The 124,744-nt window shown below is 49.9% G+C and overlaps 4 protein-coding genes, 2 long non-coding RNA genes and 7 other non-coding genes across 18 annotated transcripts; 11 read left to right on the top strand and 2 right to left on the bottom strand.

Annotated features, from left to right (window-relative positions):
- Positions 1–2,287: 2,287 nt before the first annotated feature.
- KIF2C (kinesin family member 2C) lies at positions 2,288–21,895 on the top strand. 4 transcript variants are annotated; one of them, XM_077278526.1, is made up of 22 exons: positions 2,385–2,621; positions 9,825–9,919; positions 10,977–11,084; positions 11,892–11,937; positions 13,778–13,816; positions 15,027–15,140; positions 15,244–15,348; positions 15,420–15,520; positions 16,211–16,306; positions 16,574–16,628; positions 16,709–16,871; positions 16,938–17,028; positions 17,227–17,290; positions 17,409–17,500; positions 17,590–17,732; positions 17,963–18,167; positions 18,317–18,427; positions 18,658–18,725; positions 19,007–19,118; positions 19,387–19,500; positions 19,984–20,107; positions 20,840–21,895. In XM_077278526.1, the coding sequence occupies exons 1-22, from the start codon at positions 2,561–2,563 to the stop codon at positions 21,043–21,045; spliced, it is 2,313 nt and encodes a 770-aa protein (XP_077134641.1). In that variant the 5' UTR covers positions 2,385–2,560; the 3' UTR covers positions 21,046–21,895. The 4 variants fall into 4 exon arrangements, with proteins under 4 accessions (XP_077134644.1, XP_077134641.1, XP_077134643.1 ...); XM_077278528.1 differs by having other exon boundaries at positions 21,466–21,895; XM_077278529.1 differs by lacking the exon at positions 13,778–13,816 and having other exon boundaries at positions 2,288–2,621; positions 21,466–21,895.
- A 3,558-nt stretch (positions 21,896–25,453) lies between these two features.
- Positions 25,454–33,744, top strand: RPS8 (ribosomal protein S8). 2 transcript variants are annotated; one of them, XM_077278531.1, is made up of 6 exons: positions 25,454–25,633; positions 27,116–27,222; positions 27,549–27,648; positions 27,887–28,062; positions 31,169–31,298; positions 33,573–33,744. In XM_077278531.1, exons 1-6 carry the CDS (start codon positions 25,630–25,632, stop codon positions 33,680–33,682), a joined length of 627 nt encoding a protein of 208 aa, XP_077134646.1. In that variant the 5' UTR covers positions 25,454–25,629; the 3' UTR covers positions 33,683–33,744. The 2 variants fall into 2 exon arrangements, with proteins under 2 accessions (XP_077134646.1, XP_077134645.1); XM_077278530.1 differs by lacking the exon at positions 25,454–25,633 and adding an exon at positions 25,893–25,944.
- On the top strand, positions 26,970–27,048 carry LOC143788975 (small nucleolar RNA SNORD55/SNORD39). The gene has a single exon (XR_013218791.1). It is a non-coding gene; the product is annotated as a small nucleolar RNA SNORD55/SNORD39 (small nucleolar RNA).
- Positions 27,375–27,480, top strand: LOC143788979 (small nucleolar RNA SNORD46). Its single transcript, XR_013218795.1, has one exon. It is a non-coding gene; the product is annotated as a small nucleolar RNA SNORD46 (small nucleolar RNA).
- Positions 28,105–28,176, top strand: LOC143788976 (small nucleolar RNA SNORD38). Its single transcript, XR_013218792.1, has one exon. It is a non-coding gene; the product is annotated as a small nucleolar RNA SNORD38 (small nucleolar RNA).
- Positions 33,745–33,787: 43 nt separating the features above from the next.
- Positions 33,788–33,918, top strand: LOC143788992 (small nucleolar RNA SNORA35). The gene has a single exon (XR_013218807.1). It is a non-coding gene; the product is annotated as a small nucleolar RNA SNORA35 (small nucleolar RNA).
- A 7,447-nt stretch (positions 33,919–41,365) lies between these two features.
- Positions 41,366–42,639, top strand: LOC143788918 (uncharacterized). Its single transcript, XR_013218751.1, has 2 exons — positions 41,366–42,173; positions 42,564–42,639. It is a non-coding gene; the product is annotated as an uncharacterized LOC143788918 (long non-coding RNA).
- LOC143788977 (small nucleolar RNA SNORD38) lies at positions 41,901–41,971 on the top strand. The gene has a single exon (XR_013218793.1). It is a non-coding gene; the product is annotated as a small nucleolar RNA SNORD38 (small nucleolar RNA).
- On the top strand, positions 42,227–42,297 carry LOC143788978 (small nucleolar RNA SNORD38). Its single transcript, XR_013218794.1, has one exon. It is a non-coding gene; the product is annotated as a small nucleolar RNA SNORD38 (small nucleolar RNA).
- Positions 42,640–42,664: 25 nt separating the features above from the next.
- On the top strand, positions 42,665–42,792 carry LOC143788993 (small nucleolar RNA SNORA35). Its single transcript, XR_013218808.1, has one exon. It is a non-coding gene; the product is annotated as a small nucleolar RNA SNORA35 (small nucleolar RNA).
- A 13,882-nt stretch (positions 42,793–56,674) lies between these two features.
- On the top strand, positions 56,675–97,681 carry BEST4 (bestrophin 4). 2 transcript variants are annotated; one of them, XM_077277416.1, is made up of 9 exons: positions 56,675–56,698; positions 57,172–57,334; positions 82,226–82,554; positions 82,867–83,021; positions 86,209–86,286; positions 86,720–86,869; positions 86,947–87,027; positions 87,105–87,259; positions 96,318–97,681. In XM_077277416.1, exons 2-9 carry the CDS (start codon positions 57,183–57,185, stop codon positions 96,742–96,744), a joined length of 1,527 nt encoding a protein of 508 aa, XP_077133531.1. In that variant the 5' UTR covers positions 56,675–56,698; positions 57,172–57,182; the 3' UTR covers positions 96,745–97,681. The 2 variants fall into 2 exon arrangements, with proteins under 2 accessions (XP_077133531.1, XP_077133530.1); XM_077277415.1 differs by lacking the exon at positions 56,675–56,698 and having other exon boundaries at positions 57,095–57,334.
- LOC143788063 (uncharacterized) lies at positions 71,084–98,278 on the bottom strand. Its single transcript, XR_013218545.1, has 3 exons — positions 97,692–98,278; positions 97,545–97,615; positions 71,084–71,374 (listed from the first exon to the last, which is right to left on the bottom strand). It is a non-coding gene; the product is annotated as an uncharacterized LOC143788063 (long non-coding RNA).
- A 5,637-nt stretch (positions 98,279–103,915) lies between these two features.
- Positions 103,916–117,459, bottom strand: LOC143788062 (uncharacterized). The gene is made up of 3 exons (XM_077277417.1): positions 117,288–117,459; positions 107,653–107,758; positions 103,916–106,044 (listed from the first exon to the last, which is right to left on the bottom strand). Exons 2-3 carry the CDS (start codon positions 107,657–107,659, stop codon positions 104,786–104,788), a joined length of 1,266 nt encoding a protein of 421 aa, XP_077133532.1. The 5' UTR covers positions 107,660–107,758; positions 117,288–117,459; the 3' UTR covers positions 103,916–104,785.
- Between the last annotated feature and the right edge of the window lie 7,285 nt (positions 117,460–124,744).

Below are 124,744 nucleotides of genomic sequence, written 5' to 3' on the forward strand. Positions count from 1 at the left end.
TCTTCTGTCTTTATTATGGGGCACTGTGGGGGCTCTTCTGTCTTTATTATGGGGGGCACTGTGGGGGCTCTTCTGTCTTTATTATGGGGCACTGTGGGGGCTCTTCTGTCTTTATTATGGGGGCACTGTTGGGGCTCTTCGGTCTTTATTATGGGGGCACTGTGGGGGCTCTTCTGTCTTTATTATGGGGCACTGTGGAGGCTCTTCTGTCTTTATTATGGGGGCACTGTGGGGGCTCTTCTGTCTTTATTATGGGGCACTGTGGGGGCTCTTCTGTCTTTATTATGGGGCACTGTGGGGGCTCTTCTGTCTTTATTATGGGGGCACTGTGGAGGCTCTTCTGTCTTTATTATGGGGCACTGTGGGGGCTCTTCTGTCTTTATTATGGGGGCACTGTGGGGGCTCTTCTGTCTTTATTATGGGGCACTGTGGGGGCTCTTCTGTCTTTATTATGGGGGCACTGTTGGGGCTCTTCGGTCTTTATTATGGGGGCACTGTGGGGGCTCTTCTGTCTTTATTATGGGGCACTGTGGGGGCTCTTCTGTCTTTATTATGGGGGCACTGTTGGGGCTCTTCGGTCTTTATTATGGGGGCACTGTGGGGGCTCTTCTGTCTTTATTATGGGGCACTGTGGGGGCTCTTCTGTCTTTATTATGGGGCACTGTGGGGGCTCTTCTGTCTTTATTATGGGGCACTGTGGGGGCTCTTCTGTCTTTATTACGGGGCACTGTGGGGGCTCTTCTGTCTTTATTATGGGGGCACTGTGGGGGCTCTTCTGTCTTTATTATGGGGCACTGTGGGGGCTCTTCTGTCTTTATTATGGGGGCACTGTGGGGGCTCTTCTGTCTTTATTATGGGGCACTGTGGGGGCTCTTCTGTCTTTATTATGGGGCACTGTGGGGGCTCTTCTGTCTTTATTATGGGGGCACTGTGGGGGCTCTACTGTCTTTATTATGGGGGCACTGTGGGGGCTCTTCTGTCTTTATTATGGGGGCACTGTGGGGGCTCTTCTGTCTTTATTATGGGGGCACTGTGGGGGCTCTACTGTCTTTATTATGGGGGCACTGTGGGGGCTCTTCTGTCTTTATTATGGGGGCACTGTGGGGGCTCTTCTGTCTTTATTATGGGGGCACTGTGGGGGCTCTTCTGTCTTTATTATGGGGGCACTGTGGGGGCTCTTCTGTCTTTATTATGGGGGCACTGTGGAGGCTCTTCTGTCTTTATTATGGGGGCACTGTGGGGGCTCTTCTGTCTTTATTATGGGGGCACTGTGGGGGCTCTACTGTCTTTATTATGGGGGCACTGTGGGGGCTCTACTGTCTTTATTATGGGGGCACTGTGGAGGCTCTTCTGTCTTTATTATGGGGGCACTGTGGGGGCTCTTCTGTCTTTATTATGGGGGCACTGTGGGGGCTCTACTGTCTTTATTATGGGGGCACTGTGGGGGCTCTTCTGTCTTTATTATGGGGGCACTGTGGGGGCTCTTCTGTCTTTATTATGGGGGCACTGTGGGGGCTCTTCTGTCTTTATTATGGGGGCACTGTGGGGGCTCTTCTGTCTTTATTATGGGGGCACTGTGGGGGCTCTTCTGTCTTTATTATCGGGGCACTGTGGGGGCTCTTCTGTCTTTATTATGGGGCACTGTGGGGGCTCTTCTGTCTTTATTATGGGGGGCACTGTGGGGGCTCTTCTGTCTTTATTATGGGGGCACTGTGGGGGCTCTTCTGTCTTTATTATGGGGCACTGTGGGGGCTCTTCGGTCTTTATTATGGGGGCACTGTGGGGGCTCTTCTGTCTTTATTATGGGGCACTGTGGAGGCTCTTCTGTCTTTATTATGGGGCACTGTGGGGGCTCTTCGGTCTTTATTATGGGGGCACTGTGGGGGCTCTTCTGTCTTTATTATGGGGCACTGTGGAGGCTCTTCTGTCTTTATTATGGGGGCACTGTGGGGGCTCTTCTGTCTTTATTATGGGGCACTGTGGGGGCTCTTCTGTCTTTATTATGGGGGGCACTGTGGGGGCTCTTCTGTCTTTATTATGGGGCACTGTGGAGGCTCTTCTGTCTTTATTATGGGGGCACTGTTGGGGCTCTTCGGTCTTTATTATGGGGGCACTGTGGGGGCTCTTCTGTCTTTATTATGGGGCACTGTGGGGGCTCTTCTGTCTTTATTATGGGGCACTGTGGGGGCTCTTCTGTCTTTATTATGGGGGCTCTTCTGCACAATAGCGGTTCCTCGGATGAGGCCGCTCCGCTTTGGCTCTGTCTGTCTGTGTCCTGTCCCGTACCGTTCCCCGTTCCCCGTGCCTGCTAGGATCGGATGTTTAACCTCTGCGCATGCGTTTCATCTCTTGTAGTTAGAGACGCCATGCGTCATGACGTATTAGGGGGCGTGTCTTGTTTAAAAAGTGGCGGCGGGTTTTCCGGGAGGTTACGGTGCTGCAGAGCGGCCATAGCTGTTACCGGACGAGGCAGGGACAGGCAGCGGACACGGTGTCACACGGAGCGCTCCTTGGTTCTTCCCCTCTCTTCTTGCTTGTAGTTGGCTGTCGGGGAGTCGTCATGGAGCTGTTGTCGAGAAGACTGGTGAACGGCCTGGTTATCAAGATTATGCGGAGCAATGGTGAGTTCTGACCGGCACCGTCTGCTCTCGGAACGGGGTGGGCGAAATTCAAACCGTGTCCCGCCCCTGTCCCAGGCGTCCATTGGCTCCCGGTGACGGACTGCAGCGCCTCGGCCACGTGACTGGCTGATACCCGTCACTCTAACGTGTTGTCACTATGGCTACCGCCAGGTGGCGCCGTGTGCGGGAGCGGCCATAATAGGGGATACATTGTATCCAGAGACCCCCCGATAATGTGACCCCTGAGACCGGAACCTGCCCTAATAAGTGACATTGTATCCAGAGACCCCCGATAATGTGACCGCCCCCGATACCTGCACCTGCCCTAATAAGTAACATTGTATCCAGAGACCCCCGATAATGTGACCGCCCCCGATACCTGCACCTGCCCTAATAAGTAACATTGTGACCAGAGACCCCTGATAATGTGACCACCCCTCCGATACCTGCCCTAATATGTGACATTGTATCCAGAGACCCCCGATAATGTGACCCCCTGGGACCGGCACCTGCCCTAATAAGTAACATTGTATCCAGAGACCCCCCGATAATGTGACCCCTGGGACCGGCACCTGCCCTAATAAGTAACATTGTATCCAGAGACCCCCCGATAATGTGACCCCTGAGACCGGCACCTGCCCTAATAAGTAACATTGTATCCAGAGACCCCCGATAATGTGACCCCTGGGACCGGCACCTGCCCTAATAAGTAACATTGTATCCAGAGACCCCCCGATAATGTGACCCCTGAGACCGGCACCTGCCCTAATAAGTAACATTGTATCCAGAGACCCCCGATAATGTGACCCCTGAGACCGGCACCTGCCCTAATAAGGAACATTGTATCCAGAGACCCCCGATAATGTGACCCCTGAGACCGGCACCTGCCCTAATAAGTAACATTGTATCCAGAGACCCCCGATAATGTGACCGCCCCCGATACCTGCACCTGCCCTAATAAGTAACATTGTGACCAGAGACCCCCGATAATGTGACCACCCCTCCGATACCTGCCCTAATATGTGACATTGTATCCAGAGACCCCCGATAATGTGACCCCTGGGACCGGCACCTGCCCTAATTAAGTAACATTGTATCCAGAGACCCCCGATAATGTGACCACCCCTCCAATACCTGCCCTAATAAGTGACATTGTATCCAGAGACCCCCGATAATGTGACCACCCCTCCGATACCTGCCCTAATAAGTGACATTGTGACCAGAGACCCCCAATAATGTGACCCCTGGGACCGGCACCTGCCCTAATAAGTGACATTGTATCCAGAGACCCCCGATAATGTGACCCCTGGGACCGGCACCTGCCCTAATAAGTAACATTGTATCCAGAGACCCCCGATAATGTGACCGCCCCCGATACCTGCACCTGCCCTAATACGTAACATTGTGACCAGAGACCCCCGATAATGTGACCACCCCTCCGATACCTGCCCTAATATGTGACATTGTATCCAGAGACCCCTGATAATGTGACCCCTGGGACCGGCACCTGCCCTAATAAGTAACATTGTATCCAGAGACCCCCGATAATGTGGCAACCCCTCCGATACCTGCCCTAATAAGTGACATTGTGACCAGAGACCCCCAATAACGTGACCCCTGGGACCGGCACCTGCCCCAATAAGTGACATTGTATCCAGAGACCCCCAATAATGTGACCCCTGGGACCGGCACCTGCCCTAATAAGTAACATTGTATCCAGAGACCCCCGATAATGTGACCACCCCTCCAATACCTGCCCTAATAAGTGACATTGTATCCAGAGACCCCCGATAATGTGACCACCCCTCCGATACCTGCCCTAATAAGTGACATTGTGACCAGAGACCCCCAATAATGTGACCCCTGGGACCGGCACCTGCCCTAATAAGTGACATTGTATCCAGAGACCCCCGATAATGTGACCGCCCCCGATACCTGCACCTGCCCTAATAAGTAACATTGTATCCAGAGACCCCCGATAATGTGACCGCCCCCGATACCTGCACCTGCCCTAATAAGTAACATTGTATCCAGAGACCCCCGATAATGTGACCGCCCCCGATACCTGCACCTGCCCTAATAAGTAACATTGTATCCAGAGACCCCCGATAATGTGACCGCCCCCGATACCTGCACCTGCCCTAATAAGTAACATTGTGACCAGAGACCCCTGATAATGTGACCACCCCTCCGATACCTGCCCTAATATGTGACATTGTATCCAGAGACCCCCGATAATGTGACCCCCTGGGACCGGCACCTGCCCTAATAAGTAACATTGTATCCAGAGACCCCCCGATAATGTGACCCCTGAGACCGGCACCTGCCCTAATAAGTAACATTGTATCCAGAGACCCCCGATAATGTGACCCCTGAGACCGGCACCTGCCCTAATAAGGAACATTGTATCCAGAGACCCCCGATAATGTGACCCCTGAGACCGGCACCTGCCCTAATAAGTGACATTGTATCCAGAGACCCCCGATAATGTGACCGCCCCCGATACCTGCACCTGCCCTAATAAGTAACATTGTGACCAGAGACCCCTGATAATGTGACCACCCCTCCGATACCTGCCCTAATATGTGACATTGTATCCAGAGACCCCCGATAATGTGACCCCTGGGACCGGCACCTGCCCTAATAAGTAACATTGTATCCAGAGACCCCCCGATAATGTGACCCCTGAGACCGGCACCTGCCCTAATAAGTAACATTGTATCCAGAGACCCCCGATAATGTGACCACCCCTCCAATACCTGCCCTAATAAGTGACATTGTATCCAGAGACCCCCGATAATGTGACCACCCCTCCGATACCTGCCCTAATAAGTGACATTGTGACCAGAGACCCCCAATAATGTGACCCCTGGGACCGGCACCTGCCCTAATAAGTAACATTGTATCCAGAGACCCCCCGATAATGTGACCACCCCTCCAATACCTGCCCTAATAAGTGACATTGTATCCAGAGACCCCCGATAATGTGACCACCCCTCCGATACCTGCCCTAATAAGTGACATTGTGACCAGAGACCCCCAATAATGTGACCCCTGGGACCGGCACCTGCCCTAATAAGTGACATTGTATCCAGAGACCCCCGATAATGTGACCCCTGGGACCGGCACCTGCCCTAATAAGTAACATTGTATCCAGAGACCCCCGATAATGTGACCGCCCCCGATACCTGCACCTGCCCTAATACGTAACATTGTGACCAGAGACCCCCGATAATGTGACCACCCCTCCGATACCTGCCCTAATATGTGACATTGTATCCAGAGACCCCTGATAATGTGACCCCTGGGACCGGCACCTGCCCTAATAAGTAACATTGTATCCAGAGACCCCCGATAATGTGGCCACCCCTCCGATACCTGCCCTAATAAGTGACATTGTGACCAGAGACCCCCAATAACGTGACCCCTGGGACCGGCACCTGCCCTAATAAGTGACATTGTATCCAGAGACCCCCAATAATGTGACCCCTGGGACCGGCACCTGCCCTAATAAGTAACATTGTATCCAGAGACCCCCGATAATGTGACCACCCCTCCAATACCTGCCCTAATAAGTGACATTGTATCCAGAGACCCCCGATAATGTGACCACCCCTCCGATACCTGCCCTAATAAGTGACATTGTGACCAGAGACCCCCAATAATGTGACCCCTGGGACCGGCACCTGCCCTAATAAGTGACATTGTATCCAGAGACCCCCGATAATGTGACCCCTGGGACCGGCACCTGCCCTAATAAGTAACATTGTATCCAGAGACCCCCGATAATGTGACCGCCCCCGATACCTGCACCTGCCCTAATACGTAACATTGTGACCAGAGACCCCCGATAATGTGACCACCCCTCCGATACCTGCCCTAATATGTGACATTGTATCCAGAGACCCCTGATAATGTGACCCCTGGGACCGGCACCTGCCCTAATAAGTAACATTGTATCCAGAGACCCCCGATAATGTGGCCACCCCTCCGATACCTGCCCTAATAAGTGACATTGTGACCAGAGACCCCCAATAACGTGACCCCTGGGACCGGCACCTGCCCTAATAAGTGACATTGTATCCAGAGACCCCCAATAATGTGACCCCTGGGACCGGCACCTGCCCTAATAAGTGACATTGTATCCAGAGACCCCAATAATGTGACCACCCCCCCGATACCTGCCCTAATAAGTGACACATTGTAGCCAGAGACCCCTAATGTGACAACCCCTGATACCAGCACTTGCCATAAGTGACACATTGTAACCAGAGAAAAATAGTGGATTCTCCAGCAAAACGTCCTCCCAGTAAGTAAAACTTCAAGATTATTTTACAAAAACATTAAAAGCAGGAATGGTAGCAGATAGCAGACCAGACAACAGATGAAGCCACCGACTAGTTTCCACCTCAATCATGGTCCTCAATAATTCTTAGTGACCAAATAATAGCACATACAAGGGACCAATACAGCCTCACCATGGCCAGACCACATGTTACCACCACATAGTGACCGAATACTACAATACCGGTCATTAATTAAAAAAAAAAAAATACAATACTAAGTGCGATTATACACAAGAGAGCTGTATAGAGTCCGTGTACAGGTAATACAGGGTTCACCAGTGACATTATACACAGGAGCTCTGTATATAGTGTACAGGTAATACAGGGATCACCAGTGACATTATACACAGGAGCTCTGTATATAGTGTACAGGTAATACAGGGATCACCAGTGACATTATACACAGGAGCTCTGTATATAGTGTCAGTGTACAGATAATATAGTGATCACCAGTGACATTATCCACATGAGCTCTTTATATAGTATACAAGTAATAGTGATCACCAGTAACATTATACAGATTAGCTCTGTATATAGTGTACAGGTAATAGTGATCACCAGTGACATTATACACAGGAGCTCTGTATATAGTGTACAGGTAATACAGGGATCACCAGTGACATTATACACAGGAGCTCTGTATATAGTGTACAGGTAATACAGGGATCACCAGTGACATTATACACAGGAGCTCTGTATATAGTGTACAGGTAATACAGGGATCACCAGTGACATACACAGGAGCTCTGTATATAGTGTACAGGTAATACAGGGATCACCAGTGACATTATACACAGGAGCTCTGTATATAGTGTACAGGTAATACAGGGATCACCAGTGACATTATACACAGGAGCTCTGTATATAGTGTACAGGTTATACAGGGATCACCAGTGACATTATACACTCTTTACATAATGTCTTCTTATGTGAAGAGGCCAGCTTTTTTGTACAGACTGTATATCTCCTTGAAAACACCTACAAAAAAGTCCTAGGAGCCACCCAGGAATATATATATATATATATATATATATATATATATATATATATATATATATATATATATATATATATATATATATATATATATATATATATATATATATATATAGAAACTATGGAGACCGAACATACTAATAAGTAATGAAACGTTGGATTTATAATAACAACTAAGATAGTAGTATATTAAAGTGACAGTGCACATAAATCCAAACTGAGCAGGGGGGAGTTAAAAATGCAAAATTTTATTATAGAGAAACATCACAACATAAATCAATACAGAGACAACGGCTAAGAGTGGCAGAAAAACACCAGCTAGATGGTAAGCGCCTCAGATGGTAGGGTAGGCGCATAAAGAAACACATATAAACCCCCCGCTACACGAGCCACAGCATACACCACTGCCAGTATAGGGGCTACATACGATAACAGTAAATTACTGATCAGTAGTAATGCATAACTCCACAGACAAATAAAGGCACTATGTGCCTGAATCTTAAATAGATATAATAATAATAATAATAATCTTTATTTATATAGCGCCAACATATTCCGCAGCGCTTTACAGTTTAACAGTTTCAAACACAACAGTCATAGGTAACAATGTTAACAATACAGTAATAAAGCAAAAATAAGACGACCCTGCTCGTGAGAGCTTACAATCTACAAATAATAATAAATAATAAGAGGCGATAGCACGCTAGCACAGTACTGGGCAGAATGCCGGATAAAGCTAGTTCATATTACCTTCAGAAGTCATGGCAGCAGCAGAGTGTGGGCGTGCAGCGGGGTATGGAGAGCCTCGACGCGCGTTTCACCGCCTTGGCTTCGTGATGTTTCTCTATAATAAAATTTTGCATTTTTAACTCCCCCCTGCTCAGTTTGGATTTATGTGCACTGTCACTTTAATATACTACTATCTTAGTTGTTGTTATAAATCCAACGTTTCATTACTTGTTAGTATGTTCGGTCTGCATATCTCCTTGAAGTCTTGGACTCCCTTCCTGGTGCAGGTTCCTTGTCCCCCTACAAGTAAAGGGGAGAAGGAATAATAAGGCTCTAAAACCTGCACACAGGGAATGGATGCCCAGTGCCAGAGTACTTACTGGGATCAGGTCAGTGCTGGGATCTGCAGATGCAGAGCGAGAGGAACCTGACATCTCCATGCTACCACCATATAGGGTTGGTCCTACCTTAGATGTCTTCCTTGTCCAGGGCTCTTATATAGGCGACCAGACCTCAGCACCTGTCCTCTCATTAGAGGACCTCCTCCCCCTCGATGTCCAGGTGTGGGGGGCAGCCGACACCTATCTACGCTTTAATCTCTGATACGTTGTAGCGTGGAACGCAAGAATCCCTGCATCTGGTTCAGTGAAGCCGGCGTGTGATGTCGCTTCCTGCCGCCGGCCTCAGACCTGGAAGTTCTCATGCACGCGCCCAGTGCGACACACTGTCTGGATACTGCAATGCCTGAAAAGAAAGGAGGCTGGAGAGCTCTGAGAGGCCTCCAGCCGAAGAATCCCCCCAGACCTTGCCCAAAGTACAATTGTTTATTTTACTCACTTTTATGTCGCCATTAATTCCACAGCTTCAGTCATCAGCACTGTCCCCATCGAGGCTCACAATCTACATTCCCTATCAGTATGCCCAGGGCTAGCCTCGAAGCCGCCGTCCAGGCATGGCTACTTGGAATGGGTCTTCCTGAGCAGCAGACGTCCCCGGAGACCCTCGTGGTCGTCAGTCTGGGGGCCCTCCGCATGTTGGCTCTGACTGTGCAGTGTGGTTGAGGATTTCCTGCAATCTTTGGTTCGGTTTCTTGCCCCCGCTTTGGTCACATGTTGTCTCTTCTGTATTTCAGGGGCCGTTCACAGCGCAAACATCACATCTGTTGACCCGGACCGGCTGTCAGTGCACGTGGAATGGAAAGAAGGCAGCGCGAGCAAAGGGAAGGAGGTGCGTGTGCTGCTTAATGGCGGCCGGCGTAGTCACGGGTGACGAGTGCAGCAGGTTATACTGAGCTCTCACAGTTTCCCCGTATCCCCAGGGAGAAGTCTCACTGCTGTAGTGTCTCATTGTGGTCATCAGCAGCTCCAGTCTTCACCAGTGCGAATGGCGATAAACTGTTTCTTTCCACGACCTCTGTGACCCCCAATCCTGAGACTAATGATGGGGGAAGGTTTACTGGACCCCATTTCACACCCCCCCCCCCCCCCCCCCCCCCCCCCCGGGGCAGGATAAAAACAGTGAAGGGGACATCGCCTTCATTCTCGTATTCTTGTCTGTTCCCTCAGACCCCGAGGTTGCAGACCGTCGCAAACCACGTACTCTCAGTCAGATAGTCAGATGTGACTGACATTGTTCCTTTTATCTTTAACCCAGAAAGGAACAAAGCAAAGTGCGCAGGGTTCTAAAAAGCAGCGCCCCCGCAGTGTCAAAGTGCCCAGTGCCCCAGTGTCAGCGCTGCTCCGGAGGCCTCCTTTATTGTGTAGTGTAAATGGACATGCAGCAGTCAGATTGAGCTGGCACCGCAGTATAACTTCACTCCTGAGCCTGTGCCATACCCCCCCCCCCCCCCCCGTGATGAAAATGGTCGACTGTCATTGAAGGGCACTCGCCTGTGTATCAGGAGCCCTGACGTCGGCCACCTGTGCAGGAAGCCTTTCAGGGGCAGAGTCTGTGCCCCGTGTGATGTCGGGGCGTCTGAGCGATGCTTCCTGAAATAACTGGAGGTAACAGGACACCTGCTGCGCCTCGCTGCTCTCGGGGTCTGCACGGATTACTGCTGTACTAAGATTAGCCGCCCGGATCGGAGTCCTGCAGGTGCAGAGCTGCAGACCCTGCTCTAGGGATGACTTGCCCCAACCTGTGACCCCAGATTTATCTTCTATTTTGGAGGAACCGCCCCTGCTTTTTTTTTTTTTTTTTTTTTTTGCTCTTTTTTTTTATTCTCTTTCCTTCCTCTCTCTTCCCCTTAACTCCTTGGATGGTTAAAATCTTCCTGTTCTTGCAGATCTCCTTTGTGGATGTGGGGAAAGTGAACCCGGAGTTACTGGAAGCGATGTACGAGCTGCCCAGTGTGAAGGAGAACATGGCCCCGCAGAGGAACGAGGCCTCCCAGGTAGAGACGCTGGTTTTCAGGGAAGGTTGGTAACGTGCACGCTGTGGGGGCCACAGGGGCCAGAACTGCTGTAATCTCGTATTCTGTATGCAGCATCTCCTGCGAGCTGAGCGTGGTCGGGGGGCCGCAGGAGTATCCCCGCTCCTTTACCCTGCAGGTTCCTCCGGGTGTTGGATATAATGGAGACTCCTCATATTGGAGTATGAAATATGGGGTGATGGCAACAAGCACAGTCAGCCATTGTGAGGGTCTGTGGCTGCGCTGTAGTGGAGGCGTCGTGCTTATTCCTACATGGAGCAGAACCTAATGGAGCAGACATATTAATACAGGGCACCATGTATGGGGGCAGCGCACCGGTGTTCGCTCTTAGGGGGAAGGGGGCGTATGGCGCTCCGGTGTTCGCCCTTGTAGTGGGGAGGGCGGTGCGCCCATGGTCCCCTTTGCAGTGGGGGGGGGGGGCGGTGCGCTGATGTTCCTCCTTGCAGTGGGGGGGGGGGGGGGGCGGTGCACCGGTTTTCCCCTTTGTTTTTTTTTTAAATCCGATACTTGTTTGTTTAACCAAATTCAAGGTACAAAGGTGTTCCCCCTTTTAGTGGGAGGAGGGGGCGGTGCGCCGGTGTTCCCCCTTGCAGTGGGAGGAGGGGGGCGGTGCGCCGGTGTTCCCCCTTGCAGTGGGAGGAGGGGGGCGGTGCGCCGGTGTTCCCCCTTGCAGTGGGAGGAGGGGGGCGGTGTGCCGGTGTTCCCCCTTGCAGTGGGAGGAGGGGGGCGTTGCGCCGGTGTTCCTAAGTGTCACTTTCTTTTCTACAGAATTCAAAAAGAAGAACCATTTCCCGGATTCCTGCGCCCAAGGAAGGTGAGCTCTGTGCCCGCTGTCAGTCAGATACAGCTGGTGCTTTGATCATGGAGGGTTCCCCTTTATCCTATGATATTTGGGGGGGCATGGTCAGTCTGGACTGCAGGCTGCTTATTGTGGACGGCTGACATCACTGGTACACTGTAACAGACCCTCAGAAGTCTAAGGCTATGTGCACACGTAGGAAATGTGGTGCAGAATTTTCTGCACTATATCTGCATCTCCTGGCAGAAAACGCCGGTGCAGTTTTTACCAGTGAAGATTTTTATCATGGAGGGGCGCAGAAACGCTGCAGAACTGCACAAAAGAAGCGACATGCACTTCTTTGAAATCTGCAGCGTTTCTGCGCAGATTTTTCTGCACCATGTGCACAGCTTTTTTTTTTTTCACATTGATTTACATTGTGCTGTAAATCACAGTGCAGTACTGCAGCGTTTCTGCACTAAATCTGCATCATGTGCACATAGCCTTAGTGTTAAGGGTGCACAAGATTGTTTTAACAGCTGCAGAATTTCGATCTGCTAACTGCAAACAGATCTTGAATTTGACGAGTTGCGGAGCGCAGTATTGATTATGTCCTCCCTGCATCGGGCTGAGATTTGCCGCCATTTTCACTGTGGATCCTGATCTAGTGCACGGATCCCGCTGGGCCCGTTGGGTCACCTGTAACTATGGTGTCCTACCAGACCGAGCCAGCAACAAATTCAGAAATGGCTCCTGACCGCTCTATGCCTGGTGTTCACTGGAGCTGCAGTACCAGATATGGCCATGGGCGAGGGGGTGCCATTTCTGGGAAGATTCCAGGTAAGCCCCAGCCAGCCCTTGTAGCTTTACATGGAGATCAGGAAACAGCCAAAGAAATGGGAAAAGCCCCTTTATAGAAGACCCTGAGACTCTCCTGCTGTCGGGTGTTGGGAAGTCTGTGTCTGACACTGCTCCTGTTCGGTCTGATGTCTCTGCACCCGGGGGAGGCAGCCCCTCTCTCGTCCTCGCACCAGGTGGTGTTGTGGGGGCTGCAGCCCTTCCGGTTCTCTCCGTCCCTCGTCTCGTGTGTCCAGGTTATAAATAGGTCTTTCTTGACTGCTTCCCCATAAAGGCGCTGGCTGTGCTGGCCCCGGCGGCCCCGCTGTGTGTCATCACAGGTTATGTCCTGGATCTATAGATTGTGGCAGAATGTGGTGACATATTGGGGTGCTGCGCTGCCACCAGAATCCTAACTGAGGAAATGCATTCGTTGTCTCTTCCTGATCAGGTGTTTGTACAGGTTTCAGAAAGCTGGGTGACCGGCAATATGGCCGCCATGGATGCTCCCTCAAGGGTCTTTGCCCCGATTTTAAACTCAAATCTGTCGAGACTGCTAAAAAGCTGGGTGCTGGGAACCAATATGGCTGCCAGTCAGTGGTCTGGGTGGGTGTGCAGCTAGTCTTCCATTATGGGGGCTTAGACCGTCCTTTCCTACAAAACTGGGTGACAAGTACTATGGCTGCCATCCAGCACCTTTTAGAGGGGTCGTCACCCAGCTTTCCCACATTACTAGATGGGCTGGCACACTGGGTGATGGCAATGGTTCATCAACAGGGAAAGCTGGGTGAGGGGCAGTAATGGTGGCCCAGTGATCTAATTATGAGACAGGTGCGGGGAGCTCCGAGGCGGCGAGCACTGATTAGTGACCCAGCTTTCCCAAGCACAGACATGAAGAGGCTTATACTTGGCAGAAGGTGGCACCTTATATAAATTCCCTTCCTGGGTTAGTGCCCCCACTGTTGTCCCATCCCCACCCCCTATATACAGTGACGAGTGGATATTTCATGCCTCTGATCTCCCCTCTTTATCCCTGAAGTGTCTGCACAGAACTCTGTGGCGAGTGGAGAACCGACAGGTAACGGGGTCACTGCGGCCGCTCCTCACCCCGCCGCCGCTTCTCACCCCGCCGCTTATCCAGAACCGCCCTGTACTGGGTGTATAATGGCGACTCTCTGCTCTCGCACTGAGCAGCGGCTGCAATGTCTGAGGCTTCGGGGCCTCGCTACGTAGCATTGATCACATGTAAAACGGGACTTAACGAAGACCCCAGTGATCCTGAGCGGTGACCCGACCGCAGGGCCGGGGGACCCTGACAGCTAGGACGTTTATAGGGGGGTTCTGGATAATGCTCCGGCCGCTCCTTCCCCACCAATCGCCCATCAGTCTGTTGGGACTGAACATTTTTATTTTGCATTTTTTTTTTTTTTTTACTTCTGATTCATGTTTTATCTGTAGATTTAATATACCCAGAATCCTTTGCAAACCTTGTACTGACCCTGAGGTCAGAGCATCCCAGCATGCACAGTGCCTGGATTGAGACCCCCGTACTCCTGTACTGCACTGTCCCCCATAAGGTGCCTTCAGGGCAGGATACCTGGGATGGGGCGCAGCACAATCTCTGGAGGGGGAGAGAAGCCTGAGATGTGCACCATCCAGCTGCACCGCAACCCTTTCATGGGGTCACTCTCATCACATCCAGAGCTGCTTTTAGACTTCTATTTTTTGTCACCTCCTGTTTGACCCCAGAGAGTGATACTTGCAGCTCCTCTCTGGGACACAGCTGATGTAGAAAACTATCTAACAGCAGCTCTGGATGTGACTGGAGGATAAGGCACCAGTAGGGTCGAGCATAGCTCTGGATGTGACTGGAGGATATGATATAAAACACGGGCAGGGTTGTGAGCGCAGCTCTGGAGGGTATGGCACTGGGCAGGGTGGGGAGCGCAGCTCTGGAGGGTATGGCAGCGGCAGGGTTGGGAGCGCAGCTCTGGAGGGTATGGCATCGGGCAGGGCTGTGAGCGGAAGCAACATCACTCTGGTTCAGTACAAGGACTTGTTGGATTCGCGTTGGTCCCCGCTCCTGTAATCACAGAATCACTTATGGCGTCCGTCTCCTCGCTGTTTGGGGCTTACACTTTTCTACACCTCTTAACCCCGGTCTACTCCTATGTGCTGCCATGTCTCTAATCCGGTGTCCCATCCCCCACCACGGTTCTCGCGTTTCTTGCTGGTGTCGGAGCATTTGTCAATACGTAATGTGTTAATTGTCCACGGTGGTGTTTCAGCTCTGCGAGGACGCTCCAGCAGGATGACCGCCATTCCGGAGACTCTCCTGGCGAACCAGGAGATGGAGGTGGAGGCGACGCCGCAGCCCGCCAAGCAGCCCAACCTCAATGCTGGTGAGTCGCGTTCGGTCTCCTGCGCCATTGCGGTAAAGCTGTCAGGTATTTTCATTAATCGTGCTGTGTGCGCTCAGCGTGACGTCTGGATCCTCGCCCCCAGGTGTAAGAACACGATCCACCAAGCTGAGCAGCATCGGCGAGCAACGGCTTCTACCGCGAGTGACTGAGGCCGAGTCCACCTGCTCTAATGCGAAGAACAATCAAGGTGACGATCGGGAGCCGTGAGACGGAGGCGCCTGCCGGGAAATCAACAAATTTATGTAATTTTTTTTCCAGGTAGAAGAAAATCCAATATAGTGAAAGAAATGGAAAAAATGAAAAGTAAACGAGAGGAGCAGCGAGCGCAGAACACCGAGCTGCGGAGCAGGCGCGCACAGGTATGGTGGCTGCAGGACGGCGGGGGACGACTATTAACATTAGATTATCTCCCCTCCCCCACACCTGACACTTCCAGCGACGCTGATCTTGGCGTAGTTTCATATAAGACAGAAAAATTCTCTGTACCCACTGATGAGATGGTAGATCTGCGGTGTGTGAACAGTCACCAGTGTGAGGGGTGTATACATGACCGTACAGTGGGCGTCCACCATCATGACCGTACAGTGGGCGTCCACCATCATGACCGTACAGTGGGCGTCCACCATCATGACCGTACAGTGGGCGTCCACCATCATGACCGTACAGTGGGCGTCCACCATCATGACCGTACAGTGGGCGTCCACCATCATGACCGTACAGTGGGCGTCCACCATCATGACCGTACAGTGGGCGTCCACCATCATGACCGTACAGTGGGCGTCCACCATCATGACCGTACAGTGGGCGTCCACCATCATGACCGTACAGTGGGCGTCCACCATCATGACCGTACAGTGGGCGTCCACCATCATGACCGTACAGTGGGCGTCCACCATCATGACCGTACAGTGGGCGTCCACCATCATGACCGTACAGTGGGCGTCCACCATCATGACCGTACAGTGGGCGTCCACCATCATGACCGTACAGTGGGCGTCCACCAGGCCTGGACGTGCACTCATCTCGTGTCTCTGCTTTCTTGTGCACAGGATTATGACACCAGTGTCCCAAACTGGGAATTCGGGAAAATGATCAAAGAGTTCAGAGCAACTCTAGATTGTCAGAGACTCAGCATGGACGACCTGGTAAGAGCAAACGGCGGCGCTGCCCACGGGGTCTGGATGATTGGTGGGAAGAGTAAAGTCCTTTCCCCCGGAACACAACTGTACATCACATGCCTGCACTGCTGAGACCCCTCTATACCTGACTGATACCAGCCCCTCTTATAACGCTCCAGTCCTGATATAACCTGGGGGGCTGCAGACGTTCCTTGCTTCCATCCTCTGGCCTCTTCTGCGCTGTGTGAATACCGCCCGTCTCTCCGCATCTTGTGATCTGATCGTCTCTTTCAGGCAGATGAACATCGTATCTGTGTTTGCGTCAGGAAGCGGCCACTAAACAAACAAGGTCGGTGCCTTTTCCTCGCCGTGGACCTGGTGGTCTTGGTTAGATCTCTGCTGATGACCTTCCCTTTGTTTTTCCCCCAGAACTGGGTAGGAAGGAGATCGATATCATTACTGTCCCCAGTAAAAGTGTCGTCCTGGTGCACGAGCCAAAGCTGAAGGTGGATCTGACCAAGTACCTGGAGAACCAGGCCTTCCGCTTCGACTACACGTTCGACGAGAGCTCGTCTAATGACATGGTGTATAGGTAAGATGGCGCGGCGCGGCCGGCCTGCTACCTGTGACCTGGAAGTCACGCGTCTGTTGCCTCCAGGTTCACAGCTCGACCTCTGGTCCAGTCAATCTTTGAAGGAGGGAAAGCCACTTGCTTTGCTTATGGCCAAACTGGAAGCGGTAAAACGCATGTGAGTATGGAGTCCACCTTGTAAGTGCAGGCCTGCCATGTGCATCGCGGGTGGTGGATGGTGAGGGGCACGCACGAGGTCTGCATGGCAGGAGTATGGACCCGGAGGCGTCATCGGCAGTCCCACAGCTCCACACCATCAGATCTGTCCCAGGAAGAGAAGGGTCATCTTCATGTTGACTTGTTCCCTTCTCTGTAGACGATGGGAGGCGACTTCTTGGGGAAGAGTCAGAATGTCACCAGAGGCGTCTATGCGTTCGCATGTAAGTGCACAAACTTAATGATTCGAGTTCCTGAGTTTTGCACTCTGAAGGGTAGTGCATGCTGGGTATTGTAGTCCTGTCAGTTGTGAACGGAGCATCTTTCTGTGCTTCTCTGCAGCGCGAGACGTCTTCCTCCTCCGCTCTCAGCCGCGGTACAGGGATCTGGATCTGGAGGTGTTTGTGACCTTCTTTGAGATCTACAATGGAAAGGTGGGTTGTTAGAGGGGTCTTGTCGTTTCCCTTCAGTCTGCTGTTCCTTTGGATCTTACTTCAGGTGACCGGACGTTTTTGTGTTTCAGGTGTTTGATCTTCTTAATAAAAAAGCGAAGCTCCGGGTCCTGGAGGATGCAAAGCAGGAGGTGCAGGTGGTGGGACTGGTGGAGAAGGAGGTCACCTGTGCAGAGGACGTCTTCAAAATGATAGAAATTGGCAGCGCCTGCAGGTGAGCGCCATGTGAGACGGATCCTGGATTGCCTTAACATTGCAGGGAATTGCATGATAAGCGATTTCCAATGTTGCACCACCTCACACAAGGTTCAGGCTGATGGCGGCCTGTGGGGTCCGTCCGCAGGTTGTAGACTTGTCCCAATATTACAGAACTGCTCCTGGTGCAATGCCTGAACATTAGATACTCCTGGTCAGTGATGGATCCTGACATTTCTTTTTTCACAGAACTTCCGGTCAGACCTTTGCGAACAGCAGCTCCTCGCGCTCCCACGCCTGCTTACAGATCATCCTGCGGAGAAGGGGACGGCTCCACGGCAAGTTCTCTCTGGTGGATCTGGCTGGGAACGAACGAGGAGCCGATACATCCAGCGCCGACCGCACCACCCGCATGGAAGGAGCAGAGATCAACCGCAGCTTACTGGCACTGAAGGTAATGAAACGATGGAGACTGTATATTTAGGGGGCCGTGTAATACTGTATGGTGGATTTAAAGGGCCGGTCACCCTCGTTTATCTGCTGCTCTGCGGTCTTGTGCTCGGGTCACTGTTTTCTGTGACTTCCCGCTGCAATTTCTTGCAGGAGTGTATCCGAGCTCTGGGACAGAATAAAGCGCACACCCCATTCCGAGAGAGTAAACTCACCCAGATCCTGCGCGATTCCTTTATTGGAGAGAACTCTCGGACCTGCATGGTAAGAGACGCCCGTCTGATACTGCGGCCATCACTGATCTGATGAGGCCTCATGTGGGCATTAAAGGGACTTTCTTCAGCTTGGGCTGCATTGCGCATGACTGCCTCAGCCCACGGTCTCACTATTTCCAGGAGCTCTGCTTGCTGTCAGTGAGGTTTTTCTCAGCTGCCATTACTCTTCTCATGTTAGTAAAGCAGTATACATGCACCTCTCCTCCTTTTTATTTGCAGATAGCGATGCTTTCTCCTGGGTTTAACTCTTGCGAGTACACACTGAACACACTGCGATACGCTGACAGGTAAGCGCTCTGCGTGTAGATCAGATGATGGCTTTCATATCCTTGTGTGAGCAGAGGGACTGCAGGATATTGCTTGTGCTTTATCCATAGGTTTTGCAGCTTTGTTCCTTGCACTGAGCTAATTTTGCATCTCAGATATATGCAGCAATCATTGGGAGCAGTATAGTCCTCCTGCAGGGAGCGCCCCCTACTGGCAGCTGATGTCTGCCCCTCTGTTGGACCCCCTCTCCCCACAGCATCAGTGCAGCAAGGTATTAATCACAAAGTACTTTCCTACCCAGAGTGAAGGAGCTGAGTCCACACAGCGCAGATGATGCCGACAATCCGCAGATGGAAACTGAGAACGGAGTCGACTCTCAATCCAGACTGGAGGAATCCGAGTGCTCGGACCACGTGAGTGACGCTGAGCGTCATAATGAGAATCCCCGGAAGTGTTCGGCCGACTTCAGATGTTGGTGACGTCTCAATTACAATATATGAGAATGATGCAGCAAGGAGTGTGAACCTGACACGTGTGGGTTTTTTGGAATTGGTACAATGTCTTGTACATTGTGACCCAGCTCTACGAGGGTTCTGCATCTGCTTGGTGTGGATGGATCATTGCACAAGCAGGCAGATCTCTTCTAGATACGTTTTTTGGTGATTTACGTTCTCTTTTTAGCTGTCGCTGAACGATGAGGAACTTTCATCCCACATGAACAGTTTCCAGGCAGCAATGAGCCGTATCGGGGAGCTGGAGGAGAAGACGGTGGAGGAGCTGAGGGACATGATGCAGGTACGTTCCCTGCTACTGGGATTCACTGACCCGTAAATTAAAGGGATGGCTGAGGGTACAACCTCTCGCACCTGATCCTAGAACTCATGGGCCCCAATGCTGCATCCCATTTCATAATGTATTCCGCTGCAGTCAGATGTAGATCCCTGCACAGCTGTGCTCCTTGGGTTCCCTTGGCTATGCACCTTCATTGCTCAGACCCCACGCTTTTCCCAGAGATCTGTAATCTGTGGAGAAGTCTCCCTGCAAGTTTTCAGCTTCCCTGTAGCGCCCCCACAGGGTAAACTAGGCAATACATTGAGGCTTTTCATATGTATACGCTGTAATGCAGGCTGGGTCCTCCGGAGTAAGGGCCGCTCTGTGTGCCCCCTCTACACTCGGCCCGACGTTATGTATAAAGCGGTCTCCCCTCGGCAGGACATGCAGCGTGGCACGGTGGTCTGTCCGGTCTCCATGCTAATGTTCAGCTGCTTCTCATTGCAGAAAGGACCAGAATGGTCTAAACTGTTGGAGATGACGGAGCAGCCGGATTATGACATGGAGGCGTTTGTGTCACAATTGGAATATCTCCTCCAAGAAGGCACCAAGGTGTTCATGGCACTCAGTGGTAAGTCTCACCGGGTCCGAGAGACGTCTGTACAGCCTCCAGCGTTGGTTCATGTATGGGGGGTGCTCTTATTAAGGCTCTTAAATATATTCCTAAAAGAAAATCTGCAGTCACTGTGGACGCTGTTTGTTTGCTCTATTCTCCAGTCCCCCAATTTCAGCCTGCAGTGTAAAGAATGGAGGTTTGTTTCTAGTGACCATGGCTACTCAATGTAGCTGAAAACGTCAACTTACAATGTTACAAATTGTCAGCTAAATGTACCAGGATGAGTGAATAAGAAACACAATGATTGTGTACGTGACCTTGGCCGTAGCCATTAGCGCCAGAATGAAAATCTCCCATTCTTTGCACTGCAGGCTGCATTTATAGAAGTGGAAGTCAGAGCAGCCGATCGAATACTGCAAGTGCGTAAATCGTCAGCTTAAAGGGAGGCGGTCACGTTACACCTGGTGTCTGATCCGCAGGAGCTGAGCACATCCACATTATGTAGGAAAACATGGGGTAAAATGTTCATTTCAGTGGTTGACAGTCTTGCCTGTGACACTGCATGTAGAGATGGCTGTCAGTCACGAATAGGACCGCCCACTGGACTCCTATGTGTGCAAAGAAGGATTTAAATGAAGAAAAGAAGTTACTAATAAGTACTAGCAAAAAACAGCAACTTTGCAGTCTACCCTTTCTTAAAAACTGGGAAAATTGTTTAATAGGAATTTTTAATTCTATGATTTACAGTTTGTTGCCTAGGTTACTGGCCACCTCTGCAGTCTATTCCCAGTGCCAAGGAGTGCAGCATTTACAAGCTATATAGAAAAGGGCGCTGCTCTGGCCGGATCTTTGATGCTGCAAAGTCAAAGCTGCCCCTCCTTATAGCATCAGTGCCCACTGCCTCGGAGACGAAAAATACCCCCTGTATAAGGGAACTAGAGAATGAACGCTAAACACTTTTCATTAGCCCCTTGTTGTCCTGAGTTTCATGACTCGCTATTCTCCATCCACATTTAAAGCTGCAGTCCAGATTTTGCAGTTTCTGGATAGACATCAGTGCATTGTGGAAGCTTTGAGGGTCATGACAATCCGTGAGCTGAGCGGTCAGTCCCACCACTTGCCAGAACTGTGACCGGAGTTGTCAATTTCCATGATAAAACTGCTGTGAATGTGACTATGTAGCTTCTAAAATGAGAATATGAAAGTACGGGAGCTGTAAAGCAAAAGTTTTAATAGATGGGATCTAAAACCTGAGCTTCTGTTGCTTGGCTGCAAGTGCCGACCTGTCTGGAGAAGGTCACGGCCGCCCCGTACACTGATAGCTTGCACTCATAGCAGCTGTTCACACTCCTGCACTTTGTCGTCTTCTACAGAGAATGTGACGTCGCTGCGTGTGGCAATGCAGATGGAGGAACAGGCGAGCAAGCAGATCTGCAAGAAGAGGAAATCCACAAAATAAAAGTGCTGCCATGCAGACCCCTGTAATGTCGTCCTGATAATTAATGGCACGTGTCCTACTTTAATGTTTCTAATGAGGAGTGCATAGACCCCGCTGACTGCAGATCCCCCTACAATGCTCTGACCGCTGGGTGGGATGACGCCGGGTAAGCTGCTTCCAGATGTGGAGCTTTTTTTTTTTTGTAGTGCTCCCTGTGTTCAGGATCTGCAGTCATATGGCCACTATCGGGCAGGTCAGGCCCCAGGGTTCCTTGGTTTATGGACTATAATGTACAGTTTTTAAGTTGTCTGACTAGTGACACCAGAATATTTTATTAATATTGAACAATAAAAATTTGAATATTATTGATGTCATGTCTTATGGAAAAAATGTGACCGTCCCTTTATCTGTCTGTCCACTGCCTCATAAGGAGATGGAGAAGGGATGGAGGATCTGAGTGTGGAGACCCCAGTTCCAGCTGGACAGTCCGCTAAGTCAGCGACTCGCTGCACCTCTCAACCATTACCAAACCACGACCTCCTTTCTTGCAGGGGCTGTGGACTGAAGCAGCTGAGTGCACCGGCTTCAATCGCTTCCATGGACATTGAATGTCTGACCACGATGCTCCATTTAAAGGGAACCTGTCACCCCCAAAATCTAAGGTGAGCTAAGCCCACCGGCATCAAGGGCTTATCTACAGCATTCTGTAATGCTGTAACCTGAAAGATGAGAAAGAGGTTAGATTATACTCACCCAGGGGCGGTCCGATCCAATGGGCGTCGCGGTCCGGCGCCTCCCATCTTCATAGGATGACGTCCTCTTCTGGTCTTCACGCTGCGGCTCCGGTGCAGGCGCACTGATCTGTCCTGTTGAGGGCACAGCAAAGTACTGCAGTGCGCAGGGTCCGGGAGAGGTCAGAGAGGCCCAGCACCTGCGCACTGCAGTACTTTGCTCTGCCCTCAACAGGACAGATCAGTACACCTGCGCCAGAGCCGCAGCGTGACGACAAGAAGAGGATGTCATCTGATGAAGATGGGAGGCACCGGACCGCGACGCCCATTGGATCGGACCGCCCCTGGGTGAGTATAATCTAACCTGTCTTTCTCCTCTTTCAGGATACATCGGGGGCTTATCTACAGCATTACAGAATACATTACGGAATGCTGGAGATAAGCCCCTGATGCCGGTGGCCTTAGCTCACCCTTGATTTTGGGGGTGACAGGTTCCCTTTAATGTCGCTCCATTCAATTTCCGGCTGACATAAGGAAATGGTCTGAAAAGCCACCACTCAGGTGCCCAGACTGTGGAAAATTGCCATAAAACAGAGTGGGTGCACAACCTTTTTTTTTGGGGGGGCAAAGACCAATATTGAGTTTCTGAACCAATCTGGGACCACCCTAAAAATTTAAAGGGATATTACATTCTGTGGCATATGAAGTGTAGACAATAAATGTCCGGTAGGTGCAAATTCTGCTTCCAGGACGCTGCCCTCCACCGTCTGCGCTCTAATGATTCGGTCCCAGGTTACTGATGAACAATTAGAAATGGCTTCAACATCAAAAAACATCAAATGCTCTTTGATTTTACTGGGTATAAGCCCCTGTTAGAAACGTATTCAATCTCTATTCTGCACACAGTACTGGGGGGTTCCACTTTATTTTGAACAGTTCCTAGTAGAACAATAAATGCTTTTATGAAGAGTATTTGCAGCATTTTTTTTATGTAAAATCAACTTTTAAATCCTCTGAATAGGCTCTAAAAAGGCCGAGCTGATGCCCACGGCTCTATAGCGGAGGATGGGTTTTGTTGTTCTTGGTGCCTAATAGCTCCCAGAGCCTAGAGAGGAGCTGGCCGGGGACAGAGACCTTGTGCAGATGTATGAGGCCCCCAGAGATGCACCGTGCACCATTATTTCCTGTCGGTCCCCGCGCCTCTGCTGCCGGGGCCCTTCTGTGTGGCTGCCCACGTATAGTTGGGGGCCGCAGGTCGTGCATTGTTCCTCAGTGCCCCGTTACACCGGATTAGTCCTGTGAAGGATGAGAAATAAGTTTAGTCTGATAATGATGTACAATCCCAATAAAGTCCCAGGATGTGTGGCCCTCATGTACTGGACATCAGGGGGCTGTGTGGCCCTCATGTACTGGACTTGGGGGAGGCTGTGTGGCCCTCATGTACTGGACATCGGGGGGCTGTGTGGCCCTCATGTACTGGACTAGGGGGCTGTGTGGCCCTCATGTACTGGACTTGGGGGAGGCTGTGTGGCCCTCATGTACTGGACATCAGGGGGCTATGTGGCCCTCATGTACTGGACTTGGGGGAGGCTGTGTGGCCCTCATGTACTGGACATCAGGGGGCGGCTGTGTGGCCCTCATGTACTGGACATCAGGGGGCGGCTGTGTGGCCCTCATGTACTGGACATCAGGGGGCGGCTGCGTGGCCCTCATGTACTGGACATCAGGGGGCGGCTGCTGGAAAAATCCATGTAAATACTTCTCTGCCTAAAGACAGGTCTCCTTGGCGTGACCCCTTTATTTGCTAGCCAGGAACGTTATATCTGCAGCTTTCAGAGCACAGCGGCCCATTCTTATAAGTTGTGATGATGGGGGAGGTGAGAGCTGTGGACTCTGCTGCGCCTCTACTGTATATTGGGGCTTACACACAAAGCATTAGTGGTCGGCCATGAACCCACAGGTGACTTGTGACTAACTGATCCCATCTGGTGAGAGCAGGAAGCTGTGAACTTGTGCCCCCCTGGCTTATGTCCATAGAAGAGCAGTGTGGCCCTTATACCCCAGTATTGCAGCGTTCATTCCTGTAACTGCTGAACATAGCACTCACCAGCCCCATAGGAAATGTCTGACTCCATCATCCAGGAGCGCCGCTGTGCTCTGAGCGGAGGATACGGGGGCCCCATGGCTGAGGCCCCCATTCTCCCCATTGGGCTGGCTGCTCCGGTTCTGACAATGTACAGCACACACGGGACCCTACTGCTATCCTCCCACCTTCATCGGGTCTGCTCTCTGAGCCTCACAGCTGAGTGGTTGTTACAATGTATCTGCGCAGTAAGGGTAAGTTCACATTGGGTGTTGCTGCTTTTTTTTTTTCTGCAGCAAAACCTGATCCTCTTGGCCGGAAACAAGCAAAGATGCAGGTGTAGGTGTGTTTTTGGCGTTTTTTTCTTTTTTCCTCTTTGTAAATGCGACTGTCCTTGACTGTTCAGCAGCAAATAATGATACTTGCGTTTTTGCACGAGCCATCCAAGTCCATGGGTGAAGAACGCTGAAAGAAGTGACCTGCTCTATGTCCAAAAAAACGCAGCAAAGCACAAAATCCTGATCACACGAACAACCAATGTGTGCAGGAGATTTCTGAAGTCTCATAGGCTCTGCTGGTACTGTAAAAAGCAGCTGAAAATTAGCATAAAAAACGCCCTGTGTGAACTTACCCTAAGACTTCAGTCTTCACCTGAAATCAAGGACAACCGAATTTGTTGCACAAAGAAAGAACTGCAGCGCTGTCTACTGAAACACTGCGCCGGACCCTCCCCTGTGAGCATTGGGGGCGAGTGGGCACAGAAGGCGAGCAGGTGTCTGGCTGCGATCTGCCCGATCGTGCACTGGAGACCACCTTCCCATGTACGGAGGGCGCTGCCGCCTGTCGGGAGGGTCGTGGCCGCAGGGCTCAGTCCTGGCCTCCTGGGTGGTATAATGTGAAGGAGCTGGAGTTGGGGGCCATGAGCAGCGTGACGTCCCTGTGCTGTGCACCGAGCCTGGCTGCATTAGTGTCCGGCTGCAGACGATCACTCTGGCGCCTCCACAATCTGAATAAAAACATTCGGTCACTAAATGGGGGCACAGGTCAGACCCCTCAATGTAAGAGCTGGTGTAATAAATGACGTCAGTGCTCCTATCTTCCCCCGGAGTGACGCCCCCTCTGAGCACGGGATTTTACGTGTTTTGTCTCCCGCCGGCCACCGTACTCTCTTCTGGCGGCGTCTCTGTTGCTATGTATGACGTCACATCCTTTTCTCGCGAGATTTAGAGGCTAACAAACTTTCCCGAGAGCCTTTGCGTTTCCTCTTTCCTGCCAGCGCCTGAGAATGGGTATGTCATGGCTGCTCCGCCGTCTGTGCGGGGCTGACCCGCCATCCGCCTCCATCTGCCCGCGCCGAGTCTCGTGACCCCCGGTTCTTGCCAGGAGATGTCGGTTATCGTCTGAGGTCACTAATCCGGGTCTTATCTGGGAGATATTTAGCTGCTGAGTGTGGACCCCGGGTGGTGGTGTATACGGGATCCGGGCCCGACATAGACGCCGCCATACTGCAGTGTAGCCGCAACTCCCTGCGCCCCCCACCCGAGCGGATGGTACAGTCCGTGCATGCGCCCTGGTATTAGCGGAACCCCCGTGCTCTACAGTAAGTGGTCCCTGCGCCCTCTGACCCCGAGCAGTGTCCTGGGACCCCTGTACTCTACAGTAAGCAGCCCCTGGTGTGGTCCCTGCGCCCTCTGACCCCGAGCAGTGTCCTGGGACCCCTGTTATGTGCAGGACCCCTGTACTCTACAGTAAGCAGCCCCTGGTGTGGTCTCTGCACCCTCTGACCCCGGGCAGTGTCCTGGGACCCCTGTACTCTACAGTAAGCAGCCCCTGGTGTGGTCCCTGCGCCCTCTGACCCCGAGCAGTGTCCTGGGACCCCTGTTATGTGCAGGACCCCTGTACTCTACAGTAAGCAGCCCCTGGTGTGGTCTCTGCACCCTCTGACCCCGGGCAGTGTCCTGGGACCCCTGTACTCTACAGTAAGCAGCCCCTGGTGTGGTCTCTGCACCCTCTGACCCCGGGCAGTGTCCTGGGACCCCTGTACTCTACAGTAAGCAGCCCCTGGTGTGGTCTCTGCACCCTCTGACCCCGAGCAGTGTCCTGGGACCCCTGTACTCTACAGTAAGCAGCCCCTGGTGTGGTCCCTGCGCCCTCTGACCCCGAGCAGTGTCCTGGGACCCCTGTTATGTGCAGGACCCCTGTACTCTACAGTAAGCAGCCCCTGGTGTGGTCTCTGCACCCTCTGACCCCGGGCAGTGTCCTGGGACCCCTGTACTCTACAGTAAGCAGCCCCTGGTGTGGTCTCTGCGCCCTCTGACCCCGGGCAGTGTCCTGCGCCCCCTGTTATTTGCTGGACCTCTGTACTCTACAGTAAGCAGCACCTGGCGTTGTCCCCGTGCCCTCTCCTGGCTCCTGTGCCCCATTATTAGTTCCCCTGTATCTTAGCGGCTGGTGCCTGGCATTATCTGGGCATTATTCTAGCTCCCGTACCCTGTTATTAGTTCCCCTGTGTCTTACAGCGGCTGGTGCCTAATATTGTCCTTGTGCCCTGGAGGCTGCAGATTTGCCCCTGGAATGGGTGTGCACGGTTCTTGTGCTGCAGACCTGGTGCCAGGCTCCGGGCAGAGTGCATGTGATGACCTTTTCATGCTGCGAATTTCTGAACTTGCAATGTGGAAAACTCCCTTGGAGAGCTGAGCACTCTGCCCATCCTGCCACTGAATGTTGGGGGTCACTTATTTTGCTCTCATTGTAACTGTTTTATCCCACAGGTATCTCAAGGGATAACTGGCACAAGCGCCGCAAGACTGGAGGCAAAAGGAAGCCCTACCACAAGAAGAGGAAGTATGAGCTGGGCCGCCCTGCTGCCAACACAAAGGTTCGAGATCGGCATCTATTAGTGGGATTATCTGGGGCTGTAATAACGGGGGTGGGGCGTTTGTCACCAATGGCTACGCGAGTGGTCGGCTCCGTTAGTGGCAGCACAGCTCTGCCCTCGCACATCTGTGGGTGGGGGGTCCATAGATCAGCAGCGCGTGTGATGAAATGTTACCCTTAGGGCGGCAGTGGTGGTCGTTTTGGCCTCCGGTTATGCTGCCGGCCGATGAGAGGATTGTCATAGTTACACTGACGCGTTGCTCTAATTGTATTAAAAGGTTTCAGCATTTTATGTTTTTAACTGAGGACGTAGTTTTCTTGCCGCAGATCGGTCCTCGTCGTATTCACACTGTGAGAGTCCGCGGCGGGAACAAGAAATACCGCGCTCTGAGGTTGGACGCTGGCAACTTCTCCTGGGGCTCTGAATGTAAGTGACGCCCTGAACTTTACTGTGCAGATCAGTGCTGTAAGCCAGGGAAGATGGGGTAGATGACAGGTGGTACGTGTGATGAAAACTGAGACCTTATGTGAAGCCTTACGGTCATTCTGACTTGTGGGCCTCACCATGATAGGATCTGTCATAGTGCTGACCGTGCCATGACTTTCTGCTCGCTGCTCGTGAACGCATCTGTTCTCATGTTAACGTAATGTTTCTTTCCTGTAAGGTTGCACCCGCAAAACCAGGATCATAGACGTTGTCTACAATGCCTCCAACAATGAGCTGGTCAGAACCAAGACCCTGGTGAAAAACTGCATTATTCTGATAGACAGCACCCCCTACAGACAGTGGTATGAAGCGCACTACGCCACACCGCTTGGACGCAAGAAGGGAGCCAAGCTGGTAAGTCTTATGCTGCTCCGCCATAATCTCCCTTCCCCGTGTCTTCCAGTGATGATAATTTTGTCCAGTTCTGCTACTGAATGAAAAGAGATGATTCCTATATATCTGAGGAAGACAAAAATCTGCCTCCGTGCGGAGCTCATCCTCCTGGCGATCGGCGAGGTCTGGGGGCGCTCGTTCCAAAGACCTCCTGCAGTAGGATAGAGAGAAACCTGTTAGTGACCACCGCTCCAATCATGTGACAGGTCTGATCAGAATCTGCTCAGGCTGCAGTCTCTGCCACCTGCTGACTTTATACCCCCTAAGGTTCAGGCAGCCGGTACTGGACCCTGTGGTGGTCCGCCTGCAAGACGCAGTGACTGCCTGAGCCTCCTGAAGGGCTCTTTAAGTCTATGGATAGTGAAAAGTTCTGACGCTTTTTAATCTGAACACAGTAGAGATCCTGGGAATGGTGAGATAGTACTTGTAACATTATATTCTGGAGACCTGCACATTGCAGACTTCCGGTACCTGAGGGTTCTAGTTGTTTCATGTCAGACAGAAGAACTCTGCCTGCATCGGGCGCAGCAGTAACAAACCTTCAGCTGTGAGCAGGGAGATCTGTGTTCAGCCTCTTAAGATGCAAACGTTTTTCTGTTCAGTGTGAAAAATCCGATGGTGAAGTATTCCCACCTTAATGGGTTAAGACACAATTTCCAGCGTGTGCTCGGTGTAAGGGCTCGCTCACACTGGTGTATAACTCGGCCAAGTGCTATGTGATGTTTTTATATGATCGCACTCGGCCCAATCTTATTCTATGAGGCAGTGCAGATTTGCAATTCTGTTCTCACGCCAATTCGGCAGCATTCTGGGAGTGACTCCAGAATTAAAATCACACACCCAACCATACAAATCTATGGGTGCGTGTGACACATGGGGCTGCTCTCGGATGGAATCAGTGTGCAGTGCGACATCTGCAGACTCGCACAATGGAGAAATTACATTCTCCATCTTCTCCGCACCTGGGCTGCGATTCACTCATGCAGAATCGGATCATAGTAAGGCGACGCTCGGTCAGACAGTTGGAGCTGAGTGTCATGAGCTGATTCTCTCGCTAGAGAACATACATCAGTGTGGCCCCGGCCTTGGTGAGAATCGGGGATTGGTTTTGGACACAACAGCTATAGACATAAGTGAGGAAATCCTTCCATGTGGATATTGGGCAGTGAGCGGACACTGGAGTCCATGGCTGGCCCTGTCTGGTGTGCATTATGGGCTTGAATGTTATATTGGGGTAAATGTACCTGTGCAGAGAACCCAGACAGTGTGCGATGGTGTCCCTGGTCATCTTGGGTTTATATTCGCCAGTCCCTCACCTCCACCACTCCTGTGTCAGTGCTGCTCGGTTCCTGCGCCATTTTCTGTCAGGACACTTCACTGATAACCAATCTCTGGCAGCAGCGGTGACAAGGACACTGCAGCTGCCAGTGATTGTCTGCAGCGATCATGTGTCTGGACTTTAGGCGTTGGCATAACCTGATCGAATGGTTTGGAGAACTGTGGCGCTTCTCCTTTTATTACTGATCATTTTGGAAGCTGTTGAGTCAGAAAGGTCTGTCTGTCCGCTGGGGCTTATTAGCAGAACACCGGCCCATCAGGAGCGTTGAGGTCTGTGTGATCCAGCACTGGTCCTGGTCAGTGAATGCCTCCTCCATAGTGTCTGACGTCGGACATCTGATAGGAATTCTGATGAACTAAGGCCATGTTCACACTTTGCGGGTTTTACCGCGAATCCGCGGCAATTTTGATGCTGCGGGTCCGCAGCAGTTTCCATAGCGTTTACATTTACATGTAAACCCTATGGAAACAGCAATCCACTGTGCACATGCTGCGGGAAAAAACGCGTGTCACTTCTTTGTGCAGAATCGCTGCGATTCTGCACCCATAGGAATGCATTGATCCGCTAACTTCCCGCATGGGGCTGTGCCCACGATGCAGGAAGTAAGCGGATAATGTGCGGGTGGTACCCGGGGTGGAGGAGAGGAGACTCTCCTCCAGGCCCTGGGAACCATATTTGTGTAAAAAAAAAAAAAGAATTAAAATAAAAAATGATATACTCACCTCTTAGCGCTGCACGCGGCCGTCCAGTATCAGGGTTGCTGTGCGAGCAGGGCCTGCGGTGACGTCGCGGTCACATGACCGTGATGACGCCGCAGTCACATGACCGTGACGTCACGAAGGTCCTTCTCGCACAGCATCTTTGGAACCGGACCGCCGCGTGCAGCGCCGAGGAGATCGGGACGTCAGAGGGTGAGTATAAACCATTTTTTATTTTTAACATTACTATTGATGCTGCATATTGCTGCATATGCAGCATCAATAGTATAGGAGTAAACCCACAGCGGAAACCGCAAAACAAACCGCGATAAATCTGCAGGGATAACCGCAGCGGTTTTGCCCTGCAGATTTATCAAATCCGCTGCGGGAGAACCCGCAGAGGACGCCGCAAAGTGTGCACACAGCCTAAAGGGGCCATAGATTAATGTCTCCGATGGTCTCATGTGGCTTTATGGCCAATTTTCCTTCTACATGGACAGATGGCAGCTTAGATGCCAAGACCCATGTGGCCATTGTCTATCTCGCCACCACCACCAATGTTAACACTTTTCTGTTTCGCGTGCCGGCGCAGCTTCTGTTGCACCTTGGATGCATTTGGTGATCGGTCAGACACTGCAGGCACAGAGGAGCATGGCGGTGGATAAGGCTACGTTCACATTTGCGTTGTGCGGCGCAGCGTCGGCAACGCATGCAAAACGCAGCTTTTTGTGACGCATGCGTCCAATTTTGGCATGATTTTCGGCGCAAAAAAATGCAACATGCAGCGTCCTGTGCGCCCTGACGCTTGCGCCAAAAATGACGCATGCGTCACAAAACGCAAGACAACGCATGCCCATGTGCCCCCATGTTAAATATAGGGGCGCATGCGCCGCTATGCGTCGCCGAATCTGCGCCCGACGCAACGCAAGTGTGAACGTAGCCTAAGGAAGGTTGTGACCATGTAGATCAGGTCTGCTCTGCCCTAAATTAAGTTCACATTTGGAATTACTTTCTTGCATTTTGCTTTCAGACCCCAGAAGAGGAGGAAATCCTGAACAAGAAAAGATCCAAGAAAACGCTGAAGAAATACGAAGAGCGCAAAAAGACCGCGAAGATTAGTACTCTGCTGGAGGAGCAGTTCCAGCAGGGAAAACTCCTTGGTGAGTGGTCGGTGACTGGCGGCGTCACCCCCCAATCTTCTAGTCAGACCCGTTTGCATCAAGAAGGATTTCATATTGTTTCTTGTAACTGTAGTCCTGAGCGCGACCTCATGGTAACATAATAGGAGCGAATGTTCCCTCCAGTGTCTTCATTAAAGGGGTTGTCCACTACTTGGACAATTCCTGCTCATACCTCTCGCTTGGCCCCGATAAATAAACCTTATACGCACTTGTTGTACAGGTGCCGCTCCCACGGTGGCTGCACTCGCTCTCCCAGCAGCTCCTGTGCGGCTGTATGACGACACGTGACCCTGGCACCCAGTCAGTGCTGGCGTCCATTTAACCGCCTTTGGATAAATTGAACATTAAGAGGAAATCTGAGATCAGCCCAGACTTCATCTTTAGGTTCAGTTTGTCCAAAGGTGAAGAGATTGATGCCAGCGCTGATTGGGCGCCGGGGTCACATGTTCTATAGCCGCGCTGGAGCCCGTGGGAGAGCGAGTGACACTGTGGCACGGCGCCAGCACGGGGGGGGGAGGGGAGTATAGGCTTTATATTTTGTCGGGGCCAAGCGCGCGGTATAAGGAGTTGTTCAAGTAGTGGACAACTTCAAGCGTCTTGGTTTTCTTAAAGAGGTCATCCGTTTTCTCTCTGTGCAGCTTTCTCCCACTTTTCAGCACTTCTGTCCATACAATGTGTGATCTCATTCTCCTCAATCTTCCTCCAATTATAAAACATCTTGCATGGGAAAGACTTTTATATTGGAGGCTGCTGGGCGACCCGGTCACATCTCCTCCATCAGCAGCCATTGTATGAACAGATGAGCTAGTGAGTCTAAGGAAAGCTACAAGAACATCCCTTTAAAGGGAACCTGCCCCCCCCCCCCCAGGCGTTAGTAACTAAAAGAGCCATCTTGTGCAGCACTAATGCTGTATTTGGACAAGGTGGCTCTTTTAGTTCTTGTTCGTTGCACTGCAGAAATAATCGCTTTTTAAATTTGTCCCTCACACCTTCAAATCGCCACGGGGGCAGGTCTTTCCCCCCTAATCCAGACGCACCACATCCGTTATTCTGCGAGCCGGGCGCCACCTCCTTGGCGTTATTCAATTCTCCAGGCGCCTGCGCTGTCATATTCTGCCTTGGGCATGCGCAGTTCGCGCTGCCCGACCATGGACAACACGTGATGTCTTGCTGCCTGCGCGCACGTGCGGCCCGAGATCCCGCCCTGCAGTCTCTTATGAATTATTCACATTGCGGGGCGGGATCTCGGGCGGCGCAGTAAGCAAGACATCAAGTGATGTCAGTGGTCGGGCAGCGCGAACTGCGCATGCCCAAGGCAGAATATGACATGTGTTCTGTCTGGATCCCCTAAAAAACGGGACTGTGATGAAATGAGTTAAAATGAGCTCCATTTGTGTTGTTTTTGTTTTTTTTCTTAACATCAGAGAAGTGAATCCGCTACCTTTCTCTGCCCATCTGATCAAGTGGCTATGTTCAGAGAAAAAACACACATGGACTTATAGTATACACATTCAGCACGCGCACCGCTCATAGTATACACATTCACATACTTGGATCATATAGAGAAATTGGTGCAAAATAAGACCATAAAAAAATAATTCAACAAAGTCCTAAATAGAAAGAGGGGCACTTTAAGTACATAACCAACCGATTAGCATGTGAAAAGAGGAAGAGATACACCAGTAAAATTAAAAATATAATTTTTATTCCGAAAAGTTAAAAAAAAAAAAAAAAAAAAAAATTATAAAAAGAAAACACTTGATACAGATAGCGAAGATACTGCAGGGGACACGGGGCTAATAAAGCAGGAACAGGGAATGTAAAAATATCAGAAATATAATTATAAATTGTATAAAGAGATTATACAGAGCATCAATCAAAGAGCAAATGCAAAATGAATCGCTTCCAACCTCCTAAACTAACTCCAATGCCCAGATTGTATTCTAGGAAAGGTTTAGAGGCAGCCAAGGTCTGACCCTAATCTCCTAGCGAGCAATGGATCTAAAGTTCATATATCTAGTGTGAATGCAGTAATGGCCTATAGGTAAACGTCATCTGTCAGTCCACAAGTACATGACTGGTAATTACCTGATGGATGTTGCCTCCGAACCGGAGCCCCAGCGTCCCTCACCCAGACGCGCGTTTCTCCGCCAGCGTCTTCCATGCTGGGCGTTGTAGTCTTGGAACAGATGGAGATGACGGGTGTAGGGTATAAGCTTCGCAGTGTGTAATCTGCGTCCATTCTCTTCACAGCCTGTATCGCCTCCAGACCCGGCCAGTGCGGCAGAGCTGACGGATATGTCCTCGAGGGCAAGGAATTGGAGTTCTACCTGAGGAAGATCAAGGCGAAAAAAGGCAAATAAACGTGTTCCCCAACTGTTCTCTCCACGTAAACGAAAGTGTAATAAACAGACGTTTAATACAAGGCTTTGCTCTGTGTGGCTTATTCTCTGCCGGCTCACGTCACTGTGCACTGATAAGTGTCCCCTCAGTCTTCACCTTGGCTTTGGGGTCTCATTCCGGTGCTAGAACAAATCCTTTCCTGCAGAAAGGCCGGGGCCCTGCAATGTCCCGTCCTTCCCGATGGCTGGGTACAAATGTGTCGTCATTGCTCTGTGGATGATGCACAATAATCGGTCTGCTGTGATTTGTGTCCTCGTCATATTGGGCTGTTTGGGGGGATGTGCTGCTGGTGCTTGTAGGAGAAGGCTTGTGTTGCTATGGAAGACCCTCATGTAAAGGTGAAGTAGCATTTTTATCTAAAGGGAACTTGTCATTCAGCAAATGCTGCATAAATCAGACCGGGGCTGTGCAGCTGCTGAAACCTACTTTGTGTGCTGTGCAGTATGGCCCCAGCGGCTTCTCCTTGTAAAGCTCCCCAGGACTGACAAGTGTACACCGCCATAGAAGCAGCCGACCGGGGACATCCCTCGCAATACTCGGCAGAGACTCATCGTCATCCCCGGCTGTTTTTTTCAGAGAACATTGCCATGTACGACCTGGCTGCGGTAGTGCAGTAGGATTCATGCTGCCTGTGGTTTGGACAGTCAGTTGTAATGACTGGTTCCCTTTAAAATGTGAATGCAGTGTATTCTAGGGTGAGCTATGAAGACTGCTGGGGAGCATCTAGTCCACATGTGGGAGCTGAGTGATGGTTGAGTCTGCCGTGATGTGGTAATGGCTGCAAGAGACAAGTTGTGTGCAAGGCAACGGTGTGGGGTGAGGTGGAGAGCAGAGGTCTGACTGCATTCCTCCAGGGCCGCAAACAGGTCATGTTTTCAGGATTTCCTTGCATTGCACAGGTGATAATTTAATCACCTGTGCAGAATGATTCCAGCACCTTGTGCAATGCTAAGGAAATCTTGAAAACGCGCAGGTCTGAGGCCCTCTAGGAATGCAGTTTGAGACCCCTGGTGTAGAGGGACCAGACACGACAACTGTGTGCGGTAAACGTCTGCCATGGAGGACAGAGCAGAGTTAGGGTTGTCTGCTGCTGATGACAGTTACCCTGCTCTGTGCAGAAGGTATCGCAGCACATCTAATGCTGCAGGGAGTACAGAGCCAAGCGTGGAGCGTGCACACACTGTAACGTCCGTCCAGTCCCCCCTTATTGATGTCCGTATACATTTCATAAACTGCAACTATCCATTGTGCTTGTGGTGTTTGCTACCGGAAGTCTGCGCTGAGTGCAATTTCTCGCTCCTTGAGTCTGCGCCCCGCATGTTGCAGGGTTACAGCCAAAAAACATACAGGGATTGCCAGGCAATCACGCTTGTGTTTTTTTGTGCTAACTGCTGCAAAACATGCAGGGTGGTGATTTAAGCATGTCACTCGAGCACCACGATACTCCGCAAGCTTGAGTAGCGAGCACTTAACACGAGTTTCTGCATTTACAGCCATGAGCTTTTCTTCTGCAGAACAGGAAATGTTTCTGTGCATGCTGTGATGTATTTAATAAAATGGCGAGTTTCCACCAGCTGTGTAATGTGATTTCTCAGTCCTTGTATAAAACAATAAAGTTCAGCATCTCCTCGTGTTACATGTGTGAAGATCTATTAATTTCTGATTCTTACCGTCTGCCTGGATCGCTGGAGACCGTGGGTGAATGTGGGGAAAATGTCCGACGCTCCCAGGTGGAGAGAGACAAAGGAAATGTAAATGCAACAAGACTATTTCCATGCACAGCGCAGCATTATCTGGTGGGGTTTTATTATTTTATGTCTGCACATTAAAAACCGGCTTCTCCCACTCACATGAAAATTCTTTGTGCCCCGATCCATAGTTTGCGTTTCTTAAGCTTTTACTTTTTTCTATAGTAAAAATGTGTGTGATCACTGGGTGGTGGACTAGCCTGGAGAACATTTGCGTAAAGATTTGCAATCTATAAAAAGTCTAAACTGATGGTCTGAAGTGGGGAAGCCCCGAGCTCCCACATACAAGGGCGAACAGGAATGGTAAGCAAATGGAATAATGTTAGAAAAATATTCCCTGTGCCTCCACATTACTCTCTGTTCACACTGGTCATCTTCCTGACAAATTTTTGCATTGAACCTCACTTTTCTGATAATTATTTTTATATAGCACCAACACATTCCGCAGCGCTTTACAGTTCACACATTATCATCGCTGTCCCCGAAGGGGCTCACAATCTAGAATCCCTATCTGTCTGGAAGGTGGGAGGAAACACGGGGAGAACATACAAACTCCTGACAGATATCGTCCTTGGTGAGATTTGGATCCAGGACTCCAGCGCTGCAAGGCTGCAGTGCTAACCACTGAGCCACCGGGCTGCCCTGGTAAATGCCTTGAACAGACCAATGAGTCGTTTTCTCTGGAAATGGTGCAGCTGAGGTGATGTGACTGAGGAGCCGGTATGTGGTGGGGCCGCTCCGCCCAGGGTGAGGTGACCGCAGAGCCGGTATGTGGTGGGGCAGCTCCGCCTGGGGTGAGGTGACCGCAGAGCCGGTATGTGGTGGGGCAGCTCCGCCTGGGGTGAGGTGACCGCGGAGCCGGTATGTGATGGGGCAGCTCCGCCTGGGGTGAGGTGACCGCAGAGCCGGTATGTGGTGGGGCCGCTCCGCCTGGGGTGAAGAGACCGCGGAGCCGGTATGTGGTGGGGCCGCCCCGCCTGGGGTGAGGAGACCGCGGAGCCGGTATGTGGTGGGGCCGCTCCGCCTGGGGTGAGGTGACCGCAGAGCCGGTATGTGGTGGGGCCGCTCCGCCTGGGGTGAGGTGACCGCGGAGCCGGTATGTGGTGGGGCCGCTCCGCCTGGGGTGAGGTGACCGCGGAGCTTGTATGTGGTGGGGCCGCTCTGCCTGGGGTGAGGTGACTGCGGAGCCGGTATGTGGGGGGGCTGCTCCGCCCGGGGGGAGGTGACCGCGGAGCTTGTATGTGGTGGGGCCGCTCCGCCTGGGGTGAGGTGACCGCGGAGCCGGTATGTGGTGAGGCTGCTCCGCCTGGGGTGAGGTGACCGCGGAGCCGGTATGTGGTGGGGCCGCTCCGCCTGGGGTGAGGTGACCGCGGAGCTTGTATGTGGTGGGGCCGCTCCGCCTGGGGTGAGGTGACCGAGGACCTGGTATGTGGTGGGGCCGCTCCGCCTGGGAGGAGGTGACCGCGGAGCCGGTATGTGGTGGGGCCGCTCCGCCTGGGGTGAGGTGACCGCGGAGCCGGTATGTGGTGGGGCCGCTCCGCCTGGGGTGAGGTGACCGCGGAGCTTGTATGTGGTGGGGCCGCTCCGCCCGGGGTGAGGTGACCGCGGAGCCGGTATGTGGTGGGGCTGCTCCGCCTGGGGTGAGGTGACCGCGGAGCCGGTATGTGGTGGGGCCCACCGCCTGGGGTGATGTGACAGCGGAGCCGGTATGTGGTGGGGCCGCTCCGCCTGGGGTGAGGTGACCGCGGAGGCGGTATGAGGGGCTGCTCCGCCTGGGGTGAGGTGACCGCGGAGGCGGTATGTGGTGGGGCCGCTCCGCCTGGGGTGAGGTGACCGCGGAACTTGTATGTGGTGGGGCCGCTCTGCCTGGGGTGAGGTGACCATGGAGCCGGTATGTGGTGGGGCCGCTCCGCCTGGGGTGAGGAGACCATGGAGCCGGTATGTGGTGGGGCCGCTCCGCCTGGGGTGAGGTGACCGCGGAGCTTGTATGTGGTGGGGCCGCTCTGCCTGGGGTGAGGTGACCATGGAGCCGGTATGTGGTGTGGCCGCTCCGCCTGGGGTGAGGAGACCATGGAGCCGGTATGTGGTGGGGCCGCTCCGCCCGGGGTGAGGTGACCGCGGAGCCGGTAAGTGGTGGGGCCGCTCCGCCTGGTGTGAGGAGACCATGGAGCCGGTATGTGGTGGGGCAGCTCCGCCTGGGGTGAGGTGACCGCGGAGCTTGTATGTGGTGGGGCCGCTCTGCCTGGGGTGAGGTGACCATGGAGCCGGTATGTGGTGGGGCCGCTCCGCCTGGGGTGAGGAGACCATGGAGCCGGTATGTGGTGGGGCTGCTCCGCCTGGGGTGAGGTGACCATGGAGCCGGTATGTGGTGGGGCCGCTCCGCCTGGGGTGAGGAGACCATGGAGCCGGTATGTGGTGGGGCCGCTCCGCCCGGGGTGAGGTGATCGCGGAGCCGGTAAGTGGTGGGGCCGCTCCGCCTGGGGTGAGGAGACCATGGAGCCGGTAAGTGGTGGGGCCGCTCTGCCCGGGGTGAGATGACCGCGGAGCTGGTATGTGGTGGGGCCGCTCCGCCCGGGGTGAGGAGACCATGGAGCCGGTAAGTGGTGGGGCCGCTCCGCCCGGGGTGAGGTGACCGCGGAGCCGGTAAGTGGTGGGGCCGCTCCGCCTGGGGTGAGGAGACCGCGGAGCCGGTAAGTGGTGGGGCCGCTCCGCCTGGGGTGAGGAGACCATGGAGCCGGTATGTGGTGGGGCCGCTCCGCCTGGGGTGAGGTGACCGCGGAGGCGGTATGAGGGGCCGCTCCTCCTGGGGTGAGGAGACCGCGGAGCCGGTATGTGGTGGGGCCGCTCCGCCCGGGGTGAGGAGACCGCGGAGTCGGTATGTGGTGGGGCCGCTCCGCCTGGGGTGAGGAGACCGCGGAGCTTGTATGTGGTGGGGCCGCTCCGCCTGGGGTGAGGAGACCATGGAGCCGGTAAGTGGTGGGGCCACTCCGCCTGGGGTGAGGTGACCGAGGACCCGGTATGTGGTGGGGCCGCTCCGCCTGGGGTGAGGTGACCGCGGAGCCGGTATGTGGTGGGGCCGCTCCGCCCGGGGTGAGGTGACCGCGGAGCCGGTATGTGGTGGGGCCGCTCCGCCTGGGGTGAGGAGACCGCGGAGCTTGTATGTGGTGGGGCCGCTCCGCCTGGGGTGAGGAGACCGCGGAGCTTGTATGTGGTGGGGCCGCTCCGCCTGGGGTGAGGTGACCGCGGAGCCGGTATGTGGTGGGGCCGCTCCGCCTGGGGTGAGGTGACCGCAGAGCCGGTATGTGGTGGGGCCGCCCCACCTGGGGTGAAGAGACCGCGGAGCTTGTATGTGGTGGGGCCGCTCTGCCCGGGGTGAGGAGACCATGGAGCCGGTATGTGGTGGGGCCGCTCCGCCTGGGGTGAGGAGACCATGGAGCCGGTAAGTGGTGGGGCCGCTCTGCCCGGGGTGAGGTGACCGCGGAGCCGGTATGTGGTGGGGCCGCTCCGCCTGGGGTGAGGTGACAGCGGAGCCGGTATGTGGTGGGGCCGCTCCGCCTGGGGTGAGGTGACCGCGGAGCCGGTATGTGGTGGGGGTGAGGAGTCCGCATGTGTTGGTGTCAGTCCGCCAGGGGTGAGGAGCTGGGATGGTCGGTGCCGTTCCGCCCGGTGTGAGGTGACCGAGGAGCGGCGGTGACATTGCGATCTCTGTCCGGGCTTCTATGTTGTGACCCGAACACCAGTGAAGAAATGAGCTCCGTGAGTAGTTAGGAACCTTCAGAGCCTGATAATCAGGGGAATTGATAATGCAGTCACCGCCGGAAGTGACAGCAGTGGGGAAAGAGTTGAGTGTGACACAGAGCACGTGACGGAGCGGAGCTGGGCTCCAGAATGATGGCCGCCGTCTCGTTGTGGGCGGGGACTGAAGAAATCACGCGAGGTTGGGGGCGCATATAAGACTCGGATGCCGCTTGTTCTGCCTTTTTCGGCATGATCGTCAGAGCAGACTGTGAGGTATGGCGGGCTGTACACCGGGGAGGCCGCGGTGTATCCGGAGGGTGCTGTGTATCGGGGTAGCAGTGCGGGGTACTGCTTATGTATTGGCTGCTGTGCATCGGTGATCTGTATGTGGATATTCTTTAGGGGGTCCTGTGTATCGGGGCACCCTCTAGCCTAGCATGTTGCGGTCTCTATGTATTGGGGCGCCCTCTAGCCTAGCACGTGGGGGTTTCTGTGTATTGGGGTGCCGCCTGGCACAGGGGTCCGCTGTTTATTGGGGTGCTCTCCGGCCTAGCATAGGGGTTTTCTGAGTATTGGGGGCCCCTTTTGCCTAGCATGGGGGTCCCTATGTATTGGTGTGCCCTCTAGTCTAGCTTGTGGGGGTCCCTGTGTATTGAAGTGTCTTATAGTCTAGCTCGTGGGGGTCCCTATGTATTGGGGCTCCCTCTAGTCTAGCTCATGGGGGTCCCTATGTATTGGGGCGCCCTCTAGTCTAGCATGTGGGGGTCCCTATGTATTGGGGTGCCCTCTAGTCTACCTCGTGGGGGTCCCTATGTATTGGTGCGCCCTGTAGTCTAGCTCGTGGGGGTCCCTATGTATTGGGGCGCCCTCTAGTCTAGCTTGTGGGGGTTCTTATGTATTGGGGCGCCCTCTAGTCTAGCTTGTGGGGGTCCCTATGCATTGGGGCGCCCTCTAGTCTAGCTCGTGGGGGTCCCTATGTATTGGGGCGCCCTCTAGTCTAGCTCGTGGGGGTCCCTATGTATTGGGGCGCCCTCTAGTCTAGTACATGGGGGGTCCCTATGTATTGGGGTGCCCTCTAGTCTAGTACATGGGGGGTCCCTATGTATTGGGGCACCCTCTAGTCTAGCACGTCGGGGTCCCTATGTATTGGGGCACCCTCTAGTCTAGCACGTGGGGGTCCCTATGTATTGGGGCGCCCTCTAGTCTAGCTCGTGGGGGTCCCTATGTATTGGGGCGCCCTCTAGTCTAGCACGTGGGGGTCCCTATGTATTGGGGCGCCCTCTAGTCTAGCTCGTGGGGGTCCCTATGTATTGGGGCGCCCTCTAGTCTAGCTCGTGGGGGTCCCTATGTATTGGGGCGCCCTCTAGTCTAGCTTGTGGGGGTCCCTATGTATTGGGGCGCCCTCTAGTCTAGCTTGTGGGGGTCCCTATGTATTGGGGCGCCCTCTAGTCTAGCTCGTGGGGGTCCCTATGTATTGGGGCGCCCTCTAGTCTAGCTCGTGGGGGTCCCTATGTATTGGGGTGCCCTCTAGTCTAGCACGTGGGGGTCCCTGTGTATTGGGACGCCCTCTAGTCTAGCATGTGGGGTCCCTGTGTATTGGGACGCCCTCTAGTCTAGCACGTGGGGGTCCCTGTGTATTGGGGTGCCCTCTAGTCTAGCACGTGGGGTCCCTGTGTATTGGGACGCCCTCTAGTCTAGCACGTGGGGGTCCCTGTGTATTGGGGCACCCTCTAGTCTAGCATGTGGGGACCCTGTGTATTGGGACGCCCTCTAGTCTAGCACGTGGGGGTCCCTGTGTATTGGGACGCCCTCTAGTCTAGCACGTGGGGGTCCCTGTGTATTGGGGCACCCTCTAGTCTAGCATGTGGGGGTCCCTGTGTATTGGGACGCCCTCTAGTCTAGCACGTGGGGGTCCCTGTGTATTGGGACGCCCTCTAGTCTAGCACGTGGGGGTCCCTGTGTATTGGGACGCCCTCTAGTCTAGCACGTGGGGGTCCCTGTGTATTGGGGCACCCTCTAGTCTAGCATGTGGGGGTCCCTGTGTATTGGGACGCCCTCTAGTCTAGCACGTGGGGGTCCCTGTGTATTGGGACGCCCTCTAGTCTAGCACGTGGGGGTCCCTGTGTATTGGGACGCCCTCTAGTCTAGCACGTGGGGGTCCCTGTGTATTGGGACGCCCTCTAGTCTAGCACGTGGGGGTCCCTGTGTATTGGGACGCCCTCTAGTCTAGCACGTGGGGGTCCCTGTGTATTGGGGCGCCCTCTAGTCTAGTTTGTGGGGGTCCCTATGTATTGAAGTGTCTTATAGTCTACCTCGTGAGGGTCTCTAAGTATTGGGGTGCCCTCTAGTCTAGTACATGGGGGGGTCCCTATGTATTGGGGTGCCCTCTAGTCTAGTACATGGGGGGTCCCTATGTATTGGGGTGCCCTCTAGTCTAGTACATGGGGGGGTCCCTATGTATTGGGGCACCCTCTAGTCTAGCACGTCGGGGTCCCTATGTATTGGGGCGCCCTCTAGTCTAGCTCGTGGGGGTCCCTATGTATTGGGGTGCCCTCTAGTCTATCACGTGGGGGTCCCTGTGTATTGGGACGCCCTCTAGTCTAGCACGTGGGGGTCCCTGTGTATTGGGGCGCCCTCTAGTCTAGCATGTGGGGACCCTGTGCTCGGGTTAGTGGCTCTCTGTGTGACTGATCTTCCTGTGATGAGACCTTTGTCCAGTTCTGCTACTGATGAGCTGCGATGACATCTCTACTTCTGAGGAAGTCCGGTCCGTAGAGCGTCGGCTCCTGAGCCTGGTGAGGTCGAGGGTCCGGGCTCCTGCAGTGCTGCCCGTGTTTCTCTGCTACGCTCAGTCTTGTATGTGATCCCTGGGGGTCTCATGTGGTGTCTGACGCTCTGATGGTTTCTTCTCTTGCAGGTTCCTGTAGCCAGACGGCTGGATGTTGGCGGCAGAGCACGGTGAGAGGTAAGCATGTGGCGGTGCGGTCGTCCCCCGGTCCGTGGCCCTCACCAGACGTCTTCTAGTGATGAGATCTTTGTCCAGTTCTGCTACTGACGTTCAGCGATGACATCGGCTAATCTGAAGCGGACGCCTCTGGTGGGGCACAACTTGTGACTGAACCTTTCCATTTGTCTTAGTGCTCCTCACTGCAGAGTGTTTGTTACAATGTGTCACAGCAGCACATTTTCTCCGTGCTGACCTTTAGCTGTCAGTTCTTAGAATTTCTGTGGGGTGACTGGCTACAGTCTCCTCCACATCCTCTGTGGCATCTGATGCCCTGTATCTGAGCTCGGGGTGGACCTGGGGCCGGTGACTTGACTGCTCTTCTCTAATCTGTGTCTTGTTTGTCCACAGGTTTCCGGGGATGAAGATTATGGTTGGTTTGTAATGTTGTAGTCTTGTCTTTCTAATAAAGTTTTGTTCTACTGTCCGCCGCCTTGGTTGTCATTTATTGTCCGCACTGCAGAGAGTCTCCTGGTCTCTCCAATGACCCTGGGGTCTTATTCCAGTGCTAAAGTGACCCCTTCCTGCAGAATGGCCGGGATCTGCTGTGACCCAGTCACTCCGATGGTTGGGTACAAGCCTCGCGTTCTCATCTTTGTGGTTAGTCTTTCATGGGTGCGATGTCCAGGACTGGCATGGAGCGGACTATGGGCCCTTGTGTTCCTCTGGTGTCTGCAAATTGGCTCTTTAGAGAGGGCTAGCACCACCTATAGGGATCAGTGATCCTAAAAGTAAACATTGACCCTTTAACTAGCCTCATCACCTGACTTGATGAAAAGCAATGTCATGTGACAAGGCTCGATGGAGGGGTCGTTATTGAGTTTTATGGTTGCTGCTTCCTACAGGTGGCACTAGAGTTCTAGTCCTCTATGAAGACACAATTTGCATATTTTCCTGAGGAGCTGTGTGGCTGGAGTCTCCTCACCTTGGCATGTCTGGCTCCACATGTCGCTCTCTGCCAGGATCCGGTGTAACAATTCTTATATATTGCTCCTATATAATAAAAACCACACTGGTGAAATCCCTTGTCCCATTACTGGCCGTCCCTTCACCAGTAGGCAGACAAATGCTTTCCAGCTTCCATCATGGAGAGTCGGGTCTGTGCTGGATCCACATTAAAGGTGGATTTGTGATGGCGGCTCAGAGTATCACAACGGATTGGATACATGGGGCCTGATACAGGGCTCCTGGCTTGATGCTTTTTCTTTCCTGTAGTTACATCTGTGCTGCTGGCAGTGGCATCTCGGGCTAAACGTGGCAAGGCCCCCTTGTCCACCCCTGCACCCAGATATCGGGTGACCCCTCCTGTGTCCCGATTAGTGGAGGCTGCAGCGGCTTCTGGTTCACACCATTTCCTCTACACGAGCGAACAGTTTTGTTTTTCTCGCGTCTCATCTCATTCCAATCCTATTAAATAGTCGGTAACAAAGTAGAGTAGTGAAGTATGTGATATTCCTGGTCTCCATAGGTTTGAATGGACGAGGCTCGCCCGACTCACAGAAGCCAGGGAGCGCTGCAGCTACGGTTAGCGGAAACGCTCTATGGTCCGAGTGCTGGCCGAGTATTAACCGTACAGGCAGCACTCAGACCGCCATGACGTTGTGTGAACGAGGCCTGTAAAGGAAACTGATCGATAAAAAGCGAAATGGTTTAAACTCTTGACTTCTGATACCTGTACCCTGAATCTGGAGCGATCCGGTGTTTATACAATAGGTCACGGAGTTTGTCAGCCACGCGATCAATGGGACTGGCTGCACTACAGCCAGTGTGGGCCCAGTCGGCAGCACCAAGTCCAGCTGAACTGGCGCCTGCGTTTTCTCTCCATCACTGATTGGCGGCTCTGGCCGTAGAGGGGAAATGAGTGGCTGCTATGATGCACCCGGTGCGTGTAATTACCTTCTATAGCGCCTGCCTAATCCCCAGTACTGTACAATTTTAGCCCTTGTACAAGCAATCACTCTGCCAACACACTCCCTTTAATGAAACGCCAGCCTTCGCTCCTCCCTGTGAGTGATGGGTGAATGTTCCTGACCTCTGCACTGGCCTGGACCTTGCCATCAGCGTGCTGCTGATCGGCCTCCAAGGTACACTGGCCAAGCACTGAAGTGTCCGGCTGTGCCGCACTGTGGGTGGCGCTGGAGGTAATGCCGCATGTAGTGCCCCTGACCATCGGGGCAGCAGAGCCGGTTCCTGACCTGAGGCAAATGGCCCTAAGGAACAAAGCCGGGTACTCTGCAGCGGTGTGTTGTGGCTGCCGGGTACTCTGCAGCAGTGTGTTGTGGCTGCCGGGTACTCTGCAGTAATGGATCAGTAATGTATGTACACCGTGACTGCACCAGCAGAATAGTGAGTGCAGCTCTGGAGTATAATACAGGATGTAACTCAGGATCAGTAATGTATGTACACAGTGACTGCACCAGCAGAATAGTGAGTGCAGCACTGGAGTATAATACAGGAGGTAACTCAGGATCAGTAATGTATGTACATAGTGACTGCACCAGCAGCATAGTGAGTGCAGCTCTGGAGTATAATACAGGACAGTTAATATATGTATTTAGAGATAATATCCTCTGGAGGAATATATTTAGTCAGAGTTTACTTCAGACTTCTGTGTCTGTACATTGTGCAGTTCCTGAGCGGTTTGCTGACACTTTCTCCTCCATGGAGTCATTTTCTGTCTTCCTCGGCCGCGCTGCCTTTAGGATTGCAGGAGTGTGAGACCTAAAGGTACCTTCACACTCAGCAACTTTACAACGAGAATGACAACAATCCGTGACGTTGCAGCGTCCTGGATAGCGATCTCGTTGTGTTTGACACGCAGCAGCGATCTGGATCCCGCTGTGATATCGCTGGTCGGAGCTAGAAGTCCAGAACTTTATTTGGTCGTCAGGTCGGCGTGTATCGTCGTGTTTGACAGCAAAAGCAACGATGTCAGCAATGTTAAACATGGAGCTAACGACCTGTGAGAACGATAAGTGAGTCGCCGTTACGTCACTGGATCGCTCCTGCATCGTTCTGGAGCTGCTGTGTTTGACATCTCTACAGTATATCGCTGCAGCGTCGCTGAGTGTGACGGTACCTTTAGTTTGTCTCTGGGATGAGCCGCTTGTCACCATATTCCGGGTGCGGCTCATATCTTGGCCATAGATTTCATAAAGAGGAAGTTTCAGTCTCAGTCCTTCACTTAGATTTACTGCCCCAATAACTGCGAGAGCAAATATTACACCCCAACTAAACCTAGAGCTCCCTGCTGGGAACCGGACAGGATCAGATACACAGCTCAGCAGTCAGTATCACACAGGATAGGATCAGATACACGGCTCAGCAGTCAGTATCACACAGGATAGGATCAGATACACGGCTCAGCAGACAGTATCACACAGGATAGGATCAGATACACGGCTCAGCAGACAGTATCACACAGGATAGGATCAGATACACGGCTCAGCAGACAGTATCACACAGGATAGGATCAGATACACGGCTCCGCAGACAGTATCACACAGGAGAGGAGTAGATACACGGCTCAGCAGACAGTATCACACAGGAGAGGAGTAGATACACGGCTCAGCAGACAGTATCACACAGGATAGGATTAGATACACGGCTCAGCAGTCAGTATCACACAGGATAGGGTTAGATACACGGCTCAGCAGACAGTATCACACAGGATAGGATCAGATACACGGCTCAGCAGTCAGTATCACACAGGATAGGATCAGATACACGGCTCCGCAGACAGTATCACACAGGAGAGGAGTAGATACACGGCTCAGCAGTCAGTATCACACAGGAGAGGAGTAGATACACGGCTCAGCAGTCAGTATCACACAGGATAGGGTTAGATACACGGCTCAGCAGTCAGTATCACACAGGATAGGGTTAGATACACGGCTCAGCAGACAGTATCACACAGGAGAGGAGTAGATACACGGCTCAGCAGACAGTATCACACAGGATAGGATTAGATACACGGCTCAGCAGACAGTATCACACAGGATAGGATTAGATACACGGCTCAGCAGTCAGTATCACACAGGATAGGGTTAGATACACGGCTCAGCAGACAGTATCACACAGGATAGGATTAGATACACGGCTCAGCAGACAGTATCACACAGGATAGGATTAGATACACGGCTCAGCAGTCAGTATCACACAGGATAGGGTTAGATACACGGCTCAGCAGACAGTATCACACAGGATAGGATCAGATACACGGCTCAGCAGACAGTATCACACAGGAGAGGAGTAGATACACGGCTCAGCAGACAGTATCACACAGGATAGGATTAGATACACGGCTCAGCAGACAGTATCACACAGGATAGGATTAGATACACGGCTCAGCAGTCAGTATCACACAGGATAGGGTTAGATACACGGCTCAGCAGACAGTATCACACAGGATAGGATTAGATACACGGCTCAGCAGACAGTATCACACAGGATAGGATTAGATACACGGCTCAGCAGTCAGTATCACACAGGATAGGGTTAGATACACGGCTCAGCAGACAGTATCACACAGGATAGGATCAGATACACGGCTCAGCAGACAGTATCACACAGGAGAGGAGTAGATACACGGCTCAGCAGACAGTATCACACAGGATAGGATTAGATACACGGCTCAGCAGACAGTATCACACAGGATAGGATCAAATACACGGCTCAGCAGACAGTATCACACAGGAAAGGATTAGATACACGGCTCAGCAGACAGTATCACACAGGATAGGATTAGATACACGGCTCAGCAGACAGTATCACACAGGATAGGATTAGATACACGGCTCAGCAGACTATCACACAGGAAAGGATTAGATACACGGCTCAGCAGACTATCACACAGGAGAGGATTAGATACACGGCTCAGCAGACAGTATCACACAGGAGAGGAGTAGATACACGGCTCAGCAGACAGTATCACACAGGAAAGGATTAGATACACGGCTCAGCAGACAGTATCACACAGGATAGGATTAGATACACGGCTCAGCAGACAGTATCACACAGGATAGGATCAGATACACGGCTCAGCAGTCAGTATCACACAGGAGAGGATTAGATACACGATCATCTGTCCACTGCCCCTTATTGCACATCTGTTATGTCCTCTTGGTATTGATGTGCTACTTTACCATTTTCTTAGTTACTATCTCTGCTTGCTTCCAGTAGTGGGAAGGTCTTTGCGTTCTTTCAGTGGATGACACGAGTCCTGAGCTGCTCCAGCTTTTGCAGCTGCATTGATTTCTCTGTCTGCATCGTCCACTAGGGGGCGCTCATTGGTGCTGGGTGAATTCCTCCTATAACAGGATCTCTGACAGCAGACTGAGCTCTGAGCGCCCCCTCGGGACCCTATAATGGGGGATTAATCTATACTGAGATCAGTATATAAAGTAATGACTCCGAGAAACCATCGTCCTGTAATCAGGCTGATGTGCCCACGCTGTATCATCTTTACTGTATCAAAATCAGCACCATGGAGTAAATGTGAAATACAAAGGGTCAGTGAGCAGGACGGCGACATGTCCGACCATACAGCTCAGCATACAGGGACGGCGACACGTCCCACCGTACAGCTCAGCATACAGGGACGGCGACACGTCCCACCGTATAGCTCAGCATACAGGGACGGCGACATCCCACCGTATAGCTCAGCATACAGGGACGGCCACACGTCCCACCGTACAGCTCAACATACAGGGACGGCCACACGTCCCACCGTACAGCTCAGCATACAGAGACGGCCGCACGTCCCACCGTACAGCTCAGCATACAGAGACGGCCACACTTCCACCGTACAGCTCAGCATACAGGGACGGCCACACGTCCCACCGTACAGCTCAACATACAGGGACGGCCACACGTCCCACCGTACAGCTCAGCATACAGAGACGGCCGCACGTCCCACCGTATAGCTCAGCATACAAGGACGGCCACACGTCCCACCGTACAGCTCAGCATACAGGGACGGCGACATCCCACCGTATAGCTCAGCATACAGGGACGGCCGCACGTCCCACCGTATAGCTCAGCATACAGGGACAGCCACACGTCCCACCGTACAGCTCAGCATACAGGGACGGCCGCACGTCCCACCGTACAGCTCAGCATACAGGGACGGCCGCACGTCCACCGTACAGCTCAGCATACAGGGACGGCGACATCCCACCGTACAGCTCAGCATACAGGGACAGCCACACGTCCCACCGTACAGCTCAGCATACAGGGACGGCCGCACGTCCCACCGTACAGCTCAGCATACAGGGACAGCCACACGTCCCACCGTACAGCTCAGCATACAGGGACGGCGACATCCCACCGTATAGCTCAGCATACAGGGACGGCCACACGTCCACCATACAGCTCAGCATACAGGGACGGCCGCACGTCCCACCGTACAGCTCAGCATACAAGGACGGCGACATCCCACCGTATAGCTCAGCATACAGGGACGGCCGCACGTCCCACCGTACAGCTCAGCATACAGAGACGGCAGCACGTCCCACCGTATAGCTCAGCATACAAGGACGGCCACACGTCCACCATACAGCTCAGCATACAGGGACGGCCGCACGTCCACCGTACAGCTCAGCATACAGGGACGGCCGCACGTCCCACCGTACAGCTCAGCATACAGGGACAGCCACATGTCCCACCGTACAGCTCAGCATACAGGGACGGCGACATCCCACCGTACAGCTCAGCATACAGGGACGGCGACTGTTGTGAATTCTGCTCTTGGGCTCCCTCCGGTGGTTGTAAGTGGTAGCGCTGCTGTCTCTGAATCGCAGCATTTATCAGGTGTGTTCACTTTTTGCAAATCTGACTGGGCTATTTAGTCTTGCTTCACCCTTTAGTCAGTGCCAGTTGTCCATTGTTCCTGGAGGATTCACATCCCTGCCTGGTCTCTCCTGCTTTGCAGTTCTTTTCAAAAAAGATAAGTTCTGGCCTTGATTTTTGCTGTCCACATGCTGTGGCCTTATTGTTCAGTTCTTTTCCATGTTTTTTGTCTTGTCCAGCTTGGTCTGTATAAGGATTTGTTTAGCCAAGCTGGTATCTCTGGAGATGCAGATATACCCTCCATATCTTTAGTTAGCTGTGGAGTTTTTGTATTTTCTGTGGTGGATATTTTCTAGTGTTTTAATACTGACCACATAGTACTCTGTCCTGTCCTTTCTATTTAGCTAGAAGTGGCCTCCTTTGCTAAATTCTGATTTTAGTCTGTGTATGTTTTTTCCCTCTCCTCTCACAGTCAATATTTGTGGGGGGCTGTCTATCCTTTGGGAATTTTCTCTGAGGCAAGATAATTTTCCCTTTTCTATCTCTAGGGGTAATTAGTCCTCCGGCTGTGTCGAGATGTCTAGGGAGCACTAGGTACATTCCACGGCTACGTCTAGTTGCGGTGTTAAGTTCAGGGTCTGCGGTCAGTACAGGTACCACCTTCTCCAGAGTACGTCTCATGCTGCTCTTAGGCCACCGGATCATAACAGGCAACACGTCCGACCATACAGCTCAGCATACAGGGACGGCCACACGTCCCACCGTACAGCTCAGCATACAGGGACGGCCACACGTCCCACCGTACAGCTCAACATACAGGGACGGCCACACGTCCCACCGTACAGCTCAGCATACAGAGACGGCCGCACGTCCCACCGTACAGCTCAGCATACAGAGACGGCCACACTTCCACCGTACAGCTCAGCATACAGGGACGGCCACACGTCCCACCGTACAGCTCAACATACAGGGACGGCCACACGTCCCACCGTACAGCTCAGCATACAGGGACGGCCGCACGTCCACCGTACAGTTCAGCATACAGGGACGGCCACACGTCCCACCGTACAGCTCAACATACAGGGACGGCCACATGTCCCACCGTACAGCTCAGCATACAGAGACAGCCACACGTCCCACCGTACAGCTCAACATACAGGGACGGCCGTACGTCCCACCGTACAGCTCAGCATACAGAGACGGCCGCACGTCCCACCGTACAGCTCAGCATACAGAGACGGCCACACGTCCCACCGTACAGCTCAACATACAGGGACGGCCACACGTCCCACCGTACAGCTCAGCATACAGAGACGGCCGCACGTCCCACCGTACAGCTCAGCATACAGGGACGGCCACACGTCCCACCGTACAGCTCAACATACAGGGACGGCCACACGTCCCACCGTACAGCTCAGCATACAGAGACAGCCACACGTCCCACCGTACAGCTCAACATACAGGGACGGCCGCACGTCCCACCGTACAGCTCAGCATACAGAGACAGCCACACGTCCCACCGTACAGCTCAGCATACAGAGACAGCCACACGTCCCACCGTACAGCTCAACATACAGGGACGGCCGCACGTCCCACCGTACAGCTCAGCATACAGAGACGGCCGCACGTCCCACCGTATAGCTCAGCATACAGGGACAGCCACACGTCCCACCGTACAGCTCAGCATACAGGGACGGCGACATCCCACCGTACAGCTCAGCATACAGGGACGGCGACATCCCACCGTACAGCTCAGCATACAGGGACAGCCACACGTCCCACCGTACAGCTCAGCATACAGGGACGGCCGCACGTCCCACCGTACAGCTCAGCATACAGGGACAGCCACACGTCCCACCGTACAGCTCAGCATACAGGGACGGCGACATCCCACCGTATAGCTCAGCATACAAGGACGGCCACACGTCCACCATACAGCTCAGCATACAGGGACGGCCGCACGTCCACCGTACAGCTCAGCATACAGGGACGGCCGCACGTCCCACCGTACAGCTCAGCATACAGGGACAGCCACATGTCCCACCGTACAGCTCAGCATACAGGGACGGCGACATCCCACCGTACAGCTCAGCATACAGGGACGGCGACTGTTGTGAATTCTGCTCTTGGGCTCCCTCCGGTGGTTGTAAGTGGTAGCGCTGCTGTCTCTGAATCGCAGCATTTATCAGGTGTGTTCACTTTTTGCAAATCTGACTGGGCTATTTAGTCTTGCTTCACCCTTTAGTCAGTGCCAGTTGTCCATTGTTCCTGGAGGATTCACATCCCTGCCTGGTCTCTCCTGCTTTGCAGTTCTTTTCAAAAAAGATAAGTTCTGGCCTTGATTTTTGCTGTCCACATGCTGTGGCCTTATTGTTCAGTTCTTTTCCATGTTTTTTGTCTTGTCCAGCTTGGTCTGTATAAGGATTTGTTTAGCCAAGCTGGTATCTCTGGAGATGCAGATATACCCTCCATATCTTTAGTTAGCTGTGGAGTTTTTGTATTTTCTGTGGTGGATATTTTCTAGTGTTTTAATACTGACCACATAGTACTCTGTCCTGTCCTTTCTATTTAGCTAGAAGTGGCCTCCTTTGCTAAATTCTGATTTTAGTCTGTATGTTTTTTCCCTCTCCTCTCACAGTCAATATTTGTGGGGGGCTGTCTATCCTTTGGGAATTTTCTCTGAGGCAAGATAATTTTCCCTTTTCTATCTCTAGGGGTAATTAGTCCTCCGGCTGTGTCGAGATGTCTAGGGAGCACTAGGTACATTCCACGGCTACGTCTAGTTGCGGTGTTAAGTTCAGGGTCTGCGGTCAGTACAGGTACCACCTTCTCCAGAGTACGTCTCATGCTGCTCTTAGGCCACCGGATCATAACAGGCAACACGTCCGACCATACAGCTCAGCATACAGGGACGGCCACACGTCCCACCGTACAGCTCAGCATACAGGGACGGCCACACGTCCCACCGTACAGCTCAACATACAGGGACGGCCACACGTCCCACCGTACAGCTCAGCATACAGAGACGGCCGCACGTCCCACCGTACAGCTCAGCATACAGAGACGGCCACACTTCCACCGTACAGCTCAGCATACAGGGACGGCCACACGTCCCACCGTACAGCTCAGCATACAGGGACGGCCGCACGTCCACCGTACAGTTCAGCATACAGGGACGGCCACACGTCCCACCGTACAGCTCAACATACAGGGACGGCCACATGTCCCACCGTACAGCTCAGCATACAGAGACAGCCACACGTCCCACCGTACAGCTCAACATACAGGGACGGCCGCACGTCCCACCGTACAGCTCAGCATACAGAGACGGCCGCACGTCCCACCGTACAGCTCAGCATACAGAGACGGCCACACGTCCCACCGTACAGCTCAACATACAGGGACGGCCACACGTCCCACCGTACAGCTCAGCATACAGAGACGGCCGCACGTCCCACCGTACAGCTCAGCATACAGGGACGGCGACACGTCCCACCGTACAGCTCAGCATACAGAGACGGCCACACGTCCCACCGTACAGCTCAACATACAGGGACGGCCACACGTCCCACCGTACAGCTCAGCATACAGAGACAGCCACACGTCCCACCGTACAGCTCAACATACAGGGACGGCCGCACGTCCCACCGTACAGCTCAGCATACAGAGACAGCCACACGTCCCACCGTACAGCTCAGCATACAGAGACAGCCACACGTCCCACCGTACAGCTCAACATACAGGGACGGCCGCACGTCCCACCGTACAGCTCAGCATACAGAGACGGCCGCACGTCCCACCGTACAGCTCAGCATACAGAGACGGCCACACGTCCCACCATACAGCTCAACATACAGGGACGGCCACACGTCCCACCGTACAGCTCAGCATACAGAGACGGCCGCACGTCCCACCGTACAGCTCAGCATACAGGGACGGCCACACGTCCCACCGTACAGCTCAACATACAGGGACGGCCACACGTCCCACCGTACAGCTCAGCATACAGAGACAGCCACACGTCCCACCGTACAGCTCAACATACAGGGACGGCCGCACGTCCCACCGTACAGCTCAGCATACAGAGACAGCCACACGTCCCACCGTACAGCTCAGCATACAGAGACAGCCACACGTCCCACCGTACAGCTCAACATACAGGGACGGCCACACGTTCCACCGTACAGCTCAGCATACAGAGACAGCCACACGTCCCACCGTACAGCTCAACATACAGGGACGGCCGCACGTCCCACCGTACAGCTCAGCATACAGGGACGGCCGCACGTCCCACCGTACAGCTCAGCATACAGAGACGGCCGCACGTCCCACCGTACAGCTCAGCATACAGAGACGGCCACACGTCCCACCGTACAGCTCAACATACAGGGACGGCCACACGTCCCACCGTACAGCTCAGCATACAGAGACGGCCGCACGTCCCACCGTACAGCTCAGCATACAGGGACGGCCACACGTCCCACCGTACAGCTCAACATACAGGGACGGCCACACGTCCCACCGTACAGCTCAGCATACAGAGACGGCCACACGTCCCAGCGTATAGCTCAGCATACAGGGACGGCCGCACGTCCCACCGTACAGCTCAGCATACAGAGACGGCCACACGTCCCAGCGTGCAGCTCAACATACAGGGACGGCCACACTTCCACCGTACAGCTCAGCATACAGGGACAGCCACACGTCCCACCGTACAGCTCAACATACAGGGACGGCCACACGTCCCACCGTACAGCTCAGCATACAGGGACGGCCACACTTCCACCGTACAGCTCAGCATACAGGGACAGCCACACGTCCCACCGTACAGCTCAACATACAGGGACGGCCACACGTCCACCGTACAGCTCAGCATACAGAGACGGCCACACTTCCACCGTACAGCTCAGCATACAGGGACGGCCACACGTCCCACCGTACAGCTCAGCATACAGGGACGGCCGCACGTCCACCGTACAGTTCAGCATACAGGGACGGCCACACGTCCCACCGTACAGCTCAGCATACAGGGACGGCCACATGTCCCACCGTACAGCTCAACATACAGAGACGGCCACACGTACTACATTATTTGATGTCTGATTCCTTCTGTCGGGTTGTTGCCATTTTCCTGGTGATTTTAGTAAATCGGAAGCAAATGGTTGTCAGCGATAAGGATGAACATTGTGTCGGACATTGTTTTATTCCTTTATCTGTTAGTTTTCAACTTTTATGTAAAATATTTATTTTTTGTTTGTGTTTTTCGGTTAAAACATGGCAAAGCCAAAGTTATCACCAGATGTCAGGAATCTAATTATTCTGAGAGTGAAGTCAGGCAAAAGCCAAAAAGAGGGAACTGTGGAATAACACTGATCTCAGAGACAAGTGTCACGTGTAATAAAGAAAAAGAAGGTTCTGGAACAGCTGACACCTAGAAGTGGCCGACCACGGAAAACTTCCTCCAAAGTTAATCACATTATTAAGAATAAGTCAGTATCTGATGTCCATAAAGTGCTGCACAGATTTCACACAAAATAAATGAAGAATATGGGGTCAAAATGAGTTGCTAAACTGTGGGGCAACGGCTCAGAGCAGTAGGGTGAATGCACGAGGTCCAGGCAAGAAGACTTTCATCTCTGCAAAGAACCCGAAGGTCCGACTTGAGTTTGCCAAAGAACACGGCCAACGGAAAGAGTCAGATTGGTCTACGGTGTTGTGGTCAGATGAATCCAAGTGCAATCTGATTGGTAGTGAGAGCAAGAACTATATATACTGTCCAATAGGAAAACGTAATGATGTAAGGTACCAAACACCTACAGTGAAACATGGTGGTGGCAATGTTATGGTTTGGGGCTGCTTTTCTGCATCTGCCATTAGGCCTCTGCCTAGAATTGATGGAAATATGAACAATGATATACTGGAGAATGTAACGCTGCCACATGGTAAAACCAGAGTAGGCCGGGGCTGGAAATATCAGCCAGACAATGATACTAGGCACGCGTCTAGTCATAAATTGGTTAGCAAAGAAAAATGTTCGTCTGTTGCAATGGCCTCAGCCACTCGCTTGATTTGCACCCTACAGAGCACCTTTGGGATGAGATAGGGCCACAAGTTGGGGCCCAGAGCAAAAAAGATGAATCGGCAGATTTACAAGTGGAGCGAGATCCCTCAGGATGTCTTCTACTGAGTGGCTCCAGTGCCCGTCGGAGCAGTAATAAAGCAAGAGGTTATGCTACAAAAGTCCTAAGTTATGGCATCGTAACAATGAATCACTCTCTACGACAGAGGTGTCAAACTGCATTCCTCGAGGGCCGCCAACAGGTCATGTTTTCAGGATTTCCTTGTATTGCACAGGTGATAATTTAATCACCTGCACACAATGATTCCAGCACCTTGTGGAATGCTCAGGAAATCCTGAAAACATGACCTGTTGGCGGCCCTCGAGGAATGCAGTTTGACACCTCTGCTCTACGATGTCATCAGTAAATGCAAAACGTTTGGCCGTAATTTTCTTTAATTAAATGACCGTGCCGCTATTCTAAAGCACATTGGTTAATATTAAGGCTTTGCCTGATGACTTTCAATTCAGCACCAGGAAAATGGCATCACAACAACCAGACAGAAATTATCACACTTTTAAAAAAAAACGCAAAACTTTTGGTCATCACTGTACAGCAACAATCAGGGAGCAGAGAATGTGATTGTGTGATAGAAGTGCAAGTGCTGAGGATTATAAGGTCCCAATGATGTAAAAGAAATCACGCGATGTACTGCTGCTAAGGGAAAGCACCTTACAACAGCGCCGATGGCGGAATACGGAGTATTACATAGTAACAACAATCATGTTCAAGTGAATAAATACCCATATTAATATCAGATACATAAGTGTTACCCGAGGCCGCACAGTAGGTCTCCCCTAATGCACGTGGACGGTTCCCCCCGTGAAGATGCGGACGTGGACCGTGCACTGGGGCAGTGACACTCCGTATTCTGTACGGGACAGTGGCATTATTACTTTGTGTGCTTTGCGATTTCTTCTATTACTTCATTCGTTCCTTAGCACCCCGAGCACTTGCACTTATTTTGATGCAGCTGCACTTTATGGGCAATAATAGAGAATTGGCCTCCTGTGAGGCTCGGTGCTTAATACCTGAGATTTTACCATTACTGGTTCGGGCGGCTCTATCACAATGTCACTCGGTGGCTTCTGTCTGTTTTTGCAGCTTTCCACGTGCACGTTTTTGATACAACCATTGTTCCGTGGGACGTGATTGTTGCTTTATACTCGCAGGGAGACGTTTCGCCGTCCTGCACACCCGTCCCTTGTATTGCTTATTCCCTTTATCATGCTGATTTGTACGTCTGCCTTTGTTCTATATTAATTTTGGGACTGTGGACACCACTGATGGTAAAACATGCAGACCCCCACGTCAGAGTCGTTTGGTGCAGATGGGATGATAATGGAAGTGACCTGATACATTGTAACAGAAGATCCTCACGTTCTCACTTGGCCGCCATCATTTGGTTGTACCTTGGGGCGTGAGAATCAGTGGATTCGGGGAGTTGTGTGCACACAGATTAATCTGTACTCAACATTATGAGGCAATAAATCAGGAGCTGGTCACAGCCGGCCCCTATATAAGGACCTGGGGACGCTGGGCCGGCTCCTGCCAGCACTGCGCTCCGAGTAGCCGGAGGTAAGTCACACCTCCACCTGGGGCTGAGATACCGGAGGAAACGCCAGCGAAGGAATGGCGACTTTATTACTTAGTATCTCGTACTGTGACGCGGTCTCTATAGCAGGCGGCTCGGGGGGCACATCGCAGCGTCACCATCTTGTGCCCCTTTACTGTAAATGATTCTGGGGATGAAATTATTGATCCTGAGGAAAGAACAGACAATGACCGAGAATATCTGTTATCCAGGAGTCGGTGAAGCTGTGTGATGATATGTCCCATTCCAGCTATCACCAGCTCAGGCCCCCAGTCCGTGTACGGCCACAGCGGGGGACGGGTCCTATGGCCGATATGTAGGGGCCACCCCAAACTACGTCCCTACAGATTACAGCCAGGAGGAGAAGTGGCTCTACAGGGCATGCTGAGAGTTGTAGTTAACACCAGTATGGGGGAGGGGATATTGACGGTTGTGAATGTTCGTCTTCACTTTGCAGCAGGAGTCACAATGACGGTTTCTTACACCTTGGAAGTGGCCAATGCCAGATTTGGTGGCTTCTCCAAACTTCTGTTCCGCTGGAAAGGAAGCATCTACAAGTTACTATACAAGGAGCTGCTCGTCTTCTCCATCTGCTATGCCTTACTGAGCGTCATCTACAGGTGAGGAGTGGTACTGCGCGGTGTATATATACAGGAGGAGTGGTACTGTGCAGTGTATATATACAGGAGGAGTGGTACTGTGCAATGTATATATACAGGAGGAGTGGTACTGTGCAGTGTATATATACAGGAGGAGTGGTACTGTGCAGTGTATATATACAGGAGGAGTGGTACTGTGCGGTGTATATATACAGGAGGAGTGGTACTGTGCAGTGTATATATACAGGAGGAGAGGTACTGTGCAGTGTATATATACAGGACAGGAGGAGTGGTACTGTGCAGTGTATATATACAGGACAGGAGGAGTGGTACTGTGCAGTGTATATATACAGGACAGGAGGAGTGGTACTGTGCAGTGTATATATACAGGAGGAGTGGTACTGTGCAGTATATATATACAGGAGGAGGGGTACTGTGCAGTGTATATATACAGGACAGGAGGAGTGGCACTGTGCAGTGTATATATACAGGACAGGAGGAGTGGTACTGTGCAGTGTATATATATACAGGAGGAGTGGTACTGTGCGGTGTATATATACAGGAGGAGTGGTACTGTGCAGTATATATATACAGGAGGAGTGGTACTGCGCGGTGTATATATACAGGAGGAGGGGTACTGTGCAGTGTATATATACAGGAGGAGGGGTACTGTGCAGTGTATATATACAGGAGGAGTGGTACTGTGCAGTGTATATATACAGGAGGAGGGGTACTGCGCGGTGTATATATACAGGAGGAGGGGTACTGTGCAGTGTATATATACAGGAGGAGTGGTACTGCGCGGTGTATATATACAGGAGGAGTGGTACTGCGCGGTGTATATATACAGGAGGAGTGGTACTGCGCGGTGTATATATACAGGAGGAGTGGTACTGTGCAGTGTATATATACAGTAGGAGTGGTACTGCGCGGTGTATATATACAGGAGGAGTGGTACTGCGCGGTGTATATATACAGGAGGAGGGGTACTGTGCGGTGTATATATACAGGAGGAGTGGTACTGTGCAGTGTATATATACAGGAGGAGTGGTACTGCGCGGTGTATATATACAGGAGGAGTGGTACTGTGCAGTGTATATATACAGGAGGAGTGGTACTGCGCGGTGTATATATACAGGAGGAGTGGTACTGCGCGGTGTATATATACAGGAGGAGTGGTACTGTGCAGTGTATATATACAGGAGGAGTGGTACTGTGCAGTGTATATATACAGGAGGAGTGGTACTGTGCAGTGTATATATACAGGAGGAGTGGTACTGTGCAGTGTATATATACAGGAGGAGGGGTACTGCGCGGTGTATATATACAGGAGGAGTGGTACTGTGCAGTGTATATATACAGGAGGAGTGGTACTGCGCGGTGTATATATACAGGAGGAGTGGTACTGCGCGGTGTATATATACAGGAGGAGTGGTACTGCGCGGTGTATATATACAGGAGGAGTGGTACTGCGCGGTGTATATATACAGTAGGAGTGGTACTGCGCGGTGTATATATACAGGAGGAGTGGTACTGCGCGGTGTATATATACAGGAGGAGGGGTACTGTGCAGTGTATATATACAGGAGGAGGGGTACTGTGCAGTGTATATATACAGGAGGAGTGGTACTGCGCGGTGTATATATACAGGAGGAGGGGTACTGCGCGGTGTATATATACAGGAGGAGGGGTACTGTGCAGTGTATATATACAGGAGGAGTGGTACTGCGCGGTGTATATATACAGGAGGAGTGGTACTGTGCAGTGTATATATACAGGAGGAGTGGTACTGTGCAGTGTATATATACAGGAGGAGGGGTACTGCGCGGTGTATATATACAGGAGGAGTGGTACTGTGCAGTGTATATATACAGGAGGAGTGGTACTGCGCGGTGTATATATACAGGAGGAGGGGTACTGTGCAGTGTATATATACAGGAGGAGTGGTACTGTGCAGTGTATATATACAGGAGGAGTGGTACTGCGCGGTGTATATATACAGGAGGAGGGGTACTGTGCAGTGTATATATACAGGAGGAGTGGTACTGTGCAGTGTATATATACAGGAGGAGTGGTACTGCGCAGTGTATATATACAGGAGGAGTGGTACTGTGCAGTGTATATATACAGGAGGAGCGGTACTGTGCAGTGTATATATACAGGAGGAGTGGTACTGTGCAGTGTATATATACAGGAGGAGTGGTACTGCGCAGTGTATATATATACAGGAGGAGCGGTACTGTGCAGTGTATATATACAGGAGGAGCGGTACTGTGCAGTGTATATATACAGGAGGAGGGGTACTGTGCAGTGTATATATACAGGACAGGAGGAGCCGTACTGTGCAGTGTATATGTACAGGAGGAGTGGTACTGTGCAGTGTATATATACAGGAGGAGCGGTACTGTGCAGTATATATATACAGGAGGAGCGGTACTGCGCGGTGTATATATACAGGAGGAGTGGTACTGTGCAGTGTATATATACAGGAGGAGTGGTACTGTGCAGTGTATATATACAGGAGGAGTGGTACTGCGCGGTGTATATATACAGGAGGAGTGGTACTGTGCAGTGTATATATACAGGAGGAGTGGTACTGTGCAGTGTATATATACAGGAGGAGTGGTACTGTGCAGTGTATATATACAGGAGGAGGGGTACTGCGCGGTGTATATATACAGGAGGAGTGGTACTGTGCAGTGTATATATACAGGAGGAGTGGTACTGCGCGGTGTATATATACAGGAGGAGTGGTACTGCGCGGTGTATATATACAGGAGGAGTGGTACTGCGCGGTGTATATATACAGGAGGAGTGGTACTGCGCGGTGTATATATACAGGAGGAGTGGTACTGCGCGGTGTATATATACAGGAGGAGTGGTGCTGTGCAGTGTATATATACAGGAGGAGTGGTACTGTGCAGTGTATATATACAGGAGGAGGGGTACTGCGCGGTGTATATATACAGGAGGAGTGGTACTGTGCAGTGTATATATACAGGAGGAGTGGTACTGCGCGGTGTATATATACAGGAGGAGTGGTACTGCGCGGTGTATATATACAGGAGGAGGGGTACTGTGCAGTGTATATATACAGGAGGAGGGGTACTGTGCAGTGTATATATACAGGAGGAGTGGTACTGCGCGGTGTATATATACAGGAGGAGGGGTACTGCGCGGTGTATATATACAGGAGGAGGGGTACTGTGCAGTGTATATATACAGGAGGAGGGGTACTGTGCAGTGTATATATACAGGAGGAGTGGTACTGCGCGGTGTATATATACAGGAGGAGTGGTACTGTGCAGTGTATATATACAGGAGGAGTGGTACTGTGCAGTGTATATATACAGGAGGAGGGGTACTGCGCGGTGTATATATACAGGAGGAGTGGTACTGTGCAGTGTATATATACAGGAGGAGTGGTACTGCGCGGTGTATATATACAGGAGGAGGGGTACTGTGCAGTGTATATATACAAGAGGAGGGGTACTGTGCAGTGTATATATACAGGAGGAGTGGTACTGTGCAGTGTATATATACAGGAGGAGTGGTACTGCGCGGTGTATATATACAGGAGGACGGGTACTGTGCAGTGTATATATACAGGAGGAGTGGTACTGTGCAGTGTATATATACAGGAGGAGTGGTACTGCGCAGTGTATATATACAGGAGGAGTGGTACTGTGCAGTGTATATATACAGGAGGAGCGGTACTGTGCAGTGTATATATACAGGAGGAGTGGTACTGTGCAGTGTATATATACAGGAGGAGTGGTACTGCGCAGTGTATATATATACAGGAGGAGCGGTACTGTGCAGTGTATATATACAGGAGGAGCGGTACTGTGCAGTGTATATATACAGGAGGAGGGGTACTGTGCAGTGTATATATACAGGACAGGAGGAGCCGTACTGTGCAGTGTATATGTACAGGAGGAGTGGTACTGTGCAGTGTATATATACAGGAGGAGCGGTACTGTGCAGTATATATATACAGGAGGAGCGGTACTGTGCAGTGTATATATACAGGAAGAGCGGTACTGTGCAGTGTATATATGCAGGAGGAGGGGTACTGTGCAGTGTATATATACAGGAGGAGTGGTACTGTGCAGTGTATATATACAGGAGGAGGGGTACTGTGCAGTATATATATACAGGAGGAGTGGTGCTGTGCAGTGCATATATACAGGAGGAGTGGTACTCTGCAGTGTATATATACAGGAGTGGTACTGTGCAGTGTATATATATACAGGAGGAGGGGTACTGTGCAGTGTATATATACAGGAGGAGTGGTACTGTGCAGTGTATATATACAGGAGGAGTGGTACTGTGCAGTGTATATATACAGTAGGAGTGGTACTGCGCGGTGTATATATATACAGGAGGAGGGGTACTGTGCAGTGTATATATACAGGAGGAGTGGTACTGCGCGGTGTATATATACAGGAGGAGTGGTACTGTGCAGTGTATATATACAGGAGGAGGGGTACTGTGCAGTGTATATATACAGGAGGAGTGGTACTGTGCAGTGTATATACAGGAGGAGTGGTACTGTGCAGTGTATATATACAGGAGGAGTGGTACTGCGCAGTGTATATATATACAGGAGGAGCGGTACTGTGCAGTGTATATATACAGGAGGAGTGGTACTGTGCAGTGTATATATACAGGAGGAGTGGTACTGTGCAGTGTATATATACAGGAGGAGTGGTACTGTGCAGTGTATATATACAGGAGTGGTACTGTGCAGTGTATATATATACAGGAGGAGGGGTACTGTGCAGTGTATATATACAGGAGGAGTGGTACTGTGCAGTGTATATATACAGGAGGAGTGGTACTGTGCAGTGTATATATACAGTAGGAGTGGTACTGCGCGGTGTATATATATACAGGAGGAGGGGTACTGTGCAGTGTATATATACAGGAGGAGTGGTACTGCGCGGTGTATATATACAGGAGGAGTGGTACTGTGCAGTGTATATATACAGGAGGAGTGGTACTGTGCAGTGTATATACAGGAGGAGTGGTACTGTGCAGTGTATATATACAGGAGGAGTGGTACTGCGCAGTGTATATATATACAGGAGGAGCGGTACTGTGCAGTGTATATATACAGGAGGAGTGGTACTGCGCGGTGTATATATACAGGAGGAGGGGTACTGTGCAGTGTATATATACAGGAGGAGTGGTACTGCGCGGTGTATATATACAGGAGGAGGGGTACTGTGCAGTGTATATATACAGGAGGAGCGGTACTGTGCAGTGTATATATACAGGAGGAGGGGTACTGTGCAGTGTATATATACAGGACAGGAGGAGCCGTACTGTGCAGTGTATATATACAGGAGGAGGGGTACTGTGCAGTGTATATATACAGGAGGAGCGGTACTGTGCAGTATATATACAGGAGGAGGGGTACTGTGCAGTGTATATATACAGGTCAGGAGGAGTGGTACTGTGCAGTGTATATATACAGGAGGAGTGGTACTGTGCAGTGTATATATACAGGAGGAGCGGTACTGTGCAGTGTATATATACAGGAGGAGCGGTACTGTGCAGTGTATATATACAGGAGGAGTGGTACTGTGCAGTGTATATATACAGGACAGGAGGAGCCGTACTGTGCAGTGTATATATACAGGAGGAGGGGTACTGTGCAGTGTATATATACAGGAGGAGTGGTACTGTGCAGTGTATATATACAGGAGGAGTGGTACTGTGCAGTGTATATATACAGGAGGAGGGGTACTGTGCAGTGTATATATACAGGAGGAGTGGTACTGTGCAGTGTATATATACAGGAGGAGTGGTACTGTGCAGTGTATATATACAGGAGGAGGGGTACTGTGCAGTGTATATATACAGGAGGAGTGGTACTGTGCGGTGTATATATACAGGAGGAGTGGTACTGTGCAGTGTATATATACAGGAGGAGGGGTACTGTGCAGTGTATATATACAGGAGGAGTGGTACTGTGCAGTGTATATATACAGGAGGAGGGGTACTGTGCAGTGTATATATATACAGGAGGAGTGGTACTGCGCGGTGTATATATACAGGAGGAGGGGTACTGTGCAGTGTATATATACAGGAGGAGGGGTACTGTACAGTGTATATATATACAGGAGGAGGGGTACTGTGCAGTGTATATATACAGGAGGAGTGGTACTGTGCAGTGTATATATACAGGAGGAGTGGTACTGTGCAGTGTATATATACAGGAGGAGGGGTACTGTGCAGTGTATATATATACAGGAGGAGTGGTACTGTGCAGTTTATATATACAGGAGGAGTGGTACTGTGCAGTGTATATATACAGGAGGAGGGGTACTGTGCAGTGTATATATACAGGAGGAGTGGTGCTGTGCAGTGTATATATACAGGAGGAGGGGTACTGTGCACTGTATATATACAGGAGGAGGGGTACTGTGCAGTGTATATATACAGGAGGAGTGGTACTGTGCAGTGTATATATACAGGAGGAGTGGTACTGTGCAGTGTATATATACAGGAGGAGTGGTACTGTGCAGTGTATATATACAGGAGGAGGGGTACTGTGCAGTGTATATATACAGGAGGAGTGGTGCTGTGCAGTGTATATATACAGGAGGAGTGGTGCTGTGCAGTGTATATATACAGGAGGAGGGGTACTGTGCACTGTATATATACAGGAGGAGGGGTACTGTGCAGTGTATATATACAGGATGAGTGGTGCTGTGCAGTGTATATACAGGACAGGAGGAGTAGTACTGTGCAGTGTATATATACAGGATGAGTGGTGCTGTGCAGTGTATATACAGGACAGGAGGAGTGGTACTGTGCAGTGTATATATACAGGAGGAGTGGTACTGTGCAGTGTATATATACAGGACAGGAGGAGCCGTACTGTGCAGTGTATATATATATATATACAGGAGGAGCGGTACTGTGCAGTGTATATATACAGGAGGAGTGGTACTGTGCAGGGTATATATACAGGAGGAGGAGTACTGTGCAGTGTATATATACAGGAGGTGTGGTACTGTGCAGTGTATATATACAGGAGGTGTGGTACTGTGCAGTGTATATATACAGGAGGAGTGGTACTGTGCAGTATATATATATACAGGATATAGAGGTGGTACTGTGCAGTGTATATATACAGGAGGAGTGGTACTGTGCAGTGTATATATACAGGACAGGAGGAGTGGTGCTGTGCAGTATATATATATACAGGAGGAGTGGTACTGTGCAGGGTATATATACAGGAGGAGTGGTACTGTGCAGTGTATATATACAGGAGGAGTGGTGCTGTGCAGTATATATATATACAGGAGGAGTGGTACTGTGCAGGGTATATATACAGGAGGAGTGGTACTGTGCAGTGTATATATACAGGAGGAGTGGTACTGTGCAGTATATATATATACAGGACAGGAGGAGTGGTACTGTGCAGTGTATATATACAGGACAGGAGGAGCGGTACTGTGCAGTGTATATATACAGGATATAGAGGTGGTACTGTACAGTATATATATATACAGGATATAGAGGTGGTACTGTGCAGTGTATATATATATATATATACATATACAGGATATAGAGGTGGTACTGTGCAGTATATATATATATATATATATATATATATACAGGATATAGAGGTGGTACTGTGCAGTATATATATACAGGATATAGAGGTGGTACTGTGCAGTGTATATATATATATATATATATATATATATATATATATACAGGATATAGAGGTGGTACTGTGCAGTGTATATATACAGGATATAGAGGTGGTACTGTGCAGTATATATATACAGGATATAGAGGTGGTACTGTGCAGTGTATATATACAGGATATAGAGGTGGTACTGTGCAGTATATATATACAGGATATAGAGGTGGTACTGTGCAGTGTATATATACAGGATATAGAGGTGGTACTGTGCAGTGTGTTATGATCTGGTGGCCTAAGAGCAGCATGAGACGTACTCTGGAGAAGGTGATACCTGTACTGACCGCAGACCCGGAACTTAACACCGCAACTAGAAGTAGCCGTGGAATGTACCTAGCACTCCCTGGACATCTCGACACAGCCGGAGGACTAATTACCCCTAAAGATAGAAAAGGGAAAACTATCTTGCCTCAGAGAAAATTCCCAAAGGATAGGCAGCCCCCCACAAATATTGACTGTGAGAGGAGAGGGAAAAAACATACACAGACTGAAATGAGAATTTAGCAAAGGAGACCACTTCTAGCTAAATAGAAAGGATAGGACAGAGTACTATGTGGTCAGTATTAAAACACTAGAAAATATCCACCACAGAAAATACAAAATCTCCACAGCTAACTAAAGATATGGAGGGTATATCTGCATCTCCAGAGATACCAGCTTGGCTAAACAAATCCTTATACAGACCAAGCTGGACAAGACAAAAACATGGAAAAGAACTGAACAATAAGGCCACAGCATGTGGACAGCAAAAAATCAAGGCCAGAACTTATCTTTGTTGAAATGAACTGCAAAGCAGAAGAGACCAGGCAGGGATGTGAATCCTCCAGGAACAATGGACAACTGGCACTGACTAAAGGGTGAAGCAAGACTAAATAGCCCAGTCAGGATTGCAAAAACTTGACACACCTGATGAATGCTGCGATCCAGAGACAGCAGCACTACCACTTATAACCACCGGAGGGAGCCCAAGAGCAGAATTCACAACAGCAGTGTATATATATATACAGGATATAGAGGTGGTACTGTGCAGTATATATACAGGATATAGAGGTGGTGCTGTGCAGTATATATATATACAGGATACAGAGGTGGTACTGTGCAGTGTATATATATATATATATACAGGATATAGAGGTGGTACTGTGCAGTATATATATATACAGGATATAGAGGTGGTACTGTGCAGTGTATATATACAGGACAGGAGGAGTGGTACTGTGCAGTGTGAATATATACAGGACAGGAGGAGTGGCACTGTGCAGTGTATATATACAGGAGGAGTGGTACTGTGCAGTGTATACAGGACAGGAGGAGCGGTACTGAGCAGTGTATATATACAGGACAGGAGGAGTGGTACTGTGCAGTGTATATATACAGGACAGGAGGAGTGGTACTGTACAGTGTATATATACAGGACAGGAGGAGTGGCACTGTGCAGTATATATATATACAGGACAGGAGGAGTGGTACTGTGCAGTGTATATATATACAGGACAGGAGGAGAGGTACTGTGCAGTGTATATATACAGGACAGGAGGAGTGGTACTGTGCAGTGTATATATACAGGACAGGAGGAGTGGCACTGTGCAGTGTATATATACCGGACAGGAGGAGTGGCACTGTGCAGTGTATATATACAGGAGGAGTGGTACTGTGCAGTGTATATATACAGGAGGAGTGGTACTGTGCAGTGTATATATACAGGAGGAGTGGTACTGTGCAGTATATATACAGGACAGGAGGAATGGCACTGTGCAGTGTATATATACAGGAGGAGTGGTACTGTGCAGTGTATATATACAGGAGGAGTGGTACTGTGCAGTATATATATACAGGAGGAGTGGTACTGTGCAGTGTATATATACAGGACAGGAGGAGTGGTACTGTGCAGTGTATATATACAGGAGGAGTGGTACTGTGCAGTGTATATATACAGGACAGGAGGAGTGGCACTGTGCAGTGTATATATACAGGAGGAGTGGTACTGTGTAGTGTATATATATATAGGAGGAGCGGTACTGTGCAGTGTGTATATACAGGACAGGAGGAGTGGTACTGTGCAGTGTATATATACAGGAGGAGTGGTACTGTGCAGTGTATATATACAGGACAGGAGGAGTGGTACTGTGCAGTGTATATATACAGGAGGAGTGGTACTGTGCAGTGTATATATACAGGACAGGAGGAGCCATACTGTGCAGTGTATATATACAGGAGGAGTGGTACTGTGCAGTGTATATATACAGGAGGAGCGGTACTGTGCAGTGTATATATACAGGAGGAGGGGTACTGTGCAGTGTATATATACAGGAGGAGGGGTACTGTGCAGTGTATATATACAGGAGGAGTGGTACTGTGCAGTATATATATACAGGAGGAGTGGTACTGTGCAGTGTATATATACAGGACAGGAGGAGTGGTACTGTGAAGTGTATATATACAGGAGGAGTGGTACTGTGCAGTATATATATATACAGGAGGAGTGGTACTGTGCAGTGTATATATACAGGACAGGAGGAGCGGTACTGTGCAGTGTATATATACAGGACAGGAGGAGCAGTACTGTGTAGTGTATATATACAGGAGGAGTGGTACTGTGCAGTGTATATATACAGGAGGAGTGGTACTGTGCAGTGTATATATACAGGAGGAGTGGTACTGTGCAGTGTATATATACAGGACAGGAGGAGTGGTGCTGTGCAGTGTATATATACAGGACAGGAGGAGTGGTACTGTGCAGTGTATATATACAGGAGGAGTGGTACTGTGCAGTATATATATACAGGAGGAGTGGTACTGTGCAGTGTATATATACAGGACAGGAGGAGTGGTACTGTGCAGTGTATATATACAGGAGGAGTGGTACTGTGCAGTGTATATATACAGGACAGGAGGAGTGGTGCTGTGCAGTGTATATATACAGGACAGGAGGAGTGGTGCTGTGCAGTGTATATATACAGGACAGGAGGAGTGGTGCTGTGCAGTGTATATATACAGGACAGGAGGAGTGGTGCTGTGCAGTGTATATATACAGGACAGGAGGAGTGGTGCTGTGCAGTGTATATATACAGGACAGGAGGAGTGGTACTGTGCAGTGTATATATACAGGTCCTTCTCAAAAAATTAGCATATAGTGTTAAATTTCATTATTTACCATAATGTAATGATTACAATTAAACTTTCATATATTATAGATTCATTATCCACCAACTGAAATTTGTCAGGTCTTTTATTGTTTTAATACTGATGATTTTGGCATACAACTCCTGATAACCCAAAAAACCTGTCTCAATAAATTAGCATATTTCACCCGTCCAATCAAATAAAAGTGTTTTTTAATAACAAACAAAAAAACCATCCAATAATAATGTTCAGTTATGCACTCAATACTTGGTCGGGAATCCTTTGGCAGAAATGACTGCTTCAATGCGGCGTGGCATGGAGGCAATCAGCCTGTGACACTGCTGAGATGTTATGGAGGCCCAGGATGCTTCAATAGCGGCCTTAAGCTCATCCAGAGTGTTGGGTCTTGCGTCTCTCAACTTTCTCTTCACAATATCCCACAGATTCTCTATGGGGTTCAGGTCAGGAGAGTTGGCAGGCCAATTGAGCACAGTAATACCATGGTCAGTAAACCATTTACCAGTGGTTTTGGCACTGTGAGCAGGTGCCAGGTCGTGCTGAAAAATGAAATCTTCATCTCCATAAAGCATTTCAGCCGATGGAAGCATGAAGTGCTCCAAAATCTCCTGATAGCTAGCTGCATTGACCCTGCCCTTGATGAAACACAGTGGACCAACACCAGCAGCTGACATGGCACCCCACACCATCACTGACTGTGGGTACTTGACACTGGACTTCAGGCATTTTGGCATTTCCTTCTCCCCAGTGTTCCTCCAGACTCTGGCACCTTGATTTCCGAATGACATGCAAAATTTGCTTTCATCAGAAAAAAGTACTTGGGACCACTTAGCAACAGTCCAGTGCTGCTTCTCTGTAGCCCAGGTCAGGCGCTTCTGCCGCTGTTTACCTGGGGAATGCGGCACCTGTAGCCCATTTCCTGCACACGCCTGTGCACGGTGGCTCTGGATGTTTCCACACCAGACTCAGTCCACTGCTTCCTCAGGTTCCCCAAGGTCTGGAATCGGTCCTTCTCCACAATCTTCCTCAGGGTCCGGTCACCTCTTCTCGTTGTACAGCGTTTTCTGCCACATTGTTTCCTTCCAACAGACTTACCATTGAGGTGCCTTGATACAGCACTCTGGGAACAGCCTATTTGTTGAGAAATTTCTTTCTGGGTCTTACCCTCTTGCTTGTGGGTGTCAATGATGGCCTTCTTGACATCTGTCAGGTCGCTAGTCTAAAGGTACCGTCACACTAGGCGAGGTTGCAGCGATATCGCCAGCGATCTGTGACGTTGCAGCGTCCTGCATAGCGATATCGCTATGTTTGGCACGCAGCAGCGATCTGGATCCTGCTGGGATATCGCTGGTTGCAGGGAGAGTGGACGAACTTTCTTTCGTCGCAACTCTCCCGCTGACACCGCTGGATCGCCGTGTGTGACGCCGATCCAGCGATGTCTTCACTGGTATCCATGGTAAACATCGGGTTACTAAGCGCAGGGCCGCGCTTAGTAACCCGATATTTACCATGGATACCATGGTAAAAGTAAAAAAAAAACACTACATACTCACCGTCTGTTGTCCGTCACGTCCCCTGGAGCTTGCCGTACTGACTGTCTCAGCGCCGTCCGGCCGTAAAGCAGAGCCCAGCGGTGAACCTGCAGTAACAGCGGTTCACCGCTGGGCACCGCTGTTACGGCCGGCCGGCGCTGAGACAGTCAGTACGGCAAGCGCCGAGGGACATGAAGGACGACAGAAGGTGCGTATGTAGTGTTTGTTTGTTTTTTTACATGGGGACTTCGGCATCGCTGAAGACAGTTTCAGCGATGCCGAAGTCGCTTGGTCGCTGGAGAGAGCTGTCTGTGTGACAGCTCCCCAGCGACCACACAGCAACTTACCAGCGATCACGTCGCTGGTCGCGATCGCTGGTAAGTTGCTTAGTGTAACGGTACCTTTACCCATGATGGGGGTTTTGAGTAATGAACCAGGCAGGGAGTTTTTAAAAGCCTCAGGTATCTTTTGCATGTGTTTAGAGTTAATTAGTGGATTCAGAAGATTAGGGTAATAGGTCGTTTAGAGAACCTTTTCTTGATATGCTAATTTATTGAGACAGGTTTTTTGGGTTATCAGGAGTTGTAGGCCAAAATCATCAGCATTAAAACAATAAAAGACCTGACAAATTTCAGTTGGTGGATAATGAATCTATAGTATATGAAAGTTTAATTGTAATCATTACATTATGGTAAATAATGACATTTAACACTATATGCTAATTTTTTGAGAAGGACCTGTACAGGACAGGAGGAGTGGTACTGGACAGTGTATATATACAGGAGGAGTGGTACTGTGCAGTGTATATATACAGGAGGAGTGGTACTGTGCAGTGTATATATACAGGAGGAGTGGTACTGTGCAGTGTATATATATATATATATATATATATATATATATATATATATATATACAGGATATAGAGGTGGTACTGTGCAGTATATATATACAGGACAGGAGGAGTGGTACTGTAAGCTCATCAGGAGAATGCCAAGAGTGTGCAAAGCAGTCATCAAAGCAAAAGGTGGCTACTGTGAAGAACCTAGAATATAAGACGTATTTTCAGTTGTTTCACACTTTTTTGTTACGTATATAATTCCACATAGTTTCATTCATAGTTTTGATGATTCAGTGTGAATGTACAATTTTCAGTCATGAAAATACAGAAAAATCTTTAAATGAGAAGGTGTGTCCAAACTTTTGGTCTGTACTGTATATATACATATACACACATACATACAGCTCTGGCAAAAGTTTAACGACCACTGCAAAATGTTCAGTTTGTCTGATTTTTCTCTTTATAGGTATATTTTTGAGTGTAATGTAAATTGTTCTTTTATTCTATAAACTTCTGACAACATATCGCCGAACTTCCAAGCAATACATTTTTTATTTTTTTCTTAAAAGGAGACATGATCAAAATAAAAAAAAAATCAGTGCTTTCAGATCTCAAATAATACAAAGAAAACAAGTTCATAATCATTTAGAAACAACAAACAATAATGTCGGCAGTTCTTCTTTGTTTGATGACTTGTGACTATCCATCATCCTCTTAATTACATTCCAGAGGTTTTCAATGGGGTTCAGGTCTGGAGATTGGGCGGCCATGACAGGGATGTGATGTGGTGGTCTCTTAATTTGTGCCAGAGCTGTATATACACACTGTTCAAAAAAAATAAAGGGAACACTTAAACAACAGAATATAACTCCAATTAAATCAAACTTCTGTGAAATCAAACTGTTCACTTAGGAAGTAACACTGATTGACAATCAATTTCACATGCTGTTGTGCAAATGGAACAGACAACAGATGGAAATTATTGTCAATATACATATATATAGGCTATAGACGTGGTACTGTGTAGTATCATGTATCTCTGTATACAGGGAGCTCCCCCTAGTGGTGACTGCAGACAGGATCTTATCATGTATCTCTGTATACAGGGAGCTCCCCCTAGTGGTGGCTGCAGACAGGATCTTATCATGTATCTCTGTATACAGGGAGCTCCCCCTAGTGGTGGCTGCAGACAGGATCTTATCATGTATCTCTGTATACAGGGAGCTCCCCCTAGTGGTGACTGCAGACAGGATCTTATCATGTATCTCTGTATACAGGGAGCTCCCTCTAGTGGCGGCTGCAGACAGGATCTTATGTATCTCTGTATACAGGGAGCTCCCCCTAGTGGTGACTGCAGACAGGATCTTATCATGTATCTCTGTATACAGGGAGCTCCCCCTAGTGGTGACTGCAGACAGGATCTTATCATGTATCTCTGTATACAGGGAGCTCCCCCTAGTGGTGGCTGCAGACAGGATCTTATCATGTATCTCTGTATACAGGGAGCTCCCCCTAGTGGTGACTGCAGACAGGATCTTATCATGTATCTCTGTATACAGGGAGCTCACCCTAGTGGTGGCTGCAGACAGGATCTTATCATGTATCTCTGTATACAGGGAGCTGACCCTAGTGGTGGCTACAGACAGGATCTTATCATGTATCTCTGTATACAGGGAGCTCCCCCTAGTGGTGACTGCAGACAGGATCTTATCATGTATCTCTGTATACAGGGAGCTCACCCTAGTGGTGACTGCAGACAGGATCTTATCATGTATCTCTGTATACAGGGAGCTCCCCCTAGTGGTGACTGCAGACAGGATCTTATCATGTATCTCTGTATACAGGGAGCTCACCCTAGTGGTGACTGCAGACAGGATCTTATCATGTATCTCTGTATACAGGGAGCTCCCCCTAGTGGTGACTGCAGACAGGATCTTATCATGTATCTCTGTATACAGGGAGCTCCCCCTAGTGGTGACTGCAGACAGGATCTTACCATGTATCTGTGTATACAGGGAGCTCACCCTAGTGGTGACTGCAGACAGGATCTTACCATGTATCTCTGTATACAGGGAGCTGACCCTAGTGGTGGCTACAGACAGGATCTTATCATGTATCTCTGTATACAGGGAGCTGACCCTAGTGGTGGCTACAGACAGGATCTTATCATGTATCTCTGTATACAGGGAGCTGACCCTAGTGGTGACTGCAGACAGGATCTTATCATGTATATCTGTATACAGGGAGCTCACCCTAGTGGTGACTGCAGACAGGATCTTATCATGTATCTCTGTATACAGGGAGCTCACCCTAGTGGTGACTGCAGACAGGATCTTATCATGTATCTCTGTATACAGGGAGCTCCCCCTAGTGGTGGCTGTAGACAGGATCTTATCATGTATATCTGTATACAGGGAGCTCCCCCTAGTGGTGACTGCAGACAGGATCTTATCATGTATCTCTGTATACAGGGAGCTCCCCCTAGTGGTGACTGCAGACAGGATCTTATCATGTATCTCTGTATACAGGGAGCTCCCCCTAGTGGTGGCTGCAGACAGGATCTTATCATGTATCTCTGTATACAGGGAGCTCCCCCTAGTGGTGGCTGCAGACAGGATCTTATCATGTATCTCTGTATACAGGGAGCTCCCCCTAGTGGTGGCTGCAGACAGGATCTTATCATGTATCTCTGTATACAGGGAGCTCCCCCTAGTGGTGACTGCAGACAGGATCTTATCATGTATCTCTGTATACAGGGAGCTCACCCTAGTGGTGGCTGCAGACAGGATCTTATCATGTATCTCTGTATACAGGGAGCTGACCCTAGTGGTGGCTACAGACAGGATCTTATCATGTATCTCTGTATACAGCGAGCTCCCCCTAGTGGTGACTGCAGACAGGATCTTATCATGTATCTCTGTATACAGGGAGCTCACCCTAGTGGTGACTGCAGACAGGATCTTATCATGTATCTCTGTATACAGGGAGCTCCCCCTAGTGGTGACTGCAGACAGGATCTTATCATGTATCTCTGTATACAGGGAGCTCCCCCTAGTGGTGACTGCAGACAGGATCTTACCATGTATCTCTGTATACAGGGAGCTCACCCTAGTGGTGACTGCAGACAGGATCTTATCATGTATCTCTGTATACAGGGAGCTCCCCCTAGTGGTGGCTGCAGACAGGATCTTATCATGTATCTCTGTATACAGGGAGCTCCCCCTAGTGGTGGCTGCAGACAGGATCTTATCATGTATCTCTGTATACAGGGAGCTCACCCTAGTGGTGGCTGCAGACAGGATCTTATCATGTATCTCTGTATACAGGGAGCTGACCCTAGTGGTGGCTACAGACAGGATCTTATCATGTATCTCTGTATACAGGGAGCTCCCCCTAGTGGTGACTGCAGACAGGATCTTATCATGTATCTCTGTACACAGGGAGCTCCCCCTAGTGGTGACTGCAGACAGGATCTTATCATGTATCTCTGTATACAGGGAGCTCCCCCTAGTGGTGACTGCAGACAGGATCTTATCATGTATCTCTGTATACAGGGAGCTCCCCCTAGTGGTGGCTGTAGACAGGATCTTATCATGTATATCTGTATACAGGGAGCTCCCCCTAGTGGTGGCTGCAGACAGGATCTTATCATGTATCTCTGTATACAGGGAGCTCCCCCTAGTGGTGGCTGTAGACAGGATCTTATCATGTATATCTGTATACAGGGAGCTCCCCCTAGTGGTGGCTGCAGACAGGATCTTATCATGTATCTCTGTATACAGGGAGCTCCCCCTAGTGGTGACTGCAGACAGGATCTTATCATGTATCTCTGTATACAGGGAGCTCCCCCTAGTGGTGACTGCAGACAGGATCTTACCATGTATCTCTGTATACAGGGAGCTCCCCCTAGTGGTGACTGCAGACAGGATCTTATCATGTATCTCTGTATACAGGGAGCTCCCCCTAGTGGTGGCTGCAGACAGGATCTTATCATGTATCTCTGTATACAGGGAGCTCCCCCTAGTGGTGGCTGCAGACAGGATCTTATCATGTATCTCTGTATACAGGGAGCTGACCCTAGTGGTGGCTACAGACAGGATCTTATCATGTATCTCTGTATACAGGGAGCTCCCCCTAGTGGTGACAGCAGACAGGATCTTATCATGTATCTCTGTACACAGGGAGCTCCCCCTAGTGGTGACTGCAGACAGGATCTTATCATGTATCTCTGTATACAGGGAGCTCCCCCTAGTGGTGACTGCAGACAGGATCTTATCATGTATATCTGTATACAGGGAGCTCACCCTAGTGGTGACTGCAGACAGGATCTTATCATGTATCTCTGTATACAGGGAGCTCCCCCTAGTGGTGGCTGTAGACAGGATCTTATCATGTATATCTGTATACAGGGAGCTCACCCTAGTGGTGACTGCAGACAGGATCTTATCATGTATCTCTGTATACAGGGAGCTTCCCCTAGTGGTGGCTGCAGACAGGATCTTATCATGTATCTCTGTATACAGGGAGCTCCCCCTAGTGGTGGCTGCAGACAGGATCTTATCATGCATCTCTGTACACAGGGAGCTCCCCCTAGTGGTGACTGCAGACAGGATCTTATCATGTATCTCTGTATACAGGGAGCTCCCTCTAGTGGTGGCTGCAGACAGGATCTTATCATGCATCTCTGTATACAGGGAGCTCCCCCTAGTGGTGGCTGCAGACAGGATCTTATCATGTATCTCTGTTTACAGGGAGCTCCCCCTAGTGGTGACTGCAGACAGGATCTTATCATGTATCTCTGTGTACAGGGAGCTCCCCCTAGTGGTGGCTGCAGACAGGATCTTATCATGTATCTCTGTGTACAGGGAGCTCCCCCTAGTGGTGGCTGCAGACAGGATCTTATCATGTATCTCTGTATACAGGGAGCTCCCCCTAGTGGTGACTGCAGACAGGATCTTATCATGTATCTCTGTATACAGGGAGCTCCCCCTAGTGGTTACTGCAGACAGGATCTTATCATGTATCTCTGTATACAGGGAGCTCCCCCTAGTGGTGGCTGCAGACAGAATATTATTATGTATATCTATATACAGGGAGCTCCCCCCTAGTGGTGGCTACAGACAGGATCTTATCATGTATCTGTATACAGGGAGCTCCCTCTAGTGGTGACTGCAGACAGGATCTTATCATGTATCTCTGTATACAGGGAGCTCCCCCTAGTGGTGGCTGCAGACAGGATCTTATCATGTATCTCTGTATACAGGGAGCTCCCCCTAGTGGTGACTGCAGACAGGATCTTATCATGTATATCTGTATACAGGGAGCTCCCCCTAGTGGTGGCTGCAGACAGGATCTTATCATGTATATCTGTATACAGGGAGCTCCCCCTAGTGGTGGCTGCAGACAGGATCTTATCATGTATATCTGTATACAGGGAGCTCCCCCTAGTGGTGGCTGTAGACAGGATCTTATCATGTATCTCTGTACACAGGGAGCTCCCCCTAGTGGTGACTGCAGACAGGATCTTATCATGTATCTCTGTATACAGGGAGCTCCCCCTAGTGGTGGCTGCAGACAGTATCTTATCATGTATCTCTGTATACAGGGAGCTCCCCCTAGTGGTGACTGCAGACAGAGAATTATGTATCTCTGTATACAGGGAGCTCACCCTAGTGGTGGCTGCAGACAGGATCTTATCATGTATCTCTGTATACAGGGAGCTCCCCCTAGTGGTGGCTGCAGACAGGATCTTATCATGTATCTCTGTATACAGGGAGCTCACCCTAGTGGTGACTGCAGACAGGATCTTATCATGTATCTCTGTATACAGGGAGCTCCCCCTAGTGGTGGCTGCAGACAGGATCTTATCATGTATCTCTGTATACAGGGAGCTGACCCTAGTGGTGGCTACAGACAGGATCTTATCATGTATCTCTGTATACAGGGAGCTCCCCCTAGTGGTGACTGCAGACAGGATCTTATCATGTATCTCTGTACACAGGGAGCTCCCCCTAGTGGTGACTGCAGACAGGATCTTATCATGTATCTCTGTATACAGGGAGCTCCCCCTAGTGGTGACTGCAGACAGGATCTTATCATGTATATCTGTATACAGGGAGCTCACCCTAGTGGTGACTGCAGACAGGATCTTATCATGTATCTCTGTATACAGGGAGCTCCCCCTAGTGGTGGCTGTAGACAGGATCTTATCATGTATATCTGTATACAGGGAGCTCACCCTAGTGGTGACTGCAGACAGGATCTTATCATGTATCTCTGTATACAGGGAGCTCCCCCTAGTGGTGACTGCAGACAGGATCTTATCATGTATCTCTGTATACAGGGAGCTTCCCCTAGTGGTGGCTGCAGACAGGATCTTATCATGTATCTCTGTATACAGGGAGCTCCCCCTAGTGGTGGCTGCAGACAGGATCTTATCATGTATCGCTGTACACAGGGAGCTCCCCCTAGTGGTGGCTGCAGACAGGATCTTATCATGTATCTCTGTATACAGGGAGCTCCCCCTAGTGGTGGCTGCAGACAGGATCTTATCATGTATCTCTGTATACAGGAAGCTCCCCCTAGTGGTGACTGCAGACAGGATCTTATCATGTATCTCTGTACACAGGGAGCTCCCCCTAGTGGTGGCTGCAGACAGGATCTTATCATGTATCTCTGTACACAGGGAGCTCCCCCTAGTGGTGGCTGCAGACAGGATCTTATCATGTATCTCTGTACACAGGGAGCTCCCCCTAGTGGTGGCTGCAGACAGGATCTTATCATGTATCTCTGTTTACAGGGAGCTCCCCCTAGTGGTGACTGCAGACAGGATCTTATCATGTATCTCTGTATACAGGGAGCTCCCCCTAGTGGTGGCTGCAGACAGGATCTTATCATGTATCTCTGTATACAGGGAGCTCCCCCTAGTGGTGACTGCAGACAGGATCTTATAATGTATCTCTGTATACAGGGAGCTCCCCCTAGTGGTTACTGCAGACAGGATCTTATCATGTATCTCTGTATACAGGGAGCTCCCCCTAGTGGTGGCTGCAGACAGAATATTATTATGTATATCTATATACAGGGAGCTCCCCCCTAGTGGTGGCTACAGACAGGATCTTATCATGTATCTGTATACAGGGAGCTCCCTCTAGTGGTGACTGCAGACAGGATCTTATCATGTATCTCTGTATACAGGGAGCTCCCCCTAGTGGTGGCTGCAGACAGGATCTTATCATGTATCTCTGTATACAGGGAGCTCCCCCTAGTGGTGACTGCAGACAGGATCTTATCATGTATATCTGTATACAGGGAGCTCCCCCTAGTGGTGGCTGCAGACAGGATCTTATCATGTATATCTGTATACAGGGAGCTCCCCCTAGTGGTGGCTGCAGACAGGATCTTATCATGTATATCTGTATACAGGGAGCTTCCCCTAGTGGTGGCTGTAGACAGGATCTTATCATGTATCTCTGTACACAGGGAGCTCCCCCTAGTGGTGACTGCAGACAGGATCTTATCATGTATCTCTGTATACAGGGAGCTCACCCTACTGGTGACTGCAGACAGAATCTTATCTTGTATCTCTATACAGGGAGCTCCCCCTAGTGGTGACTGCAGACAGGATCTTATCATGTATCTCTGTATACAGGGAGCTCCCCCTAGTGGTGGCTGCAGACAGGATCTTATCATGTATCTCTGTATACAGGGAGCTCCCCCTAGTGGTGGCTGTAGACAGGATCTTATCATGTATCTCTGTACACAGGGAGCTCCCCCTAGTGGTGACTGCAGACAGGATCTTATCATGTATCTCTGTATACAGGGAGCTCCCCCTAGTGGTGACTGCAGACAGGATCTTATCATGTATATCTGTATACAGGGAGCTCACCCTAGTGGTGACTGCAGACAGGATCTTATCATGTATCTCTGTATACAGGGAGCTCCCCCTAGTGGTGGCTGTAGACAGGATCTTATCATGTATATCTGTATACAGGGAGCTCACCCTAGTGGTGACTGCAGACAGGATCTTATCATGTATCTCTGTATACAGGGAGCTCCCCCTAGTGGTGACTGCAGACAGGATCTTATCATGTATCTCTATATACAGGGAGCTTCCCCTAGTGGTGGCTGCAGACAGGATCTTATCATGTATCTCTGTATACAGGGAGCTCCCCCTAGTGGTGGCTGCAGACAGGATCTTATCATGTATCTCTGTATACAGGGAGCTCCCCCTAGTGGTGGCTGCAGACAGGATCTTATCATGTATCTCTGTACACAGGGAGCTCCCCCTAGTGGTGGCTGCAGACAGGATCTTATCATGTATCTCTGTACACAGGGAGCTCCCCCTAGTGGTGGCTGCAGACAGGATCTTATCATGTATCTCTGTATACAGGGAGCTCCCCCTAGTGGTGGCTGCAGACAGGATCTTATCATGTATCTCTGTATACAGGGAGCTCCCCCTAGTGGTGGCTGCAGACAGGATCTTATCATGTATCTCTGTACACAGGGAGCTCCCCCTAGTGGTGGCTGCAGACAGGATCTTATCATGTATCTCTGTATACAGGGAGCTCCCCCTAGTGGTGGCTGCAGACAGGATCTTATCATGTATCTCTGTATACAGGGAGCTCCCCCTAGTGGTGGCTGCAGACAGGATCTTATCATGTATCTCTGTATACAGGGAGCTCCCCCTAGTGGTGACTGCAGACAGGATCTTATAATGTATCTCTGTATACAGGGAGCTCCCCCTAGTGGTTACTGCAGACAGGATCTTATCATGTATCTATACAGGGAGCTCCCCCTAGTGGTGGCTGCAGACAGAATATTATTATGTATATCTATATACAGGGAGCTCCCCCTAGTGGTGACTGCAGACAGGATCTTATCATGTATATCTATATACAGGGAGCTCCCCCTAGTGGTGACTGCAGACAGGATCTTATCATGTATATCTATATACAGGGAGCTCCCCCTAGTGGTGACTGCAGACAGGATCTTATCATGTATATCTGTATACAGGGAGCTCACCCTAGTGGTGACTGCAGACAGGATCTTATCATGTATCTCTGTATACAGGGAGCTCCCCCTAGTGGTGACTGCAGACAGGATCTTATCATGTATATCTGTATACAGGGAGCTCCCCCTAGTGGTGACTGCAGACAGGATCTTATCATGTATCTCTGTATACAGGGAGCTCCCCCTAGTGGTGGCTGCAGACAGGATCTTATCATGTATCTCTGTATACAGGGAGCTCCCCCTAGTGGTGACTGCAGACAGGATCTTATAATGTATCTCTGTATACAGGGAGCTCCCCCTAGTGGTTACTGCAGACAGGATCTTATCATGTATCTCTGTATACAGGGAGCTCCCCCTAGTGGTGGCTGCAGACAGAATATTATTATGTATATCTATATACAGGGAGCTCCCCCTAGTGGTGGCTACAGACAGGATCTTATCATGTATCTGTATACAGGGAGCTCCCTCTAGTGGTGACTGCAGACAGGATCTTATCATGTATCTCTGTATACAGGGAGCTCCCCCTAGTGGTGGCTGCAGACAGGATCTTATCATGTATCTCTGTATACAGGGAGCTCCCCCTAGTGGTGACTGCAGACAGGATCTTATCATGTATCTCTGTATACAGGGAGCTCCCCCTAGTGGTGGCTGCAGACAGGATCTTATCATGTATATCTGTATACAGGGAGCTCCCCCTAGTGGTGGCTGCAGACAGGATCTTATCATGTATATCTGTATACAGGGAGCTCCCCCTAGTGGTGGCTGCAGACAGGATCTTATCATGTATATCTGTATACAGGGAGCTCCCTCTAGAGGTGGCTGTAGACAGGATCTTATCATGTATCTCTGTATACAGGGAGCTCCCCCTAGTGGTGACTGCAGACAGGATCTTATCATGTATATCTGTATACAGGGAGCTCCCCCTAGTGGTGGCTGCAGACAGGATCTTATCATGTATCTCTGTATACAGGGAGCTCCCCCTAGTGGTGGCTGCAGACAGAATATTATTATGTATATCTATATACAGGGAGCTCCCCCTAGTGGTGGCTACAGACAGGATCTTATCATGTATCTGTATACAGGGAGCTCCCTCTAGTGGTGACTGCAGACAGGATCTTATCATGTATCTCTGTATACAGGGAGCTCCCCCTAGTGGTGGCTGCAGACAGGATCTTATCATGTATCTCTGTATACAGGGAGCTCCCCCTAGTGGTGACTGCAGACAGGATCTTATCATGTATATCTGTATACAGGGAGCTCCCCCTAGTGGTGACTGCAGACAGGATCTTATCATGTATCTCTGTATACAGGGAGCTCCCTCTAGAGGTGGCTGCAGACAGAATATTATTATGTATATCTGTATACAGGGAGCTCCCCCTAGTGGTGGCTGCAGACAGGATCTCATCATGTATCTCTTTATACAGGAAGCTCCCCCTAGTGGTGGCTGCAGATAGGATCTTATCATGTATCTCTGTATACAGGGAGCTCCCACCTAGAGGTGGCTGCAGACAGAATATTATTATGTATATTTATATACAGGGAGCTCCCCCTAGTGGTGGCTACAGACAGGATCTTATCATGTATCAGTATACAGGGAGCTCCCCCTAGTGGTGACTGCAGACAGGATCTTATCATGTATCTCTGTATACAGGGAGCTCCCCCTAGTGGTGACTGCAGACAGGATCTTATCATGTATCTCTGTATACAGGGAGCTCCCCCTAGTGGTGTCTGCAGACAGAATCTTATCATGTATCTCTGTATACAGGGAGCTCCCCCTAGTGGTGGCTGCAGACAGGATCTTATCATGTATCTCTGTATACAGGGAGCTCCCCCTACTGGTGGCTGCAGACAGGATCTTATCATGTATCTCTGTATACAGGGAGCTCCCCCTACTGGTGGCTGCAGACAGGATCTTATCATATATCTCTGTATACAGGGAGCTTCCCCTAGTGGTGGCTGCAGACAGGATCTTATCATGTATCTCTGTATACAGGGAGCTCCCCCTAGTGGTGACTGCAGACAGGATCTTATCATGTATCTCTGTATACAGGGAGCTCCCCCTAGAGGTGGCTGCAGACAGAATATTATTATGTATATCTGTATACAGGGAGCTCCCCCTAGTGGTGGCTGCAGACAGGATCTTATCATGTATCTCTGTATACAGGGAGCTCCCCCTAGTGGTGGCTGCAGACAGTATCTCATCATGTATCTCTGTATACAGGAAGCTCCCCCTAGTGATGGCTGCAGATAGGATCTTATCATGTATCTCTGTATACAGGGAGCTCCCCCTAGTGGTGACTGCAGACAGGATCTTATCATGTATCTCTGTATACAGGGAGCTCCCCCTAGTGGTGGCTGCAGACATGATCTTATCATGTATCTCTGTATACAGGGAGCTCCCCCTAGTGGTGGCTGCAGACTGGATCTTATCATGTATCTCTGTATAAAGGGAGCTCCCCCTAGTGGTGGCTGCAGACATGATCTTATCATGTATCTCTGTATACAGGGAGCTCCCCCTAGTGGTGGCTGCAGGTAGAATTATTTTATATTTGAGGGAGAAGCAGGTAATTAGGAAATTTGTATAAAGAATAAGGATTGTGCTATGGATGTCTGTTGAGCAGAGTTGTCCTTAAACTGATTGATTTTCCCTTTCTTGAGTGCAGAGTGGTCCTAACAGAGGATCAGAAGAAACTATTTAAGGAGGTTGCCAAATACTGTGATGCAAAGAGCAAACTGATCCCTCTCCCCTTTGTCCTGGGCTTCTACGTCACCCAGGTCATCAAGCGTTGGTGGGATCAGTACACCAGCATCCCTCTGCCGGATCAACTCATGTGTGCGGTGTCCAGCAACGTCCATGGAGGAGATGAGAGAGGTCGTCTTCTGCGACGCACCCTGATCCGCTACGCCAACCTATCGTCAGTGCTAATCCTGAGATCCGTCAGTGTCCGAGTGCTGAAGAGATTTCCATCGATGGAACATATAGTGGAAGCAGGTGGGATCTGAGCAAACGTCTAACGCTTCCATAGACCCCCAGTCACCTGGAGGACGGGCGGACGTGAAGGTTGGGTTTACATTTAGTGGAATGAAAAAATGCCAGAGAAGACCTGGGGGTAAAATGCGCTGCAGAGCTTCACTAAAGGTCATAGCTGGGTCAGGGGTCACAGACCGAGCCCTGAGGGTGAGATTCTGGGTAGATCCAGTCCTGAACCCTGTCATTAGTGGGGATACCTCCAGGAACAGGGGGGCATTAATATTTGAGGGATCCGTGTCTGCTGGTTGTGAACATGACGTCTTGTTCTTCCAGGGTTCATAACCCACGAGGAGCTGAAGAAATTTGAGAGTTTATCATCAGACTTCAATAAGTATTGGATTCCTTGCGTCTGGTTCACCAACCTGGCGGCTCAGGCTCGGAGGGACGGCAGAGTGCGGGACGACATCGCCCTGAAACTCCTCATAGATGTGAGTTCTGTGTGATATATTATGTATTGTGGAGGGGGCACTACAGCTGGCATCATGGGGGGCACTACAGCTGGCATCATGGGGGGCACTACAGCTGGCGTCATGGGGGGACTACAGCTGGCGTCATGGGGGGACTACAGCTGGCATCATGGGGGGCACTACAGCTGGCGTCATGGGGGGACTACAGCTGGCGTCATGGGGGGCACTACAGCTGGCGTCATGGGGGGACTACAGCTGGCATCATGGGGGGCACTACAGCTGGCGTCATGGGGGGGACTACAGCTGGCATCATGGGGGGCACTACAGCTGGCGTCATGGGGGGGACTACAGCTGGCGTCATGGGGGACTACAGCTGGCATCATGGGGGGCACTACAGCTGGCGTCATGGGGGGACTACAGCTGGCGTCATGGGGGGCACTACAGCTGGCGTCATGGGGGGCACTACAGCTGGCATCATGGGGGGCACTACAGCTGGCGTCATGGGGGGGACTACAGCTGGCATCATGGGGGGCACTACAGCTAGCGTCATGGGGCACTACAGCTGGCATCATGGGGGGCACTACAGCTGGCGTCATGGGGGGCACTACAGCTGGCCTCATGGGGGGCACTACAGCTGGCGTCATGGGGGGGACTACAGCTGGCATGGGGGGCACTACAGCTGGCATCATAGGGGGACTACAGCTGGCATCATGGGGGGACTACAGCTGGCATCATGGGGGGCACTACAGCTGGCGTCATGGGGGGGACTACAGCTGGCGTCATGGGGGGCACTACAGCTGGAATCATGGGGGCACTACAGCTGGCGTCATGGGGGGGACTACAGCTGGCGTCATGGGGCACTACAGCTGAAATCATGGGGGGCACTACAGCTGGCATCATGGGGGGGACTACAGCTGGCATCATGGGGGGCACTACAGCTGGCGTCATGGGGGGGACTACAGCTGGCATGGGGGGCACTACAGCTGGCATCATAGGGGGACTACAGCTGGCATCATGGGGGGACTACAGCTGGCATCATGGGGGGCACTACAGCTGGCGTCATGGGGGGACTACAGCTGGCGTCATGGGGGGCACTACAGCTGGAATCATGGGGGCACTACAGCTGGCGTCATGGGGGGGACTACAGCTGGCGTCATGGGGCACTACAGCTGAAATCATGGGGGGCACTACAGCTGGCGTCATGGGGGGGGACTACAGCTGGCATCATGGGGGGCACTACAGCTGGCGTCATGGGGGGGACTACAGCTGGCATCATGGGGGGCACTACAGCTGGCGTCATGGGGGGGACTACAGCTGGCATAGGGGGACTACAGCTGGCATCATGGGGGGCACTACAGCTGGCATCATGGGGGGGACTACAGCTGGCATCATGGGGGGCACTACAGCTGGCGTCATGGGGGGACTACAGCTGGCATCATGGGGCACTACAGCTGGCATCATGGGGGGCGCTACAGCTGGCGTCATGGGGGGGACTACAGCTGGCATCATGGGGGCACTACAGCTGTCGTCATGGGGGGGACTACAGCTGGCATCATGGGGGGCACTACAGCTGGCATCATGGGGGGCACTACAGCTGGCGTCATGGGGGGGACTACAGCTGGCGTCATGGGGGGACTACAGCTGGCATCATGGGGCACTACAGCTGGCGTCATGGGACACTACAGCTGGAATCATGGGGGCACTACAGCTGGCGTCATGGGGCACTACAGCTGGAATCATGGGGGGCACTACAGCTGGCGTCATGGGGGGCACTACAGCTGGCATCATGGTGGGGACTACAGCTGGCATCATTGGGCACTACAGCTGGCATCATTGGGCACTACAGCTGGCATCATAGGGGGGACTACAGCTGGCGTCATGGGGCACTACAGCTGGCGTCACGGGGGGAGTACAGCTGGCATCATGGGGGGCACTACAGCTGTGTCATGGGGGGGACTACAGCTGGCATCATGGGGGGCACTACAGCTGGCATCATGGGGGGACTACAGCTGGCATCATGGGGGGGACTACAGCTGGCTTCATGGGGGGACTACAGCTGGCGTCATGGGGCACTACAGCTGGCGTCATGGGGGGGACTACAGCTGGCGTCATGGGGGGGACTACAGCTGGCATCATGGGGGCACTACAGCTGTCATCATGGGGGGGACTACAGCTGGCATCATGGGGGGCACTACAGCTGGCATCATGGGGGGCACTACAGCTGGCGTCATGGGGGGGACTACAGCTGGCGTCATGGGGGGACTACAGCTGGCATCATGGGGCACTACAGCTGGCGTCATGGGACACTACAGCTGGAATCATGGGGGCACTACAGCTGGCGTCATGGGGCACTACAGCTGGAATCATGGGGGGCACTACAGCTGGCGTCGTGGGGGGCACTACAGCTGGCGTCATGGGGGGGACTACAGCTGGCATCATGGGGGGGACTACAGCTGGCGTCATGGGGGGACTACAGCTGGCGTCATGGGGCACTACAGCTGGCGTCATGGGGCACTACTGCTGGAATCATGGGGGGACTACAGCTGGTGTCATGGGGGGGGCTACAGCTGGCGTCATGGGGCACTACAGCTGGTGTCATGGGGGCACTACAGCTGGCATTGTGGGGGGCACCATAGCTGGAATCATGGGGGGCACTACAGCTGGCATTGTGATGGGTGCTACAGCTGGCGTCATCGGGGGCACTGGGAATGGCATTGTTGGGGAGCTCTCAGTCTGGCATCCATGAGGAAGTCACTATGGCTAACATTATGTGGGGGGTACACCACATCTGGCCTTGTGGGGGCACTGGGATTGGGGTGATGCGGTGCATTGTAGGGGGCTTTGTCGCTGACATTTCTGGCTATGTGGGGGCGCTGCGTCTGGCATTATTCTAGGGGATGTGGCTGGATACTGGACGGCCGGTCAGTGATCCCATCCTAAAGGCTGTGATATACAGGAGCCCATATGGGGTCGTGCGTCTGTGTCATTTCCGTCTATGTCCAGGGGCACAGACGATGTATTTGTGCTCGGTCCTGGGACCCCGAGGGGCCAAATTTGCCTCTTGCCCATATAAGACCAGTGCTGCGAATGATGCAGAACGGTTTGGACATTTGCTGCAGATTTTGCATTGAGGCCCAAGGTCTTCACAGTAATAATGAGCAATAGTCGCCTCTGCCGCCATTATCTCTTCTCTCTTGTGTCTCCCCAGGAGCTGAATAAATACCGCGCCAAGTGCAGCATGCTCTTCCACTATGACTGGATCAGCGTGCCGCTCGTCTACACACAGGTCAGACTGGACACGAGTCCTATATCCGTCAAGACAGAAGGATTTTCTGCTGCCCCCCCTTTAGGACTCTAGTCACCTCCAGAGCTGCAGTCATCATTGTGCTGTTACATCGTCTCTTACCCTCCAGTCACCTCCAGAGCTGTCCTCACTATTCTGCTGTTACATCCTGTCCTATTCTCCATTCACCTCCAGAGCTGCGGTCACTATTCTGCTGTTACATCGTCCCTTACCCTCCATTCACCTCCAGAGCTGCACTCACTATTCTGCTGTTACATCGTGTCCTATTTTCCTTTCACCTCCAGAGCTGCCCTCACTATTCTGCTGTTACATCGTGTCTTATCCAACAGTCACCTCCAGAGCTGTAATTACTAGTCCGCTGGGAGTTGTAGTACTTGTATAGTGCAGTGTGATGACGACAGCGTCCTCCCCACAGGTGGTCACCATCGCCGTCTACTCGTTCTTCGCCTCCTGTCTCATCGGTCGGCAGTTCGTCCCATTTCCGGGGGAGGAGGATCCCCCCCCGGACATTTACGTCCCCATCTTTGCGCTGCTGGAGTTCTTCTTCTATTTCGGGTGGCTGAAGGTTTGTGACATTTTCGGTTCTTTTCCGCACCCCTCATTGTGCCGCCATATTGGTGATCGTCAGTCTCGATTTTCCAGGTGGCCGAGCAAATCATTAATCCCTTCGGAGAAGATGATGACGATTTTGAGACTAACAGACTGATAGACAGAAATCTACAGGTGAGAGCTGATGGGGGGCGACCCGCCTGCACCGCGCCTGGCCTCCCCCTACTCATGTCCGCACTCTTGTCCTATAGGTTTCCCTCCTCTCTGTGGATGATATGTACCAAAACCTGCCGCCCATCGAGAAAGACAAGTACTGGGACGAGCAGAGCGCGCTGCCGCCATATACCATGGCCACCGCCGCCGAGACCCTGAAACCGTCCTTCATGGGCTCCACCTTCGACATGCGGTGAGGAGCGGCGGCCGCCATCACTGCGGTCCCAGATTTCCTATCATATAATGTTTCCTTCTTTCACCATCTCTGCTGGAGCCGCCGATTCTCAGAGTTACAATGTGTCAGTGAGAAGTGAGCAGCTCGGGCTCCTTCGTTACAATGTGTCAGTCCACAGTCCCGACTCACGGAGCCTTGTATAGACTGAATATAGTTGTACCTTCCTGCGGCTCTCAGGATATGCTGGAAGTTGTAGTGCCAGACAGGCTTGTAGTGGCCGACAGGATAACAGGAGAATCCTCCGGTGGGCCACCACCAGGGGCGTAACTACCACGATCGCAGCGGTCGCAGCTGCAACCGGGCCCGGACGGTCAGAGGCATCCGTCTCCCCCGCCGCATTGCACTATACCGGCGTCTATGAAGCCGATACAGTTCAAAGCAAGGGCCCCCTGCTAGCGGCACATCACGCAGCCTCTATGGGGCCCCTGTGAGGCAGGGGGCCCGCCTGCCGCCAGCGCAGACTCCCCCGCCACCGCATTGAATTATACCTGCGTCTGCCGGTATAGTTCAAAGCAATGATGGAGGAGAGAACGTGAGCTGATGCTCCCTCTCCCATCATTCCCCGCTCTGCCTCTGACACTGCGGGTGCACGATGACGTCATTGTGCACTCACTGTGTGCCAGGCAGTGCAGCCGCTGAGACAGGAGCAGGGAGCAGAGCGGGCACGAGGAGAGGTGAGGAGTGTGTTTTTTTGTTGTTGTACTATAACAGTGAGTACTGGACTGTGGGGCCATTCTCGGGGGGGGGGGGGGGGGATGCAGGCTGAGCTATATCCTACGCGGGCTGTGTTATATACTGTGGGGTTATATTATATTCTATGGGGGAGGCTGTGTTATATAGTATGTGGCTATTATATACTATTGGGGTATATTATATTCTATGGGGGAGGCTGTGTTATATACTATTGGGGGTGTATTATATTCTATGGGTGGCTACATTATATACTATGGAGAGGTGGGATGTATTATATTCTATGGGGGGCTACATTATATTCTATGGGGGTCTGTATTAGATTTTATGAGGGAGGATTGCATCATACTCTTTGATGGGGACTACATTATATTCTATGGGGAGGTGGGCTCTATTATATTCTATTCGGGGCTACATTATATTCTTTGGAAGGCTGTATTATATTTATATTCTATGAGGGGTGATTGCATCATACTCTATGAGAAGGCTACATTATACTATATGAGGGGGCTGCATTATATTCTATGGGGGGTTACATTATACTCTGTGCGGTGGCTGCGTTATACTATATGTGGGCTGCATTATACTGTATCGAGGACCAGGGTCGGACTGGGGTGTCTGGGGCCCACCAGAGGAATGGACTCTAGGGGCCCACCCTATTGCTATATGCAAATATCTGTCATTATAGTGGAGCATCGGCTGTAAAACACCAGCGGCTGCTGCACATCTACTGTGTGCCCCAATAACTGGGATGTATAATTTCGGTAGTTTACATTAATGGGGTTAAAACAAGTTGTCACCGATCCATGGGCTCCACAGGATAGGTGATCGCTTAGGTCCGACCATTAGAAACTGCACCGATCGGAAGAATGGGGAAGTTTTATCCCTGACAGGACACTTTTATCCCTATTTTAAAATGCAGCGGTAGGTGGGATATCTGACCGCAGCTCCATTCATTCACTTTGGGGCTTCCAGAAAAAAACAAGTGCAGCCACAGAGTGAATGAATGGATCAGTGATCTAGTCGGACATGCCACTCCAGTCTAATGGGGATAAAAAGTTCCACATTTTGTTGAATGGGTCCAAGCAGTCAGACCCCCACCAATCAATACGTTATCACTTATTCTGTGGAGAGGTGATTACTTTTTTCCACAGGAAACCCCCTGTAAGTGCATCTCCGCTGCTGTGTACAAAGCATTAAAACTCTAATGGAAATAAAGAATCTTCTCCTAATTAATATCAGAGTGAACAAATGACCGCCATACACAACACAATCCACTATACCAAGACCATTAATACCACATACAGGAAGAAATACCGCCACACCATGACCAGATCACATATTACCACCACATAGTGACCGAATAATATGACATATTAGGGCAGCACGGTTCAGAGGTTAGCACTTCCAGTAATAATGTCCTCATCCTGGGCCCCTTTATTTAATGTACGCTCCCTGGGCCCCTATGTCCGTCCCTATGGTCACTACTTTGCCCAACTACAGAGGGGGGGATTCTTCTCACCTTCTTGCGCTCCCCAGCATCCTCTTTTGGCTTCATATTCGGTGTGGTCGTTACAATGGCTGCCGACTGCAGCTGTGACAGGGCGCTCTGCTCTGTGACAGGCCGCGAGCTGACATCACATAGTAGTAACATTGAAAGGCCGCCGGCCTATCAAAGGCTGCAGGAGTCATTTAACAAAACTGCTATGTGACTTCAACACATGGCCTGTCACAGAGCAGAGCACCCTGTCACAGTAGCAGCCGGTATTCATCTTGATGCGCGTTGTCGCCAGGGTCGGCTCCAGGTTTTCATGGGCCCCTTTAACACCCAAGTAGTATATTGCCCAGCCACGTAGTATATTGCCCAGCCACGTAGTATATTGCGCAGCCACGTAGTATATTGCCCAGGGACGTAGTATATTGCCCAGAGACGTAGTATATTGCCCAGAGACGTAGTATATTGCCCAGAGACGTAGTATATTGCCCAGAGACGTAGTATATTGCCCAGAGACGTAGTATATTGCCCAGAGACGTAGTATATTGCCCAGTGACGTAGTATATTGCCCAGTGACGTAGTATACAGCCCAGAGACGTAGTATATTGCCCAGAGACGTAGTATATTGCCCAGAGACGTAGTATATTGCCCAGAGACGTAGTATATTGCCCAGTGACGTAGTATATTGCCCAGTGATGTAGTATATTGCCCAGAGACGTAGTATATTGCCCAGAGACGTAGTATATTGCCCAGAGACGTAGTATATTGCCCAGTGACGTAGTATATTGCCCAGAGACGTAGTATATTGCCCAGGGACGTAGTATATTGCCCAAGTTTCAAAAAAAGCAGTAAAGCCGCACCCTATAATTATATAGTCTCTATGGACATCGGGGCGCACGTTCTCACCAGGGGGTCCATCCCAGATAGAACATCCAAATCCAAACTGAAGAAAAGGACAGCGCCACACCGGATAGTGAAAAGCAGCTCACATATTTATTCTGCCTCCTGCGGCAACGTTTTGGTCCAAAGACCTTTGTCAAGCCTTGACAAAGGTCTTTGGACCGAAACGTTGCCGCAGAAGGCAGAATAAATATGTGAGCTGCTTTTCACTATCCGGTGTGGCGCTGTCCTTTTCTTCAGGTAGTATATTGCCCAGCGACGTAGTATATTGCACAGCGACGTAGTATACAGCACAGAGCCACGTAGTATATTGCCTTCCTCACTGTGTCACGTCACCTGATTTCCTGAGGACCCCTTCCCCACTGTGTCACCTAATTTCTTGAGGGCCCCCTGTGTGCCCCTTTGGGGCCGTTCCCCAGAGGTGAAATGGTGGGAGAGGTGACCCCACAGTAAATTAGGAGAAAGTGGGGAAGGGGGACCACAGGAAATTAGAAATTTTCTATGGGGGCCCGGACCCCCACCTTGTGTCACTTTTAGATTGCAGGGGGCCGGGGCCTCCCATGCCATAACTAAGTGGCTGTGTAGAACTATGCTGCAGGCTGCCTGCAGGCATATTTTACTGTAAGTGACACATTACATTAGTGTACTGCATTACATTAATACTGACTCCGTAATCCGCAAATGTCCGGACCCTCAGCTCCAGCCTCTCCGACTCCGACTGTACGATATTGCAGACAGTGCGCCTGTGCTGCTTGGGCAGGACAGCCGAGCCGACCAATCACAGCACAGCTCATTGTCTGAGGTGTGCTGTGAGGTCACACAAAGAAAACTAATGCTGATTGGCTGCATGTCAGCCAATCAGCATTAGAAAACCGTAGTCCACACACAGGTTGGATGATGAAGAGGAGGCGAGGCGGAGCCTAGATCATAATACAATGCTTGGTATGGTATGTGTGACTGGTGGTGGGTCTGCTGAGCGGCGAGCCTGAGCCTGTTGTGTGCTGCGCAGCGCGTGCGGTGCGTCCGTGTGTGTCAGTCAGTCTGTCTCTTCTCTCAGCTCAGCCTCACACAATCAGTCAGCTGTTCCTCTGTGCTGGCTGGCTGAGAGGTCGGCATGCACACACCCGCACGCTGCGCACACCCGCACGCTGCGCACACCCGCACGCTGCGCACACCCGCACGCTGCGCACACCCGCACGCTGCGCACACCCCCACGCTGCGCACACCCGCACGCTGCGCACACCCGCACGCTGCGCACACCCCCACGCTGCGCACACCCCCACGCTGCGCACACCCGCACGCTGCGCACACCCCCACGCTGCGCACACCCGCACGCTGCGCACACCCGCACGCTGCACACACCCGCACGCTGCGCACGGGCCGCTCTTATGAATGCTCAGTATATAGATAGCAGCGCCAGCACAGTCGGCGTCGGCAGCAGAGCACACAGTACGCCAGCGCAGGCACTGAGTGAGGTGATGAATCGTGATGTCATGTGAAGAAGGAGCTGCCGCGCGGCTGCACTTCTTCACATGATCACATTCACGTCAATTCTTCCATACAGCCTGTGTGCCGGGCCCGGATGATGCAGCCTGGGCAGGAACAAATGAAGGAGGCAGGCAGGGCCTGGTGGCGGGGCCCACCGGAGGATTCTCTGGTGCCCCAGTCCGACACTGTCGAGGACTATGGGGAATACATTATACTATACTAGACGGTGGCCCGATTCTAATGCATCGGGTATTCTAGAATATGCATGTCCCCGTAGTATATGGACAAAGATGATTCCAGAATTCGCGGCAGACTGTGCTCGTCGCTGATTGGTCGAGGCAACCTTTATGACATCATCGTCGCCATGGCAACCATTATGACATCTACGTCAATACTGTGCCCGTCGCTGATTGGTCGAAGCCTGGCGGCCTCGACCAATCAGAGACGCGGGATTTCTATGTCGATACTGTGCCCGTCGCTGATTGGTCGAAGCCTGGCGGCCTCGACAAATCAGAGACGCGGGATTTCCAGGACAGACAGACAGAAAAACCCTTAGACAATCTTTATATATATATAGATGAAGAACTATGGGGTGCATTATACTATGGGAAGTGAATTGTATGACATGGATGACGATGGTGGTGCATTATACTATATGGAGCACTATGAGGAGTGTATTATACTATATGGAGGACTGAGCAGTGTATTTTAATATATGGAGGACTGAGGAGTGTATTATACTATATGGAGGACTATTAGGGGCGCATTATACTATATGGAGGACTATGAGGGGCGCATTATACTATATGGAGAACTATGAGCAGTGTATTATACTATATTGAGGACTATGAGGAGTGTATTATACTATATGGAGGACTGAGGAGTGTATTATACTATATGAAGCACTATGAGGAGTGTATTATACTATATGGAGGACTGAGGAGTATAGTATACCATATGGAAGACTGAGGAGTGTATTATACTATATAGAGGACTATGGGGAATGTATAATACTATATGGAGGACTATGGGGAGTGTATTATACTATATGGAGGACTATGGGGAGTGTATTATACTATACTTGATGGTGGCCCGATTTTAACGCATCGGGTATTCTAGAATATGCATGTCCACGTAGTATATTGCACAGCCCACAAAGTATATAGCCCAGCCACGTAGTATATAGCCCAGCCACGTAGTATATAGCCCAGCCACGTAGTATATAGCCCCGCCACGTAGTATATAGCCCAGCCACGTAGTATATAGCCCAGCCACGTAGTATATTGCCCAGCCACGTAGTATATTGCCCACGTATTATAAAACCTGGCACTCAACTTTTATAAAGGTGTTTTTTTATTCCAAGCGGAAGTGCAGTAACAGCAAAACGTTTCGGTCATAAACACATGACCTTCATCAGTTACGTATGGTGATTGATGGTGAGATAAGTGTTTGCTCTGTTTTAACAGACTGTAATGCTTAATGCCCTTTAAAGGAAGGCACTGATTAGAATGCTCAGGTATGCAGACACGGTGTCCACCGCTTGTCCACCGCTGATGAAGGTCATGTGTTTATGACCGAAACGTTTTGCTGTTACTGCACTTCCGCTTGGAATAAAAAAAACACCTTTATAAAAGTTGAGTGCCAGGTTTTATTATACGTATCACTAAGGTTTTGGAACCTACCTGGGCACCTTCATATAGAGCTGTGCACACGCTTTTTTGTTGATTGGTAGTATATTGCCCAGTGACGTAGTATACAGCACAGAGCCACGTAGTAAATTGCACAGCGACGTAGTATATAGCCCAGCCATGTAGTATATTGCCCAGTGACGTAGTATATTGCCCAGCCACGTAGTATATTGCCCAGTGATGTAGTATACAGCACAGAGCCAAGTAATATATTACCCAGCCATGTAGTATATTGCCCAGCCACGTAGTATATAGCCCAGCCACGTAGTATATTGCCCAGTGACGTAGTATAGAGCACAGAGCCACGTAGTATATTGCCCAGTGACGTAGTATATTGCACAGCCACGTAGTATATTGCCCAGCCACGTAGTATATAGCCCAGCCACGTAGTATATTGCCCAGTGACGTAGTATAGAGCACAGAGCCACGTAGTATATTGCCCAGTGACGTAGTATATTGCACAGCCACGTAGTATATTGCCCAGCTACGTATGTCACAGGTTAAAAAATAAAAAATAAACATACTCACCGTCCGATCCGAGGGCCCCCTGTAGTTCTAACATACTCACCATACTTGTAGTTCTGTCGCCTGAGCGCGGTACAGGCGGCAGCTTCCGGGTGTGATGACGTTGCGGTCACATGACCGTGACGTCATGGCAGGTCCTTCTGCCATACGTTCCTTGATACCGGAACCTGCCGCTTGCACACAGCGGTTAACGGAGGGTCGCGAGGAACGGGAAAGGCGGCGGAAGGTGAGTATATAATGATTTTTTATTTTTTTTTATTATTTTTAACATTAGATCCTTTTACTATTTACGCTGCATAGGCTGCCTCAATAGTAAATACTTGGTCACACAGGGTTAATAGCGGCGGTAACGGAGTGAGTTACCTGCAGCATAACGCGGTCCGTTACCGCTGGCATTAACCCTGTGTAAGCCGTGACTGCGGGGAGTATGGAGCGGGCGCCGGGCACTGACTGCAGGGGAGTAGGGAGGGACTAATCGGACTGTGCCCGTCGCTGATTGGCCGCGGCAGCCATGACAGGCAGCTGGCGAGACCAATCAGCGAATGAATAACCGTTACGGAAGTTGAGGACAGAAAGACGGAAGTGACCCTTAGACAATTATATATATATAGATGGATGACTATGCGCTGTGCAGTACATTGTATAGAGGACTTTGGGGGTGCATTATATTATAAGGAGGACTATGGGGGTGCATTATATTATAAGGAGGACTATGGGGGTGCATTATACTTCTTATATGGATCCCCATGACTTCTATGTAAGCCTCTGATGAGTATAATGGTTTATTTTCATAACAGCAGTACGGGGGACAAATATATATACCAGGATGGGGCACCGAATAGTAACGCCACTGAGGTCACACTATATAACTTTGCAATAAAGCTGTAGTGTGCAAAATGAATAGGGAAAATGTGAATTTTGGTGGAAAATATTTTGACATGGGGGGGGCCCATTTTGAAAGTTCGCAGCAGGGTCCATAACTTTGTAGTTACGCCACTGGCCACCACCCTCTTATATGAACAGTACTTGGCACTATATACATGGGTCACTGTGTACAGACAGGCGGCATTTTCTTCATCTAACAATCTACCAGATCATTGTTATGTACATTTGTGGTGGGGGATAATGTCACATCTGCACGTAGCTGAAAAGTGGGGTCTGGAGTCGGCGATTGGTGGGTGCTGGAGTCGGCGATTGGTGGGTGCTGGAGTCAGTGACTGGTGGGTGCTGGAGTCGGCGATTGGTGGGTGCTGGAGTCGGTGACTGGTGAGATCTTGAATACTGGTGGGTCCTGGAGTCGGTGACTAGTGGGTGCTGGAGTCGGTGATTGGTGGGTCCTGGAGTCCGTGACTGGTGCGTGCCGGAGTCCGTGACTGGTGGGTGCCGGAGTCCGTGACTGGTGGGTGCTGGAGTCCGTGACTGGTGCGTGCCGGAGTCCGTGACTGGTGGGTGCCGGAGTCCGTGACTGGTGGGTGCCGGAGTCCGTGACTGGTGGGTGCTGGAGTCCGTGATTGGTGCTGGAGTCCGTGATTGGTGGGTCCTGGAGTCCGTGACTGGTGCGTGCCGGAGTCCGTGACTGGTGGGTGCCGGAGTCCGTGACTGGTGGGTGCTGGAGTCCGTGATTGGTGCGTGCCGGAGTCCGTGACTGGTGGGTGCCGGAGTCCGTGACTGGTGGGTGCCGGAGTCCGTGATTGGTGCGTGCCGGAGTCCGTGACTGGTGGGTGCCGGAGTCCGTGACTGGTGGGTGCCGGAGTCCGTGACTGGTGGGTGCTGGAGTCCGTGACTGGTGGGTGCTGGAGTCCGTGATTGGTGGGTGCTGGAGTCCGTGATTGGTGCGTGCCGGAGTCCGTGACTGGTGGGTGCTGGAGTCCGTGACTGGTGGGTGCCGGAGTCCGTGATTGGTGCGTGCCGGAGTCCGTGATTGGTGCGTGCCGGAGTCCGTGACTGGTGCGTGCTGGAGTCCGTGACTGGTGCGATCTTGAATACTGGTGGGTCCTGGAGTCGGTGATTGGTGGGTCCTGGAGTCCGTGACTGGTGCGTGCCGGAGTCCGTGACTGGTGGGTGCCGGAGTCCGTGACTGGTGGGTGCTGGAGTCCGTGACTGGTGCGATCTTGAATACTGGTGGGTCCTGGAGTCGGTGACTGGTGGGTCCTGGAGTCGGTGACCGGTCCAGTCCGACACTGTCAGGCATCGCCAATGATGTGGATAACCGCTATCTCTCTTATTTCAGCATTGAGAAGGACTCTGAGCAGAGTCAGCAGGTGGCGGCCACCCCCAACCTCCCGCGGGCCCGCACCCCGATGCTCAGCCGCTTTCTCTCTTCTGCCGCGTCCCCCGCAGTCGGTATGAAAAATCTTAAGAGCCTCGGGGTGAGAAGCCATCTTGTCCGCTTCAGAGGAGACGGATTTCCCTCTCCCAACACAAACACCCGCTACTCAGACCTGGACCCCGACGGGCGCATCGATGAGGAGGAGACCACCGAGGATGAAAGGGAAAGTCGGGCCAGTGAGCCGCCGACCCCCAAAGTTGTGTCCAAATTCCCTCGACGTCTGGAGGCGTCAGAGAAACAGAAAAAGATGGAGCAGCCGAAAACCGCCAACGTTCTCATCACCGTGGACGAACCTTCTGAGGAAGACATCGAAGCCGACCAAGCGTAGTGCTGAAGACCCCGGGACACCGCACCTGAAATATCAGCTGTTACTCCCTGTTATCAGACATTCCAGGCAGAGAGAAGGACGACTGCAAAGATTACCAATGAGACGGGGAACGGGGAAGTCACCAACATCCCAATAGACCCCTCATATCACAAATCTCCACCGCGGAAATCTTATAACGCTCCAGTACTGATATAACCTCCAGATAATACACCATATGTGACTGATATCAGCCCCTCTTATAACGCTCCAGTACTGATATAACCCCCAAACATTACACCATATGTGACTGATATCAGCCTCTTATAACGCTCCAGTGCTGATATAACCTCCAGACATTACACCATATGTGACTGATATCAGCCCCTCTTATAACGCTCCAGTACTGATATAACCCCCAGACATTACACCATACGTGACTGATATCAGCCCCTCTTATAACGCTCCAGTACTGATATAACCTTCAGACATTACACCATATGTGACTGATATCAGCTCCTCTTATAACGCTCCAGTACTGATATAACCTCCAGACATTACACCATATGTGACTGATATCAGCCCCTCTTATAACGCTCCAGTACTGATATAACCCCCAGACATTACACCATATGTGACTGATATCAGCCCCTCTTATAACGCTCCAGTGCTGATATAACCTTCAGACATTACACCATATGTGACTAATATCAGCCCCTCTTATTACGCTCCAGTATTGATGCAATATAATTTTTTTGAAATATTGGAGGCAGATAAATAAGTTTTTTTTAATTTATATATTTCCTGCAATGCAGAACACTGACCTATGTGTCGGCTGTACAGGTGCAGTGGACTTTGGTGCTGCACATCAATGTTGCAGATCTGGTGCAGCTTCCTGTAATAATAAATTACATTTTGAAACGTAATATAATAAATCAAATTAAAACATAAACGATTATAATGTAAATTACATGAGAAGCCTCAGGAGTCTTCGGGGAATATGCATTTTGTTGTGCAGCTTCGTATTTCTATCTTGTTTAAAAGAATAATCTGTTTGTGGCAACAAATGTTTTTAAACAGTTTTTTCTTCAAATAAACGTTCACTTTAGAAATATTTAGGAAAAGAAGAGACCAGAGAACGCAGCTCCGACACCCACCACAAGGTGGCAGCATTATCCTCTCTACCAGCAGTAGAGACAAAGATTGGAGGACATAGGATAGGATTAGATACACAGCTCAGCAGTCAGTATCACACAGGAGAGGATGAGATACACGGCTCAGCAGTATCACACAGGACAGGATTAGCTACACGGCTCAGCAGACAGTATCACACAGGAGAGGATGAGATACACGGCTCAGCAGTCAGTATCACAGAATAGGATTAGATACACGGCTCAGCAGTCAGTATCACACAGGAGAGGATCAGATACACGGCTCAGCAGTCAGTATCACACAGGAGAGGATTAGATACACAGCTCAGCAGTCAGTATCACACAGGAGAGGATTAGATACACGGCTCAGCAGTCAGTATCACACAGGAGAGGATTAGATACACGGCTCAGCAGTCAGTATCACACAGGAGAGGATTAGATACACAGCTCAGCAGTCAGTATCACACAGGATAGGATGAGATACACGGCTCAGCAAACAGTATCACACAGGAGAGGATTAGATACACGGCTCAGCAATCAGTATCACACAGGAGAGGATCAGATACACGGCTCAGCAGTCAGTATCACACAGGAGAGGATCAGATACACGGCTCAGCAGTCAGTATCACACAGGATAGGATTAGATACACGGCTCAGCAGACAGTATCACACAGGAGAGGATGAGATACACAGCTCAGCAGACAGTATCACACAGGATAGGATTAGATACACGGCTCAGCAGTCAGTATCACACAGGAGAGGATGAGATACACAGCTCAGCAGTCAGTATCACACAGGAGAGGATTAGATACACGGCTCAGCAGACAGTATCACACAGGATAGGATTAGGTACACAGCTCAGCAGTCAGTATCACACAGGATAGGATTAGGTACACGGCTCAGCAGTCAGTATCACACAGGAGAGGATTAGATACACGGCTCAGCAGTCAGTATCACACAGGAGAGGATTAGATACACAGCTCAGCAGTCAGTATCACACAGGAGAGGATTAGATACACGGCTCAGCAGTCAGTATCACACAGGAGAGGATTAGATACACGGCTCAGCAGTCAGTATCACACAGGAGAGGATTAGATACACAGCTCAGCAGTCAGTATCACACAGGAGAGGATTAGATACACAGCTCAGCAGACATTATCACACAGGAGAGGATTAGATACACGGCTCAGCAGTCAGTATCACACAGGAGAGGATTAGATACACAGCTCAGCAGACATTATCACACAGGAGAGGATTAGATACACGGCTCAGCAGTCAGTATCACACAGGAGAGGATTAGATACACAGCTCAGCAGTCAGTATCACACAGGAGAGGATTAGATACTCAGTAGCTCTGGTGGTGCCACCTGTATGGCTCCTCATCACTTTTTGTGCGGGGAACAAGGCCTCCTTGTGCTGCCCCTCTGCCATGAATGTTGGCTTTGAGCAGTGTCCGGGTGAAACGTGATCTTTTCGCAGATGCACAGACACCCGCGGCCTCCCCCGGTGCCAGGGATGGGGACTATCGCTCACCCACTACTTCCACTCACGATCTTCTCTGGGGAAAGCTGGGTGATGTTATTGGGCTGCAGACCCGATAGGACCTCGGCTTGAGACAGGGCAGATTTGTCATTCTGGAGATTGGGAAAGCTGGGTGACAACCAGTGTGCCACTCACTGCAGTGACCAGAGTTGTCAGCTTTCTAGACTCCTTCTTGTTTTTCAGATATTAACCCTTGAACGACATTCGCCGCGCCGTCTGAACGGGAAACACAGGAAGGGACGGCGAACTGGTCATTGTCCACAGCGGGAGACGCCCAGAAAAAAGAAGAATTTCCTCCTGGAAGAAATGTGTCAATCCCGGGCAGACAGCAATGTGGGGAGGGTCTCCTGATACCATCACCTCATCCTGAGCCTCCTGGTGCATGAATAGAAAGAAAAGCGGGGAAGATATGGCAGTCGTGTAGAGTCTGTGCATTAAAATTATTGGTTATGGGGGTGGGTGGGCTGTCCAGTCTCCCTTCTGCCGGTGATCAGTGACAGCCAGAGCTGCATTCACCCTTCTGCATGTGGTCATTTACATCCAGAGCTGCATTCACCCTTCTGCATGAGGTCATTTACAGCCAGAACTGCATTCACCCTTCTGCATGTGGTCAGTTACATCCAGAGCTGCATTCACCCTTCTGCATGTGGTCAGTTACATCCAGAGCTGCATTCACCCTTCTGCATGTGGTCAGTTACAGCCAGAGCTGCATCTTCTGCATGTGGTCAGCTACAGCCAGAGCTGCATTCACCCTTCTGCATGTGGTCAGTTACAGCCAGAGCTGCATTCACCCTTCTGCATGTGGTCAGTTACAGCCAGAGCTGCATCTTCTGCATGTGGTCAGTTACAGCCAGAGCTGCAATCACACTGGGGTCTAGATGAGGCGTGAGGTTTGTGTAAGGAAATGACATTATACATTATATCCAGGAAAAGTCACTTTCCGGGAGGAAGAGGCGATGTCGCCCCTGATGACGGCATTGGAGTCACATTCCTTCATGTCTACATCATGGATGTTCATGACTGAAGTCCATGTACCTGTTGTATCGGAGACACTGGGCCCCTGAGGAAGATCTGATCGGGGCCACAGTCACCACAGCGCAGAGATCATTACACAGAATACTCAGGTGAATGGAACAGTCAGACATTTTATAACATAGCTTTCCATACACTGATAGTATCTTTCCTTGCTGTCAATGGAAGGAAACTTATTGGTTACATTCAAAGGCTAAAATCTCCTCCACACACAAAACTTCTTCCAGAATCTGAGTCTTTGTTACAATGTATCAGCACAGACAATCCTCTGCCAGCTAAACAAAAAAGCTGCACAAATATCTCACTTGACCTTAGTTTGTTACAATGTATCAGTCCAGGTTCTGTCTTGTGCTCTGTATGGGCAGTGGGCATGTGGATACTTATAGTGCGCCCGCCGGGTCCCACTCAGCTCACAAATCAGTGGCCAAAACTAAACGTCATCAAAGTAATGAAAAGATGCAGGAAGCTGAATATTGGGGGCTTACAGCAGTGAGGGACCCCCATGCAGTGCACGGGTTGCCATACAGCGCAAGGACCGCAATACAGTGCGTGGGTCGCCATATAGTGCATGGACCTCATAGTCAGTAGTCATCACAGCAGATCTCTGGTATGTGCATTATAGGACGTTGTGAGTGCATTACAGGGCGTGGCCCGTACATTATGGGATGTGGTCAGTGTATTACAGGACGTGGCCCGTACATTATGGGATGTGGTCAGTGTATTACAGGACGTGGCCCGTACATTATGGGATGTGGTCAGTGTATTACAGGACGTGGCCCGTACATTATGGGATGTGGTCAGTGTATTACAGGACGTGGCCCGTACATTATGGGATGTGGTCAGTGTATTACAGGACGTGGCCCGTACATTATGGGATGTGGTCAGTGTATTACAGGACGTGGCCCGTACATTATGGGATGTGGTCAGTGTATTACAGGACGTGGCCCGTACATTATGGGATGTGGTCAGTGTATTACAGGACGTGGCCCGTACATTATGGGATGTGGACAGTGTATTATAGGACGTGGCCTGTACATTATGGGATGTGGACAGTGTATTATAGGATGTGGCCCGTACATTATGGGATGTGGACAGTGTATTATAGGACGTGGCCTGTACATTATGGGATGTGGACAGTGTAGTATAGGACGTGGCCTGTACATTATGGGATGTGGACAGTGTATTATAGGACGTGGCCTGTACATTATGGGATGTGGACAGTGTATTATAGGACGTGGCCTTTACATTATGGGATGTGGACAGTGTATTATACGACGTGGCCTGTACATTATGGGATGTGGACAGTGTATTATAGGACGTGGCCTGTACATTATGGGATGTGGTCAGTGTATTATAGGATGTGCCATGTACATTATAGGACGTGGCCTGTACATTATAGGATGTGGACAGTGTATTATAGGACGTGGCCTGTACATTATAGGATGTGATCAGTGTATTATAGGACGTGGTCTGTACATTATGGGATGTGGACAATGTATTATAGGATGTGGCCCGTACATTATGGGATGTGGACAGTGTATTATAGGAAGTGGCCCGTACATTATAGGACGTTGTCAGTGCGTTACAGGGCGTGGCCCGTACATTATGGGATGTGGACAGTGTATTACAGGGCGTGGCCTGTACATTATGGGATGTGGACAGTGTATTATAGGACGTGGCCTGTACATTATGGGATGTGGACAGTGTATTATAGGAAGTGGCTTGTACATTATGGGATGTGGTCAGTGTATTACAGGATGTGGCACGTGCATTATGGGATGTGGACAGTGTATTACAGGACGTGGCCCGTACATTATGGGATGTGGACAGTGTAATATAGGACGTGGTCCGTACATTATGGGATGTGATTAGTGTATTATAGGACGTGGCCCGTACATTATGGGATGTGGACAGTGTATTATAGGACGTGGCCCGTACATTATGGGATGTGGACAGTGTATTATAGGACGTGGCCCGTACATTATGGGATGTGGACAGTGTATTATAGGACGTGGTCCGTACATTATGGGATGTGATTAGTGTATTATAGGACGTGGCCCGAACATTATGGGATGTGGACAGTGTATTATAGGACGTGGCCCGTACATTATGGGATGTGGACAGTGTATTATAGGACGTGGCCCGTAGATTACGGGATGTGGACAGTGTATTATAGGACGTGGTCCGTACATTACGGGATGTGATTAGTGTATTATAGGACGTGGCCTGTACATTATGGGATGTGGACAGTGTATTATAGGACGTGGCCTGTACATTATGGGATGTGGACAGTGTATTATAGGACGTGGCCTGTACATTATGGGATGTGGACAGTGTATTATAGGACGTGGCCTGTACATTATGGGATGTGGACAGTGTATTATAGGACGTGGCCTGTACATTATGGGATGTGGACAGTGTATTATAGGACGTGGCCTGTACATTATGGGATGTGGACAGTGTATTATAGGATGTGGCCTGTACATTATGGGATGTGGACAGTGTAGTATAGGACGTGGCCTGTACATTATGGGAAGTGGACAGTGTATTATAGGACGTGGCCTGTACATTATGGGATGTGGTCAGTGTATTATAGGATGTGTCATGTACATTATAGGACGTGGCCTGTACATTATGGGATGTGGACAGTGTATTATAGGACGTGGCCTGTACATTATGGGATGTGGACAGTGTATTATAGGACGTGGCCTGTACATTATGGGATGTGGACAGTGTATTATAGGACGTGGCCTGTACATTATGGGATGTGGACAGTGTATTATAGGACGTGGCCTGTACATTATGGGATGTGGACAGTGTAGTATAGGACGTGGCCTGTACATTATGGGATGTGAACAGTGTATTATAGGACGTGGCCTGTACATTATGGGATGTGGACAGTGTATTATAGGACGTGGTCCGTACATTATGGGATGTGATTAGTGTATTATAGGACCTGGCCCGTACACTATGGGATGTGGACAGTGTATTATAGGACGTGGCCCATACATTATGGGATGTGGACAGTGTATTATAGGACGTGGTCCGTACATTATGGGATGTGATTAGTGTATTATAGGACGTGGCCCATACATTATGGGATGTGGACAGTGTATTATAGGACGTGGCCCGTACATTATGGGATGTGGACAGTGTATTATAGGACGTGGCCCGTACATTATGGGATGTGGACAGTGTATTATAGGATGTGGTCCGTACATTATGGGATGTGATTAGTGTATTATAGGACGTGGCCTGTACATTATGGGATGTGGACAGTGTATTATAGGACGTGGCCTGTACATTATGGGATGTGGACAGTGTATTATAGGACGTGGCCTGTACATTATGGGATGTGGACAGTGTAGTATAGGACGTGGCCTGCACATTATGGGATGTGGACAGTGTATTATAGGACGTGGCCTGTACATTATGGGATGTGGACAGTGTATTATAGGACGTGGCCTGTACATTATGGGATGTGGACAGTGTATTATAGGACGTGGCCTGTACATTATGGGATGTGGACAGTGTATTATAGGACTTGGCCTGTACATTATGGGATGTGGACAGTGTAGTATAGGACGTGGCCTGTACATTATGGGATGTGGACAGTGTATTATAGGACGTGGCCTGTACATTATGGGATGTGGACAGTGTATTATAGGACGTGGCCTGTACATTATGGGATGTGGACAGTGTATTATAGGACGTGGCCTGTACATTATGGGATGTGGACAGTGTATTATAGGACGTGGCCTGTACATTATGGGATGTGGTCAGTGTATTATAGGATGTGCCATGTACATTATAGGACGTGGCCTGTACATTATAGGATGTGATCAGTGTATTATAGGATGTGGCCTGTACATTATAGGATGTGGTCAGTGTATTATAGGATGTGGCCTGTACATTAGAGGATTTTGTCAGTGCATTATAGAACGTGACCTGTACATCATAGGACGTGGCCAGGACATTACAATACATGGCCAGTAGATTATAGGATGCAGTCAGTGCATTATAGGACGTGGCCTGTACATTATAGGATGTGGGCCTGTATATTATAGGACGCAGTCAGTGCATTATAGGACGTGGCCAGTAGATTATAGGATGTGGGCCTGTATATTATAGGACGTGGTCAGTGCATTATAGGACGTGGCCAGTAGATTATAGGATGCGGTCAGTGCATTATAGGACGTGGCCAGTAGATTATAGGATGCGGTCAGTGCATTATAGGATGTGGTCTGACCACTGTTAGTCGTGGCGGTTTAGCTGGACGCATTAATGGTTAGTCCATCATCACAATATTGTGTCCGTTGGTTTTCAGCTCTGGAGGTCGCTCACGAGAGGTCGACGCTCTCATACTCACAATGGTCAGAGTCCTCTAGCTCAATGTCTGGCACCAGACTGTAATAGTCCGCAGTCTGGTTCAGATAAAGCTTCTCTCGGTCACTAGAGTCCTTCATCACATCGGTCACACTGACAGTTTCCACTCCTGGTTCATCCGGCTTCATCTGCACCTCTTCTTCTTCCTCTTCTTCTTCCTCCTGTACAGACAACATCAGACCTGGACCCACACAGCCGTCTTGTCCATCGACCACCAGGGAGTCGGCAGAGGTCCCCATCTTGATCTCCACCTCTTCGTAGAGGTCTCGGCTGCTCCCCAGAAGGGCGGCGGATGGTCTCAGGAGAATGGGGTCCTTGAACTGATGGGCGTCGTGTTCCCTCTGCTCTTTCTGGAAGTTGTTTCGGGGTTCAGATTGATGATAGCCTCCCATACTCCCGGCCCCATTGCGATCCACGGTGACCAGGCTACACTCGCGCCTTGCACTTGGAAACCCTCCTTTTTGTCTTCGGCAGCAGACGTACCAGCACGTGAGCAGGACCAGCACCACCAGTGGGATGCAGATCAAGGCTATGGTCAAACTGTGGGAGCGGCAGACAGAGGATCTTGGGACATCCAGGATTTTCCTTCCATTGGAGTCTTTCGGAGAAGCACAGACAATGTCATCCAGCAGGAGCCGGGAGTCATTGGCGCGGATCCTGGGCTCCAGCTGGTCATAAAAGGCACAGCTGCAGTCCAGGGAATTGTTGAGGAAGCCAAAAGTGGTGAGAGACGGTCTCAAGAGACTGGTGGGGAAGGAGCGCAGGTTGTTGTGGTTCAGGTGGAGTTCCTGGAGGAGGTCAGACACTTGTAAGAAGTTGGAAGGAAGGTGGCGCAGCTTGTTGAACTCAAGGTGGAGAACCCTCACGTTGGGAGCGTTGCTCAAGAAACCGCCAGGAAGCTCCGTCAGGTGATTGTGGTCCATGTACAACATCTCCACCAGCGTCTGGTTCCTTCCCCCCTCAGAGTCGGTGATTTCCAGAATCCCAGAGTTGGAAAGATCCAAGACCCGGAGGCTGGGGAGGGCGGTGAAGAGGTTCCACTCCAGGGCGCTCACAGAGAGGGTGAGGTTCACACAGCAGTGATCAGACGTCAGCAGCGCCCAGTCCGCCTCCTCCTCCAGGACGATGCATGTACAGTGGTCTTCTGCAGAAATCCCAGCCAGGACCCCCAGAAGAACGAACAAGGGTACCCGGCGTCCCAGGAGGAGAGGACCTGCAAAGACACGAGGTCCCTTTAACACCAATGACCTGAAAGTTGTTACATTGTGTGTGCAATGATAATGTGTGTAAACTGGAAAGCGCTGCGGAATATGTTAGCGCTATATAAAGATTATTATTATTGTATCTGTTCACATCCGACCTATGAATACAATTGTAACGGACAACTGTGGCCCCGACCGCAGCCTGAACATGTCAGGTATAATGCACAGGGAAAGTAGAAAAGAGGTGCGGGGAAAGAGGTGCAAGGTGGGGTATGAGGGGAGATACAAGGAGAGGTACGATTAGAGGTACAAGGAGAAGTACGATTAGAGGTACTGGGTGTGAGGTATGAGGGGAGACAGGAGGCATCAGGGGAGGGACGAGGAGAGGTACGATCAGAGGTACTGGGTGTGAGGTATGAGGGGAGGGACGAGGTGTGAGGGGAGGGACAAGGTGTGAGGTATGAGGGGAGATACAAGGAGAGGTATGATTAGAGGTACTGGGTGTGAGGTATGAGGGGAGACAGGAGGCATCAGGGGAGGGACGAGGTGTGAGGGGAGGTACAAGGAGAGGTACGATTAGAGGTACTGGGTGTGAGGTATGAGGGGAGACAGGAGGCATCAGGGGAGGGACGAGGTATGAGGGGAGGTATGAGGGGGAGGTACAAGGAGAGGTATGATTAGAGGTACTGGGTGTGAGGTATGAGGGGAGACAGGAGGAATCAGGGGAGGGACAAGGTGGGAGGTATGAGGGGGAGGTACAAGGAGAGGTACGATTAAAGGTACTAGGTGTGAGGTATGAGGGGAGACAGGAGGCATCAGGGGAGGGACGAGGTATGAGGGGAGGTATGAGGTGAGGTGTGAGCTACCAGGGGAGGGACGAGGCATCAGGGGGTACGAGGTGTAAGGTACGAGGGAGGTACAAGGAGAGGTACGATTAAAGGTACTAGGTGTGAGGTATGAGGGGAGGGACGAGGTGGGAGGTATGAGGGGAGATACAAGGAGAGGTATGATTAGAGGTACTGGGTGTGAGGTATGAGGGGAGGTAAGAGGTGTGAGGGGAGGTACAAGGAGAGGTACGATTAAAGGTACTAGGTGTGAGGTATGAGGGGAGGGACGAGGTGGGAGGTATGAGGGGAGATACAAGGAGAGGTATGATTAGAGGTACTGGGTGTGAGGTATGAGGGGAGGTAAGAGGTGTGAGGGGAGGTACAAGGAGAGGTACGATTAAAGGTACTAGGTGTGAGGTATGAGGGGAGGGACGAGGTGGGAGGTATGAGGGGAGATACAAGGAGAGGTATGATTAGAGGTACTGGGTGTGAGGTATGAGGGGAGACAGGAGGCATCAGGGGAGGGACGAGGTATGAGGGGAGGTATGAGGTGAGGTGTGAGCTACCAGGGGAGGGACGAGGCATCAGGGGGTACGAGGTGTAAGGTACGAGGGAGGTACAAGGAGAGGTGTGAGGGGAGTAACGAGTTGGGATTCCCCGGTTGTGGCGGATCATTTACAGGCCCAGTAATATATACAGAATTTTACTTCTAGTAGGAGAGAAAGTTCTATGAACTGAAGGCAGGAAATGATGGGGGTGATAGTTCCTGGGTGCAGGGCCGCACGCACTCACCAGACATGATGGGGGCCACAGTTGGGGAGGACAGATCTAGACGCAGGTGCTACACCGTCACCTTGTGCTGCCGCTCCCGGGTCACCTGTAGTTTCCTCATTGTGAGCTGGAGAAGAAATTAAAGAGTTAATCCTGATAACTCAGAGTGTGGGAGGAAACCTGAATCATCTGCACTCACAGCCTGATAACAGAGAGAAATGACTGCATTTAAAGGGATAGGAACCCAGAAAACTCTATAGGTTGTACAGGTGACTGCAGTCTATTGCCCTCTGTCATCAGCCACTTCAAGCTGGGAGAAGCTCACTGTACAGTTTGATGCAGAGATATCCCTGCCTCCTGTGATCTGTTTATATCACATATATCATCCTCTGATATCAGCCCCTCTTATAATGCTCCAGTACTGATATAACCCCCAGACATTACACCATATGTGACTGATATCAGCCCCTCTTATAATGCTCCAGTACTGATATAACCTCCAGACATTCTATCATATGTGACTGATATCAGCCCCTCTTATAACGCTCCAGTACTGATATAACCCCAGACATTCTATCATGTGACTGATATCAGCCCCTCTTATAACGCTCTAGTACTGATATAACCTCCAGACATTACATCATATGTGACTGATATCAGCCCCTCTTATAACGCTCCAGTACTGATATAACCTCCAGACATTACACCATATGTGACTGATATCAGCCCCTCTTATAACGCTCCAGTACTGATATAACCTCCAGACATTACACCATATGTGACTGATATCAGCCCCTCTTATAATGCTCCAGTACTGATATAACCCCCAGACATTACACCATATGTGACTGATATCAGCCCCTCTTATAACGCTCCAGTACTGATATAACCCCCAGACATTACACCGTATGTGACTGATATCAGCCCCTCTTATAACGCTCCAGTACTGATATAACCCCCAGACATTACACCATATGTGACTGATATCAGCCCCTCTTATAACGCTCCAGTACTGATATAACCCCCAGACATTACACCATATGTGACTGATACCAGCCCCTCTTATAACGCTCCAGTACTGATATAACCCCCAGACATTACACCATATGTGACTGATATCAGCCCCTCTTATAACGCTCCAGTACTGATATAACCCCCAGACATTACACCATATGTGACTGATATCAGCCCCTCTTATAATTTTGGTTACAGTTGAGCTCTTTATTCCAGTTCTCTGATGACCGACAATGAAATGGTTCATGACAAAAAACAATAGAATTAATTCACAAGGAATGTTGGTAGGTTTGGCTCTTGGTTTAGTGTGTGTGTGGGGGGGGGGGGGTTCATGTTATGCTCGACCCCTCCTCCCCCCTAATCGTTTGTGCCCAGGCATTTTCCCCTGTATAAATTGTAGCAAGTAACCTCTTAAAGGGACCTTGCCTTCCACAGTTAGGAGTTACATGTTTGTAAACACTCCCAGTTGCTAGGAGACAGCATTGTTAACTCTTTATTGCCCTTCTAACATCTACGCACATTGACACTATATAAGCTTTGCAGATTTTCACTGTATGTTTGTTTTTTCACCTTGAAGACCTTTCTTTATATGTTTGATTTGGGGGCTACAGAGCCCACCGCTGGGAATCTTATATAGCAGCTGCACTGCAGGGATTCTCCCCTGTTCTGGTGCATCAGGTGTAAAGATATCCATGGAGATGAGATACACAGTCACATCCTCTGGAGTAGTCAGGATCAGCACCACAAGGGTTGAGTTACCTCTGCAGCAGCAAAAATCATCAGATCACGGCACATATGGGCTGAAAGGGGTATCCTGGCGCTGGAATATCATCTTAAGACCCCGTTCCCATGTTCAGCACTGTACATCAGTATTTGTAGCCAAAACCAGGAGTGCAACATTCAGAGGAAAAGTAGAATAGAAACATATGCACCACTTCTGTATCATCACCCACTTCAGGTTTTGGCTACAAATACTGATGTAAAATACTGAACGTGTGCACGTGGCCAAAAGAGAATGATTTTATGAACAAAGACCTATCCTAGCCACCTCTACAGCTTAGATACAGAGTCCTGCAGAAGCTGAAGTCTGAATAGTCCATGAGCCAAGAACCAAATTTGACGATATCGGTACCAAGCGGAGTGACTAATTCTCTTTGGTATTTTTAGGTAGATGCATGTCTGTAGTTTATTTTTTGATATGATAGCCCTTACATATACGTAGCTTATTAACCCCTTCAGCCCTAGGCCTATTTGTACCCAAGTGCCTAAGCCAATCTGACCTGTGCCACTTCATGGGCTAATAACTTTGGAACGCTTTCACCTATCCAAGCCATTCTGAGATTGTTTTCTCGTGACATATTGTACTTCACGTCAGTGCTAAATGGGAGTCAATATATTTTACCTTTCTATATAAAAAAATGCTAAATATTCGGAAATTTTGGAAAAATCGGCAATTTTTTAACTTTGAAATTCTCTGCTTTTTACAAAAATACTGATACCCCCCATAATAGTTATTAATTTACACTCCCCACATGTTTACTTCATATTGGCATCATTTTGAAAATGAAACCTTATTGTTTTACGACGTAATAGGGCTTATAGTTTTATGCGCAATTTTTCACATTTACAGCAAAACCCACTTTTCAAAGGACCAAGTCACTTCTGAAGTCACTTTAAGGGGCTTACATAACAGAAACCACCCATAAATTACCCCATTTTGCAAACTACACCCCTCAAGCTGTTCAAAACTCATTTTTAAAAACTGTTAACCCTTTAGGTGTTCCACAGGAATTTTAGCAGAATGAAGGCGAAATTTCAAAATTTCATTTTTTTTCCAGATATTACATTGTAATCCAATTTTACCTGCAACCTAGCAAGGGTTAACGGCAAACCCAAACTTGGTTACCCTAATTCTGCAGTTTATAGAAACACCCCACATGTACTCGTAAACTAAAGTATGGGCACACAGCACAGCTCAACACGGAAGGAGCGCTATGTGGTTTTTGGGTGGCGGATTCACTGGAAGAAATCTAGGGGGCCATGTCACATTTGAAGGCTGCCTGAGGTACCCCCACAGTGGAAACCCCAAAAAGTGACCCTATTTTGGAAACTACACCCCCAAGGAATCTTTTAGGGGGTATAGTGACCACTTTGACCCAACCAGTGTTTCACAGTAGTTGGAAACACTTGGTTGAGAAAATGGAAAAAGTGCATTTTTTACATGAAGGTGTCATTTTAGGCTCATTTTTTTATTTTTAAGAGGTGTACCAGCAAAAAATGCACCCCACTATTTGTTCACCAATCTCTCCCGAACACAACAACACCCGATATGTTGTCGTACACTGCAGTATTGGGGAACGGCAGGCCTCGGAAGGGAAGGAGCGCCAAATGACTTTTGGAGTGCAAATTTTACTGGAAGAAATCTAGGGGGCTATGTCACATTTGAAGACACCCTGAGGTGCCCCAACACACGCACACACACTGACACATACACGTTCTGTGCTGAACAGGACTCTCCGGTCTTCTCTGCAGAGCTCCTATCTCCCTCTGTAGCATTCTGGATGTCATACTTGGACATGGTCGAGACCATGCTGGCCCTGGTTCGAGCTTCAAGAGAAGGCAACTGGATGCTTCACCTAGGAGCAATCCGACAGATGATACCATGGTGTTTTGCCTATGACAAGGTCAACTATGCCCGATACCTAACCTATTACTATGCCACAATGTCTCGGCTGCCCATAGAACACCCAGAGGTCCATGAATACTTCATGCAAGGTGGCTTTTCGGTCCAGATCGGTAGCAAGAATCCTTTTGGACGAATTCCTGTGGACCAGACCATTGAAGAGACAATCAACAAAGACACCCAGACACCAGGGGGCACAAAAGGCTTCAGCCTCAAAGTTGGAGCTGTTTCCAGGTTCTACCTGACATCAGAGTACCGCAGTATGTACTTGAGGCAGCTGAGGGCCCTGGTAGGCCAACAATATACTGACTTCAGCCATTCAGACCTACAGGTGTCTAGGATTAGAAGAGATGAAGCCGATGTCCAATCTTTCGTTCAACTGCTGGAGACAGGTTGGGTGAACCCCTTCAACAAAGAGCATAATGGTGAACTTATCAGTTTGTCAACAGCGACTGTAGCACCACCAGATGTAGCCAAAGACCTTCAAGGGGCATACAGTATAGGAGAGGATGCATATCAAACATTCAAGGATGAGCGTTTGGGTACCGATAAGCCAACTACATTGTTTCATGACAAGATGACGAAGAACAAACTTAAAACGAAAAGAAGAGAAGAGTACAGAGTAAAGAAGAGTACAGCTCCGAAGTGAATTCAGCACTATCACAGTATAGTTGAAATGTCTGTAACTTTCCTCACCAATCACTTCTCTTAATTCTGATGAAAATTGGAATTGTCACATTTGTAAATTAAAAAGTTCTTATCGTAAACAGAATAACAATACTATGATATTAATAATAATAATAAAACTATGAGTTTGTGACAATTGTATCTAGATTACAAGACTTTATGAAAAGCACAGTAAATAAATCTCCCTTCTGTACTGATACTTTTTACAATGTATCAGTCTGCAGTCTAGGCTTATAGAGGGTTGTCTTGACTTGTAACAATTGTAACAACTGTGCAGAGCAGTCAGCTTCATCACATCTAGGGAACTGATCCAATGTTCCCATTCACTGACTGCAAGCAAAGATCTTGAAACCTAAAGTGATTCAACAGCAAAGGTTACAACATAGAAAAGTAAGTGTGGTCTGACTGGGAACACTGCAGTGTAAGAGGCCTTTAGGATATTTCATTTATTCCCTCGCCCCCCACTAGGGCAGATTTGCTGCAAATTTTCTGAAATGTCAGCTGGATTGTAGTGACATGTGACAGATTCTACAACTATGATCAATGCGACTCGTAAGTTTCATTTTTTTCCCAGGAAAACATTATGAGGCCCCTGCTTAATATATTATATTATTAAGAGTAAATTCCTTGTCCTGTAAAACGTCCTCGGGGACGGAAGATCCCTTCTTCCCAGCAGAATTATCTCCTCTTGGCTATTTTAAGGACAAAATATTTTCACTGTTTATAAAGAAAAGTTCAGATATGAAGCCCAGAATCCAAATCTATCTTATAATATCCCTACACGAGTGTCATAATTATGAGCAACCATAGAAATAAGTTACATCAGAATCGTGCGGCAGCCGAGGAAAGGGAAAGTGACAACAAATACTAATCCCCTATTTCCAGGGATATAATTGCTAGAATACTGCCCTTATAGACAAGAATATAACAGTTCTAATACTGCTCTACAGGAATATAACTACTATAATACTGCCCCTATGTACAAGAATATAACTACTATAATACTTCCCCTATGTACAAGAATATAACTACTATAATACTGCCCCTATATACAAGAATATAACTACTATAATACTGCCATCTAGGTACAAGAATATAACTACTATAATACTGCCCCTATGTAGAAGAATATAACTACTATAATACTGCTCCTATGTACAAGAATATAGCTACTATAATACTGCCCCCTATGTACAAGAATATAACTACTATAATACTGCCTCCTATATACAAGAATATAACTACTATAATACTGCCCCTATGTACAAGAATATAACTACTATAATACCGCCCCTATGTACAAGAATATAACTACTATAATACTGCCCCTATATACAAGAATATAGCTACTATAATACTGCCCCCTCTATACAAGAATATAACTACTATAATACTGCTCATATGTACAAGAATATAACTACTATAATACTGCTCCCTAGGTACAAGAATATACTACTATAATACTGCCCCCTAGGTACAAGAATATAACTACTATAATACTGCCCCTATGTACAAGAATATACCTACTATAATACTGCCCCCTAGGTACAAGAATATTCTACAATACTGCCCCCTAGGTACAAGAATATAACTACTATAATACTGCCCCCTATGTACAAGAATATAACTACTAAAAAACTGCCCCCATGTACAAGAATATAACTACTATAATACTGCTCCTATGTACACTATATGGGGGGCAGTGAGGTTCTTATACTGTGTGGGTGGTTGTGGGCAGGGCCAGACTGGCCACCGGGTAGTTCTGGCAAATGCCAGAAGGGCCGGTGCCAGTAGTGGGCTGCTGCGTGCCGACTCACACTCCCCCCCAGCGCCGCAGCCACCGCATTCAACTATACCGGCGTCTGTGACGCTGGTACAGTTGAATGCAATGATGGAGGAGAGAGCGTCTGCTGACGCTCCCTCTCCCATCATTCCCCGCTCTGTCTCTGACACTGCGGGTGCGCGCGCACTCACTGTGTCCCAGGCAGTGCAGCGGCAGCCACCGAGACAGGAGCAGGGAGCAGGCAGCGTGGGCACGAGGAGAGGTGAGGAGTGTTTATTGTTTGGTTTTTATTTACTGGACAGTGGGGCCATTCTGGGGGGGGGAGAGATGTGGGCTCTGCTGTATACTATGTGGGCTGTGCTATATACTACTATGTGGGCTCTGCTGTATACTACTGTGTGGGCTGTGCTATATACTACTATGTGGTCAGTGCTGTATACTACTATGTGGGCTGTGCTATATACTACTATGTGGGCTGTGCTGTATACTACTGTGTGGGCTGTGCTGTATACTACTATGTGGGCTGTGCTATATACTACTATGTAGGCTCTGCTGTATACTACTCTGTGGGCATTGCTGTATACTACTATGTGGGCTCTGCTATATACTACTGTGTGGGCTGTGCTGTATACTACTATGTGGGCTCTGCTATATACAACTGTGTGGGCTGTGCTGTATACTACTGTGTGGACTCTACTATATACTACGTCGGCTCTGCTGTATACTACTGTGGGCACTGCTGTATGCTACTATATGGGCTCTGCTATATACTACTGTGTGGGCTGTGCTATATACTACTATGTGGGCTGTGCTGTATATACTACTGTGTGGGCAGAGCTGCATACTACTATGTGGGCTGTGCTGTATACTACTATGTGGGCTGTGCTATATACTACTGTGTGGGGTGTGCTATATACTACTGTGTGGGCTGTGCTATATACTACTGTGTGGGCAGTGCTATATACTACTGTGTGGGCAGTGCTGTATACTACTGTGTGGGCTGTGCTGTATACTGCTAAGTGGGCTGTGCTGTATACTACGTGGGCTGTGTTGTAAACTGCTACATGGGCTGTGCTGTATACTGCTACGTGGCCTGTGTTATCTGCTATGCGGATTGTGCTATATACTATGGGGGGTAGATTATATTCTATGGGGGAGGCCGTGTTATCTACTATGTGGCTGTGTTATATACTATTGTGGGTGTATTATATTCTATGGTGGAGGCTGTGTTATATACTATGGGGGGCTGCATTATATTCTATGGGGGCTAAATTATATATTATGGGGAGGTGGGCTGTATTATATTCAATGGGGTGGCTGCATTATACTCTGGGGTGGCTGCATTATATTCTGTAGAGTGGTGGCTGCATTATACTATATGTGGGCTGCATTATACTGTATCGAGGATTATGGGGAATACGTTATACTATATGAAGAACTATGGGGTGCATTATACTATGGGAAGTGAATTGTACTACATGGATGACTATGGCGGTGCATTATACTATATGGAGCACTATGAGGAGTGTATTACGCTATATGGAGGACTATGAGGAGTGTATTATGCTATATGGAGGACTGAGCAGTGTATTTTAATATATGGAGGACTATAGGGAGTGTATTATACCATATGGAGGACTGTGGTTCACATTATAATATATGGAGGACTATGGGGTGTATTTTGCTAAACAAGTAAAATGCTGCATATTCAGATTGTTTTTCCTGGAACAAAAATCCTTGTTCTCAGCAGCGCATTGCCGCTGTAAACTGTAGATGTGCTGCTGAAAACATGATACTGTATGGTGATCTGTTAGTGATCTATTAGTGATCGTTCTGTCCCATCATTATTCCTCAGATGGTGGAAAGAGGCCGGGAAACAAGCGTTGAACAACTTCAGTATTGTCGATCAAACTCATTTAGTGGCCTGAGATCAGCGCATGTAAATACAACCGAAATGCTTCTGTGTGATGTGCGATATGTCAGCATTTGGGGCCCCATTATAAACTTTACCTAGGGCCCCACTTTGCCTAAAACCGGCCCTGCCTACAAGTGTACAGAGATATTATACAGTCACCATGTGACAAGTGGGCCTGTGTAACTTCAAATGACAGGGCTGAATGTAAAGGTACCGTCACATTAAGCGACGCTGCAGCGATATCGACAACAATGCCGATTGCTGCAGCGTCGCTGTGTGGTCACTGGAGAGCTGTCACACAGACCGCTCTCCAGCCACCAACGATGCCGAAGTCCCCGGGTAACCAGAGTAAACATCGGGTTACTAAGCGCAGGGCCGCGCTTAGTAACCCGATGTTTACCCTGGTTACCAGTGTAAACGTAAAAAACAAACAGTACATACTCACCTTCTGATGTCCGTCAGGTCCCCTGCCGTCTGCTTCCCGCACTGACTGTGAGCGCCGGCCGTAAAGTAAAAGCAGAGCACAGCAGTGACGTCACCGCTGTGCTGTACTTTACGGCTGGCGCTCACAGTCAGTGCGGGAAGCAGACGGCAGGGGACCTGACGGACATCAGAAGGTGAGTATGTACTGTTTGTTTTTTACGTTTACACTGGTAACCAGGGTAAACATCGGGTTACTAAGCGCGGCCCTGTGCTTAGTAACCCGATATTTACCCTGGTTACCATTGTAAAACATCGCTGGCATCGTTGCTTTTGCTGTCAAACACAACGATACACGGCGATCTGACGACCAAATAAAGTTCTGAACTTTATTCAACGACCAGCGATATCACAGCGGGATCCAGATCGCTGCTGCGTGTCAAACACAACGAGATCGCTATCCAGGACGCTGCAACGTCACGGATCGTCGTCGTTCTCGCTGCAAAGTCGCTTAGTGTGAAGGTACCTTTAGTCCCAGTCCGGCCCTGGCTGTGGGGAATCATACTGTGCTGTGGGGGCCTCACAATGTGTGGGGGGGGCTGCAGGTCCGGGATTTATACTCACCAGTTCTATGGATCTGATTCTCTGCTGCAGGTGAGAACACAGGATACAATCGGCGCCATCATCACATCGATCAGCAACTGCTCAACAGAGACAATTCTGCTCAATATTTATTAATAATAATAATGTAATAATTCTACTGAGCAGAATTTCAGTCTTTTGGTTCCGCATCCCCAATAGTTGCTGTTTGTCACTGGGAGCCCCAGGAACTGCCCGCCCCCTCTATAGCACTTGCTCCTATAATGTGGTCCCAGTTGGCGTTATATGGAGGGATTAGCTGGTCGGGGATGATGCGAGCAGTGATACTCTGTGTGCAGCGCTGCGGTCTCTGTCGGTGCCGGTGTGCAGCGCTGCGGTCTCTGTCGGTGCCGGTGTGCAGCGCTGCGGTCTCTGTCGGTGCCGGTGTGCAGCGCTGCGGTCTCTGTCGGTGCCGGTGCACTCCGCACAAGTTCTGCGCTCCGGGACCTCCTCGGGCCGGCTCACTGGGTACGAGCTCCGGCAGAGCTAATATCGGGGGAGTCGCTTTCTCCTACCTGGTCCCAGCTCAGTCCCTGTCCGGCGTCTCTGCCTTCAGCCTCCGCTCCGTCTCTTCCTCCTTCCACCTCCCGCGGACGAATCCTTCCTGATACATCCCCCAGCGGCGAACGGGTTACTGGGAGGAAAGGGTTAAAGAGGAAGCAGAGCGGTGACGCCCGGTGACCCGAAACTGGTTCATCATTAACCCGGACAGGCTGTAGCCTGAGAGAGAGTCAGAGGACACAGGGGTGTAATATACAGATATTATACAGGCGACACAGGGGTGTAATATACAGATATTATACAGGCGACACAGGGGTGTAATATACAGATATTATACAGGCGACACAGGGGTGTAATATACAGGCGGCACAGGGGTGTAATATACAGATATTATACAGGCGACACAAGGGTGTAATATAGAAATATTATACAGGCGACACAAGGGTGTAATATACAGATATTATACAGGCGGCACAGGGGTGTAATATACAGATATTATACAGGCGACACAGGGGTGTAATATACAGATATTATACAGGCGACACAGGGGTGTAATATACAGATATTATACAGGCGACACAGGGGTGTAATATACAGGCGGCACAGGGGTGTAATATACAGATATTATACAGGCGACACAAGGGTGTAATATAGAAATATTATACAGGCGACACAAGGGTGTAATATACAGATATTATACAGGCGGCACAGGGGTGTAATATACAGATATTATACAGGTGACAAGGGTGTAATATACAGGCGACACGGGTGTAATATACAAATACTATACAGGCGACAAGGGTGTAATATACAGATATGATACAGGCGACATAAGGGTGTAATATACAGGCGGCACAGGGGTGTAATATACAGATATTATACAGGCGACACAAGGGTGTAATATAGAAATATTATACAGGCGACACAAGGGTGTAATATACAGATATTATACAGGCGGCACAGGGGTGTAATATACAGATATTATACAGGTGACAAGGGTGTAATATACAGGCGACATGGGTGTAATATACAAATACTATACAGGCGACAAGGGTGTAATATACAGATATTATACAGGCGACATAAGGGTGTAATATACAGGCGGCACAGGGGTGTAATATACAGATATTATACAGGTGACATAAGGGTGTAATATACAGGCGACACGGGTGCAATATACAAATACTATACAGGCGACACAAGGGTGTAATATACAGATATTATACAGGCGACATAAGGGTGTAATATACAGGCGGCACAGGGGTGTAATATACAAATACTATACAGGCGACACAAGGGTGTAATATACAGATATTATACAGGCGACATAAGGGCGTAGCAATATACAGGCGGCACAGGGGTGTAATATACAGATATTATACAGGTGACATAAGGGTGTAATATACAGGCGACACGGGTGCAATATACAAATACTATACAGGCGACACAAGGGTGTAATATACAGATATTATACAGGCGACATAAGGGTGTAATATACAGGCGGCACATGGGTGTAATATACAAATATACAGGCGACACAAGGGTGTAATATACAGATATTATACAGGCGACATAAGGGTGTAATATACAGGTGGCACAGGGGTGTATTTTCGGAATGTTACACCCCTTTATTTTATCTGTACAATACACCCGTGTTGCTTGTATATTATCTGCATATTACACCCGTGTTGCCTGTATATTGTCTGTAGATTACATCCTTGCGTTTCTTGTATATTACACCCCTGTGTTACCTATATATTATCTGCATATTACAGCTCTGTGTCACCTGTATATTATCTGTATATTACATTTCTGTGTCACTTGTATATTATTTACACACAACACCCCTGTGCTGCCTATTATCTGTAGATTACACCCCTTTGCAGCCTGTATATTACACCCGTATTGCCTGTATATTATATATAGTACACCCCTTTGTTGCCTGTATATTATCTGTGTATTACACCCGTGTTGCCTGTATATTACACCCCTGTGCCCCCTCTATATTACCTGTATATTACATTCCTGTGTCACCTGTATATTATACCCGTCGTCTGTATATTACCTGTGTATTACACTCCTGTGTTGCCTGTATATTATCTCTGCATTACACCCGTCGCCTGTATATTACTTGCATATTACACCCCTGTCACCTGTAATTATTTCACTGATTACAAGCAAACAGGTCACAGGTGAGGATGTTACCTTCTGTGCATGTTATCAGGCCAACATCACCAGGGTGTGAACTTTTGATCAGGGTCATCTGGATGTTTTGGGCTGTCATCATGCTTTAAAAAGAGAAAACACAGTAGTGACAATAAATGGCTTCACCCAACCACTGACCATAAGTGGAGGAAAAGTTTTGGTGTTATCATTCATGTTCTCTGAAAAAAGGCAAAAAGCGAAAATTCTGCCGGGTATGTAAACTTTTGAGCACAACTGTGTTATCTGTATACTACACCCCTGTCTCAGCTGTATATTATCTGTATATTACACCCGTGTCGCCTGTATATTACACCCCTGTGCCGCCTCTATATTATTTGTATTTTACACCAGTCGCCTGTATAATATCTGTATATTACACCCCTGTGCCGCCTGTATATTATCTGTATATTACACCCTTGTGTCGCCTGTATATTTATACAGGTGACAGGGGTGTAATATACAGATATTATACAGGTGTGATATTACATGGTGATCTCTTCCTTCCACACAGAATGTCAGTGTCATTAGGGCGGGGCTGACACTAAGGGGAGGAGCCTCATTATGGAAGTAAGAAATAAGACACAAACATCTCTGCCTGACACTGAGGATGTGACGGGAAGTTCAGGGCTTTAGTGTCTGCTCCCTGCTATCAGTAATCTAAAGACCAGCATCGTTTTCTCCCCTCCACACTCTTCGCCCTGGGGTGTGTGGTGCTACCACTAGTGGTTGGCAGAGGAATGTGGACATGCGGGTTCTGTGTCACTAGGAGGAAACAGATCACAATGTAACCAACTCCACACCCTGAGGCAGCAGAGGAAACTGCTATACAGAAACTCGAGAGCTGCACTCACTATTCTGCTGGTGCAGTCACTGTGTACATACATTACATTACTGATCCTGAGTTACCTCCTGTATTATACCCCAGAGCTGCACTCACTATTCTGCTGGTGCAGTCACTGTGTACATACATTACATTACTGATCCTGAGTTACCTCCTGTATTATACCCCAGAGCTGCACTCACTATTCTGCTGGTGCAGTCACTGTGTACATACATTACATTACTGATCCTGAGTTACCTCCTGTATTATACCCCAGAGCTGCACTCACTATTCTGCTGGTGCAGTCACTGTGTACATACATTACATTACTGATCCTGAGTTACATCCTGTATTATATCCCAGAGCTGCACTCACTATTCTGCTGGTGCAGTCACTGTGTATATACATTACATTACTGATCCTGAGTTACATCCTGTATTATACTCCAGAGCTGCACTCACTATTCTGCTGGTGCAGTCACTGTGTACATACATTACATTACTGATCCTGAGTTACCTCCTGTATTATACCCCAGAGCTGCACTCACTATTCTGCTGGTGCAGTCACTGTGTACATACATTACATTACTGATCCTGAGTTACATCCTGTATTATATCCCAGAGCTGCACTCACTATTCTGCTGGTGCAGTCACTGTGTACATACATTACAGTACTGATCCTGAGTTACCTCCTGTATTATACCCCAGAGCTGCACTCACTATTCTGCTGGTGCAGTCACTGTGTACATACATTACATTACTGATGCTGAGTTAGATCCTGTATTATACTCCAGAGCTGCACTCACTATTCTGCTGGTGCAGTCACTGTGTACATACATTACATTACTGATCCTGAGTTAGATCCTGTATTATACTCCAGAGCTGCACTCACTATTCTGCTGGTGCAGTCACTGTGTACATACATTACATTACTGATCCTGAGTTACCTCCTGTATTATACCCCAGAGCTGCACTCACTATTCTGCTGGTGCAGTCACTGTATACATACATTACATTACTGATGCTGAGTTAGATCCTGTAATATACTCCAGAGCTGCACTCACTATTCTGCTGGTGCAGTCACTGTGTACATACATTACATTACTGATCCTGAGTTACATCCTGTATTATACTCCAGAGCTGCACTCACTATTCTGCTGGTGCAGTCACTGTGTACATACATTACATTACTGATCCTGAGTTACCTCCTGTATTATACTCCAGAGCTGCACTCACTATTCTGCTGGTGCAGTCGCTGTGTACATACATTACATTACTGATCCTGAGTTAGATCCTGTATTATACTCCAGAGCTGCACTCACTATTCTGCTGGTGCAGTCACTGTGTACATACATTACATTACTGATCCTGAGTTACATCCTGTATTATACTCCAGAGCTGCACTCACTATTCTGCTGGTGCAGTCACTGTGTACATACATTACATTACTGATCCTGAGTTAGATCCTGTATTATACTCCAGAGCTGCACTCACTATTCTGCTGGTGCAGTCACTGTGTACATACATTACATTACTGATCCTGAGTTAGATCCTGTATTATACTCCAGAGCTGCACTCACTATTCTGCTGGTGCAGTCACTGTGTACATACATTACATTACTGATCCTGAGTTACATCCTGTATTATACTCCAGAGCTGCACTCACTATTCTGCTGGTGCAGTCACTGTGTACATACATTACATTACTGATCCTGAGTTACCTCCTGTATTATACTCCAGAGCTGCACTCACTATTCTGCTGGTGCAGTCACTGTGTACATACATTACATTACTGATCCTGAGTTAGATCCTGTATTATACTCCAGAGCTGCACTCACTATTCTGCTGGTGCAGTCACTGTGTACATACATTACATTACTGATCCTGAGTTACATCCTGTATTATACTCCAGAGCTGCACTCACTATTCTGCTGGTGCAGTCACTGTGTACATACATTACATTACTGATCCTGAGTTACCTCCTGTATTATACTCCAGAGCTGCACTCACTATTCTGCTGGTGCAGTCACTGTGTACATACATTACATTACTGATCCTGAGTTAGATCCTGTATTATACTCCAGAGCTGCACTCACTATTCTGCTGGTGCAGTCACTGTGTACATACATTACATTACTGATCCTGAGTTAGATCCTGTATTATACTCCAGAGCTGCACTCACTATTCTGCTGGTGCAGTCACTGTGTACATACATTACATTACTGATCCTGAGTCACCTCCTGTATTATACCCCAGAGCTGCACTCACTATTCTGCTGGTGCAGTCACTGTATACATACATTACATTACTGATCCTGAGTTACATCCTGTCTTGTGCTCCAGAGCTGCACTCAGTACTCTGCTGTCTTTAGAGCTGAACTCTTCCGCACACCCTGCTTGCTCTGCTGATTTGCTCTGGACAGTCATGTGATGTGGGACAATATCTGCTCGCTGCCTGTATGATATCTGTGTCCAGGGCCGGACTGGCCATTGGGCAGTTCTGGCAAATGCCAGAAGGGCTGGTGCCAGTAGTTGGCCGCTGCGCGCCGACTCATCCCCCCCTCACACCAGCGCCGCCGCCGCATTCAACTATACCGGCGTCTGTGACGCCAGTACAGTTGAATGCAATGATGGAGGAGAGAGTGTCTGCTGATGCTCCCTCTCCCATCATTCCTCGTTCTGCCTCTGACACTGTGGGTGCGTGCACACTCACTGTGTCCCAGGCAATGCAGCGGCAGCCGCCGAGACAGGAGCAGGGAGCAACGCGGGCACGAGGAGAGGTGAGGAGTGTTTTTTTTTTTTTACTGGACTGTGGGGCCATTCTCAGGGGGGAGGAGAGATGCGGGGTTTGCTGTATACTACTATGTGGGCTGTGCTATATTCTACTGTGTAAGAAGTGCTATATAGTACTGTATGGGCTGTGCTGTATACTACTGTGTGGGCTGTGCTGTATACTACTGTGTGGGCAGTGCTGTATACTACTGTGTGGGCAGTGCTATATACTACTATGTGGGCTGTGCTATATACTACTATGTGGGCTGTGCTATATACTACTGTGTGGGCTGTGCTGTATACTACTACGTGGGATGTGCTGTATACTACTACGTGGGCTGTGCTGTATATTGCTACGTGGGCTGTGCTGTATACTACTACGTGGGCTGTACTTTATACTGCTACATGGGCTGTGCTGTATACTGCTACGTGGGCTGTGCTTTATACTACTACATGGGCTGTGCTGTATACTACTATGTGGGCTGTGCTGTATACTACTGTGTGGGCTGTGCTGTATACTACTACGCGGGCTGTGTTATCTGCTATGCGGGTTGTGCTATATACTATGCGGGTTGTGCTATATACTATGCGGGCTTTGATATATACTATGCAGGTTGTGCTATATACTATGCGGTCTTTGCTATATACTATGCTGGCTTTCCTATATACTATGCGGGCTTTGCTATATACTATGCGGGTTGTGCTATATACTATGTGGGCTTTGCTATATACTATGGGGGTATATTATATTCTATGGGGGAGGCCGTGTTATATACTATGTGGCTGTATTATATACTATTGTGGGGGTATATTATATTCCATGTAGGAGGCTGTGTTATACCCCCCATAGTATATATTCTATTCTATGGGGGAGGCTGTGTTATATATTATGGGGAGCTGCATTATACAGTATTCTATGGGGGCTACATTATATATTATGGGGAGGTGTGCTGTATTATATTCTGTGGGAGGCTGTATTAGATTTTATGAGGGATGATTGCATCATACTCTTTGATGGGGCTGTATTATATTCTGTGGGGAGGTGGGCTGTATTATATTCTATTCGGGGCTACATTATATTCTATGGGGCTGTATTATATTTATATTCTTTGAGGGGTGATTGCATCATACTCTATGAGGGGGGCAGCATTATATTCTATGGGGTGGCTGCATTATACTCTGGGTTGGCTGCATTATACTCTGCGGTGGCTGCATTATATTCTGTAGGGTGGTGGCTGCATTATACTATATGTAGGCTGGATTATACTGTATTGAGGACTATGGGGAATACGTTATACTATATGAAGAACTATGGGGTGCATTATACTATGGGAAGTGAATTGTACTACATGGATGACTATGGCGGTGCATTATGCTATATGGAGCACTATGAGGAGTGTATTATGCTATATAGATGACTGAGCAGTGTATTTTAATATATGGAGGACTATAGGGAGTGTATTATACTATATGGAGGACTGTGGTGCACATTATAATATATGGAGGACTATGGGGTGTATTTTACTAAACAAGTAAAATGCTGCATATTCAGATTGTTTTTGCTGGAATAAAAATCACTGTTATCAGCAGCACATCGCTGGTGTAAACTGTAGATGTGCTGCTGATAACATGATCCTGTATGGTGATCTGTTAGTGATCTATTAGTGATCATTCTG

This window comes from Ranitomeya variabilis, chromosome 8, assembly GCF_051348905.1.
Source record: "Ranitomeya variabilis isolate aRanVar5 chromosome 8, aRanVar5.hap1, whole genome shotgun sequence".
Classification (NCBI taxonomy): Eukaryota; Metazoa; Chordata; class Amphibia; order Anura; family Dendrobatidae; genus Ranitomeya; species Ranitomeya variabilis.

What these genes read in the sequence shown, in the direction of transcription:
- KIF2C (XM_077278526.1), top strand. Translation starts at nt 2,561, where the DNA reads ATGGAGCTGTTGTCGAGAAGACTGGTGAACGGCCTGGTTATCAAGATT. An exon ending in CAAGATTATGCGGAGCAATG is followed by an intron (nt 2,622 to 9,824) that starts GTGAGTTCTGAC and finishes TCTGTATTTCAG; the next exon opens with GGGCCGTTCACAGCGCAAAC. An exon ending in TAATGCGAAGAACAATCAAG is followed by an intron (nt 15,349 to 15,419) that starts GTGACGATCGGG and finishes TTTTTTTTCCAG; the next exon opens with GTAGAAGAAAATCCAATATA.
- BEST4 (XM_077277415.1), top strand. Translation starts at nt 57,096, where the DNA reads ATGCTGAGAGTTGTAGTTAACACCAGTATGGGGGAGGGGATATTGACG. An exon ending in CCCTGAAACTCCTCATAGAT is followed by an intron (nt 83,022 to 86,208) that starts GTGAGTTCTGTG and finishes GTGTCTCCCCAG; the next exon opens with GAGCTGAATAAATACCGCGC. An exon ending in TGATAGACAGAAATCTACAG is followed by an intron (nt 87,028 to 87,104) that starts GTGAGAGCTGAT and finishes CTTGTCCTATAG; the next exon opens with GTTTCCCTCCTCTCTGTGGA.
- RPS8 (XM_077278530.1), top strand. Translation starts at nt 25,908, where the DNA reads ATGCGCCCTGGTATTAGCGGAACCCCCGTGCTCTACA. An exon ending in CGGAACCCCCGTGCTCTACA is followed by an intron (nt 25,945 to 27,115) that starts GTAAGTGGTCCC and finishes TTTATCCCACAG; the next exon opens with GTATCTCAAGGGATAACTGG. An exon ending in GCCCTGCTGCCAACACAAAG is followed by an intron (nt 27,223 to 27,548) that starts GTTCGAGATCGG and finishes TTCTTGCCGCAG; the next exon opens with ATCGGTCCTCGTCGTATTCA.